This window comes from Peromyscus californicus, unplaced genomic scaffold (genome assembly GCF_007827085.1).
Source record: "Peromyscus californicus insignis strain IS unplaced genomic scaffold, ASM782708v3 Scaffold_9__1_contigs__length_137607984, whole genome shotgun sequence".
Classification (NCBI taxonomy): Eukaryota; Metazoa; Chordata; class Mammalia; order Rodentia; family Cricetidae; genus Peromyscus; species Peromyscus californicus.
Window position 1 is genome coordinate 111,794,248 of NW_026294617.1, and position 144,179 is coordinate 111,938,426.

General features: G+C 37.9%; 1 protein-coding gene across 1 annotated transcript; it reads left to right on the plus strand.

Moving 5' to 3' along the window:
• Window positions 1-18,538: 18,538 nt before the first annotated feature.
• On the plus strand, window positions 18,539-105,827 carry Tacr3 (tachykinin receptor 3). Its single transcript, XM_052730550.1, has 5 exons — window positions 18,539-19,364; window positions 46,910-47,098; window positions 49,836-49,986; window positions 101,420-101,616; window positions 103,325-105,827. Exons 1-5 carry the CDS (start codon window positions 18,856-18,858, stop codon window positions 103,635-103,637), a joined length of 1,359 nt encoding a protein of 452 aa, XP_052586510.1. The 5' UTR covers window positions 18,539-18,855; the 3' UTR covers window positions 103,638-105,827.
• The last annotated feature ends 38,352 nt before the right edge of the window (window positions 105,828-144,179 follow it).

The following is a 144,179-nucleotide window of genomic DNA, read 5'->3' on the forward strand; positions in this document are numbered from 1 at the left end:
GAATGATAATTCATTCCACATGATATAAACTTAGGAAGTGATTCACAAGTCAAAAGGAAACAAAAACAATCAAGGAAGAATTAACTTCAGATTCTCTTTTATACTGCACATTTTAATGAAAGATTATTATAAAATAACATCAATAATTGTTTCTTTGTATCTGAAACCTCTGAGGAAATGATTACACTCTCACTTCCATGGGTGATTCATTCAATGGTTCTAAAAAAACAACCATATTTCCAAATGATTTAATTCTTATACTCTCAACTAGCATAATATAATTTTGTATTTTTCTGAAACAGCAAAATTTTCTCAGTCAATTGAATATAAAAAGTCTGTTTTAAAGTCATTGAAGTACAAACCAGGAGTATTACATGAATCACATCTCTTTTCCTGAGCTTAGTAGAGAAAATATACACAAGAACTGGTGAAGTCACCATCAATAAAGCTGATAAGACAAAGTTTTGAAGACATCCACAGATTCTCCCCTAACTGCATAAGTAGCTGTGAGAGCCACCTGTGAGAGCAATGTGAAGAATGCTGACCAAAATCAAGTGATATATGATGAGTCTGTCATAGGACACATAGGAGAAATAACAACAAATTCATAAAATAAGACCACCACTGGAAGTAAAATAATAAAAATTATATTATGCATTTTATTAAAACTATTAAGAATGTTGAATTTTATTGGTGTAAGAAAAAAGAGGAAAATGCAAGAAGTCTAAGGTATCACTCCAGGTTCTAGTGTAGGCAATTACAAATTTCAAGACTTTAATTATATGCTAATTTTATTCTAATATATAGAGATACAAAAGTTTATTTTCATATTTAATTCAGTTTGTTACAAAGATGCATAGAGCATTTGAGAGCAACACTCAATGTGTGTGTGTATAAAAGTGTAAAATTTCTGTTTGTGATGGCTGACAACTTGACACACCTGGGAAGAGGGAACCTCTTCAGCCTGTGTCAGATTGGTCTGTGGGCATGTCTGTGGGACACTTTCTTGATTGCTAGTTTGTGTAAGAGCACCCAGTCCACTGTGAATGGTACCATTCCTAAGTAAGTAGGCCTGAATGTATAAAGAGACAGCTGAATGTGAACCTAGGAGCAAGACAGTTTGATTCCTTCATGGTCTCTGCTTCAGTTCCTGTCTCCAGGCCCCTGTCTTGAGTTCCTGCCTTGGCTTCCCTGGATGGTGGACTGTAGACTCTAAGCTGGAATAAATCCTTTCCTCCCCAAGATGCCTCTGGTCATCATGTTTATCACAGCAACAGAAACTAAATTATAATACCATTCTAGGAAGTACAAAGAAAAATGAAAGAGCATTAAGTAAACACTTCTAGGTTTAAATAAAATCCAACATGATTTTCTGTAAGTCCAGTAAAGGTAGCAGGTCTCCCCAGGCCTCCTGAGAGAGGGAGAAGGACCAGTAAACCAGTACATTACTTCTACCATGAAGCTTGCTAATGTGCTTTCTTAAACAAAACACAAAATAATGTCATCCCAATATGATTTAATATACAAACTAACTTGCAAAGTTATTTGCAATAGAATGTGAATTTTATCTACAAATGACAGACACAATAAAAAATACTCATTAAAAGTCATGATTTGATAAGCTAAAGTCATGATTTGATAAGCCAAAAGTGTTCTTAATTCAGTATCAATTGAAGGTTATGAGTTTCATGTTTGAAACAAGAGATGGTACGCTAAGCACATAGTAAGTCAATTAAAATATTTATTCTAGACTCTATGCTGCCCATCCTTATAAAAATAAATGTCTTATAGCTTATATGGGAAGAGAAACAGGTAAATTAATAAATACAGGCTGGTGTGGAAAGTGGGAAGCTGAGATAAACAGGACATTATAATGAGCTGGGCTGTCCTGCAAACTTCCCTTTGAAACAGAACAAGTGAAATTATATTTAAATATCAAGTAATGTAGAAATGGGGGTGAAAAGAATCTTCCAAGAAGATTCAGAATTATGAGTGCATTATCTATCAAACAACAGAATATTTAGGAAGCATCTTGAGAAGGAAAAATCTATTTCAGCTGACAGTTGGACAGTACAGTCCATAACAGCTGGGAAGTCATGGCAACAGGTGTGTGAGACAAGTGGACAAATTATATCCATAGTCATGAAGCAGACGAAAGCTACTACTCAGATGACTTTCTTCCTTGTATTAAGTCCAGAACCCTGGCTTGTAGAATGGATGATACCACCTACATTTAGGTTAGGTCTTCCCACATCGACACAGTCTGGAAAGCTCCTCAGAGATATTCCAAAAAAGTTTGTTCTCTACATGATTCTAGATCCTGCTAAAGTGACAGTTAACATTAACCATCTCAGCTTTGTCAGTAGTTTCGAACACTTAAAGAACAATGCCAGACAGTACATGACGAAGGTAAAGACTCAACAAGTGCCCACATGTTGAACAACCTGGATACTCACTTCCAAAATGTTTGCTCTGGTTTATTTTTAGAAAAACCACAATAGAGAATGGGGCAAGTGCAAACTAAAACCCAAGTGTTCCATTATGAGCCTGTCATGGAATCCACAAGGGAAATAAGAGGAATTGGTCTGTGGAAGTGGCACTGGAGTGTTAGTTGGGTTTTTACTGGTGTGATAAAACCCCATCACCAAAAACAATTTGGGGAAGAAAAGATTCATTTGACATACACATCCAGAGTCACAGTCTGTTGAGAGAAGCCAAGGCAGGAACAGAAGCAGAAGCAATGGAGGAATGCTGCCTCCTGGGTTGCTCCTCATGCCTTGCTCACCCTGCTTCCTTACATCATTCATGACCATCTTCCCAGGGGAGGCACTGCTCACAGTGAGTGGGGCCTTCCCATGTCAATCATTAATAAAGCAAATGACCTACATTCTCCCCTAGAGGCCAATCTTATGGATGTATTTTCTCAGTTAAGATTTCCTCTGCCCAGATATGTCTAAGTTCGTGTCAAATTGACAAAAACCAACCAGCATGTGGGTGGAAATGAACAAAATACTCATTATAAAAAAAAAAAACTACAAAGAACTTAAAATCTACTCTACTAATAAGTATTGGGCTTATAACATTAGAGAAAAAGAAGAAGTAAAAGGAAATCTAAACCAATTCCCAAGATTTTAGTTTGAATAAGTAAGTTCATCTAGATTTATTACCTTATCAATATGGTAAAAATAAGAACCAAAGTAAGGCCTTAAAAATGACTTAGGGGAGCAGGAGTTTCGAGCTGGAATAGGAACAGAGTGGGAAAACAAGGAAAGTGATATCATGATAAATGAAGGCATGATGGGAATAGGGAAAAGCAGAGTGCTAGGGAGGTTCCCAGGAATCCACAGGGATGATTCCACCATAGACTACTGGCAATGGTTGAGAGGGTGCCTGAGCTGACCTACTCTGGTGATCGGATGGCTGAATATCCTAACTGTCATCATAGAACCTTCATCCAGTGACTGATGGAAGCAGATGCAGAGATCCACGGCCAGGTCCCAGGTGGAGCTCCAGGAGTCCAATCAATGAGAGAGAGGAGGGATTCTATGAGCAAGAGATATTGAGACCGTGATTGGAAAAAGTAGAGACAACTAGTCAAACTAATGGAAACATATGAACTGTGGACTAATAGCTAAGGAACCCCCATGGACCTAGACTAGGCCCTCTGGATAAGCGAGACAGTTGTTTAGCTTGAACTGTTTAGGGATCCCCCAGGCAGTGGTACTGGGATCTGTCCCTAGTGCATGAGCCAGCTTTTTGGAACCTAGTGCCTATGGTGAGACACTTTGCACAGCCTTGGTGCAGGGAGGAGGGGCTTGGACCTGCCTCAACTGAATGTACCAGGCTCTGCTGGCTCCCCATGGGAGACCTTGCCTTGGAGGAGGTGGGAATGAGGGGTGGGGGGGAATACCGAGTGGTGGGAGGAGGACAGGGGAATCTGTGGTTGATATGTAAAATGAATAGAAAATCTCTTAATAAAAAAATGACTTAATTTTATATCTTGAAGATGAAATGACAGGACATCTGAAGGAGGATCTGAGTACATGAGAATAGAGAAGTAGGTTTGATATACCTTTCTAATGATAACAAAGACATGGATTTGCACAAGATATATTGCAAAGAAAACAATATAAGCAAGAATTCATACAACTTTGAGAATACCAATCATAAATAATAGAAATAAAGTTTCTATTATTTATGTATCTATTATCTATATTGCTTAGATACTGGGAAAAAGGAAGAAGACACAGACTCACAGATACAGTGTCAATAAGAAAGCAATAAGAATTCTCTTGTAGGTAAAAAGTGATGTGCTGCTGTAATAAATACCTAAAATCTGTAGAAATGGCTTTGGAATCTTGCAATGTTTAGAGGATAAAAAGGTTTTAGAATATGTGATCAAAAGGGAATGGGGTGCTCAAGCTGGAAGAGGGATGGAGTAGGAAAGAAAAGAAAGAGATACCATGATAAAGAGAGACATTATGGGAATAGGGAGAAACAGGGTCCTAGGGAAGCTCCCAGAAATCCACAAGGATGACCCCACCTTAGACTACTAGCAACAGTAGAAAAGGAGCCTGAATGAGCCTGCTCCAGTAATCAGATTGGTGTATACCCTGTCATCATAAAGCCTTCATTCAGTAACTGATGGAAGCAGATGCAGAGATCCACAGCCAAGCACTAGGCCAAGCTCCAGGAGTCCAGTCGAAGAGAGGGAAGAGGGATTCCATGAGCAAGGTGCATCAAGATCATGATGGGGAAAAGTACAGAGACAACCAAACCAAACTAGTGGGAACTCATAAATTGTGGACCAATAGCTGTGGAGCCTCCATAGGACTGGACTAGGCCATCCGCATAGGCGAGACAGTTGTTTAGCTTGACCTGCTTAAGGGGCCCCTTGGCAGTGGAATCAAGATCCATCCCTGGTGCATGGGTGGGCTTTTTGGAGCTCAGGCATGTTGGGACACCTTACACAGCCTTGGTGCAGGGGGAGGGGCTTGGACCTCCCTCAACTGAATGTACCAGGCTTTGATGACTCCTCATGGGAGGCCTTGCCTTGGAGGAGGTGAGAATGGGAGAGTGTGTTGGGGGGAAGACAGGAGGGCAGGAGGAGGGAGGAGAGGGGGAGGTCTGTGGTTGGTATGTAAAATGAATAGAAAATTTCTTAACAATAAAAAAAGAAAATTATAAAAAATTTTTCAACTTTCTTGAAGAGACTATTGGAAATATGCAGTCTCAGTTGCTGTAATTAAATACTCTGACCAAAGAAACTTAAGGGAGAAATGGTTGGTTCTGGCTGGCTGGCAGTTCAAAAGTACAGTCTATTGTGGCAGGAAAGTCTCAGCAGCAGGAGCTTGAGGGAAATGGTTTCACTGTGTCTGCAGTTAAGTAGCAGACAGAGATGAATACATGCATACTGCTCCACTGACTTTCTCCATTTTATATAGTCTGGGACCCCTGCTCAGGGAACAGCCCCACCCTCAGTTAAAATGGATCTCCTCACTCAATTGACATGGTCAAGATAATCCCCCATTGATCTGCCCAGAAGCCCACCTCTCAGGTGATTCTAAATGCTGTAAAGTTGGCAGTTAACAGTAACCATCGTATGTGCACATGGAAGGATACTTCAGTACGTATCAGAAGACAATGAGAGATGCTATTGGAAACTGAAGGAAAGGTGGTTCTTCTAAAGTGGAAGAGAATTTGACAAAACTACATTTTGCTTTTATGTAGAAAGAATCACTTGTAACAGATGTATGTGTTTATTTATCCGAGGATATTTCCAAACAAATGGTAGAAAGTGGGGCCTGATTTCTCTTTTCTACTTGTGGTAGAAGGCAGTAGATAAGATAACTTTAGGGAGGAACTATTAGACTAAAATGAATGTGAAATTTGGGAAATATGTATAGAATTTTACATCTGTTCATATTGAAAAGCACAAAAACAGCTATGCTCCAAATAAAATATCAAAAGACAAACATATAAGCGAGATCAAGTGTGTGAGACATGTAACCTATCAACTGCCTCAGTAGGAAAGTTGCGAAGACAGAGTAGAATGAAAAGCTGACCGACTTTTGAAATTTTATAGGCAAGACAGAAAGAAAAGCCTTCCATGGGTTCTCAGCTCAAGCCATATGTTCTCCTTCATAGAAAGGGAAATTATCCAATGTCTGATAGATTAGTAGGGCTTCAGCTTCTTTTCTTGGCAGAGCAAGGCCATCACCTTCTTGCATGAAGAATAAAGGACTTACTCCAAAGCCCCAGAGACGAAGACCAACAGAACCTTTGAAGGCTAAGAGATAGGAGCTGATATGGCCAAGACAGACCCAGAGGTTAGAGCATCAAGCCACAGATGTCAAATATCAGGTGATAAAATGTTATAGATTTGTTTTTTGAACTGACTTTGCATTGATGTCAATCTTTTAATCTCTCCCTTGCCTGTCTTTTAGGATGGGAATGACTAGCCTATGCCTGCTTTACCATTCTGTTTTCAAGAAGGATAGCATGTTTTGTCATTTCAAAGGCCTGTGAATGAAGAAGTTGGCAACCCAGGAAACATGTACTCATATTCTCACACATGCCTGATTTAGATATTAAAGCACAGGGCTGTCTGAACTGCTATTTAAGCAATATGTTGTATTTGCAGTTGATAGAGGTTTGGGTAAAGCTTTGTCACATGCTGGAATGGGATGCATCTGTTTTGCCCAAGTAAAGGACAAGTTTGAGGGGATAAATAGAATACTGTAGACAGAATTGAGTGCCTTTTCCTTCCAAAAATTCAAACCCCCAGTTGAAGTCAAAACCCCCAGTACCAATGAATATGATCTTACTTTTTATGCATTTGTAGAAAACAGTTAATATGAGATATGTGGGTTCAAGCTTTCCCTTGCTCAAATGAACTTATGCCCTTATAAGAAGGGAAATATTGGACATTTTTATTAAATTTTTATTAAAAACAGAAGAAAGATAAGAAAAGAAAAAATCACAACTGAGAGTGTTGGTGTGGGTTTCTCAAAGGAGAGTAAAAGGAAAGAGAGATGTCTGGTAAAAGAATAAGATATCCAAATGTAGGCATAGACTTCTCAAAGAGTGTCAGTTTATTTGAAGAGATTTATATAATAGCATGCAATGATGGAACTAAAATTTAAATTTAATTCTCCTACAAGCTTAGAACACCAAAGACTGCAGAGTGGAGCCCAGAAACAGACATGCGACAGATTCGCCCAAGAGAGACTTCAGTCTCTCAGACTGTGACAGAATACATGTCTGTTATTTTAAGCCACTTGGTTCATGGTACTTTGTCATGGGGAAATTAATTTAAATGTCAAGCATGACTGCTATAGGAATATAAACATAAAGAAAGTCAAGGATGTAACATCACTAGTAGCTTTAGTATGCAAATGTTTGACAGAAAAGTATGTTGTCAAAGACTAGAAAGTACTTACTATTTAGAGCGAGGTCTATGGAAGTGGAAACATGAAATGTAGATATCTTTTTTTTTTTTTTTTTTTTTTTTTTTGGTTTTTCGAGACAGGGTTTCTCTGTGTAGCTTTGCGCCTTTCCTGGAACTCGCTTTGGAAACCAGGCTGGCCTCGAACTCACAGAGATCCGCCTGGCTCTGCCTCCCGAGTGCTGGGATTAAAGGCGTGCACCACCACCGCCCGGCTGAAATGTAGATATCTTAATAAAGAAATTCATGTCAGGATAAAAGGAAAGTAATGAAAGTAATTGCTAAAAGAAGATGTGTTCAAGAAGTTTCTACTTGAGTAAAAATTGTTATGTTTCAAAAGTAAAGAGAATGGACAATGAAAAATGAAGTGTTTAATAGAGAAAAATTGATGCAGCAAAATGTAGTTAAAAAAAACCCAATAGATCTTAGATGGACAGAAGTGGCCAACATGAAAAAAATTATACGTAAGTGTTAAAATTCTTGGATGAGAGCGATTGTGTTAAATAAAATGGAGACAGCAACATTGGCTAGACACAAAAGGAAGATAGAAGAGAAGATTCAAGGAACATGTAAAGTTTATCATTAAGAACCTAATATTAGCACAGGTAGAGAGACTGGTATAGACAAAAGTTACTTTTCCTTTTATTGAAAATAAGCTTTCTTTCCAACACTATATTCTAATTATTGTTCCCCTCCACCAACTCCTCCCAGTTACTATCTCATCCAGATCCACACCCTTCCCCTTTCCCTTTCTGTTTCTTCTTAGAAAACAAACAGGCATCTAAGAAATAATAATAAACGAAAAATAAGATAAAACAAAACAAACAAATTAAAATAGGACAAAACAAACAGAAGAAAAAGAGCATAAGGAAAAACACTAGAAACATATATAGACACAGTAACATATACATTTGCACACATAGGAATCCCATAAAAACATAAAACAAGAAGCCATAATACATACACAAAGGACCTGTGGGGTTTTAAAAAAATACCCTGACTTAACATTGTGATACAAAGAATCTCCAGAGATGCCATTGAGTTCATTTAAAGTTGGCCATCTACTGCTGGACATGGGCCTACGCTTAAAAATGGTTTGTTCCCCCAGTGAGACTGCCTTGGAGGAAACTAATTTTTCATTTGCAAGTGGTTGTCAATTGGAGATAACTTTTTGAATAGAGGTGGGTGGGTGTATCCACTTTTCATCTCAGCCCTAGAACCCCATCTGGCAGACCCATTCAGGCCCTGTGCATGTTGCCTCAGTCTCTGTGAGTTCATATATGTGCCAGCTCTTTTGTGTCTAGAATGTTGAGATTCCTTGATGCCCTCCATTTCTTCTAACACACTCTTTCTGTCTTCTTTTCTGCAGAGTTGCCTGAACCCTGAGGGGAGGGATTGATGGAGACAACCCATTTCGAGCTGAGCATTCCATCTCTCACTCTCTGCACATTGTTCAGTTGTGGGTCTCTGTTTTTGTTTCCATCTACTGCAGGAGGAAGCTTCTCTGATAATGGCTGAGCGAGGTATTTCTCTGTGAGTATAGCAGGATGTTATTTGGAGTCATTTTAATGCTATGCTCCTTTAGCAGAACAACAGTATTTAGTTTTACCCTTGGTCCCTAGCCTATCTAGTCTCAGGGTTCTTGGCTACCCAAGTAGCATTAGGTATGGATTCTATCTCATGAATTGGTCCTTAAATCTAAGTAGGCATTGGTTTGTTATTCCCACAGTATTTGTGCCACTATAGAACCAGCGTGTATGGCAGGCAGCTTACCATGTACATTGAAGGGTAACTGTGTTGATGTCAGCATTTTTCCTTTGGTAGCTTGCAGAGTATTTTCCAGTACCATGAACTGGACAACAGTCCATAGAAGTGAAGGCTCTATGTAGGCACCAGAAAATATATTCAACAAAATCATAGAAAACTTCCCAAACCTAAAGAAGGAAATGTCTATGAAGATACAAGAAGCTTACAGAACACAAAAATAGACTAAATCACCAAAAAGTCCCCTCACCACATAATAATCAAACTACTAAACATACAGAATGAAGAAAGAATATTAAGAGCTGCAAAGGAAAAAGGCCAAGATGGGTCAGACTTATAAAGGCAGACCCATCAGAATACTACCTGACTTCTCAATGGAGACTCTGAAAGCCAGACACTAAGAAACCATGGATGCCAGCCCAGACTACAATACTTAGCAAAACTTTCAATCACCATAGACAGAGTACACAAGATATTCTAAGACAAAACCAGATATAAACAATACCTATCCACAAATCCAGCCCTACATAAAGCATAAGAAGGAAAAATCCAACCTAAGGAAGTTAGATGCACCCATGAAAACACAGGCAATAGATAATCCCACAGCAGCAAATCCCAAAAAAGGGAAGTACACATGAACTAGCACCAAAAAAAAAAAAATAACAGGAATTAACAATCACTGGTCATTAATATCCCTTGATGTCAATGGACTCAATTTGCCTATAAAAAGACATAGAGTAACAGAATGGATACAAAAACAGGATTCACCCTTATGCTGCATACAAGAAACACACCTTAACTTTAAAGACAGACACTACTTTTACACAGAGTAAAAGGCTGGGAAAAGACTTTCCAATCAAATGGACTTAAGGAGCAAGCTGGTGTAGTTATCCTAATTTCTAACTAAATAAACTTCAAACTAAAATCAATCAAAAGAGATTGGGAAGGGCATTACATAATCATCATAGAAAAATCCATGAAGATGAATTCTCAATTCTGAACATTTATGCCCCTATTTGGGCACCCACATGTATAAAAGAAACATTACTAAAGCTTAAATTGCATATCAAACCCCACACACTAATAATGGGAGATTTCAACACCCCTCTCTCACCACTGGACAGGTCTACCAGACAGAAATATAACAGAGAAATAAGGTATCTAACAGATATTATGACTCAAATGGACTTAATAGATATCTACAGAACATTCCACCCTAACAAAAAAGAATATTCCTTCTTCTCAGGATCCCATGGAACCTACTCTAAAACTGACCACGTACTCAGTCACAAAGGAAATCTCAACAGATATAAAAAATTGGAATAATCTCCTGTATTTTATCATATCACTATTGCTTAAAGTTAGAATTCAACAACAACAGAAATTACAGAAAGCCTGCGATCTCATGGAAACTGAATAATGCTCAACTGAATCACCAATGGGTCAAGGAAGAAATAAAGGAAAAAATTAATGACTTCCTAGAAATCAATGAAAATGAATGTACAACATAGCCAAATTTATTGGACACTATGAAAGTAGTGCTTAGAGGAAAATTCATAGCACTAAATGCCTACATAAAGAAGTTGGAGAAATCTCACACCAGCGACTTAACAACACACCTGAAAGCTCTAGAACAAGAAGAAGCAAATTCACCTCAGAGGAGTAGATAACAGGAAATAGTCAAAGGCTGAAATCAATAAAATAGAAACAAAGAGAACAATACAAAGAATCAATGAAACAAAGAGTTGATTCTTTGACAAAATCAGCAAGACAGACAAACTCTTATTCAAACTAACCAAAAGGTAAAGAGAAAAATCTAAATTAACAAAATCAGAAATGAAAAGGGAGACATAACAACAGACAATTGAGGAAATCCAGAGAATCATCAGATCATACTTCAAAAATCTATACTATAAAAAATTGGATAATCTAAAAGAAATGAACAATTTTCCAGATAGGTACCACATACCAAAATTAAATCAAGACCAGATAAACAATTTAAATAGACCTATAACTCCTCAGGAAATAGAAACATCCATTAAAAGTCTCCCAACTAAAAAAAGCCCAAAATCACATGGTTTCAGCACAGAATTCTACCAGAATTTCAAAGAAGAGCTAATACCAATACTCTTCAAATTTTTCTACACAATAGAAACAGAAGAAACATTGCCAAACTCTTTTTATGAGGCTATAGTTACCCTGATACCCAAACCACACAAAGATGCAACAAAGAAAGAGAATTACAGACAAATCTCTGTCATGAACATTAATACAAAAATACTCAATAAAATACTGGCAAACTGAATCCAAGAATGCATCAAAATAAATCCTCCATCATGATCAAGTAGGCTTCATTCCACTGATGCATGAATGGCTCAACATACAAAAATCTGTCAATGTAATCCACAATATAAACAAACTGAAAGAAAAAACACATGATCATCTCATTAGATGCTGAATAAGCCTTCAACTTTTTTAATCCAACGCTGTAACTGTAAGTTTTCTCTGGTCCCGCCTGGCTTCCATGGCCCCAAGGCCCCGCAGCCACTTGGACCCAAATAAACACACACACACACACACACACACACACACACACACACACACACACACACACAGGCTTATATTATTTTTAAACTATGGCCATGGCAGGCTTCTTGCTAGCTAGCTCTTATATCTGAAATTAACCTATTTCTATAAATCTATACTTTGCCACATGGCTTGTGGCTTACCAGTATCTTTACATCTTGCTTCTTTTGGCAGTGGTTAGCAGTGTCTCCTCAGATGTCTTTCTTTCTTCCTCTCTCTCTAGTTAGAATGTCCCGCCTAACCTTATTCTGCCTCACCATTGGCCAAACAGCTTTATTTATCAACCAATCAGAGCAACACATATTCACAGTATATAAAAAAAGACATCACCCATCACAACACCCCTTCCTGATAAAGGTCTTGGAGAGATCAGGAATACAAGGAACATACCTAAACATGATAAAGGCAATTTACAGCAAGCTGACAGCCATCATCAAATTAAATGGAGAGAAACCCAAAGCGATTCCACTAAGATCAGGAACAAGACAAGGCTGTTCACTCTCCCCATACTTATTCAATATAGTACTTAAAGTTCTAGCTAGAGCAGTAAGACAACAAAAGGAGATCAATGGGATACAAACTGGAAAGGAAGAAGTCAAACTTTTGCTATTTGCAGAAGATGTGATAGTATACATAAGTGAACCCAAAAATTCTACCAGGGAACTCCTCCTACAGCTGATAAACACCTTCAGTAATGTGGCAGGATACAAGATTAACTCAAAAAAAAAATGAGTAGCTCTCCTATATACAAATGAAAAACAGGCCAAGAAAGAAATTGGAAAACTATCACCCTGTACTATAGCCACAAATAATATAAAATACCTTGGGGTAACTCTAACTAAGTGACAAGACTTATACTAAAGACCTGTATGGCAAGAACTTTAAGTCTCTGAAGAAAAAAATTAAAGAAGATATCAAAAAAAATGGAAAAATCTCCCATGCTCATAGATAGGTAGAACTAACATAATAAAAAGGGAAATCTTACCAAAAGCAATCTACAGATTCAATGCAATACCCATCAAAATCCCATCACAATTCTCGTAGACCTCAAAAGAACAATACTCAACTTCATATGGAAAAACAAAAAACCCAGGATGACTAAAATAATGCTGTGCAATAGAGCAACTTCTGGAGGCATCACCATCCCTGACCTCAAGCTCTACTATAGAGCTACAGTAATAAAAACAGCTTGATATTGGAACAAAAACCGAAACATGGACCAATGGAATTGAATTAAAGACCCTGACATTAATCCACGCACCTATGAACACGTGATTTTTGACAAAGAAGCCAAAACTATACAATGGAAAAAAGAAAGCATCTTTAACAAATGACTCTGGCATAATTGGATATCAACATGTAGAAGATTGCAAGTAGATCCATGTCTATCGCCATGCTCAAAACTCAAGTCCAAGTGGATCAAAGACCTCAACATAAATCCAGTTACACTGAACCTGGCAGAAAGTAGGAAGTATCCTTGAATATACGGACACAGGAGACCACCTCCTAAATATAACACTAGTAGCACAGACACTGAGAGCAACAATTATTAAATGGGACCTCCTGAAATTGAGAAGCTTCTGTAAGGCAAAGGACATAGTTAATAAGACAAAACGACAGCCTACAGAATAGGAAAAGATCTTCACCAACCCCTCATCTAACAGAGCACTGAACTCCAAAATATATAAAGAACTCAAGAAAATAGATACCAAAATACCAAACAATCCAATTTAAAAATGGGCTACAGAGCTTAACAAAGAATTCTCAACAGAAGAATCTTAAATGCCTGAAAGACATTTAACGAATTAACATCCTTAGTCATCAGGGAAATGCAAATTAAAATGACTCTGAGACATTATCTTACACCTGTCACAATGACACAGCTTATGTTGGAGAGGATGTGGAGCAAGGGGAACAATTCTCCACTGTTGGTAGGAATGCAAGCTTGTACAGTCACTTGGGAAATCAGTATGGCAGTTTTCTCAGAAAATTGGGATCAATCTACCTAAAGACCCAATGATACAACTCTTAGGCATATTCCCAAGGACTGCTCAATAATACCACAAGGACACTTGCTCAACTATATTCATAGCAGCATTATTTGTAAATAACCAGAACCTGGAAACAACCTAGATATCCCTCAACTGAAAAGTGGATAAAGAAAATGTGGAGTTGGGTGGTGGTGGCACATGCCTTTAATCCCAGCACTCAGGAGGCAGAGGCAGGTGGATCTCTGTGACTTCAAGACCAGCCTGGGCTACAGAGTGAGTTCCAGGAAAAGGCGCCAAAGCTACACAGACAAACCCTGTCTCAAAAAAAAAGAAAGAAAGAAAGAGAGAAAGAAAGGAAGGAAGGAAGGAAGGAAGGAAGGAAGGAAGGAAGGAAGGAAGGAAATGTGGTACATATACACAATGGAGTACTACTCAGCAGTAAAAAAGAATGACATCATGAAATTTGCAGACAAATGGATGACACTAGAAAACATCATCCTGAGAGAGGTAACTCAGACTCAGAAAGACAAATATGGTATGTACTCACTCAAAAGTGAATACTAGATGTAAAGCAAAGGATAACCAGACTACAACCCACAGCTCCAGAGAAGCTAGGAAACAAGGAGGACCCTAAGAGGGATACATGGATCACCCTGGGAAGGGGAAATAGATGAGATCTCCTGAGTAAACTGGGGGCAAGGTCGGGCAATAGAGGGTAGGGGATAGGGGATGAGAACATAAGGGAATGGGATGGTCGAGCTGGAACAGGGACACAGTAGGAGAACAATGAAAGAGCTATCTTGATAGAGGGAGACATCATGGGGATAGGGAGAAACAGGGTGCTAGGGAAGTTCCCAGGAATCCACGAGGATGACCCCACCTTAGGCTACTAGCAACAGTGGATAGAGTGCCTGAACTGCTCTACTCCAGTAATCAGATTGGTGAATACCCTAACTGTCATCATAGACCCTTCATCCAGTAACTGATGAAAGCAGATGCAGAGATCCACAGCCAAACACCAGGCCGTGTGCTCTGGGTGTCCAGTTGAAGAGAGGAAAGAGGGATTCTATGAGCAAGGGGCATCAAGATCTTGAGACAACCAAACCAAGCTAGTGGGAATTCATGAAATTTAGAGCAACAGCTGTGGAGCCTCTATGGAACTGGACTAGGCCCTCTGCACAAGCAAGACAGCTGTGTAGCTTGTTCTGTTTGAGGGTCCCCTGGCAGTGATCAGGATCCATCCCTGGTGCATGAACTGGCTTTGGAGCCTGTTACCTATGATAGGACACCTTGCACAGCCTTGATGCAGGGGGAGGGGCTTGGACCTGCCTCAACTGAATGTACCAGGCTTTGCTGACTCCCCATGGGGGGCCTTACCTTTTCTGAGGAGGGGATGGGAGTAGGATTGGTTAGGAAGACTGGAGGAGAGTGGGAGGGTGGAGGAGGGGGAATCTGTTGTTGGTATGTAAAATGAATAAAAAATTTCTTAATAAAGAAAAAAGAATTTTAAAAAGAAAATTATTTTAACATGGTGGAAATAAACTGAATATACCAAAAAGGAATTTTATGCAAAAGCTGTCAAACAGAAGGTTATTGAGAGAGACATGAATCTAGAATTTAGGAAGATTCTCCTTTCCAAACAGGAGTCTGGAAAGCATTAGACAGTAGCATTACCTGAAATACCATCTTATTATGCTTATTTTGGGAAGGCCTGCTAAAATAAAAATTCACATATTAATAACACGTGACAAGTGCCCATTCTCTTTCATATGTGGTTAAACAGCTAGAGCCCATTTCCATTGTCTATTCCAGGCAAAAATGTGGCTAGCAAATAAAGTGGAGTAGAAATGTAATCTAGATATAATACCGTATAATAATATGCACAGGCGTTTCTTGACCAGTAGCAGTAAGTAATAAATATTCACATAAGTGATAAAAAAGTTTCATTCTACTTATGTAATTAAACAATTTTAGTTTGCTAACATGTAAAACCTATCAACATTTCAAGCCAAGCTGTCTCCCACCCTGGCTATATTTTCCAACATACACACATCTTGTCGTGGTATGCGGTACCCACTAGTCATGCACACATACTCAAAGGTTTTAAATTCCAGGTCCTGTTCAAAGAGTTTGCTTCTGATGTTCTACCACTTACCTTGTGTTTCTATTCATTCTTTAAAACTATGACTTTTGAAGTTCTTATGATAATACAAAGAGAAGGAAGAACATTATATAAAACCTTGTGAGTGGGTTCAGATAACAGAAGGATTCCGAATCTGACTGTATGGACCAACTGTTCTCCAAAATCCCTTAATCAGGAAATCATCCTTAGCTACTGTCTCTAAGCTTTACTTTTCAAATGTATGTATATATGTACATATACATCTATGTCATTCTGTACTTCAAGAACTTGTTCCATCCTCACAAACTAATATACTAAGATAAATTGAAAGAATCCTAAGAAGACCTGTGGTTTTAGCACCTTCCATATTGTTAAACAATCCAATATCTTTCTGTGTCTTCCTTTGCCTGTCTTAGGGGAAAATGTACTGCTAGAGTACAGGTGCCATCATAGCTGGCTGCCTTCATGTTCCATTCCCAGTACCTGTCATGGCATGTGGGAAGAAGTACAGTCAATTCTTACCCAATAAATACAACAAACAACTACCTGTTGAGATGCAGTGAGAAAGGAGAGCTATAAAGAAGTCATGATCTGAATCACTCCTTTTGAGGAAGGAAAGGAACTCTTTTAAATCCTTTTCCTTTTATTTACTTCTAATTCTATTAAGCAGGAAGTTATTAAATCTTTAATAATTGTTGTGAAATATTATTTTAAGGTGTGTTACATTTGTTTATGCCGTGGAACATTTGTTTAGTGATGCAAAGCTGTGTTGCATTCTTTTATGTTGCATTTGTTTAACTCTGTGAAGCTGTGTTACTCTGCCTGTCTAAATCACCTGATAGTCTAATAAAGAGCTGAGCAGTCAATAGTGAGGCAGGAGAAAAGATAGGTGGGGCTGGCAGGCAGAGAAAATAAATAGAAGGAGACAAAGAGCAAAAGAAGAAATAGCAAGAGAACAAGGAGAGGAGGTTGCCAGGGGCCAGCCACCCAGCCACAGAGCCAGCCATGGAGTAAGAGTGAAAGTAAGATATACAGAACTAAGAAAAGGAAAAAGCCCAGAGGCAAAGTGTAGACAGAGTAATGTAAGAAAAGCTGACTAAAAACAAACCAAGCTAAGGCCAGACATTTATAATTAAGAATAAGCCTCTGTGTGTGATTTATTTGAGTTCGGTGGCAGGCCCCCAAAAGAGCAAAAACAACAAATAATAGCCTTACCTATAATTTGTTACATGTTTTTATGGAACTCTGGGAAGAAATAATAATACCTGGTAACTATCCTGCTCCACATGCATTTGTTTGGAAAGAGGGTTTTGTTGATATGATGGTTATTATGGTGCCTAAATCTATTTTTAGCATCACCCTTTTAATTATGTTTCACTACCAGTTGTCCATTGGTGCAGTAATCAAACCCAACTTTTGAAAATGTGTAAAAGTGCAGAGTGTCTCCAAGTCACAAGCCAGCTTCCATTGACTCTGCTTTTTCTCAATCCATTTCACCTGAAAACTTTGAGATGCGATGCATGGTGATTACAAAGAAGGACATTAACATGGATTCAAGTCTTCCTTCTACACTGTGTTGCTGAAGGAAGCCTGTTGAAGCTCTACATACCCAGAAGTCAATTAGATAAATGGTTTTCAATGTACACATTGGAAACTGAGTTTCAAAGTTAAGTATATGGAAACTTAAGCATATGTTTATCCCTGAATCCTTGTACACCTGCCAGAGATTAATCAAGGGAGTTTTGCCTTAGAACCTTCTGAAATACTGTGTGTGATGTCTGCATAACTTCAGACCACTGCCTGTGGCTCCCACTCCGCAAAGCACTCGCACTCACTCCCCTCGCTCAGAAGTCAGGCCAGCAGGTCTGCTTGGAAAGTAAGAAAGTAATGTTAAGACCTGAGCACAGACTTCTGGAGCCACATAAGCCCAGATGCACACATTCACATTTCCAGTGGGTGCATTTGACCAAGGGGTGGGGGAAAGAGATCTACACTGCATCCATTTGTTTAAGAACATTTACTTTTCTGGCTTACATTCTGAGTGCTGGGACATTCTAATCTGAGAAGAATCCTCCAGGAGAGGGTGCAGTGTCCATCTGAGGGGAGCAGAGCAGAGGGGGCAGATTTCCAGTAACAAGGTTTGGGAGGAGAAAGGAAATGGTCCACATTTGAAAGTGGGAGCAAGAGAAGGAATCTCAGACTGAAAATATAAACAGCATTCAAATGCTGAATTAAATCCCGAAGCCAAAGACACAGTGTAGTTTGCTGGACCCACTGCCTGCTGCTGGCTGAATTCCTGCGCAGTCCCCTCACATTTACCTGTCATCTTGCCTTCTACTCACTGGAGAATTATTAATTGTTTCAGGAAAGTGAATCTCAGTGAAAAACTCTGAGAGGGAAAACTCTAAAGTTAAAAGAGGGAAGATAGTATTGGAAAGATTTGATTCTGGGGGAAAAGCATGTCTTTCCTGTGCCATCAGCCGGCAGCTGCCTGGAGAGGAGCGGAATGAATGAAACCCAGAGTGTGGGCTGGAGAAGCAGAGAGCCAAGAGCGGAGTTTGCAGGGAGGGGGGTGGAGGTGGGGGATGTTCGTCAATCTTGCGACCCGCGACGTCACGGAGGCTGGGGACTCCTGAAGACTATAAAGCACGCCTTCAGTGCAGATCTCAGCTCTCCAGCTGCTCCCTGGGAGCTCCTGCCTGGCAGGACCCAAATGAGAACAGTCTCTGGTTCTTTCCTGCCCCGCAGAGCAGCAAACTCCCAGGACTAAGTGTGGCTCTGCTCCACATCCTCTGCCCCATCACAGTATCTCCAGAGCAGGCACCTTCCCTACCTGCTACCAGGCAGTACCCAAGACCACCGTGCCCAGGGGTTGGAGAACTTCAGGGGAGCGGGCTCCAGCTGGCAGCGGGAGTGTGGCAGGTCCCGGGCTGCCGACACCGGCCATGGCCTCAGTCCCCACCGCCGAGAGCTGGACCGAAGGGGCGACAGGAGTGGGGACCCACGCAGAGAACCTGAGCGCTGCGTTGGGGGTCACTGAGTGGCTTGCGCTCCAGGCTGGCAACTTCTCCTCGGCGGTGGGACTACAGATGACATCCCAGGCACCTTCCCAGGCCCGGGCCAACCTCACGAACCAGTTCGTGCAGCCGTCCTGGCGGATCGCACTCTGGTCGCTGGCTTATGGCTTGGTGGTGGCTGTGGCAGTCTTTGGAAACCTCATCGTTATCTGGATCATCCTGGCCCACAAGCGCATGAGGACCGTCACCAACTATTTTCTGGTAAACCTGGCTTTCTCCGACGCCTCCATGGCCGCCTTCAACACCTTGGTCAATTTCATCTATGCTCTTCACAGCGAGTGGTACTTTGGCGCCAACTACTGCCGCTTCCAGAACTTCTTTCCCATCACAGCGGTGTTTGCCAGCATCTATTCTATGACAGCCATTGCAGTGGACAGGTGAGGGGAGGAAGGCAGGAGAGTGGGGGGAGGCGGGCAAGGGCGAGGGGAGCAAAATGGGACAAGCAGTCGGTATGGCTACGAAAGAAATGATGACCCAAGGGGCCTTTAAAGGTAAAGGAACTACGAACCAGTTTCTGCTCCCATGACCTCTCCACTCCATCTCCCTGGTATAGGGCATCTAGAGCAGACAGATGCCTGCTGTGAAAATCTCTCATTCCACGTAGGCAATCGGCCAGAATGATGGAATTATTGTTTAGAATTTGTGTTCCATGGAAAAAATTTTTTTCCTTCTTTTTCTCTGTTGGTCAGTCACTATGCTGGCTAAAAAAATGCACAAGGAGTCTCCCATCCCCCTGGCATGTTTTTCTGGAGTCCAGGTCTTAATCATTCTCTGCTCTCCAAACCTGCCCCAAAGCCAGTACTCCTGCCCTCCCCTCCAGAGTCTAACAGAGGTAGCAAGCTCTTGCTAAAAGTCTTGTCGGTTTCCATTATGTTCCTGATGAGATTTAACATCCAATAATCCAAAGAAGATCTGTGTGCCTGGAAGGGCATAACCAAGTTTCAGAATATATAAAACATTATACCCAAAGAATAAGTGGCTAAAAAACAAGATATATTATTTCATAGATTTTTAATATATAAATATAGATAGGTAGATGATAGATAGACAAGCAGAGAGATGAATGAGAGAGATGTTCTTCACCTAAGATGGGAATTCTGAAATACTTAAGTAATTAAAAGCATATTAAACCTCAAATATTTGTTATTATATTCAAGTTTTTACAAATTCCCCATGCATTTGCTTTCTCTTATAGAACATTAGGAAATGTACAGGCTTGTGAAAACACTGATGAACCTGACCCTGTTAGTGAAAGCTGGCTACACTTAAATCCGACATTATGATAAAGATGAACAGTCCACAACCTGGTGATCCTGCATTCGCCTTAGTGATTGACACTTGCATGAGCATAATGCCTATTTAAGTAGTCTCAAGATTCTGGGAAAAGATTGCTTTCTTACGTTAACCAACTCATTATAAAATCAAAAAGTCTAAATAAATGCTAATTATTACTACACTCAGCTATCACAATGAGAAAAAAAAAACTTGATTTCTTGAAATGCTGAACAAAGAGGTTTTAATAGTGTAAAGCTACACACTATTTCTTATGCCAGACCCACAATGTTAACCTGCAGGAGCAATGGATGGATGTTACTAACAAGAATAAACAAATGCAAAAAAATCCACTTTTTAAAGGTCTTCAGTACCGTATACCCCCTTTCCCTCCAGCTCTGTTCTTGCATGCATTTATGCTGGGGACAAAAGTGTGTGCAAAGACAGAATAAAATCAGTCCAAAGTTTGGAAATGTGAAATCCCCCTTAACCTTGCCCCACAGAGACAGAAGTTTACGCTTCCTTAGGTTTACATAATCATCCTTTTCTATTTTGTTCTGGCTTCTTTTTAAACAAATTTCTCATATGTGAGTTTCTAATGTTGTGATGGGGGAAGAGGTGTTGGCATATAATGCCACAGAATGAGCATAATCTTCTTGAAGTGCTAACAAGGCAACATATTATCTGATGGAAATTCTAGTGTGTGTAAAATTGGTTTCTGAGAAGGAAATAATTTATTTTTCCAGTTTTATCTAGTCAACATTTCTTAGATGGCTTTAACGTTAACTGATAATGCAGAGTTATTTCATTATATTGAATGATTTGAAATAATGTGACTTTATTACTTATTCCTTTTCATTTATTTTATAGAAAACATCATAAAACTGACTCTGAACAAAACACAGCATACAGTCTGTTATGAAATTGAAGTACGCTCAGTTCATGTATCGCAAATCTCTTTTGTTCAAATGGTTATTTAAAAGAGTACTCTTATTTGAGCAGACCATTTATCTAAAAACTATAGATGTGAAGACAATCCTATTTGAGATAATTTTTAGATTAAAGAGTGCAACAGATTAAAATTCTGTTTTGCCACTCCATGGACCCTTTCAACAACGATATCTTATCAAACACAGACTGGGAGAGATGAGTCTGTAGTGCTTGCAGCCCTATTATAAGATAAACTTTGCAAGATTAGTACTTTTGAGATTGCAAGAGCATCATGACTTCTCAGGTTACAGTTACATGGATGTGCTGCAGCATGTAGCTGACATCATTACTAACAATATATTTTTCACAGAAGGCATAGTTTCCTGTATAATTAATGCTTTATTAAAAATAACCATAAAATTAAATAATCTGCAAGCACTTCTCATTAATAAAAGAATATGTCACCAAGCACATCCAACCAGTGGCCCTCAGGCTTCATGCATCCCAGGATAGCTGTGTTTGTGGCTCAATGCTTTTGTAGATGACAATCAGCATCGTATGGTGATGTGAAAAGGCGGAACCCCCCGATATAATTGAAACATCAGTGGTTTCATGGTAAATGTTCTCTATCCTATTATAACATAAACTGGTTTACATGATCCCATTCTGAATGGAAAGCACACTTGCTTCAATCTGTTTCTTTACCTAAATTAAAAGATCCCCTGAGTGTGGAAGGAGAATAAGCTTTGACTTAGGCATGTGGCCTCCCATCAGCTGCAGCAAATGTTTGCAAGCCTCCTGTGACACTTAGAAAAACTCGGGCTTGAAAAGGGTTATTCCCTTAATAAGCAATTGACAGTAACGGTCACACATTTATTCAATAAAAAGCATTGTGTCACTCTGAACCCACTCTGTGCTAGTAGAATTGATTGCTTTATATTTCCACCCTGTAAATAACTCCACCAAAGACTTGAATGTGAGATCACAGGTTTTAGCTTGCTACTGAAGTGTGGTAATTACTACATTATTAAAATTTCCTGAAAGCCTGTTTTGTTGCCTAGAAGGCCACTTCCCTAACATCATTATCATCTTGAAACCCAGGCCCCAAACTCAAGGTAGAATCGCTGGCCACTACCAAGTTGTATTTCTCTATCGTTCTCTCCAAATTTGCCCTCCTGAAATAAAACATTGGGCTATAACACGTCTTTAAAATGCCAAACCTTTCCAAGAGCATGCTGAAAAGCAAAGATTCAAACCACTTCTGTCTAGTAGAGACTAGTGCCCCTCTGAGCCTCTAAGCTACCATGCCTGGTAGTTAACTGTGAAGCCTGTAGTCTTGATTAGACCAAGATTGCCTGCAGGACTGTTAGAATCTAGCACTTATTTAATGTGTTGCATGAAAACACATAACAAGTTCTGTGTTAGCAGTGTTTCAGTTGAGAATGTAGGAGGTAGAAAATTACTAAGAGAACAGTTAATACAATAAAATGTGATTTCTGTTCAGTTATTGCATCCAGCACTTGATTTAGGGAGATATAGGAAATATATATTTTCTTCCATTTTCTAGGCATGTATTTTGAAATGAAGTTAGAAATTCTAGGAAGTTTTTTTACTATAGTAAAGGATTATCACAGGGTACATGGCCTAGTTTGAGTTGAGTATTCAAATAACTTTGTAAAATTCAATTCACTTTTTCTTCCTGATAAACCTTGAGAAGATAATTCATATGTTTTATGTAACTGCTCAAAAGCAAAGTCCCAGCAAAGGATACTTTATGTTCTTTAGATTCAGCCACATACCAAACTTCGTAATTATTGAAAGGAATGATGAAATGAACCAAGAAATAGTCTTTATCCGAATAAGTGAGAAATGAACTTGTTTGTTGTCTTCTGTTTTTGACAGAGATCTTTAGTTTTCCTGTTTCATAGTTAATTCATGCAAATTATTCATGAAATGTTAGGGGTGCTTTCAAGATGGATTGAACAAATAGAAACTTACAATAATAGAAAATAGTGAAGAGGAGTTGATCTAAAAGCTGACTCTAAAGTATGATAAATTTCACATTACTGCTAAAAAATAATACAGGTTTAATGATTTTGTAAGTGTTTCTAGAAATCTTCTTATCTGCTGGAGTTGAGAGCCCTGAGCCAATTTTGCTCTACTCTTGGCCAACTTCTATCCAGTTACAGTTCTTTACCATTATTCCAGGTATACATGCCACGTTATTTAGTCCATAGATGAATTTGCTGAAGTGAATGTAAGATCAATCACTTGATTTCATTGAATTATTTACAAAATAGTAATAAAGCTATGTTTTGGGAAATATTACTTTCAGGAAATATCATAAACCTTTTGCTCTCTTGTAAAAAGCTTTAACAATCCTTTCAGTATCTAAAAATTATCTCTAATAGTTAATGATGACAGTTCTGTTACAATTCCATTTTTTAAGATTTATTTTATTTTTAAGTGTAGTGTGTGTGTGTGTGTGTGTGTGTGTGTGTGTGTGTGTGTGTGTGTGACACATACAGACATGTAGGTGCCCACAGAGGCCAGAGGCACCAAATCCCCCGGTTCTGGGAAGTGAACTTGGTAGTCACTCACCACTAAGCTGTCTCATCAGCCCTGACAGTGCCAGTTCTTATAAAATTAATCATGAGTACATAATAAAAGCAATAAATGTGTATTTATTCATTAGGTGAATTCATTAGATGTAAGGTCAGCACAACTAGGCTACAATCAGAGGTGTGTTATATAATTGGGAGAACTCCAGTTGATACCAAGATTACTGACAACAGTAAGTAGGATATGCCTCAAACAATCTGTAGTAAATAGGTACCACTGAGGCACTGGTCACACAGCTACCTTCCAATAGGCATGGCTTTCAAAAACCAAACCCTTAATATGTAACATATTATACCAATATGACTCAAATGTAAAAAGAAAATAGAAAAATAGAATATTTACAAAAGAAGAAATAAAAATATCTAACAAGCATCCAAATTATCCATTGCTTATATTCAAAATTTCCATTTTTCTTATCAAGTATTTTCTCATTAAGCCACTCAAAACTGATTTCCTATTTCTATTCAAAGAACCTTATGATCAATTACAGCAAACGTGTCACTGCTCTGACCTTCCAGACCATTCAGCAGGACTCATTTAGGGACTTCTGCCTGCAGGCCTCTCTTCAGATTATCTGGCCCATCCTTCCTCCAGGGCCTCTTCCCTGGCTGCATTTCTGAAACTCCACTTGCCTGTAACAATTGCATTTTAGGCTCTTCAGTTCCAAATGCTGCATCTGTTTTTATTCTTCCTTTATTTTCTTGATTGTCCTCAATTTATCTCATCCAGACCCAGGCTTACATTTATCACTTAGGAACAATCTGGGTTTCTGTTTGTTTGTTTGTTTTATATTGAAAAGTAGTTTTCTTCAGATTACAAGTGGCACACAGTTACCATGCCAATGTATATAGGCAAATTAAAATATTAGTTAAAAATGTAGAGTGGAGAAAAATACTGTATATTTACACATACACACATATGTATATATTTATCTCTTCTATCTCTATAATGTAAGGCATTACTGGGATAATGTAGCACTGACTATTGGAGTAAGGGTCTTAATCACTTATGAAATTTCATTATCAAATATTCTATGTCACTCAGCTTCATTTTTGAGGCTTTTTTAAATTTTTCTAAGTCCTCAAGCTTTTGGATTACCATATTTAAAAAAAAAACAAACTAGTAGCATGGTTTACATTGTCTATACGCACAATACACCTGTGTCTAGTAGCATGGCTTCCATTGTCTATACACACAGTACACCCATTTCTTAAGTGCTGAAGAATCTCTGATGCTTAGTTTTGAAGAGTGCATTGTATGGATCAAAAAGACAGTACCTTTTACCAAAATTATCATTAATAAAAAAGTATGTTCTTTCCAGATTTTTACCTAGCATTCATCTGACTGGACAAAGACACAGCACCAAGCAGAACTCAGTGAAAAGCTCTCAAGGTGCTTGCCCTATGTGTGAGCAGTTTCTGGGTGATCTCATCTGACCCAAGGGCAAAATGCAAGAAAGATAAAATACTGTTTTCTCTAGAAATGTTTGTCTTCCCTTCAGTTTGAACACAGCATAAGAAAAAGAAAAAAATCAAAGCTGTCAAGCATGGACAAAGCTTTCCAAATCCTCTTCACTCCATTCCAGGCTGTCATCCTGATGCATCCACTTGCCCACTGTGTAGTACATTGCTTTGGGCCACCAGCTCACAAATAATAACACAGAGACTTATTATTAATTATGAAAGCTTGGTCTTAGCTTAGGCTTTTCCCCAACTAGCTCTTTTAACTTAAATTAACCTGTTTCTATTAATCTACATTCTGCCACACAACTCAGTTGCCTCTCTTCTGTACAGTATGTCTGATTTCTTTAGTGTCTTGGTGGTGTCTCTCATGCGCCTAGATTTGTCACAAGTTCCTTTCTTTGCCCCAAAGTCCTACCTATTCTCTTTTGCCTAGCTATTGGCCACTCAGCTCTTTATTGAGCCAATCACAGTGACACAGTGACACATCTTCACACAGTGTAAACAAATATTCCACAGCACCACTGTAGTATATAAATTTACTGTTTTCATAGTTCATTGTAAGAGTCACAGTCACAGTGAAAAATAATTGTGTGTGTGTGTGTGTGTGTGTGTGTGTGTGTGTGTGTGTGTCTGCATGTGAACATACATGCACTGGCTTTCTTTGTAACACAGTTTCACTCTGTAGTGCATACTGGCCAGGATCTCAGTATATAGTCCATGGTAATCTTCAACTTCTGATAATATTCCTACCTCAGTCTTCCCCAGGCTGGAACTCTTGGCATACACTACCACATCCAACGGGGAAAAATCCTCTAAATTCCTACTCTCTGTACACATTTTAACTGTCTATAGGTTTTTGATCTGTGTTTCTGGCTCTTACTTTCCCTCTCTCCCATAGCCCTTTCTCTACAGTGTACATGCTTGAGTGTATGTGACTCTAAGAACAATGTATGCATGTATATATATGGATATTTTATTTAATTATAATAAGAACATCACATTTTGTATCATCTTTAAATAAATATGCTGTTTCATTAGATATGCAATTCAATTTTGGTATCAGAATATAGAAATTTTCTTTATCCTATTGAATTTTGCTTTAATTTTTATGTGCATAGATAATGCATATATTTGATGTAAAACTCACAAAACAAGTGATTCACAAACTTAAAATCCCATTTCCAAACTTTGTTGTGTTCAGGCTATATGTATTCAATTTCATAGTTTATATCATATCTGGATGTCTGAAGACCTCCTTATATGCCACATATTATCTTTCTTCCAACGCTTTTTCCCATTTCAATAAATCATATAAGAAGTCACTCAATTATTGAAACAGCTCACAATCTGTTATATTTTATCCAACTTCCCTGGTATAAGTCACTCTCATGTCTTTTTGGTCTACTCCATTGACCTTCTAGTGGGTCTCTCACATTATAGCACAGAACATTGCTTTAAAAATAGATGCAAAATTGTGCTTCTTGTATGCCACCTTGGGTCCTTCACTAATCCTTACTGATTTTATGGAAAGGATATTCTCAATCTGTGATTCAAAAGGCCTAATATGTTTCAGACTTTCAGATTCTCCTTTATGTTCAAGTGATACCATTGTTTGGCCATAATAAAATGCTTTGATCATAGTTTTCCTGTTTCAAATTATCCTCCAATTCTCATCAAATGTATGCTTACTCTGGGTGACATTTCAAATGTCATTTTCCCAAAAAAAGCTTCCCAAACTTTACAACTTAAATTTCATTCTCTCAGGGCATGTCTGTCATAAAAAAATTTTTATGAGAGAAGTTTCTTATTCATAGTTAAGAATATTTAGTCAATTTTCTCTAAGTCTTGTAGATGCAGTGAAAGCAGGTTCAGTTATGAGCATGATAAGAGCTCAAACATCAAACAAACAGCTACAAGAATAATCAAATCAATGAAGATTAAAACAACTAAATTTCACTTTTTAACTATGAAATTGGCAGAAAGCCATGCACAGTGGCATACACTTACAATTTCAGCACTTGAAAGGTTGATATATAGCCGGCAGTGGTGGTGCACGCCTTTAATCCCAGCACTCAGAAGGCAGAGACAGGTAGATCTCTGTGAGTTCGAGGCCAGCCTGGGCTACAGAGTGAGTTCCAGGAGTTCTCTACACAGAGAAACACTGTCTCAAAAAAATAAAAAATAAAAAATAAACAAAAAAAAAGGATTGAGATATGATTGTTGTGAGTTCCAGGTCTGGCTGATCTATAGTATGGGAGCCTGGCTCAAAAAAAGCAAAAGAAAAAAACTGACCAATATACAACAAAGATAGCATTCTTATACCTATTTCAGTGATGTTATCTTTACTCTGTTTTAAAATCATCAACCATTATTTCATATGACTTAACCCAACATAAACCAGGTATAAATTAGCAAAGATCTTTCAGAAGTACAGTACAGTTTGTCAGTGCATACATTATTGAAGGTCCTCTCTGAGAGCATCAAGTGCTGTTAACTGCTGAGACATCTCTTCAGCACCCAAGAATAACAATGGACTTTAATAAAAATCCTCATTAGAAGACTTTTCTAAACCAAAATCTCAATAATGCAGCACAAATGAAAATCACAACAAAAGAAAAGAAATAAATACTGGGTCATCTGCAAATGAAAGTCAATTTAGAAATAAAAACCTCTAAGTTGAAATATAGCTCAATTCTTCAGTCTTAGGCCCATGAATATAAATGTAACAAAGTCGTTAAGAATGTCCAAATTTCTTTTCCCCACGACCCAGAATGACTTTGTGAATGTTTTCTTATACTAATTCACTTTATGTCCCTTGATAACATTCTCTTTAAACTTTTAATCAATTTAATTATTATTTACTTATCTAGTATATGTGAGCTATGTATGTGAATGTTTTCCACACACGTAGGAACTTTTCAGGACTCTGTTCTCATCTACCACTGTGTGAGTCTTGGAGAGCAAACTGAGTTCATCAGGCTTGGTGGTAGGCAATTATACCCATCAAGTTATCACACCAGCTCCACCACTTTCATAATAAACCAGAATCCCTTCATCTTCTACTGCCACAATCCTAAATCATATATTGCAATATTGAAGCCAAATAAAGCAATGAACAAACTCTTTTAAACAGTTGAAATGTAAATGGTGAAGTCAAGGGTCTTGAATTTCACTGAGTCCCCACAATCAAGAGAAAATATGCAAATAACAGAAGCTTTACAAGAATAAATTACATAAATAAGAATATTCATCTTTATAATGACACACATTTGATTAAAAATAAAGTCCCATATTTTGTGCTAATACTGTGTTGATGAAAGTCACAGAAGTGGGCACCTTCACCTCCCTATCTAGCTAATTTTGAGTTTTCATTTTGGGGGCCATGGAATACAGTTTGTTTTGCTTTATTATTCTCAAGAGTGGGACCTGTTCTGGAGTGTGGTAAACCTACTTGAGGTCATATCATTAAAGAAAATCAATCAACACAAAAATGCACAATTGTCCAAGGTGCAAAAGATCAGATACTATAGAACGTTCAGCCCTATAGGGAGCATATATACTGCACCCTTCCTCCAAAGGCTCAGAGGTCACTGCAGAAAAAGAAACAGAAAGACCATAAGAGCCAGAGATGATGGATGACTCTAAAGCAACCGTGTCTTCTGGACACAGTGTGACATCTTCACATATGAACTCACAGCAGGAGTCACAGCATGCACAAGACCTGTCAAGCACATGCCAGACCAACGTGAAGCATGGAGAGGAGAGTTGGGCACAAGTTCCATCCATAGCCCAAGAGCTGTTGGCAACTGTCCACTGTTGGCAAAGAATTGGTTTCCTCTAAGAGCTAGTCCCTAATTAGTCAAACACACTCCGAGTGTGGAAGGCCACACATCCAAGAATATTTGGGCAGCACAAATTGACCTTAATGGGGGCCAGAACGACCAACAGCTGTATGGCTTTTTCAAAAGGCCTTTAATGTTCATTAAACCTTCCCATGTGCTCTCCTCCTATCCCATCCCAATTTAATTCTCCTGTTCCATTGTTTGCCTTTAATATTTTATAACCCTTTTATATACTTTATGATACTTTTATAACCCTTTATACTACTGTGTTCTATCTCCCCTCCCTTGAAACAACACCCATGGTCCTTTACTAATTTCTTGACCTCTATGGCTATTTCAAATGAAGATTAAAACCTATATCCACAAATGAGAGAAAACATGAGATGTTTGTCTCTTTGTGTCTGAATTACTTCACTTGGAATGATTGTTTCTAGCTCCATTTACCTGTAAATTTTATAATTTCAGTTTTATTAACAGATAAGTAATATTCTACTACATAAATGTGGCACATTTTAGCTATCCAACAGGTGGAAGACATCTAAGCTATTTCTATTTCTTCATTACTGTGAATAAAACAACACTGTATATGAAAGAGCAAGTATCTCTGCAATAATATGTACATTCCTTTGGGTCTATCACCCAAAGGATATTGGGTGTTGTCTTAGCTAGAGTTTCTATTGCTGTGATTAGAACACTATGACCAAAAGCAACTTGGAGAGCAAGGGTTTATTTCATCTTACAGCCTGTAGTCTATCACCAGGGAAGTCAGGGAAAGAACTCAAGGCAGGAACCTGTAGGCAAGAAGTTAAACAGAGATGATTGCGGGAGTGATGCTTACTGGCTTTCTCAACCTGTTTTCTTAAAGCATCCAGAACCACCAGTCCAGGGGTAGCAACACCCACAGTGAGCTGGGCCTTCCCACATCAATCATCAATCAAGAAAATATACTACAGACTTACCCACAGGCCAATCTTGCGGGGACATTTTCTTAACTGAGGTTTCCTCTTCCAAAATGACTCTAGCTTATGTTGAGTTGACATAAAAATAGCCAACATAGTAAGGTAACTGAATCATGTGGTAGATAAATTTCCAGCTTCTTTGGGAACCACTACACTCATTTCCATAGTGGTTGTACTAGTCTGCATTCCCATCAGAAATGAGTGCTTCCCTTTCCACTCATCTGTGCCAACAACATCTGTGCCAGCTTCTTCTGTCACTTGTTTTTCCTTTGTTTGTTTGTTTGGTTGCTTTAGTTTGTTTTTTTTTCATGGGCTTACTCCATTCTGACTGGAGTAAAGTAAAATCTCAATGTAATTTTAATTTGCACTTTCCTGATGGCTAAAGATATTGAACATTTTTAAAAATGTTTCTCAGCCATCTGAATTCATCTTTTGAGAACTCTCTGTTTAGATCCATGCCCTATTTTGTTTTTGTTTGCTTGCTTGCTTGCTTTTTTAAAAATTTAGTCAGTTGTTTCCTTGACATTTAGCCTTTCAGTTTTGTATAGTAAAGGTACTGACCATATGCCATATTTGTAGGCAGTAAAGATATGTTTCCATCCTGTATACTGCTTCTTCACTTGAATGATGGTGTCCTCTGCTGTACAGAGGCATTTTGGTTTTATATGGTCCCATTTGTCAATTGTTTTCTTAATGCCTGGTGTCTTAGTTAGGATTTCTATTGCTGTGAAGAGACACCATGACCACAGCAACTCTTATAAAGAAAAACATTTAATTGGGATGGCTTGCTTACATTTACAGAGGTTCAACTCATTATCATCATGGTGGGACATGGCAACATTCAAGCAGACATGGTGCTGAAGAAGTAGCTGAGAGTCCTACATCTTGCAGGCAACAGGAAATGGTCTGAGACTCTGGTGTCTTGAGCATATATGAGACCGCAAAGCCCACCTCCACAGTGACACACTTCCTCCAACAAGGCCTCACCACTCCAACAAAGTCATACCTCCTAATAATGTCAGTTCCTTTGGGGACCATTTTCTGTCAAACCATCACACATAGGCTACCAGAATTCTAATCACAAATCCCATTCCTGTGCCTATAATTTCAAACACATCCCTACCTTCTCCTCTATCAAATTAAGGGTATCTGTTCTTAAGTTAAGGTCTTTGATCTGAGTTTGTGTAGATGATAGATACGAACCTATTTTAATTCTTCTACATGTACATATCCAATTTGACCAGCACCATTTGTTGAAGACATTCTCTTTTCCCAATGTGTATTCTGGGCTTCTTTGTCAAAAATCAGGTGTTCATAGGTACTATGGCCAATGTGTCTGTTTTCTGTCAGTATCGTGCTGTTTCGATTACTATAGCTCTGTAGTATAACTTTGAATCAGGGAGGGTGATACCTTCAGCAGTTCTTTCATTTTCAGAGATGTTTTGGATATCTTTTTTTGTTTGTTTCCCAGTTTAGTTTAAGAGCATTATTTCAATTTCTGTGAAAACATACTTTAGGATTTTTATGGGGATTGCACTGAATCTGCATATTGGTTTTAGAAGGATAACCATTTTTACAATTTTAATCTTGCTAATCCATGAGCATAAGAGGTCTTTCCTTCTTGTTGTATCTTGTTCAGTATCTTTCTTCAGTGTCTTAAGGTCTTTATTATATAGGTCTTTTACTCCCCTAGAATTATTCCAAGATATTTTTGAGACTACTGTGAAAGGGATTATTTCTCTGATTATTACTTGATATGCTTGCCATTTGTATATAGGAAGGTTACTGATCCTTATGTGCTAATTTCGTGTTCTGCTACCTTGCTGAAAGCATTTATCAGCTGTGAGAGTTTTCTAGTGAAGCCTTTATGGACATGTGTATAGAAAAGTATACTCTCTGCAAAGAGGATAATTTGACCTCTTTTTCTATTTGTATTCCTTTCGTCCTCTTCACTTGTCTTATTGTTCCAGGTATGGCATTAAGCACTACAATGAATAGGAATTGAAAGAGGGGACATCTTAGTCTAGTTTCTGATTTTTACAGAAATGCTTTGAGTTTTTCTCCGTTTAGCACGATGCTGTCTGTTGGTCTGTTGTATGTTTCCTTTATTATGTTGAGATAGGCCCCCATACCCCTGGATTCTCCATGACTTTTTTTGACAAACGGATGTTGGATTTTAGGTAGAAGTGAAACTTGCAGCCTAGTAGTAAAGTTTTGTAGGCTTAGGAAACCCTCTTCTCCAATCTTCAGAAGTCTGTAGATATCTCCCGGGATTCTGTAGGTGGTCCTGTGATTCTGGGTCAGACTTTACACTGTGTTGGTTCTAGGCAGTTGATAGATATGGTGACTGATAAGCAGGCAGAATAACTGATCCAAGAGACCCTACCTGGATTTCTGGTTCTGACTCTACTCAGTGCCTGTGCTGAGAGTGTGGGTGACTGATAGGACTTCTATTTTCTTTTTTTTTTTTTTTTTTTTGGTTTTTCGAGACAGGGTTTCTCTGTGTAGCTTTGCGCCTTTCCTGGAACTCGCTTTGGAGACCAGGCTGGCCTCGAACTCACAGAGATCCGCCTGGCTCTGCCTCCCGAGTGCTGGGATTAAAGGCGTGCGCCACCACCGCCCGGCTAGGACTTCTATTTTCTTAAGAATAAATTTCTTTATTTCAAAAACATATGTTTAAAAGTGAAGACAAATGGAACTTTTGATTATCAATAGATTATTGTCTATACAATTTTACAAGAAACTGAAAGTTCACACGCCTTCTTTTTACTCATTCCGTCTCCAGTTCTAGAACATCAAGCAGTGATGCTGACTTTGCCTCTTACACATGACTCTTACAACAGAGGTTGACTATTTGTATCCATTCCTACACACTTCTGAAATTATGCCATGAAGATAAGGAATGACACGCTGTGTAGTATTTTCCACTTATTTTATATGTTTCAACTATTGGCTTATTAATTTTTAGAGGAAAACAAACTAAAGAATTAAGAAAAATTCTTACTAGAAATACAATATGGCATTTTTAAATTAACAAAATTGCCCCCCACACATCATCATCATCTCATAACAAGCTGACTGCTCATAGTGTACAGATACTTTTTATGTTTACTAGTTTTGTTATCTCACCTTCTGCTCCTACTGGCTGCTAATTGGGGCCTACTAATTTGTTTCTAGGTTTGCTTTGTAAACTTTTTGAAGCAACATGTAACTTCAAACTATATCATTTTATCTTAGATTTATTTTAAATTCATTAAACTTACCTAACATGGTAGCTTACACTTTTAATCCCAGAAATTAGAAGGATGAGGTAGGAGGACCACAATTCCCAGGTCACCAATGGCTATACTGATTTGAAGACATCATCTGCTGTATAAGAAGACACTGTCTTTAAACTATCCCCACCAAAAAATCCAGTCAAAATTTATTTTGATTGATGTAAAAAATCTAGGCTTTTTAATGCATGAATAAGCTCATCAACACCATCATCATAGAATATTTCCATCATCACAAAGGGGCTCCTACCTTTGGTCACTTTGCATTTACACCCTCAGCCTCTCCCAAACCCTAGCAGTGACTAATCCATCCTCATCACTTGGTCTTCTTATGAGAAGGTCATATTAACATGAGCATTGAGTATATGATCTTTGATACTGGGTACTTTTGCTCACCAGAACATCTCTGGTATTATCTTAAGGACTGAGTAGTTCACACTTTCTTCTTTATTGAATCCCATTGTGTAGCTCTTCTGGAGTTTATTCATTCACTCCCTGTGGGGCACTTATGCTTTCCTGATTTTAAGGAATTATAAAGAGATCTGTATAGGCATCTGTGGGCCTTGGTCAACTATCAATCAAACAAGATGTGGGCTTTTTTCTCTGGACCACCAGTCCACAGGTCTGTTCCTATGTCACTAACACTCTGAGTCATCTGCTCTCTTTTTTTTTTTTGGTTTTTCGAGACAGGGTTTCTCTGTGTAGCTTTGCGCCTGTCCTGGAACTCACTTGGTAGCCCAGGCTGGCCTCGAACTCACAGAGATCCGCCTGGCTCTGCCTCCCGAGTGCTGGGATTAAAGGCGTGCGCCACCACCGCCCGGCCATCTGCAATCGGTTAGCGCGCGGTACTTATACATCTGCTCTCTTAATGTGATTTGTAACAAGTCTTCTAATATTTTCTTCCTTTTTAAGATTTTTTTTACATATAGAACCTTTGATGTGACTAGAACACTTCTACATGACTTTAGGATGAGCCTTTATACTAAGAAATTGGACTGGAGAGATTTACAAGGATAGTGTCACATATTCTGCTCAATTTGGAGGACATTGTCAGTTTAAAAATATTGAGCCTGTTGGTCCATAATCATTTCCTGTGTTTCAGTTCACTCAGATCTTCTTTAATTACTTTCAGCGGTGCTTTGTAACCTAAGTAAATGAGCCCTGCATTTCTCTTTTGTTAATTTTTATCTTAAGTGTTGCTTTTTAAAGATTATTTTAAATGTCATTTTTAAAGTTGACTTTCGGATATTTCATAGCTGGTCTGTTTTGCAATTTGTCTTAATGGCCTTTTGGTCTGATGTTAGTGGAATCAGTCTGGTTCTTTTAGTTTTACTCATTTTTTCCAATGTTACCATAGTGTATCTTTGTCCATTTTACTTTCAACCCACTAGTCTGTATGAGTTTACTCTTTAGTTCGTATGGATTTGAGATAACATTTGATGTTACTTTATTTCAGCCTAAAGAATATCTTTCAGCATTTATCTAAGGTGTGTATGTTTGAGCAAAGTCTCTCAGGCTTGCTTATCTGAGAATTTCTTTAATTTAACTTGCAGTGTATTTTGCATTTTACATTCAGATATATGATTCTTTTTTAGTTAGTTTTTTAAATAAAGTACAGGGTAGAGACCAAAGTAAGTACTTTTTATACATAGATTCCCAATTGTTTCAAAATATTTGGTGAAAAGACTGCCATTTTTCCATTTAATTGCCTTTTCACCTTTGCCAAAAATCAATGAGCCATCTTTTTGGAGGTCTATTTCTGGACTCTTGATTTTGTTCCATTGATCTTTGTCTGAACCAAATCCGAAGTCTTGATTACTGCAGCGTAGACTAGGTCTTAAAATTTGAAAGTGTGATTCCTTCTCCTTCAATCTTGTTTGCACTTACTTTTCCATTCTACTGTCTTGCCTTTTCATGTGAATTTCAGAGTAAGCTCATACTGTTAAAACAAACTCTTACCATATAATAATTGCACTAAATCTGTAGGTCAATTTGGAGATTATTAACATTTATCATGCTAAATCTTCCAGACTATGTCTCTCTTCAGCATAATTAAGACTTTTTAACACAGTATTTTGTATTTTTCAAGGAAGTAGATTCTGTATGTATTTTGTTAGATTCATATGTGAATGTCTTTAGCTTGTGAAATGACATTTAAAGTTTCTGTTACAAGTTGTTTACTGCTAGTATATAAATATTTTTGTTACTTTCGTTATTGCTCCTTGGTGAACTCACTAATTAGTTTTAGATAGAGACTTTTGTAGATTTATTATCATTAAAAGTGTTACTTTGTGAGAAGACAGATATTAATTTTTTCCTTTGAAAATGTATGTCTGCCAGTCCTTATTTGTGGTTTATTGCTCCATAAGCACAATGTTGAGTAAAAGCAATAAAAATGGACATTCTTGTATTATTCGTATAGTAAGGAAATGTACAGCATTTTATCATTAAATATATTATAAGAATGAGATTCTATAGACTATGAGATTTAAGAAATTATTTTGTATTTTAACATGCTGAGAGTTTGTTAATACATAGGTTTTGAATGTTATTGGATCTGTTTTCTCTATCACTTGATGTGTTCAAATGGTTAGTTTAGATTAAATTGATTTATTTTTAATAAAATACAAGCCCAAATATTTTATTATTAGTATATTAGTCAAGGTTCTCTAAAGGAAAAAAGATGATAAAATTAATATTTGTATCAAAAGAAGATTTATTAGGTTGGCTTACAGGATGCTGTCTGGGTAGTCCAACAATGGCAAACTCACATTGGAGAAGCCCAGAACCTCATAATTGTTCAGCCTATAAGGCTGGATGTCTCAGCAGTACCAATATGGCACTGAAGGCCTGGAGAATTCCTTGGAGAGGTGCTGGTCTCCAGCCTATGTTGGAATTCCTAAACTGGTTCTAATATTTGTGAAAGAATGCCATAGCAGCAGGATAGATGGATTTGCCAGCAAGGGCAAGGGCAAGCAGGCAAAAAGTCCAGTTTCCTTCTTCCATGTCTTTTCATCTGGGCTACACCAGAAGATACCACCCAGATTTGAGGGGGATCTTCTTGCTTCAACTATTCTGATAACTCCTCTCAGATATGCCCTGGCAGCTTGAATTTTAATTGATTCCAGATACAGTCAAACTGACAATAAAGATTAAGCTATTACAACTAGATATGATAGATATAATATTGCCTAAATTGCTCTAAATATTTACTAACTATATCTTTTTCAAACATGTCTCTGCAGTGATATCACTTACTCTGGTTAGGAGTTTCTGTGTCACTTGCTCTTTGTGCAACTCCCATTGCATTATCATATTTGGGGATTTTTCCAGAGACAGCTTTCAGATTCACTGATTTTATTCTATTCTTCTGTTGAATCTTCATTGATTTTTTTTCTTTTCTCTTGCTGAATTTGCTTTTCTCTTATTGTTTTCTAGCCTTCATTTAAAGTTTCTTTTTTCTCTCTCTGATACTAAGCATTTGGTTCTGATTTTCATCTAAGTGTTACTTTAGGTGATCTCATTGGTTTTTATATTTTTGTATACCTGATTCAGTACAAGATATTCTTTTAGATTTCTTTGACAATTCTTTGACCCATTTTGTAGCAGGCAGACTTTAAGATAGTTCTCGTTATCTCTGTCTCCCAGTCATATTTACCTTAAAATTATCTCTTAGTAAGTGATAGACCTCTGATTTGCATCTATTCAATAAAATGGGGCAAATGACATAAGATGTTATAATAATTATCTAACCTTACAACTCATACCTCACTAGCAGATAATCCCTAACAGTTGCCTTTTTTCTATTGATGACAAAAGAAACAAGTTTTCATGAAACTTGTGGCCACAAGAACATTTTCCTGACACCCTTGGAAAGGTAGACATAGATGCTTTGCTAGTCAGTGTCCCAGATGTAAACGTGCTCAAAGCTTATGTGATCTAAGTAGAAGACTGAGTGACATTTTCCACAGATTTCTGAACCATAGAAATTGTATTTTATTGAATTTATGTTGTTTATACCACTGAGTTAGTGACAATTTGTTGCAAATTACATAAAACTAAGATATAAATTGTTGAGTTAGTAGAGTACGTTGCATAACATATCAACTGGGTTATAGCAGAGTTTTGTATAAGTCCCAAGCTTAAAGACTTTCCTGTTGTAGAATGATCCTCCAAGCATGACAGTTGTCATCATCATGAGCACAGTTGTGACTACTTGAAAGAGGCCTTGAGATTGAGTTTGTGCACTGTTGACATTCTGTTTAAGAGGACAGAGGAGGATTATAGGATCGTCTCTTCAGTTTCTCATGCCCTCAGAGCCAATTGAATGTAATTCACCTCTAATTGCATGTGACGTGGTCAGATGGTGACTTTATAAGACTATAAAAAGTTGAATACTCTTAGTGCAACATATTACTCATGTGTTTCTGGTATAAAGAAATTTTCCAAGATGCCAGTCTTATAAAAATTATGGAATGTACAATTACGTTCATTGCATTATATTTAACTATATTACTAGCTTATATATCCCCCATACTATAGGTTTTATTCTTGTCTTAGAGTACAATCCTTCTACTGATTAAAAACCATTTATGGGGATGTAGGTTAGTGGTAGAGTGTTTATCAAAGTCTTTGGTTTGAAGTGCGCGCGCGCACGCGCGCGCGCGCACGCGCGCGCACACACACACAGAGAGAGAGAGAGAGAGAGAGAGAGAGAGAGAGAGAGAGAGAGAGAGAGAGAGAGAGAGAGAGAGAGGAGAGAGAGAGAATACTAATAGAAAATTTAAAAGTTTACTGTCAAATAGTGCACCAGTTACCAGACAACAACCTCATATATACATAGGTACAGTTAACCTTTCCTGTCTATGTATAAGCAAGTACACTTTATGGTGCCTGGAAGTTTGGAAATGACAAATGCACATCTCAGAACACATCCATTTCATCAAAAAACTCATGACTTTACAAAATGGATATGTATAATCAATTTCCAGTGGTTTATTTAGGACATGAGAGAGATAATATTTTGGATAAATTTTACAACATCAATAAGTAAATGAAGTTGAAAGATCTCTCAATGTATGGGAAAATAAAGTTTGATGGGAGAGGGGATAAAATAGTATATGCAATGTGCACTCTTCTCGTGTTTTAATATTGTTACATTCTCATTTGGAAAGTTAATTTTTTTTTTTTTAAATTCTTTTTTTTTTTTTTTTTTTTTTTTTTTTTTTTTGGTTTTTCGAGACAGGGTTTCTCTGTGTAGCTTTGCGCCTTTCCTGGAACTCACTTGGTAGCCCAGGCTGGCCTCGAACTCACAGCGATCCGCCTGGCTCTGCCTCCCGAGTGCTGGGATTAAAGGCCCATTTCATCAGTGTGAAATCCAGACAAAACAGGAGTTACCATTGTGTATAATATTTTATAAGCAAGCATAGTTAGAAAATCAATCGATCAAAATAAGACATCTAAGGAAGAGAATAAGCTTAGAGACAACTATGGAAACTACCAACAAATTAAAGTCTCTTTATGAAAAATTTTCAAACTTTGGTATCAAGCAGGTTGGCTATACAGAATAATTGTCAACTTTCTAATCACTCTATTAACACTAAGTGCGACAATAAATGAGATTCTTTACTCTAGACAGTTAAAAGATCCTCACATGGTGAGAAAACAAAGCTGAAAAATCTATAGCTCTCATCAATAATCTCAAGCAATAAATCAGTTAAGTAAAAGCTGCTGTGAACTGAGAAACTGGCCTCCTAATCAGGGTTCCATTCTTAGCTCCACAGTAAGGAAAAAAGGAAATGCTACTGTGTGTATAGCAATGATGGCACAATCGTTAGTGATGAGGAAAGAGATACATACGTTCTTTTAGCTAATCTGGAAACCTTCCAATGGATGGTCATGAAGGGATGGATTTATAGTAGAAAACACTTGTCATGTAACCCAAACAGCTTTAAACATTTAACTGACAACAAAACCAAAGTAGTTTCCCATTTTAACATGAATGTGCTGTGGATACCGCTCTGTATAAATAAAACACTGATTGGCCAGTAGCCAGACAGGAAGTATAGGCGAGACTAACAGAGAGGAGAATTGAGGGAACAGAAAGGCAGAGGGAGAGACCTGCCAGCCGCCGCCATGACAAGCAGCACATGAAGATGCCGGTAAACCACGAGCCACGTGGCAAGGTATAGATTAATAGGAATGGGTTGATTTAAGATATAAGAACAGCTAGCAAGAAGCCTGCCACAGCCAGTTTATAAGTAATATAAGCGTCTGAGTGATTATTTTGTATGTGGGTTGTGGGACTGCAGGGGCTTGGTGGGACCTGGAGAGAAACTCTTCAGCTACATGAATGTATCAATATTCTATATTATAGAAGATTTGAAAATATGGCAGAATTTTCTAATTGGTCATAGAGTCAGTCACTACCTCTTCTGTCACTGAGGTCTATATTTTATCCACAAAGGCAGAAAGAGGTTGGTAAGCAGTGATCAGCAACTTACATAAAAGGATGCTTATGGGCTGTGTTTGATCCATGCATCCTCCATCCCTGGAAAGCAAGGAAGGCTTGGACATCAAAAGGGAACTTGTTTCAAACTAGCTAACTGACTAAGTGAATGTTTTTAAGTGGCCAAGTATGAATAGATAAGGGAACTTTATCAAGCAAATAAATCATCATGGATCTTAATTGCTTGAAGCTTTAAATCCACAAATATGTAATTAACAATTAAAGATAAAAATAACTTTTAGGTTTATTAAGCTTCAAAAACCACACAAGAGAAAAGGATTTGTATATCCCCAGTTGCTCCATAGCCCTTCCTAAGCACCATGAGGAACACCTTCATTGCTCTGCTCTCACAGCAAAACATATGCATAATTTGAGAAACATTAGAGAATGCTTTCAATTAAAGGAATCAAGAGAGGCAGAAAATAACATAGTTGCTTAGCAATATAATAATGTGCTTCTCCTTGCTTGGAATTTAAGGTGTTACAAACCCAATTTTATCACTCAAAACTACCCCATATTGAAAAAGAAAAACAATAAAACAGCAACAATAAACTCACCACCATCAAAATTCTTAATATGGTGGGATTTGCCTGAACTCCTGCATTCTTTGTAGCTTTATTTTTTTAAAGAAAAGTCACATGCAATCTCCTACCTAAATTCTATTAAGGAAAATTTTTCATTATAAACCGTCATTTTACTACTCTAGAGGCATCATTGAATTATGTAGACTCGGGATTACATAAATCTAAAATTGTATCTTATAAAGTTTAAAAGCATCTTCTTTTGCTGTTGTTAAGCAAGCAAAATTCAGTGTAGAAGATTCATATTCTATTCTCCCACTCAAATGCCTCCAAACTCCCAGGAAACTCTATGCTATGGTTGTTATTGACCATTTTTTAATTTATCTTTTGAAATTTTCATATATAAGTATTGAATTTACATCATTTCCCTTCCCACTGTTCCCTTCAATTCCTCCCACTCATCAACTTCAAGCTCTCTCATTCTTTAATAATTGTTTTACACACATAAGAATTAATTAATTAATTAATTTTATTAAGATAATATTATGATTAATTTATTAATTATTAATTTATTATCTCATTCTTAAATTCTTGGAGACATTATGGGAAATAAAGATAAAACTTTTTTTTTCAAGACAGGGTTTCTCTTACCCAGGAAATACAACTTAAGCAAAGGTTTCTTATCTCTCAAATGGTTTGTCAAAGTAAAAGTAACCTAGCACTCAAGAGCCAGAGCTGAAATTTTATAAATCACTGTACATCCTGAACAGCTATAGCTAGCTATCCAGTGCACATTTTACATCGGGATTTATAGTTTGGAGCACTTACTGTGGTCAGATGCAAAATGAGAACAAGAGAAATCTGTATCCCTTCAGGAAACTTTTCCTCACCTGATTTATGTAATCAAGTAAACTTCTGAGGGTTGCATTTTTCATTGTAAAACTTCCAATGTGTAGAACACACATAAGGGTCAAGAAACAGATTTCTGAAAATACTAGCAAAAGAATAAATTATACTAGGTACCTATAATACTTACAAAACAGAAATGAGTGGTTTATGGAGAATAAATAAGCAAATTAAATCAAAACATTTAATTTTCAAAAAAATCAAAGTAAATACAAAATACTCCCCACTTATAGCATAAAATTGTAATTAAAGATGGTCTCGTATTAGAAGACAAAGAATGTGTGCAGAAGTCTTGAGTCCAAAGGATGCATGTAAGAATTAATTGTCTTCTTTAGAACAGAGTTTCCATGAGCCTAAGCATGTATTTGCTCCATCATACTGGTAAGCCAGTTCTCATGAGCCTAAGCATGGATTTGCTCCATCATACTGGTGAGCCAGTTCCCATGAGCCTAAGCATGGGTTTGCTCCATTCATACTGGTAAGCCAGTTCCCATGAGCCTAAGCATGGATTTGTTCCATCATACTGGTAAGCCAGTTCCCATGAGCCTAAGCATGTATTTGCTCCATCATACTGTTGAGCCAGTTCCCATGAGCCTAAGCATGGATTTGCTCCATTCATACTGGGGAGCCAGTTACTACTGTTGGGGCAAGATTCAGGACAGGAAGTGTAAGTGACAGAATCAGTTTCAAACTGGTCTTCAGCAATGAAAAAATTTTACTGCTTTTTTCCTACTGGTTCTCCCTTCTGTATCTTGTCATTCCATTACTTTCATCAAGCTGTTAGCTAAATGCAGTGGTCAGTGACCAGGCCCTGTCCTTGAAGCATAGTCTCTAATCCAAACAAAACAGGCTCCACATAACTGTCTCCAGTCTCTCACCAACCATTTTCCAACTTAAATCTGGGTGCTTTTCTCCACTTCCCCGTGTCTCTGTATTTCAATACTTCACCCTTTTTATGACATCCGTGATATTTAATTTGGGCCCATCCTGTCTACTCATCCTTCAGAGTTTTAACCTGGAATGATGTTCTTTAGAAACATCCCATATATGATATAAGCATGATTTCACCAGTCAATGGACCACCTTGGCCCTGTCTTTGTGGATTTGTCATATCTGTAATTGATACCTAGTGAGGTCATTTGGTCAGATTCTGCTGTGGTTCAGACACTGTTCGTTCTCTAGGCTGATGTCTTGGAAGTTCAGTTCTCAATGCACGGATGTTAAAGGGTGATAGAACCTTTACACATGAGCATGGTGGAAAGTTGTAGCTAGAGTTTTCCTGCCTGGCCCACAGTCAGGACAAATCTCTATCACCCGCCAGTCCCACAGCCACTCAGACCTGACCAAGTAAACACAGAGACTTATATTGGTTACAAACTGTATGGCCGTGGCAGGCTTCTTGCTAACTGTTCTTACAGCTTAAATTAATCCATTTCTATTAATCTATACCTTGCCACATGGCTCGTGGCTTACCGGCATCTTCACATGCTGTTTGTCATCGTGGTGGCTGGCAGTGTCTCTCTGACTCAGCCTTCCACTTCCCAGCTTTATTCTCCTCCTTGTCCCACCTATACTTCCTGCCTAGCCAATGGCCAATCAGTGTTTTATTTATTGACCAATCAGAGCAACACATTTGCCATACGGAACATCCCACAGCACTTCCCCCTTTTTTTTTTCAAAAAGGAAGGTTTTAACCTTAACAAAGTAAAATTACATATAATTTGGGATTTTGGGCGTAGCTTCTCTTACTACTTCCTGCTGGAGGAGGGTGCTGTATCTTATGGGGACACAAAGAAAATTTTAGGATTATGGAATAGTCCATGAGGCTGTATTGTCTGAGCCAGTTGCCTTCAAACCATTCTGGGTGTTGGATCATCTGGGTCATGGTGTCATCGGAGACCTTTCAGGGGGTCTTGGCTGGTCAAACCTGATGTATCTTAATCTGGAACAAATCCATAGCCTTTGGCTTTCTGTGGGAACAAAAGCAGAGTCTCCTTTCCAAAGCAACACATCCTTATATCCAAATTTTGAAGTCAAGGTACCTTTAAAATACACATTTTGGCATAACTCAACAGCTTTTACAATCAAATGTTTTTCTGCAGTTAAAAATCCCAAAGACAACACAATCCAGATTCTCTGTGTAATATTCATCTTCATGTGGCTTATTTTTTATATTAATTTTACTGTCTATTTAAAGACTTTATTTTTTAAAACTATGTATTTGTTTCTATAACTGTATATATCACCTTTTTTGTCTCTTTCAAGCCTACGTATATTTTACACACATTGTAAACTACTACATCTGAATCTGTCTTATTGTAAATCTATTGCTTTAAACTGCAGCAGCTGTGGCTGCTGGCTCCGCCCACCTCAGCTTCCCAACATGGCGGTGGTTTACCACCAGCTCTGGGAGCTATCGTGGGTCTATGCTTTTATCCAAGCAGCGTGTAGCCCAGAAACCTCTCTTTTTTTTTTTGTTTTGTACTAGCAAAGTCTAAATCTACCACGCAGCTTAATGTGCCATTTGCAGAGGCCTCATTCCCGCCATACTGCAGCCGGCAGCTGCTGCTCATTTGAGAGAGACAATTAGAAACTGTTTTTAGCTCCGTTTTAGAATCTTTTTTCTCAGTTTTTAGGTGGAAACTCTTGCCCCACGTTGGGCGCCATTTGTAGCTAGAGTTTTCCTGCCTGGCCCACAGTCAGGACAAATCTCTATCACCCGCCAGTCCCACAGCCACTCAGACCCGACCAAGTAAACACAGAGACTTATATTGGTTACAAACTGTATGGTCGTGGCAGGCTTCTTGCTAACTGTTCTTACAGCTTAAATTAATCCATTTCCATTAATCTATACCTTGCCACATGGCTCGTGGTTTACTGGCATCTTCACATGCTGTTTGTCATCGTGGCGGCTGGCAGTGTCTCTCTGACTCAGCCTTCCACTTCCCAGCTTTTTTCTCCTCCTTGTCCCGCCTATACTTCCTGCCTAGCCAATGGCCAATCAGTGTTTTATTTATTGACCAATCAGAGCAACACATTTGCCATACAGAACATCCCACAGCAGAAAGTGGTGAGTTTAAGTCTGAAAGAAGGTGATGAGACAAAAGTAGTGTCAGCCCCTGAATGGCTGCTCCCCATCCTGCCCTGTGATCTCTGCTTAATGAGTTGTCCTATCACAGTGGTGCCCCATTGGGGGTTCTCACTAGCTGCTTACAGTGCCGTGTCTTTGAGCTCCAACACTACAAGCGATATAAACTTTTTTCTTTATAAATCACCCAGATTCAGGTTATTATTTAAATCAAGAGAAAATGGATTAATTCAGTATCTGTTTCATAGGATTTAAGCAATTAAAATGGCATTTGTGCTCACTGCTATATTATCGCATTGTTTGGAATACCACAATAGGCTTTAACTTGGCATTTCATTGAATAACATAATAATAGACCAGTAAGGAGAAAAATGCCTTAAGTTCCAAGAGCTGACATGATGGCTCAGCAAGGAAAAGTGCTTGCTAGGCATTCCAAACCACCTGGATTCCATCCCCAGAACCCATGTTAATGCAGGAAGAGAAAACAGACTCCAGAGCTGTCTTCTGACACATATATTATACTCACACATGTACAAACAATAATAAATAAAAATAAGATTTTAAAAGCCTTTTGAAGTTTCAATATGTCATACCACTTTGTGAGAACATAAATTGATTCCACATAATTCAAAATAAATAATAATCTACCTATCAGGACATAATTTATCTAAAGTTAGAATAACTATACAAAGGAGTCAATGAAAAATTAGGAGTTTGTTTTGTCTTATCTGTGTTATAGGACTAGAAAGTACTCTAAGCATATAAAACCAATTGCACAAATATCCAAATGGCATGCTAACAAAGCCAAAAAAGAAGTCAGATTGTGGCATAATTGAGTAATACACAATTCAGTAGTACAACAAACTTTATTGGCAAGTGTGCTTGACTATGGAAATACCCATAAAGCCATAACTGAATATATTATGACAAATACTTTGAAATTTAGAAGCAGCATCAGTGAGAACAAAAACATGCTTGCCTACAACTCCTGCTATCGCATGCCTGACTTCAGTGTTTAGCGTTGTGCTTTTGGATTTAGAAGATAAAAATGTTATTATTGATGCTCTGTAAGGTTCCAGCTTATATCTATTTACCTCCTCTTCTGTGGTCTTTATGTGACTATCAGTGCCACAGTTTGTGTTTATTTGGACTTTGAAAACTACCAGAATATCCAGAGAGATGATAATTCTACTTCTTTGTTACCCCATAGACAAGGGTTTTCCATTTTTGTTCAACTATGAGTGATTTTCATCTCTTTAAGCCTCAATTTTCTTTTCTATAAAATCTACCTCATGGTAGCATTGATGAAGTAACATATTGATGATGTTACTTTAGGCCTTTAATGTACTCATCATGAAGTGCCTGGCTATAGTTAGTAATCAGTGATTGCTGGTGGTGATATCTTCATCATCAAGAACATGAGGGGTGAATTTTAAGTAGCCTTCCATTCCGACTTTGCATTATATTATCTTGTGTGGTTCACTTTGATTTTTTATAATCAAGTTTTTTTATTTTTCTATTTTTAAGCTTCAATAATGTATAATTGATATACAGTATGTACAACCTGATGAGTTTGAGAAAATGTATTTAACTATGATACAGTCACCATAATCAAGTTACTAAATATATGCAACACCTCCAAAATTCCTTGTAGTGTACAAGTGCACATTACCAACATAGGCTGTGGATGATTATGTAATAAACACCATGTATTTTCCCATGGTGCAATAGAAACTCAATTTGTTGGATAGTATGAAAGCCAAACCTCTATCCAGCTTAACATAGCTTAACACTCACACCAACTGAATTATATTGCTGCTTTAAGTGAGGGTGTAGGCCACAGCCTTCTCATGGCATTCTCTATCCTTGTCGATCATCTAGCTACCTACGATCCATGTTACCTAACCCTAAACTTCTATTAAAAAGTTAAGCCATCAGAGACATTAAGAAATGATAATTAGTGACTGGGAATACAGCTCAGTGACAAAGCTCTTTCATGGCTGGTGGCAGCAAGGCCCATGCTTGACTCTCAGCACTGACAAAAAAAAAGAAAGGGAGAAAGAAAGAAACAAAGAAACAAAGAAACAAAGAAACAAAGAAACAAAGAAAGAAAGAAAGGAAGCTGCTCAGGTAATGAGCCTATATTTTCAGGCATTCAATGGATACTTTTTCAGTTCCATCCAGCAGATATTTATGAATTCAGATAGTGTTCTAGGCACAGCATCAAGTAATCAATACTTCCACTTATATTGTTTCCATTGATCCTTACTGCACCCCTAAGGCGTGGATGTTCTTATTTCTATTTTAAAAATAATGAAGCTGAGTTTTAAACAGTTAAGCAAGTCTCAGAATAGGATTTGACCCCAGATCTGCCAATTCCTGTGATAGTGCCATTGTTACCTATCTGGGCTACCTCTAGATGCAAAATCCTTATCAACTTAAGTTCGGAGACACATCTATTAAAGCACCTTTGAAGTTCCAGTTTAAATTCCAATAATGAAGGGAATGACAGAATGCTCTTCTTTATTTCACATAGGTACATGGCCATTATCGATCCTTTGAAACCCAGACTGTCTGCCACAGCCACCAAGATTGTCATTGGGAGTATTTGGATTTTGGCATTTCTACTTGCCTTCCCTCAGTGTCTCTATTCCAAAATAAAAGTCATGCCAGGGCGTACTCTTTGCTATGTGCAGTGGCCAGAGGGTCCCAAGCAACATTTCACGTAAGTTAATGCTCCTTGACAATTTTCAACTTAATCTAACCAAACATTTAGGGAAATGAAGATTGGGAGAAAACTGTGCAGGTAAGACACAGTCATTCATGTTAAGGCTTCTATATTACTAGGGGAAAGACATGTAAAAATACACTACGATGTGATGTGTCGATTTGCAAAGCTACAAAGGTTTTTAATTGGAAATGTGATGACTTCTGTTGGAGAAGCACTAGCATTTCCTAAAGGGGTTGGTAAAAGCTGGAAGCAGTGTGCCAGGGACAGCAGGGTACTGTTGACTGAGAAGCTAGGAAGTAGGAACTAATGCCCAATGTGTTGATTGCTCTTTTAGAAAGCCTGGCTGAAGTAGAGGGAAGTCCTGGCAGGTGTTTTAATTTTGTTTTGCTTTCATTTGTATGTTGTATGTGTTTGTTCATTTCAGCATGAAAAAGCCTGGACACTAAATTAAAAAGGAAATGGGTATGCTGTTGGATAGAATTGGAATTTCATATTTTAGACCTAAGTTGAAAAAAGTAAAACAGAAAAACATAATTATTTAATTGATTTTTTTTCAGTTCCAGTAAATTTCAATGAACTTGTTTTCTTATTTTTTGATGACATTTAAAAATAACAAATGCTGCCAATAACTATCAATTTTTTGAGACAAGGTCTCTCTATGCATCCCTGGCTGGCCTTGAACTCCAAGTGCTATGCCTGCCTCTGCCTCCCAAGGGTTGGGGTCAAAGGCCTGGGCAGCCATGTCTGGCCTGCAGTCACCTCTTATGTGGTTATTCTATCTAACTCTGCTCTCCCAAGAGTACAGACATATCTTTTAAGGGAATAAAAGACAGTTTATTCTGGAGCCATTTTCAAGTGACCATGACCCATGAACACAGATTTAGGTTTCTCCAAATTCCATGTTTCAGTGTGGAAGCAGTTTCATTAAGATTTATGAAACAAAGAAAGTCATAAATCAAGACAAGTTTAAAATACACTGGTGGGTACATCAGAAAGGCAGGTACAGTGAGATGGGGGTGCTTTCTATAGGCAAAAAATGCCATCTGATGACATTCTTAGCTTTTAGGCTGGTGGAAGCTAGTGGTCTGCTAAGTTAATAGATTCCAACTCCTTTTTATCTATCAGTAAAAAGATGTTAGTTAAGACAGAGGTAGACAAGGAATGACTATTCCAGAGGGCTAGAACCAGCCCAAGATAAGATAAGTAGCCTCTGGGCCTGCTGCTTTCCAATTTCTCCACAGTATTCTAATCAATCAGTCATCCAGGCCCAATTTCTTTTTAGGAGCTTTCATTCCAAGTTTTCTCTCTTGGTCAAGTGGAAAGCACTGCTACAGGGAAGGCGGGCAGGGTTATTAAGCTGCCATATCTACCTATTATTATGAATAATCTTAGCTACAGCATGTTATCATTCTGAGTCACTTCCACATTGATTTTAAATCAGTACTTAGTACCAGAAAGAAGATAGGCAAGAAGGTTGAAGATTTATTTTATGGTGTCCTTTACTCACAGAATCAACTAACCTGGGCTCATAGGGGCTTACAGAGACTGAACCAACAACCAGGGAGCCTGAGTGGGACTGACCTAGGCCTTCTGCATATATGTGACAGTTGTGCAGGTTAGTCCTCTTGTGGGACTCCTAACAGTGGGAGCAGGTGCTGTCTCTGACTCTTTTACTGGCCTTTGGAACCCTACTCCTTATACTGGGTTGCCTTGCTCAGTCTTAATACGTGGGAGGTGCTTAGTCTTACTGCAACTTGATATGCCATGTTTTGTTGATACTCGTGGGGAGATCTGCCCTTTCCTAAACAGCAACAGTGGAGTGGATTAGGGGGTAGGAATAGAGGAGGCATGAGGGAGAGGGACTGGAAGGAGGCAAGGAAAAGGAAAATGCAGCTGGGATGTAAATTTTTTTAAAAAATTTATTTTAGAAGACAAACCACAGTTACAAACTCATTAATTTAAAGCCTTTAAAAGACAGTAGAAACCATATAAAATGTATAAAGTTGTATATTAACCAGGATATTATCTATTATGCTTCCATTTCAACCTAAGGACATTCTTATCGCTTTGATGGAAAAGTATGGAATCATAGAATTCAATTTGGAAATTTGTAAAATTGTGTGTTTCTCATGCATGATGTGCTTGTCATCCAAGTTAATAAGGCAATCAAATATACCATGACTGTGGAAACATGCATGCAAATGTTTTTACCTGCTTTACTTGAAAATCAAAAGAAATGCACAATGTGGTTCAGAGTGCTTAATTCCTCTTTTCATGCAGAAGAAAAAATATTCTATGAATGCTTGATGTCACAAGAATAAATAGAAAAATCTCTTATGGAATAAGATATACATCATGGCTGGCTTATTCTATCCTGCACCCTTACCTTTGAAGATTCAGTTTTATAGTTTAGCTCAGCAATTACTAAACAAAGGACCAAAACATGGGGGTGTTCAGCCTTGATTCTAAGCGAAAGGAAGATGTATAAACTAAGAAAAGACTTCATTTCATTCATAAATTACAGTTTGGAAATGGGAAATTAAAATCTTTGACACGTGACCCTAGGTTACAGTGCTCGTATGATATTTTGATAGGTTTGTGAAATGAAGACATAGAGATTAAGGTGAAAATAACTGTTTGCATTTGTATTATATTTAAAGCTCAACAAATTCAAAGTCCCATATGTTTTGTTCCAAAAGATTCTCCAGTATGTGTGTGTATTTCTCTGCAGGTACCATATTATTGTCATCATCCTGGTGTACTGTTTCCCGTTGCTGATTATGGGTGTCACCTACACCATAGTTGGAATTACTCTCTGGGGAGGAGAGATCCCAGGAGACACCTGTGACAAGTACCATGAGCAGCTGAAGGCCAAACGAAAGGTACTCTCCCGTGTGACTGACCTGACATTGATGTAGACTGGGTCACTTTCTGAGACGGAGATGAGACCGACTAGTACCGTTTGCTATGTCTTGCTTTCATATCCCACTTCATCCTTTCTAAACACCTCCTTTGTCTGACAGAATTTTTCACTTACATAATCTATTTGCTGTTGCTGGCATTCTGCAAACCTTGGCCCTGGAAGGTCTGTGAGTGTCTGTCTGCAGTAGAAGTTATATCCTTATGGATGAGCTCCTTTGTCCCTCGCCTTTGTGGCCCAGCCTCAGTTACTTCACCTGAAAGTGTCACTTTGACTTAAATAGAATCTAGCTGGTTTTATTCCTGCATGTGTAACTGCTTTTCATGGTGCTTTATCAGAGCACCTCTGCTGTACTCTAAAATCTGCTCGAAGCTGCTTTTATCCCAAGACGATACTGCTTGCTAAAAGTTAGAATAATGGAATTCTCTCCTCCACCTTGTCTCCTGTCACTCACTCTTCTCTCCCTCTTCTTCTCCCTCTTCTTCCACTCCCCCTTCCTCTTCCTCCCCTCCCTCTGTCCTTCCCTCCTCTTCTCCACCTTCTCCTCCTCCTTCTTCTCTTCTCTTTCCCTTCTTCACCTTTGTTCTTTCCCTTCATCAGCAACCATCTGCTTATGGAATGAAAATTTCGTTAGTAGTATTCTACACTTCACTGAATGGCTTGGAAAAATAGTTTCTGATCATTTACATGGAATACTAAAATCCGTAAAAGTTGCTCAGAAATGGGCTTTTTGCGTCACATGCCAGGCTATGTGATCTATTCCATTTAGGACTGATTAATCTACCTATTGGACTACCACCTACCTCATGAGAGTCCCTTTAAAATCTTGCTATAATCCTAAGACATCTTCTCTACTATTGTCTCATAGAAAAATCAAACCAGTTTTTAAAATATCATGTAGCAAATGACTCCATTTTGACACCACATCTTTTACTGGCAAATGATGCTAAATGATACTTAGGTCAAATTAATATACATCACAACCTTTTATATTTAAAAACAGTAAGTGAGCATGATCTATTTTTGACTACATACAGATATGAAATATATATATATATATAATTTCGTTTGATGTTTTTAAAAAAGCTCATCTTAAAAATGATATGCTGTTTAACTATCCCTTTAACACCTGAGGAAAAAACCCTAAGACAGGGAGTGCTTCCACAATATACTCATTGTACAAGTATCTTTATTTCCTTTGGAATCTTTTATTATTACTATCATCACCATCACCATCATCACCATCATCATCATCGGGGGACATCGCTATATGTTACAAGATCTGTATGGAAGGTTAGAGAACAGCTTTCAAGTAATCCAAGTGTATTTTTACAGATTTTAATTTTTTCATATACATGCAATATTTTTCTAGAAAAAAAAATGAAAAATTCTTATTTGTTCTTTTATTTTTTTAATATAAAGTCTTATTGAGAACAAAGCCAAGAGGAAGTTTGTGTCTTTTCCCCTTTACCGTTACTGGTAATAATAAGACATAAATGTGTCCTTGATTTCAACATCTGCCCTTTCAGAGTAGAAGCACCAACCCAATCTGGAACATGACTTTTCTAGACTATTTCAGAAAAGAGGACACTTAAAAGTTCTGATTCGTTTATCTTTTTCTGACTGAAATAATGTAAAATGACATCCCAGCTATGGACATCTCATAGCCATATCTCACCTCAACCTGGATTTCTCCACAGTTTATCCATTGTTCTAACAGTGTCTTCACAGTATTTCTCATTTTACCTTAATTTTAAAAGTATAGATATCTCTTTATTTCTTCTTGTTTTAAAAAAATGGCTACTGAATTTATTTTTTCTGCCACATAATTGTGTGTGTGTGTGTGTGTGTGTGTGTGTGTGTGTGTGTGTGTGTGTGTATCCTGTTATGGTTTGAAATACAGTGTCTCAACTCATCATGATGGTCTCCTATTTTTCATGTCAGCACATCTGTAATGTGGATGACTATCTGCCTTGGATAGTCTTTGTAATTATGTCTTATTTCCCAGAGAATAAATACATCATTGATAACATTGATTAGACTCAAGACAGAACATGAAACCACTGGATATAACGGCGCAAATTAGTCATGACTATTTAGGAAAGCAAACCCACAAACAAATTTGATCTAGCCACTTAAAAATAAAATATTGACAGATGTGACTGACTTCTAAAAGCATGTATAAAAATAAACACGCCTTAAATATACTTAAATAATATCAGCTAGCAGGTATGTTGGCACCTGTAATCTTAGCACTTAGAAAACTTATGTCAGAAGACAACAAATTCAGTGCCAGCCTGGTCTACAGTGAGTTCAAGGACAGCAAAGGTTCAAAAGAGAGACTGAGGCATTCTTTCTATCTCTGCCTCCTATAATCTTTAGAGTTGTGCTTAAGACATTTTATGTTAAATCTTTTGAAGAAAAACCAATACATTGTATTTCTAAGTTTATGGGACCTAGTACGTTCAATACTTTAAATGATAAACTTTCAGATAAATTGGGATTAACCACTCCATCTCAGTTTTCACATGAATATTACCTAAGTATATGAATTTTGATACCTGGTGCCTTTTGCACAGCATCACTTAAGTCCAAGTTGGTGCTCCTTTCTAATGCCATGTTGTTCTCTTCCCTGTGTGGACAGCCTGAATGCAGAAGCAGAACTCACGTCCACATGCAAATATCTGATTCTAGGGTTTTTTTTTATTTTATTTTTACAATATAATTTAATTCTATATATCAACCACAGATTCCCTTGTTCTCCTTCCTCCCGCCCCCATCCCCTCCCCCCCAGCCCATCCCCCCATTCCCATCTCCTCCAGGGCAAAGACTCCCCCGAGGATTGAGATCAACCTGGTAGACTCAGTCCAGGCAGGTCCAGTCCCGTCCTCCCAGGCTGAGCCAAGTGTCCCTGCATAAGCCCTAGGTTTCAAACAGTCAATTCATGCACTGAGCACAGGACTTTTTTTTTCCTGTTAATTGATTAAGAAATTTCTAGGATGCCTATAGATTTTTATCAAAACAGAATCAAAAGATATTAGTTTTCAAGGCCCTAAGATTTCTATAAATTAGTTATAACAAGAATAGAAAGGGAAAATGCCCTGTGACTTCTTTTAACCACAGTAACAAAGGCAGCAACCTTGGGTAGAGGTGTATTTTACATTTTTCAAATTTAGTGTACCATCTCTTGCTCTTACTTTTAGAAAAAATCCATTCAACCATGTTGAGCAAAGAAATTGAAAGCACATTTCCATCTCCATATTTTAATTCCCATATATTATTTTATGCTGTTAAACTGAACTTTGGCTTAACATTCTTTGTTCTTTTGGCTTCTCAGAAATAACAATGAAAGTAACAAAGTATACTTGCACTATCAAAAAGAGAACTCACCACACATTGTCATCTATAGTACAGTGTAGTTTTTTGTTTGTTTGTTTGTTTGTTTGTTTTATTCTTTGGGGGCCCTCCACCAAGCTCCCAAATAAATACACTGAGTCTTATTCTTACTTATGAATGTCTGGCCTTAGCTTGGTTTATTTCAAGCCAGGTTTTCTTAACTTAAATTATCCCATCTACCTTTTGCCTTGGGGCTTTTATCTTTGTCTACTCTGTATACCTTTCTTTCCTTCTTACTCCGTGGCTGGCTGTGTGGCTGGGTGGCTGGTGTCCTCCTTTCATCCTCCTTTTCTTATTCTTCCCTCTTCTCTCTTCTTTTGAGCCTAGATTTCTCTTCCTATTTATTTTTTCTGCCTGCCAGCCCCTCCTATCCCTCTCCTGCCTAGTTATTGGCCATTCAGCTCTTTATGAGAGCAATCAGACGTTTTTTAGGCAGGCAAAGTAACACAACTTTAGAGAATTAAACAAATGCAACATGAAAGACTAACACATCTTTGCATCATTAAATAAATATTCCACAGCATAAATAAATGTAATACATCTCAAGCTAATATTCCACAACAGTAGAGAGAATAATTGACCAACTGCTGAAATGCTGACTTTGTGAGTATACTAGTACCTTTTTATCTGTGTTTTAGCAGTCAGTTTACTTCTCTATACTTCAATTTATTTGTTGTAATTGAAAAAAAATCTCCGTAGACTGACTATATGGCTTAGTATGTAAAGATGCTTGCCACCAAGTGAGTCAACCATAGTTGGATCCCATGAGAGAACCAGCATCCACAAGTGGTTCTCTGATCTCCACACATGCAATATCACATACAAAACCAGGTAAAGACACACACAATAAATAAGTTAAATATAACAAAAAAAATTTTAGGCTATAGTGGTTACCCAGATCCTTCTGGTGTCACTATTATGAAGATTCCCAAGTGCTACACCTCACAGTTGTGATGTGCCTGTGTTGATAACTGTCTCACATTTCTATACCTTCATACCACATTCTTCTTTATTTTCATGCATTTTTACCCAAGATTTTGTTTAAATATCTGTATCATTATTCTTATTATTGTTTTCTTTATACTAAACATTGTTTTCTGAATGATTTTCTACTTTGTCATTCTCTAAGGAACCCTGACAAATTGGAGGAATATTCTTTATTATTTTTAATCATAATAGAAAGATATGCTGTTAACACCTGTATGTCTTACTTTTAAGTATATATAATCATATAAGTACATACCAACTATTTTAAGAGTAAATTTTCTAGGAAAATGAAGCTAATAACTAAAAAAATAATTTTCAAAGTCTTTCAAAGTCATATATCAAAATGTCTCCAACAAAAAAAAGTAAATAACATACAAATTTTAGATAGAAATTAATGATTATTTGTCAAATATTTTTCATTCAGTCTTTTTCTTTTGTTTTGTTTGGACTGAAGAATCAGTGAAGAGTATTGGAATATATTTGCTTCATAGCATTCTGAAATTATGCAAATAATTTAATCCAGCAGAGCAAGATGAAACATGCAGCTGGTTCTTTTAAAACTGCAATCTTTTCGTGGAAAAGCAAAGCCACATACATCTAAAACTTCTGACAGGACTGAATCACATTACCACTCTGTGTTTTTTAATTGAGACGCTGAAGCTTACGGACAAGTAGCTGTCTGTGCACTCTGGCTAACTTCCTCTACTGTACTTTGTGCTACAAGCTGAGATCAGAGAATCCTTTGCAGCTAGGCTGTGCATTGATTGCCAGCACCACATGTCTAAACGCTTTGATTGACTAGTCTCCCTGACCTCCATGACTGACAGTGGAAAAGATTCATTCTGGAAAGCCTAGAAAAGTTTCTGTGTTTCTTTCAGGCTTTCCAGTAATCCTTGAGAAGTAAAAGTGTTTATTCCTTTACTAAAAAAATAAGAAAAGGTAACTCTATTAAGAGAATTTACCTATATGTCTCAACTGCTTAAGAATGACTTGAAAAGATTTCCAGAGATTATTCTCAGTATCTCTCATTTGGCAATTACAGGTTCAGGAAAGACAGAGTCAGGTCCCGGAACTGTGGATTTCTATCAAAATAAATAAATAAATAAATAAATAAATAAATAAATAAATAAATAAATAAATAAATAAATAAATCTTAACACATGAGATATATAACAATTGCCATAATTCTCAATACTTCAGGATATGCTGTAACCGAACACAATGTGTTCTTGTAATGGTGAATGAAAATCCAAAATAAGCATAGCTAACACATAAAAAACCTAGTAGAGAATGATTTATTATCTGCAACCAGCAAGAACACAGAAATTATTTCCAAAGCAATACTCTCCATAGAGAAGAAAGCATGAGGATTTATCCAGGGAGATTATACTTATTTACATAGAGGCTGGCCTATTCCTAAGCATGCCCACTTTAAGATCATGGAAATTAAAGTGCTGGTGAGGAAGGTATATGTTAATGGCTTATTAAAACAAAGAGAACGCCCCTGAAAGTGCCTGCCTGTGTAACGGCTAGCAATTGGCCCTGAGTCATTTTATTCTCCATCCTTGAACAGGTTATTATTCTTATGGATGATAGGGATTGCATGGTAGGGATAACCTACCTCTGGATGATGGGGATGCTGTGTGATAGGGATACCCAACCTATGGATGACAGGGATGCTGTGTGGTAGGGGATACTCTACCTCTGGATGATAGGGATGCTTGTGATAGGGATACCCTACCTCTGGATAATAGAAATGCTGTGTCTTTTGAGTCAGAGGACTAAAATCTCCTGATGCTAAATCAAGATAGGTGTCATAACTACCCAGGACAGCCTACTGTCATACCCTAGAGAAGATTATGTATATATATATATATATATATATATATATATATATATATATATATGGCACGTTTAAAATATGAGATAAATCATAAATTAACATTTGTAATTTATGAAAACAAAAACAAACTAAATATGCCAGAGAATACAAACCAAAACACAATGAAGTAAATAGGTCAGCTAAAAGAATAAGATAGAGCATATATTTCTATCTCTTATCTATAAATGTATTATATATTATTTTAAGTTTTGGTTAAAACAAAAAAAATACTACATACTTAGAAGGTAAAAGTTACATAAACAAATATATGAATTAGACTAGTAGGGTAGAAAGACTCATTTATAGCTTCAATTTCCTTATTACTTTACATCTTATTTTAGAGTAAGTATAGGTTCTGGTACAAAGGAGTGGGCGCTTTGAGACTGAGTCCTGTCATTTATTGCTATCTCTTTACTCTGGTACAATGAATTCAAGGAGTCACACTTTGTACTTTAAGAGAAGAGGTCACAGTTAATAAGATTAAATAAATGCTGTCTAAATAGGGGTAGGCTAATCCTGGCAGGACCTTGTTTTCCAAAATTTTAATATTCTTAATCTCCTGGTTTGTAGGAATGAATCTTACCTCTGTAGAAGGAAGTTTTGGGTTTTTATATATGTGAATAGTCAACATCATCAGACCTAAATTGATTGTGTTTTATTGACAATTTAGGTTTTACATGAGTATATTTAGAGCTGTCATCTTGTTTTGTTTTGGTTTTCCTTGGAAAGGGTCTTTTATACAGCATTTTGAAGGGTCTGGGATTGAGTTCCCTTTAGGGCAGTGTCTATGTAGTCTAGGGCAATAGATAAAGTTTTAATCAGCTTTTGTGAGGTTTTGGTACAGCTTGGCCAAGGTAGACTTATGTGTATGACTGGTGTCTGCTTGTTACATGTAACATTCATTTTATTCCTAACATCTAGGAAATTGTACCTATTGCCTATGAAATAAAAGAAAATCCATTGTCATTTTGAATAGATAAGAATAATATGAATCTGAACATTAAATTTTTTATAAGTTGAATGAACTGTAGGAAAGTTAAACAAATACTAAATGCTATGTTTGCATTTTGTACATTAAAAAACAAATATAAAACAAAATATCCAATGTTAACTGTTGTGTGATATTTTGTTTGTGTTCTGACAAATAAAGCTTGTCTGAAGAAGAGCTAGCCACTAGTTAACCATAGAGGCCGGGTGGTGGTGGCTTACATCTTTAATCTTAGCACTTAGGAGGCTCATGCCTTTGATCCCAGCACTTGGGAAGCTCAAACTTTTAATCCCAGCACATTCAGGAGTTGGAGACAGGAATATAAGGCAGGTGGAGACAGGATCTGGGCCCTTTTGGTCCGAGGATTGAGAAAGGTAAGAACTCTCTGGTGGCTGCTGCTCTGCTTCTCTGATTTTTAACCTTTTACCCCAATATCTGACTCCTTGTTTTTATTGATAACACTAATTAGGAACATGCTTTAGTTAACACTGATATTTTTCATTTCATGTTAACATAACTTACAAAAGTGTATCCAGATTATAAAATAAATTATATACTCATGAAATTGTGTGGATTTTAAATGGACAGTATATTTTACACACTCGAAAATATCCTAGTACACTGAGCTGTCCTCAATAAATTCTATCACATTAGGCATGCTCCAATGTATGCGTTTGTACTGTGAGGTTAAAGGCATCATATGACAGAAATGTAAGGAGGTATAAATTGGCCATTTATCTTTTTAAACAGAAATCACCCAGATTACCCATGTGTTGCTGTGCTGATACTCACAAAAACTCTATGACACAAAACTGGCAGAGATAGTTTTGATACACTCAAAAAAAATCAGAAAACCAAGGTTCTGATTAACACACACAGCCAATCACTGTGAAAGCAAAGTTCTGTCAGTATTGTAGAAGGCAAGACAATGCTCTCTCCACTACTGTTCACTGTAAAGGATTTTTGGCTACCCTTAGGTAATCCCTTACCTACTTACTCCCCTAATTATCATTGCGTTATACACTATGACAATCCCCAGAGCAATGTTATCCCATAGAAATTTCTCCAGTTATGGAAATATACCAATGCAGTCGCCGTTAGCCTTGTGTAGCTATTTAACATGTGAAATATGCTTGCTGGGGATAAAAGGAAGTTATGTTAATTTCATTTTAATGTTATAAATGTAAATGTCAATGGTTAAATGTAGGTAATAGTTCTCTACTGTCCTGTGCTGTTCTAAAAAGGCATAAACAGTAAGTCAAATACAAAACTTCCTGCACAGCCAGCATTCATTCATTCATTCATTTTGATAATGTAGTAAGACATGAACAAAATCAGAAAACCAACCATTAAAGTTTTATAAAAGTTCACATCTATTTACATTGTTTTCTTTGTACACTGATATGTAGCTGATAAGTTTCTCTTGTCTTCTTAATTAAAAACTAATAATTGTTATATTTACATGTACATTTGGTGTTTGACATACGTGTATTTAAGGAATGATTAAATTGAGCTGATTAACATAATATGTCTACTTCACTACTTTATTAATTTCCTCTTTTGGATTTCAAGCAATTTATAGTCTAACTATAGTCGCAGGCTATACAATAGCTCTTAAAAATGTATTTTTCTATCTAATTGAAACTTTGTAGCCTTTGACTAACAAGCTTGTTTCCCAACCCCCTCTCACCTCCAGTAACAATTATTCTACTCTTAACTTCTACAAGTTTGACTTGTGCACACACAAGTGAGATCATATGGCATTTGTCTTTCTGTGGTTTGCTTATTTAACCTGGTACAGTATTCTATAATTTAATCTATATTTTCTAAAATGGCAAACATGCTTCTTTCACCAGGGTAAAAGCACTCCATTGTGTATTTACTAATTTGTAAAAACATTCATCCAGTTAATGTATACTTATGTTGACTCCTTTTCTTGACTGTTGGACAATGTAGCAATAAGGTAGGAATTCCAAGAATGCTAATTTCAATTACTTTGAATATGTATATTCATATGTATGTTTGTGTGTATATATCTATATTTTATATATGTGTGTGTGTGTATGTGTCTATACATATCTTCAGAAGTGAAACTGCTAAATAATATGATATCACTAAATCTAGTCAATGGAGGCACCAGCATACCATTTTCTATAATGGTGTACAAATTTACATTCTTACAGTTAGCATACAAGAATTTACTTATCTCCATATTATTAATTTCAATCTTTCTGTAATAAAAATGTGAGGTCATAGCTCATTTTGGTTTGGTGTCACATTCCCTAATGATTAGTGATGTAATACATTTTAAGTTAAAAATATAATCTGGTTGCATCATAATACTTAATAACAAATTAGATCAGTCATAATAAGAGACTTGAATAGAAACAGATATGAGCTCAGAAATGAACCTACACATGTATCATCAATTGATTTCCACGAGGAAAAGATGTTCTTTTCAAAACTGACTGATGGAATTTTATCCACATGAAAAAAAAAGAAAGAAAGAAACAAAAAACCTGGATCTTTATTTAACATCATTTACAAAATTAACTGAAGAAAATTCACTCAAAATGGACCACAAATGTAAATGCAGTGCTTGAAACTGAATCCACTAAAGGAATTTGTAATAGGGAATCTTCAAACAGTTGTTTGGATAGTGACTCTTTTATTTTCTTCCAAAAATATATGAAATAAAAGCAAAAATAGGCAATAATGACATCACTGAACTTTAAAAGCTTTTGCAAAGAAGAAAAGAGAGAGATGAAACTCATATACTAGGTGAACAGATTCACATAGTACATACTTAATAGCCAATTAACATTTAAAATACATTAGGAACTCAAATCACTCCATAACAAGGTGACAAAGTTCAACTGAAAACTTGGTGAAAGTTATGAACAGATGTTTCTTGAAAGAATGCATCTAAATAGCAAAAGATATATAAAATGCATACATTACCATTAATCTTTGAGGAAATTACATTCTTCTCTAGTCTTGATTGTCTATGGATCAACTAAATTGTGTTTCAAGTAATCTTTTTTTTTAAAAAAAAAAAAAAAGGAACCATTGTGACTTCCTTGAATTTCTGATACCAGACATACACGTCTACTCACTGTCATACATTGTAGAGAACATAAGCTATCAATCAGGCAGGATGGCCTCATACTGAATCTTAGTCTCCCACCCTGTATTTCTTAGTTATAAAATTCTGAAGTGTTTCTTTGCTTACTATTTTTATAATGGTGGATGAACATAATGTACAAAGTGTCTGCTACCTAATGTTCATGATATATGAATTTTGTTTATCTGCTCCTTATTTGTTCTGTTTGTGAAACAAAAATAAATCTCATTATGATCTTTAATCAAAAGCATAATACCAGAGCCAGCTCTATAACCTCACTTTCAGGTTTTATTTCTATGCCTCACTGGGCAGAGCCAGCTCCATAGCTGCACTTGCAGGTTTTACTTCTGTGCCACACTGGGCACTTGATTTAGTGGTTTAAATAGATTAATCCTCTGAATGCTGACAGCCACATGAGAAAGGCAATGGTATTATTTTCATTTAGAGGTATCTTATTACATGGGTTTAAAAAAATGCCACAAACTGCTGAGTAACGCTCAAAATATTAACTGAAGGAGTCTGGCCATAGAAACTGCTCTTAACTTTTTGCATTATGCTGCTTTCAATTATATTGGTCGTTTCTGTATCTTTCTCAGCGGGTAAAGTTGAGAGTAACTGTTTATTTACTTCTTTCATTACTAACACAATTACATGTATATAACTTCTTTTAGCCTATAAACTCAAATGATGACTTTTTTCCTCTCCAATTTCTATTACATCTTTCCTCACTCCTTCTTTTACAACTAGTCCAATGTAAATGGGGAAAAGGAGAAAAAAGTATGTTTTTTGACTTGCATTTGGCAAATATTCCATAGACATGATAGTACGAAAGAAAATAGATGAATAAGAGAAATATTGATCCTTAGAGTATTGACATGCACAGTGCCAAGTCATGGTGTTTTATATAGTAATTATGTCTTAATTCTTCATAAGACTGTTCATGTATGTACTCAAACATAGTGTATGTAATATATTTTGTGCACATCAGAAGCCTACCTGATGGCAAAACAATGATGAAGTTTGCAACTATCTCAAAACCTATGATTTAAAAAAAAAACTACCATTACATGATTTTTTTTTAATTTTATTTTGTTCCTTTTTAGGTAATATAGGTGGCACCTAGATTCATCCCTAGTTCCTCTCTTTGCCCAGAAGTTCCACCTATTCTCTCCTGCCTAACTATTGGCCATTCAGCTCTTTATTAAACCAGTCTCAATGACACAACTTTATACAGTGTAAACAAATATCCCACAGCATATGCACAGATTCATATTAATCTACTCTGTTCTCATAAGAAAAGTCTCCTATCACACTTCTAAATTACATAAGAATCATAAAGACAAATATTTGACCTACTAGGAATCATGAACACCAGTCCACTCATGTGTCTTCTGTCAATCTCCTAACACCTGAAACCTGGAACAGAGGACAGAAACAATCATTTTGCTACACTATCTGTATTTCCGCATTATTTTTACTTTTTACTTATAAGTAAAAGAAATATTTCCAAGCACTATATAAAATCCTAATAGAAATTTTCATTATTTATAGAGGTTACCAGTTGGAAACTGGTTATACAATATCCCTAGGAAAAGATGAGTTAATGCTGACTAATCCTGCAGCTATTTGGGGCCAAGTAAGAAAGTTCGTACCACCTGCCTCATATTTTTGGCTTGGTAATTATATGGCTTGCATGGATAACAGTGTGTTGTCTCCTAACTTCTGATCCACTGTCAGCAGGAACTGCATTTGTGGCTGTTTATCCAGCATGGTGACAGACTGATTAGTATTGACTAATATCTTTATATTTCCTTTGGCTTCTATTTTTGAAAGATTGTTTGTTTGAAAAGCACTTACTGAGTTTGAGGAAATCTGTGATTACAAAATAGAACAACTACAATTAAACTCTAAGACTGCATTGGGTTCAAGAAACTATCTGCCTATTTTTTCAGTGGCTTGAGAAACTATCTGGCTATGTTTTTAGTGGTGGCTCAATCAACAATAGAAATTATCACATTAAATTCATAGTAGTAATCTATCCAATGAACATCTGTTATTTTATTCATTTAACCATTAAGATTATAAAATCTGGATATACTTTTTCTTTCAGATGTTCGGTTTCTTCTTTTAATTATTTTTAATTACAATGATATCACAGTTGGCCACATACGTTCTCTGACTTAGACTTATGAACACTGTGAGATAATGTTTTGCTTCAGCTAATGGTGTAATAAAGGCTTAAAGTGTTTGACTTGATGGAATTCTGGTGTCAAGTGGAGACTGGTTTGGAACTCTGTCTACCATGAACTTCAAGGCAAGGATCAACTGCCTTCCTGCTGCCTTTTATAGTGCTTATAGTTAAAGTGACTGTCAGGAAAAAAGGGAAATGAGCTTTGAAAGGTGGGAGAGGGTCTGGGGAGATGGCTCAGTGGTTAAGAGCACATACTTCTCTTGCAGATGATTCAAGTTTCGTTCCCAGCACCCACACCAGCAGTCGTGAGCCAGCTGGTGTGGGTGCTGGTACTGCCAACAACACCAGCTCCAAAAGTGTCTAGTGTTTCTGAATTCCTAGCACCTGCATTCATGTACACACACACACACACACACACACACACACACACACACACACACACACATACAATTGGAAATAAAATCCTGAGACTGGAGAGAGCCTCAATGGTTAGGAGAACTTGTTGTTGGTCCAGGAGACCCGGATTCAATTCCCAGCACCCTAATGGCATCCAACAACTGTCTGTAATTCCAGTTCCAGAAGATCTAATGCCCTCTTCTGGCCTCCCAGGCACTGCACACACATGGTGCACAGACATCCATCCAGGCAAGACACCCACGCACATAAAATAAAAAAATAAAATAAAATAAGAAATTTAAAGAATAAAATATTTTAAAAATAAATGATAATAAAGATGGAGGAAATCATATGATATTCATTTGTTTCAGCACTCTGTACAATATATTGTCAAAACAAAATTTAATAATTCAGATTTCTTCTATAAACTTAATCTCTTTAATGATATTGTCTGTGAACTTAATGACATGTTTTCCTCCTTGGAACTATCTCTTACCTCTCTGCCCTCTCTTACCCTGGACCCATATTTTAACTGACTTCATCTATGCCATCATTTTTAAGCTGTTTTGTGTCCTGAGTGAAAAATGCTTGTTTTATTGAAGATTTCTTACGTTGGTCTCAAAACAGAACTTTCTTACCTCAGCATGAGATCCCTTTCAGTACTCTCTCAGCTCAGCTACCAGGCAAATGCCTGGGTGTTCGATTCTCTTGTTCCAACTCCTTTTCGCCCTTCTTCTCAGCATTTCTACTTCCTGCTGACCATCCTTGATCCATTTCTTAACTCTACTGTTACTTTTCTGTCCTCTCTTGTTGGTTTGCATGTGTATGTTACATGTGGTTGAACATGATCTACATGCAAGTCACGGTGTTCATGCAGAATTCAGAGAACAACCCTGGGACCAGTCCTCCCCTTCTGTCTTGTTCTGAGATAGAGATGATCTTTTGTTGTTTGATACTATGTACACAAGGCTGGTGGCCTGTGAGCATTGGAGATCATTCTGCCTCTGTCTCATGCTCCCACACCTGGCTTTCTAAGTGTCTCAGAGTTTGAAGCCAGATCCTCAAATTTATGTGGTCATTGCTTTAACCACTGAGTAATCCCTAATCCCTCTATTCAAGTTTTTACTGAAAATTTTAACATGTGGATAAAATATAAAACTACAGCAAATGCCCCTAATGTTTAAATAGTGTGAAGCTTGGCAATCTTGATCCCTTCCATTACTCTGCTCACAAACAAAATGCCTTCCCTATTTCCAGTTTCAGTTTTTTGTTCAATCCAGATGAAAAGTATAAAGATAGAAATCATATTTCTCTGTCACATGTTGCACAAATATTTTACTTAGATGATTATAGTTATTTATTTTCTTTCAGATGTCTTTCTACCACTTTTTGCGTTCTTATTTCATTTCAGCAGATATCAGAAAGGTTTTCCTTTATAACTTTACTTAGATATTATATCCTCTAAGGATTCTAATTCTTTGCACATCTCCAGCCTTTCCTCTTTGTATTCCCAAGAATACGAAGGACTTTGTCAAATCATTCATATGTCTTTCAACACATCTTTAATCCGTTTATATTTAGAAATCACATGGTGATTACTTCATACACTTTGATTCTAAGAAATTATCCTTAGATTACTTCTGTCTAGTTACTTTATTATTCTGCAAAAAAAGATGTGTCTATAAACCTCTGAGACAGTATTCACAAAGCCTCCTGCTATGGCTATCTAAGCCCAGATGAGGAAAATGATTTTTATTGGCACACATAAAGAACGCACACAAGCTCCACACAGTGTGTCAGCAAAGGAAAATAGCATCCTAAATCCACTGAAAATGATTCATAGAACAGTAGTTTCACCCCTAAAGGGAATAGGAACCTAAATATTAATTAGGAAAATGAGCCCTTCAAATGTTACCCATCTTGATGAAAAGGCAAATCAAATCCCTTAATGTAAATACACTGGAAGCTGGTGAATGGTGGCAGAATTTTATATGTCACAATTAATCCACTTTTGGTTTTGCTTCCAGACCTGGCTTTATAAAAAAAAAAAAAGAAGAAAGAAAAGAAAAGAAAAAGAAAGGAAAAGGAAAAGACATGTTTTTTTTTGTTTTTTTTTTTTTTTGTTTTTTTACCTAATTGTGAATACAAGTCAGTTCTCTGTCTCCTCAACATCTTTGAACAATGCGATTTCATGGTGCATCTCTTCACACACTGCAACACTGTACCAGGATATTTACCAGGAGTGGCCCTATGTACAGACCTCTAAATGGTGCTGTGAGGTGATGAGCAAGTCAGCTTTTGTACATTTACAGCTCACCTGAAACACAGTGAGCAGAGACTGGCTTGTAGCTGTTTTTATTGCCCTCATCTTCCTAAAAGATTTCCTAGGGTTAGACCATATTTGAGACAAATGACTCAAAAATGAACAATTTTACTGTACCATCTTTAAGTGTCATAGCTTAAAAGAGAGTCTTAGAGACATCTTTGCTAAAATAGTTTCTATCAAAATTTAATTAAATACCTAAATCACAAAAGTTGCTTTTTATTATAAACCAAAAGAAAAATTTCCACAAAATAAGCAGAATGGGTTATATTCTAACACATAAAATGATACTTTGTATTTTTTTTTGAAGAAAAAGAATATTGGTGTGTTGGCAATTTAAGAGCATTTTGAACTATGTAGTATGCACATGTATTCCCACCCAATTAAAGAACAAGGTTATATTATTTGAATGTCAATAAAGCATGGAATTGTGTTTATGTAAATTTAGCACAAGGAAAAGGCATTCACACATTCACTTTCAATCTATTTTTCCAAGGTAGATATACCCCAAATTGAGAGTGGACCGAGCAAATGATCTCACAGTACATCCATCTTTGGTTTTGATCTTGAACTCTTTTAGATTAGAATGTCAACATTTATTTCATTTTGTTTTGAGCATGTGGCTCCATGAAGCTAGTGAATGCCCTTATCCATTGCCTTCATGTTGATCTGCTCTACATCTGACTCCTCCTCTGTCCACCCCATGGATCCACAGTAGAGCAACTCCAGTGGGTAGCTGAGTAATTCCTAGGTCTGGATGTTATTGGTACCTTCCAACAAACTCCATAAAACTGATGGATAGGATCCATGTCATATTCAAAGTTAGATGTTGAGACTCAGCTGGAGACTAATGTAACTCATGGGTGAAAAGTTGATTCTTTTGATTTCACAGACAAGGAATTTCAGAATATTGTGTACTTTTTTAACGATTTTATCTTTTTTTCTGCCTCCAAGGATTATGAGGTCCTGGGGGTGTTTTACTTTCCTAATTGCAGTTTCTCCAGGATTAATGATAAATACCTTCTTTCAAAATATGGATGGCAATTAAATCTATTACTCTCTATTCAAGGGAGGAATCATATAAAACTAATTATTAAATGTGAGAGCTTATAATTTACATAGAGTAGAATATTCCCAAATGTTTCAAATCTTCTATCTACGTAAGTCACGACTCAAATAAATCATGTTTTTCTAATATTTGTGGCTCAAATGCATCATTATGTCTAAAAATTTTGGTATTTTAGGCTCTGTAATCCTAGTGATCATCTTTTATAAGAAAGTATATACCAATTATCATGCTTTATCATTTGCTAGGAAGAATAAACTCTAATCAGAAATTGTGGTGTTTAATGAGAACTTAGAACTCAAATGATTTTTTTTCCAATTTAGAGATCTGAAGTTATTTTTCTTGTCTTTAAAATGATATTGAAAATGAGAGAAATCTTATGCTGAAGGTATGAGAATTCTGGGGTCCTTAAAAAAGGTATAAAATTTTATGTAAAAATATATAGATGGAAATCCTACCATATATATAGTCATTATACACATATATACATATATATGTATGTATATATATATATATATATAAACAAGTCCTTATCAAATATTGTGCAATCAGAACTGAATGGAAAAGATCTAAAACTTTGCATTGATTTCAAAGGGTTTTTTTTAAGAATTTATATTTGGTTCTCTGTTTTAAACAATTTTTGTATCTCTCCTGAAATTCTTCAGCTGTTGGTGTACTATATCATATTTTATATAACTACATTAATGTATTTATCATAGCTATTTAAAGGTCTAGCTAATGTTAAAACTTACTCATTTTGTTGAATGTAAGTCATTTTTCTATTTCTTTTCATGTTTAATAAATTTGAGGTGAGCAATGTGGGACAAAATGTTTAAACTTGTATCCTATCATTGTCTACACAATTCTCTTTAAGGCATTTCTATTACCACTAGACCAACTCAAAACTACTTTATACCTGTTGAGCATAACTATTTTATTTTAGCTTTGGTCTTGATTTTAAATCTTGCCACAGTATTATTTCTAATGCATAGGCTTTTTGGTAAAATCTAAAGATTTTACTGAAACACTTTAATTTGATAGACTTCAAACTCTAAACTCTGTCTCCCTTATAAGGAATGAGTACCTAATATTTTATACATCTTTGTTACAAGTGAAAGCTGTTAGACCATAGGTAGACAGTAACAATATTTTCATTTGTCATTTTATTATTCAACTGATATTTTACCAAACACATTTTACCTACCTAATTTTCCAGAAAAGCTGAGAGAAATGCTGAAAGCAGAGCATTTATTGTTTTACTTCCTGTGAATATTGCTAGCTAGTCTTCATTGCTATTTGAAGACTGTTTAGATACTGACTGGTGTTATTGATTGTTGTTGCAGAATTCAAATACATTCATACATTGTTAATTAATGCTTCAATATAGAAAGATTCTAAATAGAAGTTCTATAATGCCCCTTTAGACTGAAGCTGAGGCCATTGTTATACAGAACATCACAACTCCAGTCTGTTTATGAGACTTTCAGTCTCTTGAATGGGCTTACTTAGACCCATTTGTGTCCTCACTCTCTCATTAATTCATTTGTTCATTCATTCATTCACAGAAAGGTCGTCCTATGCTCTGTATTCCCTTCTAAACTTGGGAAAGACAAAGACACACAAAATAGAAATAAAGATTTTAAAAAATAACACACCCTCGTGCGGTTTGCGTTCAAGTGAGACAGAAATGAACGCCCCCCCCCTTACTCTTCCCAACTAACTGAAAATGATAAATGAGGTCAAGATCTAAAGGAAATAAGTAGATTAATATGTTTTCTGTTTTTTGAGAGATTAATTTTAAAAAAGAATTAACTGAAGAGGAAATAGTCTTTAACTGGAGATAGTGACCTCCTAGCTCAGTCCTTTTTTAAAACGTAATTTTATATTGATTCTTTGGAAATTTCACATCATGCACCCCAATCCCACCCATTTCTCAGTCCCTCCATACCTTCCCCTCACTCCCATAGCACCCTCCAAAGAAAATATTAATTAAAAACAAAACAAACAAACACAAAACGGCTTTGCTCCTCCATCTTTCCTGCCTCTCCAAAACCTCTTCATTCATCTTAGTGACATTGGGAGCTGTGGTGCGTCACCCAGGATACACTTTTGTCCACTCTGCTTTAAAATTGCAAATGTTAATGAGTTCTTATCATTGAGAGCAAGTGAGTCACACAAAGATGTGGGAAGAAAGACAACACAAGTAATGCCCAGAAAAGCCAAGTGACTGTTGTGGTTAAGGTCAGAGCAAAGCCTGGATGCTGTGACTTAACAAACACTTGAAAGTGTATAACAGGTGAGGATGGAGAATGGGCCAAGATAAGCAGAATGCAGCAGCAATTTGGAGCAACAAGAATGCAGTCAGGTAACATCTATAACACAGGAACCACAGTGCCTTGCATAGAAAAGGTCTTCAACAAGTCTGGAATTGCTCCTGTCCCCAGAGCATGCTATCTATCTGCATGCACATTGCCTTTTCTTTTTGAGGAATTATATAGTCAATAATGATTCTGCTTAGTGTCTTTTTTCTGAATTCTCCCTCACAGAAGTTTCTTTCTAGCATTGTTGATATTGAGAAAGGGTAAAACCCTCTATATGTACATTGAATCACACATATTTTGGAGTATAAATAAATTATGATAACATAGTACCACATTCTACAGAAGTAAGTCAGTGCTTGAAAATTATTTTGTGAAGGCTGCTGAGTTTGGACACAATGAACAATGCAAATAAGTAGCAATCTTTCTCTATTAGCAACACACCAAAAAATCCAATCAATAGCATGATGAAGCTGTGCTATTACCTGTTATAGTGTGTGGTTGCCTGTTATAATTCCATGTTTTACTACATGCTGTAGAAGCAGCCCAATCTATGAGTTTCAGTTTCTTATAAATATATAATATAGGGAAATTCATACTTTTCTATTCATTCATCAACTACTTTGTTGAGAATACATGCTACCTACTTTCCTGGTCAGACTGGGTGAAAATCATTAAGAAACACAAAGATATTAGATGAAACAGCCCCGGTCTTGTCATTGCATCATCTACAAATCTGTCTACTTTGACCTCTAATCTACATTCTCCATCCCTGTTATAGTGAGGAATTCCTAATCTCAAAAAACCTGTAAAGTGCTTTTAGACCTAACATCTTCATAAACATGGAACTCCAGTTTTGCCTCAGGATCCACAAGCTGAATGCAATAGCATTCAAATATTGTTTAAGGTTACTAAGTTTAGAAAATTATCCTTTGATTTTCTTTCTCTTTGCCCACCTAGCTTCTGATCTCCACTATAGCCAAACAAACTAAAAGTCATTTTAAAGTAGATTCCCTATGCCCCTGTTACTCAGTTCATCTCTTGTCTTCAAGGAAACTTTAAGTTCCTCCCTTACTCATAGTTTGGCCTCTTACATGATTGACAGTGCTCTGTCTTACAGAAGGGGAAACTGTCATATTGACTTTCCTTGGGATTTTTCAGTTACTTTCTAATCAGTGTCTATTACTTCCTTATAGTCTTTCAACTCTTTTTACTTTATCTGGCATCTAAATATGTGAATTACTCAGAGGTGAGTCAGGGCTGTTTCTTACTCTTCATTCACTGAGTGATTTATTTCATCTTCCTGACATAATTATCATCTTATATCCTGAAATGAACATGTGTGGTTCAATCCAGTACTTCCTCTTTGAGCAATACATTTACACAGTGAGCTGCACACTTCCCATCTTGGCTTTTCAATTTCATATATATGTTAAACTCATAATATATAAAACCAACCTCTGAGTTCAATGCCTTGATTGAAAATACACTCTTCTTTTTTTTTTTTTTTTTTTTTTTTTTTTTTTTTTTATGAGATAGTAGCTTTATTTTTTTTTTCCCCTTTTCTATTTTAATAAAAAGGAAAAAAAAGAAAAAGGTTATAACTAACAAAAGAAAAACTATATACAAAAGTACAATGACTATATACAATATATACAAGTAATAAATGTCTAAACAATGTCTAGTCCAATTGTATTTGACAAATTCAGAGAAAATAATTTCATTATCTATCCTATTTTGTTAAGTCCAAAATGTATCTAATTCACTTTCTATCCTAATTAATCTTCAACTATAACTAACTAACCTTCAACTATAACTAACTAATCTTCAACTCCCTCAGAGACCCAAGAAGGAAATAATATTAGCTAACAAAAATAAAAACAGAAAGTGCATGCAAGCAACTTCCAAAAAATTTGTGAGTTGACAGAAACAGCCAGCTGCCTGGACAGTCACCTGAGGTTTCTCCACAGTGTTGGGGCATCATCTTCAGCCTATAGGCTTAGCATATCTGACAGACTCATTTGTGAAGTAGGATGTACACAAGGTCGACAGTTCAACCTCACATTGGGTGAGAGCAGTCCATGTACCAGAAACACCTGAATTCCACTAGTGTCATGTCATGATTCAGGATTTTAAATTCTGGAAATTGTTGTTGATTTTTTAATTCAGCTGTCCATTCTTGGCTGTGTATATATGGCTTCATCTTAACATCCCAATCAAACGGTCTTAAGAAACAAGCGGGTGTAGCCATCCTGATATCCAGCAAAATAGACTTCAAACTAAAATCAATCAAAAGAGATCAAGAAGGGCATTACATACTCATCACAGGAAAGATCCACCAAGATGAAGTCTCAATTCTGAATATTTATGCCCCAAACACAAGGGCACCCACATATGTAAAAGAAACATTACTAAAGCTTAAATCACATATAAAACCCCACACGTTAATAGTGGGAGACCTCAACACCCCACTTTCACCACTGGACAGATCTCCCAAATTGAAACTTAACAGAGAAATAAAGGACTTAACTGATGTCATGACTCAAATGGACTTAATCGATATATACAGAACATTCCATCCTAACAAAAAAGAATATACCTTCTTCTCAGCACCCCATGGAACCTTCTCTAAAATTGACCACATACTTGGCCACAAAACAAATCTAAACAGATACAAAACAATTGGAATAACCTCCTGTGTTCTATCAGACCACCATGGTCTAAAGTTGGATTTCAACAACAACAAAAACTACAGAAAACCTGCAATCTCATGGAAACTGAATAATACCCAACTGAATCACCAATGGGTTAAGGAAGAAATAAAGAAAGAAATTAAAGACTTCCTAGAGATCAATGAAAATGAAGACACCACATATCCAAATTTATGGGACACTATGAAAGCAGTACTAAGAGGGAAATTCATAGCACTAAATGCCCACATAAATAAGTTAGAGAAATCTCACACTAGAGACTTAACAGCATACCTGAAAGCTCTAGAACAAGAAGAAGCACAGTCTCCCAGGAAAAATAGACGCCAGGAAATTATCAAAGTGAGAGCTGAAATCAATAAAATAGAAACAAAGAGAACAATACAAAAAATTAATGAAACAAAGAGTTGGTTCTTTGAGAAAATCAACAAGATAGACAAGCCCTTATCCAAACTAACCAAAAGACAGAGAGAGAGCATCCAAATCAACAAAATCAGAAATGAAAAGGGGGACATAACAACAGACATTGAGGAAATCCAGAGAATCATCAGGTCATACTTCAAAAACCTCTATTCGACAAAACTGGAAAACCTAAAAGAAATGGATAACTTTCTGGATAGGTACCACATACCTAAGTTAAATCAAGACCAGATAAACTATTTAAATAGTCCAATAACCCCTAACGAAATAGAAACAGTCATTAAAAGTCTCCCAACCAAAAAAAGCCCAGGACCAGATGGTTTCAGCGCAGAATTCTACCAGATCTTCAAAGAAGAGTTAATACCAATACTCTCTAAATTGTTCCACACAATAGAAACAGAAGGAACATTACCAAACTCCTTCTACGAGGCTACAATTACCCTAATTCCTAAACCAAACAAGGATACAACAAAGAAAGAGAACTACAGACCGATCTCCCTCATGAACATTGATGCAAAAATACTCAATAAAATACTGGCAAACAGACTCCAAGAACACATCAAAACAATTATCCACCATGATCAAGTAGGATTCATTCCAGGGATGCAAGGGTGGTTCAACATACGAAAGTCCGTCAATGTAATACACCATATAAACAAACTCAAAGAAAAAAACCATATGATCATCTCACTGGATGCAGAAAAGGCATTTGACAAAATCCAACACCCCTTCATGATAAAGGTATTGGAGCGATCAGGAATACAGGGAACATACCTAAACATAATAAAGGCAATTTACAGCAAGCCAACAGCCAACATCAAATTAAATGGAGAGAAACTCAAAGCAATTCCACTAAAATCAGGAACGAGGCAAGGCTGTCCACTCTCCCCATACTTATTCAATATAGTACTTGAAGTTCTAGCCAGAGCAATAAGACAACATAAGGAGATTAAGGGGATACAAATTGGAAAGGAAGAAGTCAAGCTTTCCCTATTTGCAGATGACATGATAGTATACTTGAGCGACCCCAAAGATTCCACCAAGGAACTGATACAGCTTATAAACACCTTCAGCAACATAGCAGGATACAAGATCAACTCAAAAAAATCAGTAGCCCTCCTATATACAATGGACAAAGAAGCGGAGAAGGAAATCAGAGATACATCACCCTTTACTATAGCCACAAACGACATAAAATACCTTGGGGTAACACTAACCAAGCAAGTGAAGGACCTATATGACAAGAACTTTAAGTCCCTGAAAAAAGAAATTGAAGAAGATGTCAGAAAATGGAAAGATCTCCCATGCTCATGGATAGGCAGGACTAACATAGTAAAAATGGCAATCTTACCAAAAGCAATCTACAGATTCAATGCAATCCCCATCAAAATACCAACACAATTCTTCACAGACCTGGAAAAAATAATACTCAACTTCATATGGAAAAACAAAAAACCCAGGATAGCCAAAGGAATCCTGTACAATAACACAACTTCTGGAGGCATCACGATCCCTGACTTCAAGCTCTACTATAGAGCTACAGTAATAAAAACAGCTTGGTACTGGCATAAAAACCGACATGTGGACCAATGGAATCGAATTGAAGACCCTGACATTAATCCGCACACCTATGAACATATAATTTTTGACAAAGAAGCCAAAAGCGCACAATGGAAAAAAGAAAGCATCTTCAACAAATGGTGCTGGCAAAACTGGATATCAACATGTAGAAGGCTGCAAATAGATCCATATCTATCACCGTGCACAAAACTTAAGTCCAAGTGGATCAAGGACCTCAACATAAATCCAGCTACTCTGAACCTGCTAGAAGAGAAAGTAGGAAGTAGTCTTGAACGCATTGGCATAGGAGACTACTTCCTAAATAGAACACCAGTAGCACAGACTCTGAGACAAACAATCAATCAATGGGACCTCTTGAAACTGAGAAGCTTTTGTAGAGCAAAGGATACGGTCAACAAGGCAAAGCGACAGCCTACAGAATGGGAAAAGATCTTCACCAACCCCACATCTGACAGAGGACTGATATCCAGAATATATAGGGAATTCAAGAAATTAGACATCAAAATGCCCAACAGTCCAATTAAGAAATGGGCTATAGAACTAAACAGAGAATTCTCAACAGAGGAAACTCAAATGGCCGAAAGACATTTAAGGAACTGCTCAACATCCCTAATCATCAGGGAAATGCAAATCAAAACAACTCTGAGATACCACCTTACGCCTGTCAGAATGGCTAAGATCAAAAACACTGAAGACACCTTATGCTGGAGAGGATGTGGAGCTAGGGGAACTCTCCTCCACTGCTGGTGGGAATGCAAGCTTGTACAACCACTTTGGAAATCAATATGGCGCTTTCTTAGAAAATTGGGAATCAATCTCCCCCAAGATCCAGCTATACCACTCTTGGGCATATACCCAAGAAATGCTCAACCACACCATAAGAGCACTTGTTCAGTTATGTTCATATCAGCATTGTTTGTAATAGCCAGAACATGGAAACAACCCAGATGCCCTTCAACTGAAGAATGGATAAACAAAATGTGGTACATATACACAATGGAATACTACTCAGCAGAGAAAAACAATGGCATCATGAGGTTTGCAGACAAATGGATGGATCTAGAAAAAATCATCCTGAGTGAGGTAACCCAGACTCAGAAAGACAAACATGGTATGTACTCACTCATAGCAGGATACTAGACATGAAACAAGGATGACTTGTCTGCTACTCACATCACCAGGGAGGCTACCTGGAAAACAGGACCCCAAGAAAGACACAGGGATCACCCAATGACAGAGAAATGGAATGAGATCTACATGAACAGCCTGGACATGAGTGGGGGTAATGAAAGGCGAGGGTTGAGGGAAAGAGAGCTTGGGGGAGCGGGAGATCCCAGCTGGATCAACAACAGAGAGGGAGAACAAGGAATAGGAGACCATGGTAAATAAAGACCACATGAGAATAGGAAGAAGCAAAGTGCTAGAGAGGCCCACAGAAATCCACAAAGATACCCACACAACAGACTGCTGGCAGAGGTCGAGAGACAGCCTGAACTGACCTACTCTGGTGATGGGATGGCCAAACACCCTAATTGTTGTACTAGAAACCTCATCCAACTACTGAGGGATCTGGATGCAGAGATCCATGACTAGGCCCCGGGTGGATCTCTGGGAGTCCAATTAGCGAGAATGAGGAGGGTTTATATGAGCGAGAATTGTTGAGACCAAGGTTGGATAAAGCACAGGGACAAATAGCCAAATGAATGGAAACACATGAACTATGAACCAATGGCTGAGGGGTCCCCACTGGATCAGGCCCTCTGAATGGATGAGACAGTTGATTGGCTTGATCTGTTTGGGAGGCACCCAGGCAGTGGGACCAGATCTTGTGCTCATTGCATGAGTTGGCTGTTTGAAACCTGGGGCCTATGCAGGATTGTTTGGCTCGGCCTGGGAGGAGGGGACTAGACCTACCTGGACTGAGTCTACCAGGTTGACCTCAGTCTGTGGGGAAGGCTTTGCCCTGGAGGAGATGGGAATGGGGGGGGGGGTGTTGGGGGGAAGGTGAGGGGGACGGGAGGGGGGAGAACAAGGGAATCCGTGGCTGATATGTAGAACTGAATTGTATTGCAAAATAAATTAATAAAAAAAAAAAAAAAGAAATGAAAGTTAGTAGTTAGACATTACAATAGAAGTTGTAGTCATATTAGATATGTTTTAAAAATTGAGCAGATATATTTTAGACAGGTCATCTTCAAACCCTTCGGAGATCTACAGAATATGGCATTTAAAATGTTTTAATAACTTAGAAAATTTTTCTTTTTTGTTATGATTATGAGACATGTCGGCTCCTGGCAGTACCAATCTACTTCAGAGAAAATATGGGCATTGAAGAAACTGCATATGGAGTTAACTTTCATTGTGGCAAAAGTTAGCCACTGGACAACAAAGTATCCTTGAATCAACTGCTGACAAAATGGACAGACAGGACATGAAACAAAGGACTACTGATTCTTGCCAAAACGAGTGTGGTTATGGCTTTATCAAAAGGCATCTTCTGAGGCCAGGACAATATGGCACCATCCCTGAAGTGGCCTTCGCAATTTGGAAAAGGTACAGTGCCCTTTTCTTCGAAGGCAGCTGAATAGGCAGTGGGCCGATGGCTTCTGATGTGCAATGGAACAGCAGCTGAAACAGTTATTCTTGAAGAGTAACTAAGCTCACGCCTCGCAATAGTAAACTGGCATTTGACAGAGGGATGTGGAGAAGAACGGGATGTTAAGATGAAAATACACTCTTCTTATAACCACCCTGACATCAGTAAGTAGCATTTCCACTCACCAGATACTGTAGTCATCCAGGTGCTACTTTATTCAGAAAAGAGTCAATCTAGAACTTCCTCTCTTCTGTCAGACCCTCATATAATCCTCACTAAGTTCTAATGACTAGTCTCCCTAGAAATATCACACATCCCTGCTTCCTTCCAACTCCATTGCAATTCTCTCCTGGATACTTCTACTGCCTGCCAGGACAGTCAGAGCAGTCTCCTGAACAATTAGGGCAAGCCTTGGGAAAAATATGTGTGTGCAAATCACATAGCTTTACTTCACTGTAAAAAGAAATAAGATCATTTACACACCCTACTGACTCAGTTCACCAAACACTGTAGAGATGTAGCTTCATTTTCAGTGACCAATCTAATTTTCTACTGGATTCAGTGCAGGAAAGAATAATCTTAAATATCCTGTATTTATTCAACTTCAAAAGGCAAAGAAATTAAGATTTTACACTTTCAAGATGAAAGGCCAACTTCAAAAGCACACTGAAAAATTAAACAACAACAACAACAAGAAACTCTATCCTTCCCTGTAAAGAAAAATCGCAATAGTGGGCTCAACATTGTATTTAGGATCACAACATATTAATCACACTATATTTTTAAGAGAAATAGCTGATTTCAACATATAGAAAAACAATCTGTGGTTCTGGCAAATGGTGTCAGCATAGCCTTTCTCTGCCTGCCCAGGAAGTTTCAAACTCATAGATCTGTCTTTGCATATCCTGGGAGAGACAGAGGTGGAAAGGCTCTTCCATGTGGCCAGCAGCAGAGAGAAGACCCTATGTTGCACTGTCTGTTCAAAGCAGGGGGAAAAATGTAAATGAATCTCATCTTCCTTTTGTGCATCTCAAGCCCTGATAGTAGCTATTTATCAGGGCTAAAGTAGTCCTTCCAGAAAATCCTCTGTATGGCTTCAAGTTCTTCAAGTTATAATGAGTGTACATGAGATTGTCAAGGATTTGCAGATCCTATCCTTTTGCCTCCAGATAAATGAATAATGTAAAAGAGTATTTTACTACATAAGGCTGTAAAATACTGCAAGTACAGTCCCTATTTCACAATTTTTACTCAGAGAAATCTGTCCATACTCATGTAGATTTAAAGCTCTTCTTTAACCTTGAGCTGCCCACACCATCTCAACTACTTTTCTCATTCTTTTACTTTTTGGCTTGAGAAAAATATATCAACCCATATGAAGCTTTTGTGTGACATTCCCTGGGGGAGGAATATTCCGTAGATTGCCTTCCATGTGAGCACTTGATGACTGAAAAAATGAGGAAAGAATAAAGAAATAAGTAAGGACTTTTGCTAATGAAGAATTGAACCCCATTGATAATCACATGGACCTTGCATTTGGGATCTTGAAAAATCACTACACTTTCTTGTTTTTAACCCTTCATCCCAAAAATAGAAAAATTACTCTGTCAGTGGTTTGGCAGGAAAATCATATGAGCTCACATTTTGAAAGATATTTTAATTTATTTGTTAAGTTGGTATTTTCATGTGTATGCATTTGGTATACTTCGTTCTTATTCACCCTCCTCCCACACTGCCCGTACTCCTCACCAGTCTTAGGCAGTGTTCTATTGATGGGTAGAGACCATGACCATGGCAACTCTTATAAAGAAAACCATTTAATCAAGGCTGGCTTACAGTTTCAGAGGTTTAGTCCATTATCCTCATGGTGGCAAGTATAGCGACACATAGGCAAACATGATAGCTGAGAGTTCTACATCCCAATCTGAAGGCAGCAGGAAGAGAGAGACACTGGTCATGGCTTGAGCATTTGAAACCCCAAAGCCCACCCCCAGTGACACACTTCCTCCCACAAGGCCACACCTCCTCCATAAGGCAATACCGCCTAATCCCAGTCAAGTAGCACCACTCCCTAATGATCAAGCATTCCTATTGAAACCACTACATCACCTCTAGGCCCTCTTGATAGCCCCACCACTCCCAAATAATCCCACTTCTGCTTTCGTATAACATATATTCCATTACTTTATTTTCCCTCCTCCCTCTCTGCTATGATATTTCCTTCCCTGTCTCCGTCTCCTCTGTCTCTGTCTCTCCTCTCTCTCTTTCTCTCTGTCTCTGTCTCTGTCTGTCTCTGTCTCTCTGTCTCTCTCTCTCTCTCTCTCTCTCTCTCTCTCTCTCTCTCTCTCTCTCTCTCTCTCTCCTTGATCCCTTTTCTGTTTTGTGATCTACAAATGCACAATACACATATATGTATGTATGTGTATATATATTAAATTTAAATCTAGTTTTCTATAAATAAGAAAAGTTGTGTATTTTTTTTTGGTTTGGCTTATATTGCCTAATACAGCAAATTCCAGTTTTATACATTTTTCCACAAATGCTGTGACATCATTTATCTTTGTTGCTAAATAAAATTCCAGTGTATATATGTACATTTCTTTATCCATAACACATAAGCTGATTACATATCACAACTATTGTGAATGGTGCAGCAATTATAAACATGGATATACACCCAAGTAGTATACCTGAATCATATGGTAGCAGAACTCTAGCATTGTGAAGAAACCACACAGTGACTACTATAGTGGCTGCATTAGTATGCACTCCCACCTATGGTGTATAAAGTCCTTCCTTCCTCACACCCTTACTAGAAGTTATTGTTGCTTTCTGTCTTCATGGCAGCCTTTCTAACTTGTGTCAGACAGAATCTCATTGTAAGTATTTAGATTTTTTAATTGAAGTATAATTACATCATTTTCCCCCTTCCCTTCCCTCTCTCCAACCCTTCCCATTCACCTCCTGCATTTTCTCAAATTCATGGACTCTATTTCTTTAATTATTGATATACAAACATTATATATAAACATTTATATATATGTATATATATATATATATACATATATATAAAACCTGATCAATCAGTCTATATAATTTTACTTATATGCATATAATTTCAAAGCTGACGCCTCGGTATTCAATCATCAATGTGGAGAATTTTCGCTAGGGAAGACCATTTCTCCTGCTCTCACCTTTCCTCGGTTGCCTGTGGCTCTTGGTCTAGGGTTGAGGCCATTAGATTTCCAAGTTAGCATGTATATTGTTGCCATCCTCATCAAGGTCTTCTTTAGGAAGCCATTTTAATGAGGCTTCATGGGTATAGTGTCTCTGACATTTCTATTTTTTTTATTTTATTTTTAAGGTTATAACATAATTACATAATTTTCTCCTTTCCTTTCTTCCCTCCAAACCCTCCCATATATCCCCCCTTGCTTTCTTTCAAGTTAATGGCCTCTTGTTCATTAATGTGTGTGTCTGCTCACTCTGTATAATGTTACTCATATGTGTGTTTTCAAGGCTGATATTTGATATTGGACAACCAGTTGGCATGCTCTTCCCTGGAGAAGAATATTTTCCCACTTTCAGCACTCTGCAGTTGCCTGCAGCTTTGTGTAGGGTCAATGCCTCATGGTCTTCCACTGTCTACTTTGGCATGTCTACTGATATTGTCCTTGTTCCGTTCATGTTGAGGCACTCATGTTACTGACATTTTATACATGTAGCTTCTGACATTACTAGGAAACACATCCTCACAGAAAACTCCCTGATCCTCTGACTCTAACAATCTTTTTACCTCCTCTTCCTTAGTGTTCCCTGAGGCTTAGGTATGGGGATTGTTTTATACATGTATCCATTGGGACTAGACTCCATAACTCTGCATTTTGATTGGATGTGGCTTTCTGCAATGGTCTCCCATTGTTGCAAAGAGAGGTCTCCTTTGTACAAGGCATGAGGATGACACTTACTATGTGTATAAGAATAAATATTTAGAACGTAGCTGGGAATTTTACTGGTTTAGTAAAGTGGTGGTTCTCTGCTCTCTTTCAAGATCTATGATGTCACTATCCCTAGGTAGTTATCTAGGTTCCAGTACTAGTCATGGTTTTCCTTTTGTTGAATGGGTCCAAAGTTCAATTAGAGAGCTGTTGGTTACTACCAAAGCATGTGTTCCACTACTCTACCCTTATCATGCCACGCTGGTCATCACTGTGGTTCATAAGCATCATAACTAGGTAAGACTATAGGTTGCTTCCCTCCTTTGGAAGTTTGTATAGTGTCATCAGATACCAAGAAAGCAAGTCCTCAGGAAGGAGGCATTCAAGAAAGTTTCAGCTCAAGGGGTTCTGAGCCCTGTGTCTGAAATTCATGGTATCTTCAGCAATAGGGACTTACATTCCCTCTGGCGCACAACCAAGGCCAATAGCAGTAGCCTGTCATGTTTGGGGAATCTTTTGGCACCCCAGCCAACAACTCGAAAGGAAGAGTCTCATACCTGGTGCCAGGGTTTCTGTCTTTGACTCTTGGAGGGAGCATTGTTGGCCCAAATGAGAAAACTCCATTTAAAAAATACAGAGATACCGTGATAGAGGGAGATAGCATGGAGACAGGAAGAAACTGGGTGCTAGGGAAATTCCCAAGAATCTACAAAGATGACTCCAGATAGTGGAGAGGGTGCCTGACTGGCTTACTCCAGTAATCAGATCAGTGAATACCCTAACTGTCATCATAGAGCCTTTCTCCAGTAACTGATGGAAGCAGATGCAGAGATCCACAGCTGGGCACCAGGCCGAGCTCCAGGAGTCTAGTCAGAGAGAGAGAACAGGGATTCTATGGGCAAGGGGCATTAAGATTATGATTGGGAAACCTACAGAGACAACAAAACCAAACTAGTGGAAACACATGAACTTTAGACCAACACCTGTGGAGCCTCCATGGGACTGGACTTGGCCCTCTGCATAAGCAAGACAGTTGTGTAGCTTGATCTGTTTAAGGGGCCCCCAAGAAATCCATCCTTGGTGCATGAGCTACCTTTTTGGAGCCCACTATCTATGGTAGGACACCTTGCACAGCCTTGAGGCAGGGGGAGGGGCTTGAACCTGCCTCTACTGAATGTACCAGGCTCTGCTGACTCCCCATGGGAGGCCTTACCTTCTTGTAGGAGGGAATAGAGAGGTGGGTTGGGGGGCAGAGGCTGAAGGGGTGGGAGGAGGGACGAGGGCAATCTGTGATTAGTAAGTAAAATGAATAAGAAAATTTTTAAAATATAGAGAGATAGATAACATATATATATATGTGTGTATATATATATTTATATATTTATTTATTTATTTATATTCTGTTTCCCCTAGAAGTTTCAAACTCTTGGGTCCTGTAGTAAAGCTTCAATACGTTCTAAATAGATTCCTGTGCTGAGTGACAGAGGGATCAGTGTTATTTTTCTACATGTGGATATCCACATCTAGAGGCTATGTTTTTACTAATGTGGTTTTTTTTTATATCATTGTCAAGAACTGGTGGTCACAGCTATGTGGGTTTATTTCTCAGTCATCTATTCTATTCCATTGACCTACAGATCATTTGTGCCTGAGCCATACAGTTGTGTTACTATGACATTATAATATGATTTAAAATCAGGTATTGTCTATGACACAAACAACATTGCTCTTTCTGCTTAGGATCAAACTAGCTATTCCAAGTTTTATTGATTTTTTTTCTAGATCTTTAAAGAATATAATTAAGATTTCAATGGTGCTTGTATTGATCCTGTAGATTTTTGGTAAAATAACCACATACAATATTGGTTTTGAGAATCAATAAGCATAGAAGTTTTTCCCATCTTCTAGTGTCTTCAATTTTTTATCCTGTGTTTTAGATGTTTTATTAGAAAAGTCTCTCTTGTCCTTGGTTTGGTTTGATTTTGTTTTGTTTTAGCAATTCGGAGTTCTTTTTCCTTTTATTATTCTCTGATCTTTCATTATTGATATGTAGAAGGCTATTGATTTTTGTATGCTGATTTTTGTATCCTGCTAATTTCCTGAAAATATGTATCAGACCTAGAAGGTTTTTCTGTGGAGTCACTAGGAATTTTCAAGTATACTATAATGTCATCTGCAAATAGGGAAATTTTATTTCTTTCTTATATGTATGCCTTTTATTTCTCTTGATTTAACGCTCTAACAATTTAAGCTCTATAATAAGATGGAAGATAATGGACACTGTATCATTCCTGATTTTTTAGGAAATGCTCAGAGAGTTTCCCTACTTAGTACATCTTCTTTGTAGACTTGTCACATGCAGTCTTTCTTATGCTGAGGAATGTTTACCCTATTCCTGGTTTACTCATGACTTGTATCATAAAGGGAAACTGAACTCTAGGCAGACTTTTCTTTCCCACCTGCCAGTTCCCAAATAACTGACACAGAGACTTATTATTAGTTATAAATGCTCAGCCAATAGCTCAGGCTTATTACTAACTAGCCCTTACAGCTTAAATTAACCCATTTCTATTCATCTGTGTGTTTCCCTGAGACTCATGGCTTTTACCTCTCCTGCATGTCCTGTTTCCTCTCCATCTGGCTGGAGACTCCTCTGACTCTGCCCTTCTTCTTCCCAGCATTCTCTCTGCCTCAAAAATCTTGCCTAACTATTGGCCAATCAGTTTTTTATTAAAAATGAGAGCAACACATTTTCACAGTGTACAGGATTATTCCACCGCCCTGAACTTTGTCAAAGGCCTTTGCTGAAGATACTGAGGCAATCTAATTGTTTCTGTCCTTAATTTATGTACTATTTTCAATTTATTGATTTGTATACATGGAATGATAACAAATAGTGTATCATGTATGATGTATGATGTCATTGTGTTCTTGAATTCAGCTGCAGGAGCCGAGAATGTTTGTACCCAAATTCATCAGAGAAATTGGTCTATGGGGTTGTTGTTACTGTTTTTGTGTCCTTACTCAATTTTGATACAAGAGTATTACTGGCTATGGAGAATCAATTTGGCAGTATTCTTTTCCTTCCTAATATATTGAACACTATTCCTTCCTTTTCTAATGTATATAATTCTGTCCCTTCCCTTTCCAATGTAGAGAATACTATCCCTTCCTTTCCTAATGTATAGAACACTTTTAGGAGCATTGGCGTTAGCTCTTCTTTAAAAATTTGGTAGAATTTGAAGGCAGCCCCCTTGGTCACAAACATTGCTGCTTCATTCTCATTACTTGGTATAGATCTATTTATGTTTTTCATGTCTTTTTGATTTAATATATGTCTTCAGGGAGTCCTACCCTTTTCTAAAGAGAAAGGAGGACAAATGGATGAAGGGAAAGAGGAGGTTGGGGGGAGTGATTGGGAGGATAGGAAAGAGGGAAAATGTGATTGGGCTGGAAAATTAATTAATTAATTTTAAAAAGCCTTCAGATTTATTCATTTTTTCTGTATTTTTCTTATTTGGGAAATATAAATATTCAATGTTCTCCTTAATGATTATCTGGATTTAATTGAAATCTGTTAGAACTGCCTCTTTATCATCTCTACTTTTATTAATTTTGGTTTTGTCTTTCTTTGGTAGATTTGGCTAGGGGCTTGTCAATCTTGTTTATCTCTTCATAAAACTATTTATTTTTATGTATTGTTCTTTTTGTCTCTGTTTCATTCATTTCTGCCCTGACCTATAAATTTTTTGCCTCTACTGATTGGGAATTTGACTTGTTCTCATATATGTAAGATTTTGAGGTATAGCATCAGGTTAATTATTTAAGATCTTTCTGAAATTTTATGTGAACACTTGTAGATATAAGCTTTTGTCTTCAGAACTGCCTTACCTATACTACAATGGTCCTAGTAAATTGTGCCTTTATTTTTATTTGATTCACAGAACTTTTTTTAATATCCTGCCTGGTGTCTTCAAAGATGTACTGAGCTTTCAAGAATGTTCTGTCCAGTTTCCAAGTATTTGTGGAGTTTTGCTTGCTATTGAATTTTGGTTTTGCTGCACTGTGATCTAATGAGAAAGAAGAAATTATTCTGATTCTTTCTATTTGTTAAGAGTTGCTTTGTGGACCAGAATGTGGTCTCTTTTAGAAAAGATTTCATGAATGGCTGGAAAGAATATATATTCTGTTCCTGTTGGATGGAACATTCTGTGGGTTCTGTTAAGTCTTTTTAATCTATAGTGTAAGTTGAGCCTGAAGTTTGTTGTCTTTTAGTTTGGAGACCTAACTAAAGAAGAGTGTGGGGTATTGAAACCATCTCATTACTATTTATTGTTGCATGATCTATATAGAGTTACATGATGGCTAGGACTACATACAGAGACCCTGTCTCAAAATTTAAAAAGAAAAAAGAAGGAAAGACAAAGAAAGAAATTGGAAGCCCCAATATTGGATACATATTTATAATTTTACATCTTCTTGATGAGTAATTCTCTTTTATTAATATATAGTAGCCTTCTTTTTCTTTCCTGAATAATTTTGGATAGAACTCTATTTTCCTGGTATCAAAATGGCTATACCAGCTACTTTTTGCCCATTCACTTGATAGACTGACCTCCATCTTTTGACTCTCAATCTATGGTTGTATTTACTGGTGAGACATGCTGTGTGACAAAAAAAAAATAGTTGGGTCTAGTTTTCTAACCCAGTTAAATCGTCAGAGTCTGTATTGGTGAGTTGAGGCCATTTACATTTAAGATATTATTGAAACATGTTCACTAATTCCTGGAAACTTAATTGTTTTGTGACCTGCTGTTTTAATGTTTGTTTTCATCTCTCCTCTTCGACTTGTAAGGGTTTGTGGCTATTTTATGTTGGGCATGATAGATTCCTTCCTTGCTCTGCTTTGTTAACACTCCCCTCTAGTGAAATTCATTCTTTCTTTGGCTTTCAAAATGGATGCTCTTCTCTTCTTTATAAAATACTCTTTTAGATGTCTTTGGCAGTTCTAGATTGGAAGTATTATCTGCCTCACTTTGTGATTGCCTTGATTGTATTTTTTACTCCATCAATTTTTTTTAAGTTTATTCATTTATTTTTGCATCCCAACCACAGTTTCCCCTTCCTCCTATCCTCCCTTTCAATCCCCTCAACTCCCTTCTGCACCCCACCACAATTTACTCCTTCTCTGTTTGTGTACAGAAAGCAGCAGGCATCCCATGGATATCAGCAAAGTATGGCACATCAAGTTGAGATAGGACTAAGCTCCTCCTCTTGTATTAAGGCTGGGCAAGGCAACCCTGCATGAGGAATAAGTTCCCAAAAGCCAGCCAAAGTGTTAGGGACAGAGTCTGCTCCCACTGCTAGGAGTCCCATAAGTAGACCAAGCTACACAACTGTCACACATATGTAATGGACTTAGGTTGGTCCCATACAGACTCCCTGACTGTCTGTCTAGACTCTGTGAGCACCTATAAACCCAGGTTAGTTGTTTCTGTGGGTTCCCTTGTAATGTCTTGACTCCATCAATTTTTTAAGAGACAGATTTGCTGGATATTGCAATCTTGTTGATTATATGCTTTCAGGATTTGAACTGTATTGTTTCATGCTTTCCTGGCTTTTAGAGTTGCTGATGACAGCTCTGATGTTATTCTGACTGTCATTGCATATGAGTCAGCTTTTATCTTCACAGTTAGCAATATTGTTTCTTTGCTTTGTATTTTGGCACCTCAACTACATCGTGGAGAGGTTCGTCTCTGGACCTGGAGATTCTAAATGACTTTTGTGTCTGTATATTCATTTATTCCTCTAGAATTTGGACATTTTCTGTTACAATTTCATTGAATAAATATATTCTCTATTACTTTTTCATCTCAGACCCTTCTTACATCCCATGCATTCTTAGGTGTGATCTCTTGATCATACTCCAGAGTTTTAAGATGTTTTGGTCATGGTCTTCTATTTCCAAGGCACTACCAGGATACGTTTCTATGGTGACTCCCAAAAAGAGATGCTGGAAGGCTTACAAAGCAAAGAGAGATTAATACTGATTTTCATACAACCCCAAATGTAATTGAAACTGTCACTTGAGCTGAGTCTGAAGAATGAGTCCTTTTATGTACTGAGCAATGCCTTCAGCAGCACAGAGGTATGAACAGAAATTTGTTCAGGAAAATAGTAAGTAGAGAAATTCAGTAATAGATGCTTAAATGATAGAATAGAAAGATCCTTAAATAGACTGTTGTTGGTTTACTACTCTTTACTGTTTTACTCTTTGCTGTTTGAGAGCCCACCACCCAGCTCCCGAATAAATATACACGTGGAATCTTATTATTATGAACGCCCAGCCTTAGCTTGGCTTATTTCTAGCCAGCTTTTCTTAAATTATCCCATCTACTTTTTGCCTCTGGGCTTTTTCCTTTTCTTATTTCTGTAAATCTTACTTTAACTCTTACTCCATGGCTGGCTATGTGGCTGGGTAGCTGGCCCTTTGTGTTCTCCTTTCCTTTTTCTCTTGCTCCTCCTCTTTATTCTCCAGGGTTCTTCTCCTCCTATTTATTCTCTCTGCCAGCCAGCCCTGCCTATTTCTCTCTCCTGCCTTGCTATTGGCCATTTACCTCTTTATTAGACCATTAGGTATTTTAGACAGGCAAAGTAACACAGCTTCACAGAGTTAAACAAATACAACATAAAAGAATGCAACACATCTTTGCATCATTAAACTAATGTTCCACAGCATAAACAAATATAACACATCTTAAAATAATTTTCCACAACATAGACCATGAGATGAAAATTTTGAAAATATTGCTAGCCCATTCTTAATTTATTAAAGAAAAACATTAAAAGGAATAAACAGTGACTGGCTCTCTATTATGTTTATGTAACAAGATAGCCATATCCACAAGTAAGGCAGAACTGTACTGCACACCCATTAAAAAAAGCACTTGAGAGTCTGAGTAAGGAGCAACATGTGATCAACACCAGCCTCAGGTACAGAAAGACATGATGCCTCAACAAAACAAAAAGGGAGGGAATTACTTGTCAAAAATGGTTAACCTCACCTGGCAAGACTTGCCACTGGTACAATAGTGGCATGAACATCCTGAAAGTAGCAAGTCACTTTCTTATTTGACTTAAGTCCTACCCCATAAGATGAAACCAATACCTAGTACCATTATCAGGACAAGAACCAATCACAAGGCAGGTCATGGGCCCTAAGGGAGAACCTATTACTGTTGTTTTGCTAAGTGCACCCGTATGAAACCAACTCTCAGTGGCATATCATTATACCCATCGATTGATGCATCTGTCAGTGCTCATCAGAGAAGCTTCTATTTGAAGTAGATGGTGATTAGCATAGAGACCAACAACTGGCAAAAGCCCAGAAAATAAAAGACTACAGAATGCTCAGTCCTAAATGGAACATACACCACAATCCCTTCTCCCAAGGCTCAAGGATCATGGAGGAAGAGGGAGTGGAAAAAGGGTAAGAGCCAGAGGCAGCGGGAGACTACAAGGAAACAGAATTTTATGGACATGGTGAGGCAACTATGCATAGGAACTCAGCATTTGTACAGTCCTGTACAAACCCAAGACCAAATCCCAACATGGAGAAGGAACTTGGACATGAAATCCCACCATAGCTATGGAACTGTTGGTGATTGTAAGCCAATAAGTGTGAGAAGGGGAGTCAGGTTTTGTAAGAGGGTAGCTCCTGGTAAGTTAGCCAGGCTCAGTGCAATGACACAGACATGTATATTTTAGCAGCAAAAATTGGTCATGATTTTAAGGATGCAATATTGTGTATGTGGGGCAGAGGGACTGGCTCTGGGAGTATTGAAGCAGGAGATTGTGATATTGTGATCAAAACACAATATATGAAATTCCCAAAGAACTAATACAAATTTTAAAACTTCCTGTTCCTATTACAAGACTGCATTTGTACTCTGTTATATATTTTACATATTTTGACTATATGCACTATAAATAATGTATATTTATTATGTTTGTATTTATTTAGTCATATACATACCTCCAAAGTAGACAGACTTTTAAAATTATATTTGACTTAAAAAAATATTAGATGCCTCAAAGACAAGGACCAATCACAATATTTATCATATTTGAGAATTTCATCTAAAATTTATTGTTGAAATTGGTCTTATTCTGATTTCCGCAATACTGGTAAATAAGTCCACATCCATTGTTTTAAAATCATGAACATTGCACTGGCTGTTTTCTATTTTGGTTCTCTTCTAACAAATAAATTGTCAGAGGTGAATACTTAAGTGTGATAACTAAGAAGCTTCATCAAAAGGGCTCACTCTTCAATCTAAGCTCAAGTGACAGATTCAATTTGATTTTGGAGTTGCATGAAAACCACAACTAATGTCTCTTCAGTCAGAAAACAAGTCTTCTGTGTACCTTGTCATTCCTTCTTTTCTATGGGACTTATCATGGAAAGCAGATCTTGTGATAAAGATCATATTTAACTTAAAAGAGGCCAAAGTGATAAGCATAGAATCCCTGTTCTGTCCTGTACACTGCTGTAGATGAATTTCTATGTGGTCTTATTAAATAAAGAACACAGAGCCAAATATAAGGATGAAAGCCTTAGAGATCAGGGAAATAGCGAGAGGCACCAACCACCTTACCTCACCTGCTCTGTAGCTTCCAAAATGCCATGACTTCCTGTCTACCCAGGCTTTTATTGCCTTGCTGTTCTGCCCTCTCATTGGCTCTTAGCCCAGCTACCTCACTTCCTTGTCACTACCTCTCTGTACAGAGCTCCAGGTCTCTATGGTTGGTACTGGGATTAAAGGCATGTGTCACCACGCTTATCTCTGTTCCCTAGTGTGACCTTGAACACACAGACACCCTGCCTGCCAAGTGATTGGATTAAGGGAGTGTGCTACCACTGCCTGACTTTTGCTATTTCCTCTGATCTCCAGGCACACTTTATTTATTAACATACAAATAAAATATCACCACACACTGCTGCAAGACTGTCACAGGCAATCTAAACCACCCTGGAGAGCTACGTTTCACTAGGACCCTATACAGCAATTTACTTCCTAGTTTACTTGATAGTGTACTGTCTATTACAAACATGACATTTAAGACCCTTGCTCAGACTACCATAACAAAATCTTTAGATTGATTGCCTTGAACAACAAATTTATTTTCTCACAATTTTGAAGCCTATGAGTTCAAGACCAAAGTGTCATCAGGCCTAATTTCTTGCAAACAGCTACAACTTTGTTTCTTCACAGGGTCATTCATCTCTGTGTGTGTGTTAACTCTCAGTTTGGATCAACACCCACTCCAATGACCTCATATTCGTTTAAATCTGTGCAAATACAATCATATTCTTGAGTTACTGGAAACTAAGACTTTAACACATGAGTTTGAGGAGGTTACAATCCAGCCCATATTATTCTGTACTCTAGTTCCTCCAAATTCTGTCTTACATGCAAAATGTATTTACTTTATCCATTCTTAAATTCAAATCCATGCATGTACATATATATATTTCTTACTTGAAATATGGGTTGAACTTGAAGATCTCTGTTCTGATACAAATTCTTTCTACCTATAAAAGCTGCTGTACAATAGTTGTGTGTGTGTGTGTGTGTGTGTGTGTGTGTGTGTGTGTGTGTGTGTGTGTGTGTATTTCCCAGTTGACACATTTCCTACAGGCGAGTGCAGAAAACTCTTGAGACTAATGGGGTAAACAAAAGGTTACATGTCTAGAAGAACAGAAAAATTACTGATGGCCCCTGCTCCACCACCACTCCCCTAGTATACAGAGGGATAAATATGTGCTTAGGGAGGCAACAGGCCAGATCCAGACAGAACTTTTGGCTGTGGAAAGAGACTCCCCGGGCCTCCCTGGGACTGTTCACAAGATGTCCAGAAGGCTCCATGCTTGCAGCTTTTGTGGGTCTTCACCCACATTGGGGTGAGCTTTTCATGATGCATCTGATTTTTTAGGCACCCTTGCTCCTGTAATTAACCCCTCACACACACTTCAACTACTCACCCCAAAAACCTCATTGGTTTGCCGACTTGGACATTTGTATAACCATTATCTGGGGCTTTCACAGGTTCCCTTTCTGGAGTGAATAAATGTGTGGTGTGTGTGTGTGTGTGTGTGTGTGTGTGTGTGTGTGTGTGTGTGTGTATGTGTGTGTGTGTGTGTGTGTGTGTGTGTGTGTGTGTGTGTTTGTCTGTGTGTCTGTGTGTTTCATCTCCCCAGGAAAAGTCTGTCACCTAACAATTGTGATGCCAGACACATTACCTGTTTCCAAAATACAGAGGCAGAAAGGCCAAGGACAGATATTTTCATTCTAAAGGGGAGAAATTAGGAAAAGAATAGGGAGACACTGAGCATTTTGAGATATTTATTACATCAGGACCCCACTTTTCATGAACAAATTCCACATTTTTTTCTGAGGTAAATATGGTGATATTTTATTTGTGCTGAAATATGACTTTATTTGTATGTTAATAAATAAAGTTACCTGGGGGTCAGAGCTAATAGCAAGCCATAGTACAAGTCTCGCAGTGGTAGCACACGCCCTTAATCCTGATCATGTGACAGGCAGATCTCTGTGTTCAAGGACACCACCAGCATGGAGACACATGCCTTTAATCTCAATACCAACCATAGAGACCTGGAGGTCTGTTTAGACAGGCAGTGACGAGGAGGTCATGTGGTTGGGTTTACAACCAATGAGAAGGCAGAACAGAACGTCAATAAAAAGACAGACACACAGGAAGTAGGTCTCTTTCTCAGGGGAAGGACGGCAGCAGCAGCGGGTGATAAGAAGGTGGTTTTAGTCTCAGCTCTTAGCTACTGCTCTGACCTCTTGGGCTTTTAACTCTGCATTTGGCTCTGTATTTCTTATTTAATAAGACGGTTACATCTACAGGTAACAGGATACCAGACTAAAAATACAAATATCCAAGTTCACCTTCTCCGAGTTATGAAGGTTAGAAACTTTGAAACGCAGTAGGACAAATTCCATTGCATTTAAATGTTTAAACAACATGCTGTAGATCGATGTTCTCTAGGCCCACGGTGGCAATCGAGCCTTGTTAACCTCTGAACTGTCTTCCTTCTGTTTTCTTGAACAGAACACGTTCGTGCCACAGAACAGCTCTACTGTCTGACCTGTAGTAGGCCTTTCCTTGTTTTGTCCCAACTCTGTCCCCAAATCCAAAGCTGACAGATTCTCTGTTAGTAAAATCCTCCTTGTTTCTGCCATCCACTGAGATACCTGATTAGGTCCTTATGTCATTTCCTGTAACCACTTCATCAAATGACAGTGTGGCCAAATGCCTACGTTCTCTCCAGAAAACCCTTACACTTTTTTTGTGATATAGATAGACTCACAATTTTTGTTTAAAATTCCTTCTTTATCTGTGTCTTCTCATATTTTGTCAGCAACAGCAAGGGAACCTAGGCCATGCCTTTAAACTGTTTAGAATCCCCTTCTGTTAATGTCCAAGCTCCCCACTCACAATCTCTATTTCTCACAAACATTAGAACATTATCTGGCTATATTGTTTGCCATCTGACAAAAATTGTCTTCTCTCCATTGTCCAATAACATTGTTTGCATTTTATCCCAGAATCCACCAGACACAGCTAAAATATTCATATCCTAGGAACGAATATTCTATCCATCGTTATACATGTACATCCCTACAACTATAAAACCCTTCCCTAGTGTTCTAGTCTCTTTATGAGCCCTCACTAAAGTTACCTTTCACATCTGCTGTTTTATCCATAATCTCTTAGAGGAAATCCAGGCTCTTGATTGCATATCAGAATTCCTTGAGCCAACACCAATATCCTGGTTCCAAAGCATCTGCACATTTTAAAATAGTTATGACATCAGCACCCCACTTTTCATGAACAAATTCCACTTTTATTTTTCTGGGGCAACAGAATACCAGACTGCAAGATGTAAATAACAAGGTTCACTTTCTCACATTCTGAAGGTCAGAAGTACAAGCAAAAGAGCAACCCAGGTTGCTTCTTCTGAAACTGTTCTACTTGCAGGACAGTGACCATCTGTGCCTTCATAGGCTTTCCCATGATATGTCTGTGTCAGATCATTTCTTCTCATAAAACTACTAGTCATGTTGCATGGAGTCACGATCATGCATTTTAACAGAATCACATTTCTATAAAGCCATCTATCTAAATAGGATTACATTTGAGAGACTGGGTATTCATAGATCAAGATATAACATTTAGAGGGTACATAATACAGGCTAGGCCAAACCTCTGCAATTTATTTATAATTTACTGTCATAATCTCATAAAATCAATCTCTATTCCCTTTGCTTTAATGTATTTTTATAATGCCACACATATCCTTTCAATGGCTGTATCCTTTTACTTATTTTAATGTCGTGATATGTCAGAACATGGTCAAAAGAGTGACACAGGGTGAGCAATGCCTTGGGGAACTGTGACAGAGGCTTCAGAAAAAAGAAGTCAAAGGGCCTTTTACCTCAAGTGCATTTCGTTCTCTGGGTGGTTCTTGAATGTGATGTCATGCCTCCTGCAACAAATATTTGCATTTAATTTATAAGACACGTTTATTCCAGTTGGATGTCAGAACACAGCTATAGAACTCAATCTGGTGAGAGGACGTGCAGCGTGCTTTCCTCAGTGGACCCTGAATCTGGATATGGTCTTCTGTCTTGCTTTTGTGCTACCCCAGATATAATCTATTGTACGTGCCAGGCAATTGTGTTTAAATTGGTCTGTCCTGAGGAAGTTCTGGGAAATGGCTGCTCTGTTAATATTTAGTATGTGGTTACTGGTGTTTATTTACATGTTTTTCTGATCATGTTTTTCTGAACTCAAACAACGTTCCTTGGATCATTGTTTTCTTTGTTACATTCATGTTTAAAATTACACCAAAACTGAAGTAAGATTGTCTACAGCATTAGACTGTAGTCCATCCCATTCTTTCAGGTCCTCAGATCCCAGGTCTTAAAGACAAATCTGTGTCAATCAGTGAAGTCCGGCAGATAGTACCAAAATCTTACAATGGGCCCAAAGATTATGTTTCCAACTATAAAACAAAAATGAAATTAAAGTTAATTGTAACTAGTGAAGAATAGAAAATAGGTTGCAAACACAATGTGTATATGCAAATATTTTACCTGATATATAAGTATAGATGTTTTCTTTATTCATGTGAGTTTCATATAACTTCCTACAGACAATAGTCTAGGCTTTGGTTATGTAGATGTCCATATTGGTTAGATTTGGAATAGTGTCTAATTTCTTGATGATCTTAACATCACTACCATAATATGCCTATATCCTCAAATTTTCTGGAATAACTGACAACATTCAGAATTATTTTCTTACTTAGAATGAAATTTTTAAGCACTGTCTTTGAAACTGAAGTGCCAAAACCAAGCTTAAATAACTGGTGGAATAGTATCTTAAATTTAAATGTTTTTCTTTTTGTTGTTTTATTAGTAATTTGTAGTTCAAATAAGAAGGCCTGTATTTTTCAATGCATTGTCCACTTAGGTTTCTAACACAGAAAACAAATACAGGAAGGGATAGGATGTGGTTTATTTGTTAGTTCTACACGCTCTGTGGAGAGCTAATCAAAGTCTTTCTTTCACACAGGATTAACTACTTAGACATAAAGTCTTTCTTTCACACAGGATTAACTACTTAGACATTCAGACAGAAAAAATATTACACTGAAAAATATGACTCCTAGATGTTTTTGTAATAGTCAGCAGTTATTTTAATTTCCTAGACCAATTCTTTCCTTGGGACCTAAACCTCAAAATCATCCATCTTGCTGTGATTGAATGTGAGGAATGGCTGCAGGCATAGCAGCCTAACCTGGGCGGGACACAGAAAGCTAACATTTCGATTCCCTTTGATACATGTAGAATAAGTGGGTACTTGTCTCACAAGCAATGATCTGTGTTTCAATCCTGCATGTATGGTTAAAGTGGATTCTTAACCGCAAACAGTTACTGGGCAAGGGAGATGGTTCCACTGGTAAATGTGCTTGCCTCCCAGCCTGATGACCTGTGTTGGATCCCTGGCACCCACACAGTGGAGGAGACGAAACATCCCAAAAGATGTCCTCTGACCATCATGTACTCCATAGCACACATGTGCCCACACACATACAAAAACACACAAAATAAACAGATGGGTGGGTGGGTGGGTGGGTGGACGGACGGACAGACATAGATAGATAGATAGATAGATAGATAGATAGATAGATAGATAGATAGACAGACAGACAGATAGATAATATGTAATTAAGGTAAATAAAAACAGACATCACAGTCTTTTAAGATCCATGTCACTTGTCCATGCATTTTTCTGTTGCTGGTGAAATCCTATACCAAAGACAGCAAGGGGTGGTAAACCACAAATACTGCTGTGGAAAATCCCGTTGCCTCAGAAGCAATATGCCTTTTGCAACTTCAAAAAATGCTCAACATCGATCAGCCTTTCAATGCAGTTGCATTAAAATTTGTTAAGACATGATGAAAGATTTTAATTTCTCCTAATTACCTCTCATTTTACCTAACATTGGCAGGAAGCATAGGGTCCTGCTAACTGATTCTCTTTTCTGCTTGGCTTTTGTGGCCAGTCTGTGCTCCAGCCCCATCCAGCCCTGTTTGTTACACATGATGGCAACTGCTCACGGCACTCAAACTCTGGGCTTCATTTAAGTTGATAAGATAGTTATATAATTTCCCCCTTCCCTTTCCTCCCCCTGAATCCTCTCATATACCTCTCCTAGCTCTCATCGAAGTTTACAGCCTCTTTTTCCTTTAACTGTTGTGTACATAGATGTATACACATAAACATTCCTAAAAATAGAAATACAACCCGCTCAGCCTATATTTCTCAGTATTTTATGAGGAGATTATTATGATTCTGTAACTTTAGCATTTCATACAGCAATGTAACTTTCCCATCAAAAAGTTCCCTTTTGTATTTATGTAAGAACTAGAAGGTGAGTGGGATGGCCCATCACATGAGTGCTTACAGTAAGCCTGATAGCCTGGGTTCCATCACAGAAACCACGCGATGGAAAGAGAGAACCAACTCCCACAAGTTTCCTCCACATGCACATAGTAGCATACACACACACACATACACACACACACACACACTTACACATATGTAGTCATATAAATATAAATAAATATAAATATACACACACATATGAACAAATGCTAAAAAACATACACATGCATACCTAGAGTCCTCCAAGTTCAGTAACTACAAGGTTTTGTGAGCTGAGCAGTTAACTGTATTTTATAGAAATAAATAAGGTAAAATATAAGAATTATTTCATTTTAGAACAATCTTTTATGATCTTTTTTATTTGTCATAGGGGTGGTCACATACACTTCTAAATCCTTTGCACAGGGCATGGGGGCCTATGCATGTGAATTGGAAATTATTTCAAACTTCTGTTCCATCTCTACACACGTTTCAGTTGTGTTCATCTTTTTCAAGACCTTTCCCCTACAATGACTGGAATCAACTTACAAATACCCTGATATCATTAATGGATTTTCATTCTGTATATTGCAGAATAATTTCATTCTTAGGCATTTTTTTCTCTATGAAGAACTCCAATAAGTTCCACATTCCATTCTCAAGGATGGTTTTCTGGTTCTTTACAATTACTCGCAATGAAATATATTGCCTCACCCAAAGAGTGTATTTTTATATTGCTTGTATACTCATTATCTCTCTCTTTATCTATACTTCTTTATCATTTACTATAAAGAAGAAATAACAGTAAATAACTTGTGTATTTTATATACATAACCACTCTAAACTTACTGAACAAGTGACACCCACAATGCATTACTGTGTATAATCTTAGACACCATTTAACCAACTGTGTGCCCTTTAATATCTTTCCCTTTATATTCACTTTCATTCTCTTATTTAAAAGTTTTGAGCACTCATGTGTAAGTTCTGTCTAGGTGTCTAGAATACATCAATAAACTAAAAAAAAAAAATAAAGAGTAAAGGTAACAAATAAAGTGAAAATAGGCACAGACTAAGTGGTTCTGGTTGTGCTAGAAAGACATCAGTTCACATTACTAAACAAGAGTCTTGAAAAAGATTGACAGCTGTGCAAAGGCTTGAGGGAGATGAGAACATTAGCCATTGAAATGTCTAGCAGCAGAATGTTCAAGGGGGGTGTGTGTCATTGGGGAATAGTGCAGGGTAGAAGCTTGCCTCAATTGTTCCAGGAATAGTAGGATGTTCTTATATCAAACTTGGTTCAGGCCAGTATCCCTTCAGCATACAGCTATCTTGCATTCAGCTAATTATTGCAATGAGCAAGTCCATGTTCATAAATATTTTTATTTTATTGACAAATGTCTGTATCATCACATTGCTGTGTATTTTACAAGGCTCTTACATTGTTATGATTTTCATTATGTTGTAAGCATCACAAAAGAAGCATGTTCTCGATCACTATATTTTCCAATATATTTTCTCTAGACCCAAGCAATGGAACAAATGTGCTTTAAAGAAGAACAAAGGTAAAATGGTCTGAGAATAAGGACCCGAACTTCATCCCATAAATGACAGCAGTTAAATCTTTTAGTCTTCAGTTTCCTAATGGACAACAGAGATACCATAACCTGCTGAAATGTGTAATGCTGAATTAATTAATTAAAGTGTGGTCCTTATTTGAGTTCTACAACTACATGAGTAAGAAACATGAGACTAACTTCAGAAATTTGATCTTCAGATAAAAATGAAATTTAAAGAATAACAAAAATCAAAGGAGTTGGTGGAGCCAATGACAGTATTCTTTGAGCTATTGACCTGGATTTTCTGCTCTAATGGCCAATTTCCCATGAGGTCAGCACAAATCGCCTGTACCATCCAGTATTTAGACCCTAAGGGAAGCGTTACCTTCCACATTGACCATTTCAGGCTTTATCTGTTCCTAGAATAATGTCTCTCATGATTCTTAACCTTGCCAAGCCTCATCTAAATTCACAACTTGCAGTCAAATGGCAAGTGGAGTTCATAAATAATGAATTTTTCTACTTCTAAGATGCCTCATCGGCTATACATCAGTATATTTCTTTGCGTTGTGTTAATCTTATTGTGGCTATGCCTCAACATTGTTTTGCTGGATTTATCTTATTCTGAACTTATTGTTTCTAAAGTCCTAAAGAAGTATGAATAGATTTAGGGTGCCTGAGTAATGAGAAATATTAAAAGAGATAATCATATTCGTGATGTACACAGTGTGTAGTGCTTTTGATTCTATCTTTCTTATGGACACATAGACGAGATTTTACTTCGTTTATAGACACATAAAACATTCTTCTATTTATTTCCTTTTACTTTAGTTATTGCCCATAATGCATATATTCTTTGCTTATCTCCAAGTACATTAGATACTGATCTTGTGTTGGGTTCTCACTGCCTTTCATGAATTCAAGGACAGGTAGAGGAGAAATAGAAGTTGGCACTTTTGTGAGACTTTTCCTGAGGAGACACAACACAAACTTATAATGACTCCAGATAGAGAAACAAAGACAGACCAGAGTAACGATTACACTAGAGTCCAACGTGGTGAGCCAGTGAGTTTATTCAGGTTACTTATGGGAGTATGGATAAGGCATTGCTTACAAAGAGACAAGTCAAAGACAGTTACATTACTGAAAAGCTTACCCCAGGATGGAGGGTGATGTCTTGCTCATGAAGACTGCATTCCTAGAGCTCTCTGTAGGATGTATAGGCACTCAGTGTGTCAGAGAAACTCTTCTCTGGTAATTGTTGAATGTTTCTATAACCGTGGGCAAGAGGCCCATGAATCTTATAATTTTCAGCTTCACTACGTGTGTGACATTTGCTTACCTCATCAATCTTCCAAACTCACCCCCTCCTTTTTGGAGGCCATGTTTCAATTTAGAGCTTTTCAGGCTTTTAAAAAACCTCACAGCAAGATAGAATGTTCCAACTAGGAGGGAATTGCTATGCAACACTTCATCCCTTCCTCCAACTCTTACATTCTTTCTGTTCTCTCTTCTAGGACATTTCCTGAGCCTTGGAGGGGTGTTGTAGATAGTCATCTAACATCTTAACCAGTGTGTGTGTATGTGTGTCTGTCTGTCTCTGTGTGTGTGTGTGTGTGTGTGTGTGTGTGTGTGTGTGTGTGTGTGTGTGCATGTGTGTGTATTACTAGGGATTGAACTCAGGGCCTCTTGCATGAAAGGCAAGTGCTATACCACTGAGCTATATCACCATCTAGATGCACATCTAAAGGTAGGCATTGGGTCACTATGGCACAGCAACAGTCACTTTTCAGGACTTCACCAGTCTGATAACCCATCTGCAATAAGGAAATTTTCTTCCATAACTAAAACTGACAACAACTGACCATGACCTGTGAGTATAAGCACAAATGTTTTGAAAACATATGGATAGAGGCAGAACACCCATTTAACAAAACAGTAATGGTGGCTTTCCACTGAGGCTAATACCCTTCCCATTCACAAGTTTTTGTCCTGGCTTACAGTACCAACCATGAATTTCCTCCTGTGGAGAAAGCCTTAAATTCAACCAAAAGCTGTTTCTTGTACCCACAACAGCCATGCTACTGCTGCACCAGCAGACATCTACTGCATGGTATTTTGGTACTGTAGCATTCAGGGACCATAGCTGAATAGGACTGCTGTTGACAATCACAGCATTAGGTAACTTCAACAGTAGGTTGTTTCCAGCTAGTTCTGGCATATCACTAACAGGAGTAGTAATAGCCTTTATGGTTTGTGGGACCTTGGGGACTTCCCTGGCCAATAACTCCTAGGAAGTTAGCACACCTCTGACACTGTGATTTTCATTCCTCAACCCTATGATAGCTTCTAGGAGTACCATTTTCCAACCATTCAGGGTGCTTCCTGTACTTAAACTCTAGTTGGTTTGTTGGTTGGTTGGTTGGTTGGTTGGTTGGTTGGTTGGTTGGTTGGTTGAGACTGGGTCTCACCATATGACTCTGACTGAACTGGAACCCACCAAGCAGACCAAGCTGGCCTTGAACTTACAGAGATCCATCTGCCTCTTTCTCTTGAGTACCGGGATTAAAGGTGTGCACTACCATGCCAGGATCTGTATTCTTTATCTATTATTCTACTAACCCATTTTTTCTTTTAGTTAACCCAGACACAGTAGAGTAGTAAGACAGATGAAAGTACCATTGCCCTGGTTGTTCTTTAGCCCCATTCTGTACATCAGTGTTTGTGAAATGGCTACTGCCATCACTGTCACACTAAGATAAGTGTAACTTCTGAGGGTAGCTTCACCTGTTGCTCACTTATGTGGAAATGCTTATAAGAAGCCTGTGGCCATGTTCACTTAGTGAGAACAGTGGACTGCCAAATGGAAAACTACCAGAGGTCCTGATTCCTGTTGAACTCATATGTTTCCCTCCACATCTGTCCCCAACCCGCTGTGGCTAACCCAGCACCTGCTAGTTCTGTTTTTCCAATTGAGCCATTCATAAAGAGAGGCCTCTGAGTATGGCCTGTCAGTACAGATCATCACAGGCCAAGCCTAGGCTCATTGGCTACTTTTTCCTTCTTTCTCCAGCTAGGGTATCTGTCTTCATTTATACTGCTACAGTTACCCATCTTGTGTGATGTTTATATTCATACCACCTGTGTTCCATACATCTATAGGAATGGATTCTGCATATCATAAAAAGTAAGAAAGCCCCACTGGGATTCTTCCTGAGGACTCCCCACCCAAGTTTTCCTTCTGGATGAAAGACTCAGCTTTGATTGTGTAACTTGTCACCCAAAACAAGGCCTGTGAAAATACTACCATAGTAAGAAAGTCCGTTATTCCATACTACATGGGGGGAAGTACCATCCTCGGACTTCTCTTGCGCATTCTCCACCCTTACATAGATCAGCCTCAATTCCATGTCTCGGTGCTCATTGAAGAGGAACCATTCCTCCCCAACCCATCTTTGCTTCTGTTGGCCCCTGTTCAAGCACCTAGTGTGTCATATGGACATCATGTGGGGAGGCATGACACAAACTGCTATTCATCCCAGATAGGGAACAAATGCCAGATAAAAGTAATGATATAGTGAAGTCCAAATTGATGAACCAATAAGCTTATTTGTGTTGCTGGAATTAATATGAGTAAAGGGTTATTTACAGGAGCAGAGGCGACTCAGGGCAACTGCATTCCCAAACACTGACTCAGGAACCTGTATCCCTAGAGGTGCTCTGCATGACTTGAAGGCAGAGGAGAGGGCAGATCTCTCCTCCAGCAACTGTTTACTATTTCTATAACCTTAGGGAGGAACCCCAAGAAACTGCAGTTTTTTACTTTCTGGGATATGTGGATTGTTTACTCTTTGACTCCCATGAGCTTCCCACTCTACTTCCCCCAGGAAACATTTCCACTTAGACCTCCCTAAGCCTTAAAGGGCCTTCCTTCGGGATGGAAGATTTCAACTCTGAGGGAATTGCTACACAAAATGGTCCTACTCAAATGCAATCTTCTAGGATATAAAGTTTTAAAAATATGGAAACAAAAAATTGAAACTTGGTATCCAAGAAAATTCCTTTTGAGATTATATGGGAAGGACAGGGATTCTCCTTGTTATGAAAGTAGCATCCATTTCTACCTACCAGTAAATGACACTAACACAAATCAATCATATAAGCCAATCACTTACTTATAAATTGAAAGTTAGTGATTATATATTATAATCATTATTCAAAGAAAGTGTCTCTACAAAATAATTTTCAGACAGTTGCCTAGTGAGCACAATATTAACAAAATTTAAATAGTCTGTAGTCTGAGCAAACTGTAACAAATAATGAACAACCAGCCCATCTTCTGTAGAATAATATACCTTCACAATGACTTAGTTTCCCTAAATATAGTTTCACTGTTACACATTACATGTTATCACAGCCTAACGTAGCACCTGTCTCCCTCTCCACAGGTTTTTGTAAACACTTTCTCTAGGTCAATTTTTGTGTGTACGTGGTACAGAAATTTGAGCCAGGTTATTATTGTGCATTCTAGGCAAATACTCTACCACTGAACTATATCCCTAGCCCTAATCCAAACCAATTAGAGTAAACTTATTTATATTTATTAGTAGTGTCACTTACTATTAGGTAGAGATGGAATTGTGGCACAATATAACTTTTGATATTTAGCTTAGACAAGCATATATGTACATATATAATATGTATATATAACTATGTGTATATTTTTATAGAGTATATGTTAGTTTTTACCATTTATAGTGCTTCAGCTATTCATTAAGTATGCTATATATTTTATGTATTTTGCTATATTGCTTAAAAATAATTTGTAAAAAGCTACAGAAACTATTCTAATGACTTTTTAACTTGCTCAAAGTGATTTTATCCTTTCTTTCCAGGTGGTAAAAATGATGATTATTGTCGTGGTGACATTTGCCATCTGCTGGCTGCCCTATCACATTTATTTCATTCTCACTGCGATCTACCAACAGTTAAATAGGTGGAAATACATCCAACAGATCTACTTGGCTAGCTTCTGGCTAGCAATGAGCTCAACTATGTACAACCCCATCATCTACTGCTGTTTGAATAAAAGGTAAAAACAATACCACTGGCATGGGTCTCTTACCACTTCCACCTTCCCTGGGAGCACATGTCATTCTGGTTTCTTGGTGCTGATTTAAAGTACAGACATGGGAGACAGTGTAAGAACTCAGAGCGAAACACAGAGCTTGTTGTAGGTTTTTATTACTTCACAAAATGTCCCACCTTAAAACTTAGATACTCAAAAGTGTCCCTACATCAGTGGTTCTCAACCTTCCTAATGCTGTGACCCTTTTATACAGTTCCTCATGCTGTGGTGACCCCCAACTATAAAACTATTTTCATTGCTATTCCATAACTGTAATTTTGCTACTGTTATGAATCATAACACAAATATCTGTTTTCCAATGATCTTTGGCAACCCCTGTGAAAGGGTCATTAAACTCCAAAAGTTGTCGCAACCCACAGGTCAAGAACCACTGCACTAGAGGTTTTCACTAGGTGGTTTTTACATAGGCCAATTTCTCCCCTTAAAACCTTCAGAATTTTATCTACCAGTGAAAAGAAACCCTCATGAGTGAAGGTTTATCCACATTCCTAAGGACATGGGAGTTCCTCAAAGAGAGAAAACGCACTTCCTATGAGAAGGGGAAATAATAGCATACATGATGGACTCTGTTAAGAAAGCTCTCCTTCAATATCCTTCAAAATGGATGTTACCATCCCAGCAAGAATTCCTGTCCTTCCTACACAGCCTGGCAGGGTGACAGTAGCTTCCATGGGATGGCTAGTGAAAATGCTAGTGAGGTCAAGTAAAAGGTCTTTTTAAAGAAATAACGTCGTTTGTGCCATATGTGGTGGCACATGCCTGTTTTCTCAGCAGTCTGGATACTGAAACAGGAGTACTGTAAATTTGCCTTGAACCAGGGCTACATAGCAAGATCCTGTCTTTAAATAAATAGGGGCATTTATAAACAAACTTAACACTATAAAGAAGGTTAACTGCGCCCTCCATATTTTAAAAAATTAAAAATTCAAAAACTAAACCCCACCTTGTTGGTGTATTAAACATAAAGAGGAGAAAAGTAAAATTCCACATGGTTGACAGTTCCCTCGAAAAAAAAATCAATGGATTTTATGCACCAATAGAAATGGATCTTTATGTAGATGTAAGTAACTGCACAATCTGACTTCCTAGCTTGGGAAAACACCAAGAGACCTGTGCCTTAAGTTGGTTTAATACATAATTAATTCTTTTTAAACTAATTGCATAAGCCATACCTCAATTTAAGCAACTGTACAAGCAATAAATCTGTTTTGAATCAACTTCATTTAATGATGAACAGTGACAAGGATTTCACACATTTATATATGATTAAATAAAATCATTAGGATTAGCAATTCTAACATTAAATGAGTCTAATTTGTAAATGTGCAATTATTTCTGAAAAATCCACTTTGAAATAGAGTATGCCATTTTTAAATACTTTAACTTGCTAGCCTCATGAGATTAGTTATGTAAATATATGAGGTCACTGCCAATAAAGAATTTTCCACATTGATAACCCCATGCCATGATTTTCCAATTTGATGAATTATTTCCCCAATGATGGAAATGATTCTTTTTTAACAGGAACTCACAGGACTGATTCTGTAGCATAGACTCTGTAGAATTTGATTAAATTCAAAGCCTACATGCTTTTGTGGGGCAGCTGAAGGAAATGCTCACTTGAAAATGACTTTTCTCTCTTGCCTCTCAGATTCCGCGCAGGCTTTAAGAGAGCATTTCGCTGGTGTCCTTTCATCCAAGTCTCCAGCTACGACGAACTGGAGCTCAAGACCACCAGGTTTCATCCCACACGGCAGAGCAGCCTGTACACCGTGAGCAGGATGGAATCGGTGACCGTGCTGTTTGACCCCAATGACGGGGACCCGGCCAAGTCCAGCCGCAAGAAAAGGGCGGTGCCCAGAGACCCAAGTGCCAACGGCTGCTCCCGCAGAGATTCCAAATCTGCCTCCACCACATCAAGCTTCATAAGCTCACCCTATACCTCTGTGGATGAATATTCCTAAATCCAGGTCCTGAGGGGAAGGCTGCTGTGGAGCCTAAGTCCCCCATTCTCCTAACCATGTCAAGTTCTGTTCTAGGTACTTTGGGAAAGCAGAGGGGCAGTTCTTAGGTAGGGATACTTAATCTGAGAAAGAGGAAATATAAATGTACAAAAAACACCAACACATCAGCCAGCACAAAGAAAACCGAGTCTTCAATTTACTCTTTAAAATCTTTAGGATCATATGTGACAAGCATAAAGTGTGAATCAGAAAAATGTGCAGTGTCTGTCATTTATCAATTGCAGGGCAGCTTTGTGACACAGAAACAGCACAGAGGCTCTCCAAGAGTTTAAGGAAGCTTTAAAATCCAGTGCTGAGCAAAAGGAACAACACCTATATAAAACGGAAGTTCTGCACAGCTGTGAAAAGGAAAAGGCAAATGACTGACTTTCCCACAGGAGTGTCGGGAAGTCAACCTCAAAGAATAGGGAGATATGGAAGTCTTTGCTCAAGAAAGTTCATTTTGTAAAATGAAAACTTTCAGAAATTCACTTCAAGACATTTAGCAGGAAAGGCCATATGGTCAAATCATTGCCCAGATATACATGTCTTTCTCTTGATTATTTTTTCCAAGAAAATAACTTCAAAAGAAAAAAGTAAACATTTAATTTTGATTACTAAGTGTTTTGAGTGCTAAACTAAGTTGCAGTCAAATTTAGGACCTTAAAGGACAAAAAAAAAATTCTTATGATCCTCTTTATTTTATTATTTGCACATTAAAAAAAAGTAAATTGTAAAACACTAAAAATACCTTCTAGTGCAGAAGGAAAGACTCATATTTGACTCTGTAGCTAGTTACCTGGATTTAGGTAACAATTTAACAGTACTTATAAATTATCAAGCCAGATATTAGCATCTCGTAGCCCCCAAGCCAGCTCCTAGCCCCCAACCCCACTGTAGTACAAAGAAAAAGTCACAGTCATTGCTTTCTTTTGTATCATGTTGATCTCCTCTTGTTCCCTACTGAAAAAAAAAAGTCAGGAGTGAATATCACAATATATTTAAAGTGTAAGTTGAGTTATAAAAGGATATGTTGAAAATATCAATAAATGTATTGGTAAGTCAGAGAAGATGTAGACCCGTGAGTCTCTGGCTAGAAAAGGAATCTGCATAATAGTCTGAGGACATGAGCTAATTACAGATGAGCAAGAGGACAGCATACATGCTTCCAGGAACAGAACTCTGCTTTTCTGTGCTTAGGTAATGGAAAGGCGTTCTAGAAAGAAATGAGATAGTGACACTTGTATCTATGTATTTATGTATGCATGTATATATCCCTTTCTCAAGCTTGTCTTATCTAATGTATATTAGTATTTCTGGCAGTCTTCTTTCTTGGTCTTATAATTTCTTCCTTTATGAATTTATGTTTGGAATATATTATGATATTTCCTTTTTTCCAGTTATGGGATATGTATAATTTTCTGTCATATGTAGGCACATTTCTGAGGCCCAGAACAAAATAGGGAATATCTGAGCATGTAGACTGTGTCTTCCAGACTCTAGTCCTTACAAGTTATCTCTCCTTAAGTTACTACAACTATTTCTCCACAAAATCGTAAGCCCTCCACAAATGAGGTGTACCCCACAAACTAGTCTATCCAAACATTCAAGTGGGTTGTTAAAACTATCTGTCTAAAATAATTTCCTCCAATGCTTTTTCCTTGTTATGCTCTATCAACATAAGAACCAAATATATTTTTGAAGAGTAGGACAAAAACATTTATCTGATGGTAAATCATGGTGGATTGTCATGACATTAGTCTCTGGGCTTCATCTCTTTTTTGAAACCCAAACTACAAATACCTGATTGTTATACAGTTTCAAGTGTCTAAAATACCAAATCATATATGTTTGAGTTTACTTTAATAACTCTAATAAACTATCAGACAACCAGATGCATATATGAGTGTGCAGATATACACGATTAAAAATGAATGTAACTACTTCAAGGATTAAATTCAAAATTAAAACTGAAATATCAGTTGGTCATACAGACTTGCCACAAAACCACTCTGAACTCTTTGAAGCTTTGTGTGCATGTTTCAATCTAGCATTCATATTAAGTATCTCATTGTTTTATAGTGTTCAAAATGTTCATTCTTAAAACATGTAAGTGCTTATCAAATGTAAAAATGTCATGAGAAAACCTGATATGCGTCATTTTCTTCTTAAATTTGTGAATATATAAGGCTGGTATAATTATACTCAAGATACATGAGAACACATTCAGTCTTGGAATGTGAATATGAAGTTTGTTCTTCAAATTCGATGTAGTCAGTCAACCCCGAAACACATTTGAAAAACATAACTGCTGGCTTCCACATTAGGGAAATTCAGTAGAATTTTCTAAGACCTCTCTTTGCTCAAAGCTCATGGTTAAACCAAGATTTAACAGGCACACATTTTTAAGGTCAGAAGTTTAAACAATAATAGGAAACTGAATAAATGCATAGGAAAAAGATAATAAGCTCTTTCATTGGAGTTCAACCCAGAACTGCAGATAAAGCACATGGAGGTCACCTTCAAGGGTGCCGACTTTAGAAAATCGTGTTTGCATATTTGACAGAGTTTACATGACTTCGCCACCAAAATCCAATGTACCCTCCAATGTTAAAGTTCAGACCGAATCTTTTTCACTGTTTACAAACACTGACTCAGAATCCTAGACAGGTGGCTAAAATATCCCAGGTTTTCATATTTTTAGTATCAGAAAAAAAAAACTAAAATAGTTTGAAAGAAATATAAAAAAAAATAATTGACTAATATTTTAAGTTTCTCTCCTGAAAAAGAAAAAGTGAATTAAAAATAAGCATTTTGTTATTTTGCATTCGCAGAAAGGGAAGCAGCAAGCCTAGCTACTATAGAACCCAATCTGATACATATTTTTAGTGCTTCTGTAAACTGCTGTGTTATTCCACCTCCCAAGATTACTGTGCTGACATTTCTAACCCAGCAGACGATTCGCTTTCTCTTTGGTATCTGACAGTCTCTTAGAAACAGGTCCCTGACCAGCTTCAAAGCGCTTCCATTCTTGCATTGTATACCAAACGCCAGAAGGCATTTGATATCAAACCCAAGAAACACAAAATAAATGTGAAAACAGTGCTGGCCAGCTCAGAATCTGGACTGGATTTTTGTTTCTGCATAATTCCCTCAGAAAGCCCCTAATTGGTGTCTGGACAATTATTCCATCAAATCAAATGGCAACAATTTAACAACTGATGGGAACAGCCAGCTTCCTTTGCCTTGGACCATGTGCCAAAAGTTAAGGAAATCAAGCATGGCTCTGGCCATGCAGAATAATAAGATTGGAGTAAATTCCCTTCAGGCCAAACAAGAATTGAAAAGATATCCATTCGGGCTATACAAGGTCACTAACTGTCTGGTTTAATATATATTAGTGAAAAGTTTATAAGGAGTTCACATACATACAGCTTGTAACTGGTGAATAAAGTATTTTCAAGTTGTGATAATTATAATATATATATATAATATATATATAATATATATATATAATATATATATATAAGTCCATACTCTGCATATGTGGTAATAGATGGCAAAATTAATTTCTATGTTTTCATTTAAATTCATTAATATAACATGAAAATTGTTCAATCCCTAATATCTTCCTTTGCAGCTGTTAAAACACATCCTATGAAGTATTCTATGATTTTAAGCATACTCAGATGACCATGTCAAACTACATTGTATTTTCTTGCTTGCCTTTCCTCCTGAAAAGAATTTTCCAAGTTACTTTGATTCAGGAAAGAAAAGGTATTTATAAGAAGCACAGTTGTCCAAGTATAAAGAATATTCTTTAGAAAGAGCAGGAGCAGAGGAATTGAATAACTGCCGTGACTGAGGGTAAAACACTGTGTTTCACAACTGGGCCTCCAGGCTTTTCTAACAAAGAGACTAGAATTAGGTCCACACCTACTAACAGCTCTCCAGCACTTTGAGGAAACCATTATCTGTTTGAAGTCCCGCTTCACATATCAATAAAAACAGGAAATAACAATTTCCTTATCATGCTGATGTGAGGATTATTCATTAATACATGAACAGAACAGAGCTAAACAGAGAAGTATGTTTAAAATATCTCATTATTGTGCATGCAGGGAAACAACTAAGTCCTTTTTTAGCCCGTATCATTATTTCACTCTGCTAAGTTCTTTCAGAGCTTTTCAGTTACTAAAGTAGGGCTGTTTCCAGCGCTTCAAGGTCCCATGCACTGTATATGAGTTTCCTATTTCGTTCTTGTACCCTGGACCCTGGGGTGGGAAAGCAGTACAAGTGAAGAGTTAGTGATGGCCAATTAACAAAGGAGTAGCTTGGAACATATGAATCTAAATTCTTTCCTTAGAAAGAGGCAGTTAATTACAGTCATATTTGAGTCCAGGAATAAGAATGTCAAACTTCATATGATAATACATGAATAATGAAAAAGAGAATTCTCCTCTAAAGTTCATTTGGAAGACCCACTAACTCATGTGTCTGGCATGATTCCATGAGTAGTGTGCAGTGATAATTTCATGCCAGGGGACAGCAAGACTTACCCTGCCTGTTCAGTTTTAGCAGTTGCAAAGGCTTTTTCCCTCATCTAGTCTTTTATATACAGTTGGATACAAACCTCATATCCAGCCAACTCCAGATAAAGAGGGAAGAAAGTAGCAAGATGTAGCAAGAATTGTTAGAAGGTCTTTGATTTTAATAAGACCTTCTAACAATTCTTGCTACAGCAAGACCTCGCCCATCATACACCCAAAGCACAGGAAATCCTCCACTGTATAGTATGTGTGTGTGTGTGTGTGTGTGTGTGTGTGTGTGTGTGTGTATGATTAAGTGTTCTGCTTTTCACAATGCAGATTGTGACAAACCTAGCTTAATTTACAATCAATCCTGGATTATTAGAATAACTTTATCCCATTCCCTCTTTGCAGTTGATTCTCAGTGACATAACCAGACATTTCTTTTAAACATTACATCATCTTAGTCTGCACTTAGGTTCCTCTAGTGCATTCCCATTTCAGTCAAATTAATACAATGGTTCAGACTGGCCTTCACGATGTGGCTGTTCTCACACTGTTTCCTTATTCTGCTGTCCTCTCCCTTGGACCACTGGGATCTCTGGCCCCATCTATACTGGCGTTCCTATTGTTCGGTAACTGTGCTAACCATGCTTCCACAAGGAAGGTTCTTACACTGGTTTTTAATTCTGACTAGAGTGTTGTCTACCAGCACAGCACCATGACAAACTTCCATTTTCTTCAAATCTTTCCCCACCAAATCCAATCCTATCACATTATTTAAAATTTCAAATCATCAGTCATATCTTTTAGTAATTATTCTTTCTAGTCTTCCACATTGGTTTTTATTTTTCCTTAGCCTTTATAACCTTCCATAATACCATATAATTTACTAACTCATTGTTTTATTGCATATTTCTATATAAGTTCTATAAAGGCTTAGAGACTATAAATAACTGTGAATGAACCAATATTCTTTCATTCTTTTGTAAGATGCAGAGTAGACTGTATTTCTTCACATGTCCATCACTTCTCCCTATCTATCAAAGTCTACAGTTGTCTCTCACTGTCAGGATCTGATTGGCTTATTCTTTCTTCTCGTGGTAACTGTCTTGTTACTGGACCGGGATTTGAAATATGTTCTGGGATTAGATATATGAGCTGAGATTTGAAATACGCTCTCCAGATTCCTGGGCTGCCTAGTTTTTTTACTAGGTCCTAGAATGGGAGATACCAAAAAGAAATCATGACAAAGAGAAAGGAAGTCCTGTTTATGAACACAAGAGGCAGCAAACAGTTGACACCATCCTGTTTATGAACATAAGAGGAGCAGCACACAGTTGACAGCATCATTTTCTCTTGTACCACCTCCAGCACTAACGTCTCATGTACCTCCAAGAGTTAAGCATGTTCTTTTTGGCAAACAACTTACCCACTAACCATCATTCCCTCAACTAGAAACCAAAGTTTCTTCTCAGAGCCTGAGAGTTTTCAGCAGCATTATCTCTTATTTCCCTTTATCATCCCAGGAAAACAATGACTGCTTCTGTAGGACTGACGTTCTGGATTAGCTAAACACCTTTTTTCATTCTTTCAGTGGTTTGCCTTTTTCTAATTGAACCTCCTGATGGTGTAGCAACCCATGCTCAGAATGATCATAGGAGATTCCAGTTTGTTTGAATTGGTTTTGGTCTTGAACCATATGAAACCCTAATCAATGGAAAATAAGGTATTATTAATGGCCCATAATACCATGTGAAGTAAAATTATTATCTGTGATTGCTCTAGATGATAAGACAACCAAAGACAAGACTTTGAAGGATCAGGTGACATTTACACCAACCAATGGTAAGAATATTTGTTACAATGGCTAAGAGTGTAGTGAAACTCGTATTCTTAGAGATACCTACACTGCAAAATTTATACAATGAGAACAAAACCAAGGACCATTGACTGTGCAAGATACCACTAAAGTAAACTCTAGTCCTTTCAGAACAAAAGCATACATTATATAAAGATTATTATGTGTATTTTTCTATTATATTATTATAGAACTTTCTATTCTGTTTTATGCTACCTACAGAACTGGCACAAAGGTGCTATTCTCTGTTTTATCTAGTACAGAATTCATTCACACGCAAAACTAAAATATGTTTATTTTAGTTTTATCCACAATATTTAAATGTAAATAAACAACCCAGAGCTGCTTCAGGGAAAAGATTATAGTTTAGAAATTCTCCTCCCTCTCCTCTCTCCTCTCTCCCCTCTCCTCTCTCCTCTCTCCCCTCTCCCCCCTCCCCTCTCCCCTCTCTCCCCTCCCCCTCCCCTCTCTCCCCTCCCCCTCCCCTCTCTCCCCTCCCCTCCCCTCTCTCCCCTCTCTCTCCCCTCTCCCCTGTCTCTCCCCTCTCTCCTGTCTCTCCCCTCTCTCCTGTCTCTCCCCTCTCCCCCCCTCCCCCCCTCTCTCCCCTCTCCTCCTCTCTCCCCCTCTCCCCCCTCTCTCCCCTGTCCCCCCTCTCCCCCATCTCCCCCCTCTCCCCTCTCTCCCCATTAGTCACTTCCCTTTGGGGTTGCTAATGATAGCTGACAATTACTGCTCTTTGTGTGGATCTTATCACCTCTCTGACCCTGAAAGAACCCAAGCTGTGTGATCTTGCTTCGGCCATAGTATTGCTGATGGCATGGGTATATACCTGCAAACCTCAGAGACTTGAGAAGAACTAAGATGACGAACTGAGATGGGGAGGAAGGAAGATGGGGTAGGACTAAGATGGGTAGCACTAAGATAGGACGCAGAGAGAACAGCAGAAAATGTAGAGAGAATCAGGCAAGAGAGGAGCTCAGTGTGAGAACAGAACTGAAGCTGTGTGGAAAGATCTCCACTTAGAAGGCTAAAGAGCTTGGTGTACTTAGATTCATTCAACATCCCTCAGATTAATTCGCCACTGGTAGCGTCTCTTCTGGAACTCTGGGAGAAGACTCTAAGGGGCTGGACCTCTATAGTCTTTGTTAGGGAAATTTCCATTCATTACTTACAACTTCACGTGTGTGCATGTCCATGTTGGTGTACATAGGTGTTCAGGCATATGTGTATGGTTGTGAGTGCATTCGGAGGCCAGAGGACAGTTTCAGGTACTGTCCCCTCTGAAGCCATCCACCTTGTTTTTAAGACAGGGCCTCCCATTGGCCTTGAACTTGTGAGTAGGAGAGACTGAAAATGCTGGGTTTACAAGCACATGCCACCACACCCAGCTGCTTTACTGGTTTTTTAATGTGGATTCTGAGGATTGAACTCAAGTCTTCATGCTTGTGTAGTATGATGGTTAGTGTTAATTATGACCTTGACAGAATCTGCAAACACTGGCAGGCAGGCCATGAAAAGCAAAATTGGAACACTGCCAATAAATCTCTCCTCACACGAGGAGACTAGACAAATCCTGGTTTGTTTTAAAGACTTAAGTGGTACTTCCAGTGAGCTATTTCCTTACAGAAAGTTAGTCCCTTTAGTACCGGTTAGTACCTGTGCACTAAAGGGCGGCGGTTCGTGTGATGATATCTCATTTGGTTCATGAGAATTTCGGCACATGGCTGGAAATGTTGGCAGTTCAGGACCTGCTAGCACAATGGGGGTAACACAATTTTGTAATACCAATTGTTGACCTGAATGCTTATTCTGGACCCCAACTCGGTCCCTATGTGTGGCCTCAGTCTTTGCAGTCCTTTGGGTTACTGATTCAGCAGAAGCCAAGAAAATAACTTTGGAGTAATTACAATGCTATCCAATTGTATATTGTTTTCTTAATTGTAAATGATGGTGAGTGGTGGTCCAAACTTTTATGTCAAAGGAAGGAGAAGGAGGAAGGGTGGTAGAAAGATGGCTTGGCAGTTAAGAGCACTGGTTGTTCTTCCAGAGGACCTGGGTTCATTTCCCAGCCATGTACATGACTGCTCACAACCATGTGTAACTCCAGTTCCAAAGGTTTTGACATCTGCTGGGCTCCTTGGACACTATATGCACACGGTGCATAGACATACATGCAGGCAAAACACCCATATGCATAATTTTTTTTTCCCGAGACAGGGTTTCTCTGATGTGTAGCCCTAGCTGTCCTGGAATTCCCTCTGTAGACCAGGGTGGCCTCGAACTCAAAGAGATCTGCCTGCCTCTGCCTCCCGAGTGCTGGGATTAAAGGCATGTGCCACGGCTACCCGGCTCCAAATACTGTTTTAAAGCAGAACATCTTTTCCCACATAAAATCCCAATACATAAAACAGATACAAGTGTAACTTCTCTTTTCGGATTAAAGGTGGCGGGGGAGAGAATGCAGGGAAGGTGCACTTGGTTCCCCCACAGCAGACATGGAGGGAGAGCTTCTGAGAGACTCCAAGAACACATCAAAAAACAATGTACTGAGAGAACTTCAGAGTACCTTCAAAATTGTATTAATGGATGTGTCTGAGAAAGAAGTCGGTCCTAGTGAAGGAAGACATTAATTCTCTTCTAGCTCTGCAACTTTAAGATGAGGAATTATCAGGAGTCAGCGCCCTAAGAAAGAATTCTGTAATATGGGCCACACCTGCAATTCCCCTTCTCAGAGCTTTACCTGGGGAACTGTCAATCACTTTTCTGGGTGGAGATTTAGTGAACTAGTGTTGGTCCTGGCTTGATTCTCTCTCTCTCCCTCTCTCCCTCTCTCCCTCCATCCCTCCTTCCTTTCGTGTTTTTTGTTTGTTTGTTTTTTGTTTTTGTTTTTTTGTTGGTTTTTTTTTGTGTGTGTGACAGTGTTTCTCCTGTAATTTACTCTGTAGACCAGGCTGGCCTTGAACTCATTGAAATCCCCTTGCCTCTGCTTCCTGAGTGCTGGGATTAAAGGTGAGCACCACCACACCCGGCTTCTTCTAAATCTCTCTCTCTGAAGGTTCTAGCAGGGTGTGGTGCAATTCTGTAATCTCCTGTCATCTAGAGGTGGAGGCGAAGCGTAAACATCAGATGTTCAAAGTCATTTTTAGCTACATTGCAAAGTCTGAGCTACCTGGCAATTTGTCCTTTAGAGTTGATCAGACCTATATAAAAGGAGCATAACTACTCTGGCATAAACCACAAATAAAACCCAGACAAAGCTGGGCGGTGGTGGCGTACGCCTTTAATCCCAGCACTCAGGAGGCAGAGGCAGGCAGATCTCTGTGAGTTCGAGGCCAGCCTGGGCTACAGAGTGAGTTCCAGGAAAGGCACAAAGCTACACAGGGAAACTCTCGAAAAACCAAAACCAAAATACAAATAAAAAAACCAACAACCCAGACAAAAAACATACAAACACCAGTGGTGGTGGCGCATGCCTTTAATCCCAGCACTGGGGAGGCAGAGGCAGGTGGATCTCCATGAGTTTGAGGCCAGCCTGGTCTAAAGAATGAATTCCAGCTCTATTTATTTATTTATTGTTTTTTTTTTTTTTTTTTTGAGACAGGGTTTCTCTGTGTAAGCCCAGGCTGTCCTAAAACTTGATTTGTAGACCAGGCTGGCTTTGAACTCACAGAGATCCCCCTGTGTCTGCCTCCCTAGTGCTGGGATTAAAGGTGTGTGCCAACACCACCCAGCTGTCTTGAACTCTTGCTCCTCCTGACTCAATTTCTTGAGTGCTAGCATTATAGGTATACGGCTTATCTTCATTCTGTAAAACGGAAACCCTGTTCCCATCAAACAATAACCCCCTCCCCAGTCCTGCTTGTCCCAGGCAACTGCCATGCCACCATCTGGTCCTAGGACTTTAACTGCTACAAGTATGTATGTGTTTCTCTATAATTCTTATATGCCATATATTTGAAGGTTTTAAAAAATTTGTTCTATTTTTATAAGGTTTGTGTTTGGTCTAGTCAAAAGGAGCTAAATAGTAATTTGTGAAACCAGCAGTCTTATATAAAACAGCCTAAGAAACTTTGTTTTTTTTTTTTCCATTCTTCTTCCACTAACAGTGATCAGGACACAGAAAATCAAAGTTGGAAAGAAACAGAAATGTACTCAGCAAAGAAGATATGAGACCATGATCTCAAGTCTGAGAAGCACAAACAGGAAGAACTATGGAGCTTTTTGCAGGACTAACAGTATCCTCTCCACTTGGCCAAGACACCAGTTACCATAGAGCAGTGGTTCTCAACCTGTGGGTCGCAGCCCCTTTGTCAAACCTCTACCTCCAAAAATATTTATATTACAATACATAACGGTAGTAAAATTACAGTTATGAAGTAACAATGAAATAATTTTATGGTTGAGTGGTCACCACAACATGAAGAACTGTATTAAAGGGTCTCAGCATTAGGAAGGCTGAGAACCACTGCCATAGAGATATTTCTGCACAAAGCGGGAAGCAGCCAGCCTGCACTGTGAATCAATGGCAAATGGTGACAGACAAACATTCAATAAAGAAAAGAAAGCTGGGAAATGAAAAAAAAAATCTATTTAAAAAAAAAAAAGAATGAGTTCCAGGACAGCCAAGATTGTTACACAGAGAAATCCTATCTCGAAAAACCAAACCAAACAACAACCCCCCTCAAACAAACCAAACAAAACAAATGAAAAAAACCAAAAACCAAAACAAACGTATCATCACTAAGCTTAAGAGAACAAGGAAAAGCTGTCTCTATCCAACAATTGTTGCTGGGGATGGGAGTGGGATTCGGTGACATTTCCATTCAACAAGTAAGGAAACAAAAAACATAAAAGCAGCCCAGAATGTAGAGTCCATGGGGGAAGAAACTTGTTGAAGTGCAATGATGATGATAATAATAATAAAATATTAAAAAAAAAAACATGACACCAAAGATTGGGAGGGAAATATGGTAGAGAAAATGCCCTGGGGGAATCAAGGCATTTTGAAGTATCTGTGTATATTGGGGTGCTTAGAAAAGCCAAGGACATGTCTTAAGCAAAAGAAATCTGGGTCTATTTGGGCAGCTGTAGCAAAACATCACAACTGAGTAGCTTACAAATGACAAAGCTATATTTTTCATGGTTCCAGAGTTGGGAAGCTTCTGCGAAGCTGTCAGTATATCTGATTTCATATGCAGCCTGTTTTCTTGTGTGGCTGTCAATCTTCTCACTGTCTGTCCGAATGGTGAGAGAAGCAAAGAATTTCAGTACATAATTTTTATACAAAGATTGATGTCGTACCAAATATCTTCTCCATCCAAAATAAAGTAGAAATCAGTAACAAAGAGATCTAAAGAATTGAAGATTTAACTGTAGAGGTTAAACACAATATTATTAAACAGCTCCAATGGCTGATTGTGTCAGTTTAACAAGATTACTGGGTGTCTATACATTTGACTAAACATTGTTTGTTGGGATAACTGGCAATATTTCTAGAAAAAAAGGTTTGAATCTGTGGATTCATCAAAGCAGGACTGCAATTCCACTGTTGGTGAGCATCATCTACTCAGCTGAGGATCTGAAGAGAACAAAGGACAGAGGAATAAAGTGAGTTTTCCCTTCTGATTGTTGGACTGTCTAATAGAGCTAGACCGTTGTGTCTTCCAGCCTGACTCACCATACACTTTGACACTTAATCCTTTGCTCCCACTGTTTCCCGGACATCAGACTAAAACTGAGCAATACCCTCGGCTTTCATGAGTCATCCTCTTACAGCCAGTAGAGAATGAGATCTCAGCCTCCATAGTAATTTGAAACATGAAGAAATAAAAATCAAATCCATAAGGATAGAGAACTTTGTATTAACTAGGGTAGCGCCAGTCAAAAGGGCAAGTAATAACACGGTTTGGCAAGAATATAGGCAAACTGAAATAATTGATATGAGTCAGTTGAAATGACGTTGAACGCAAGATTGTGAAGCCACTCTAACAAAAAATTGGCAATCACTTAAAAAAAAAAGCCCTCACCTTTTTCGCTTTTACTTTCCCTGCTTCTATGAAGGGTAGGGATAACTCCTGACATGCATCCTTTTGGGACTGAAACTTCCCAAGATCAGAAAAAAGGTGCTTCCTGAGAAATTAAGCGATCGTAAAATTTTGGGCTCCACGCTTGCTCATTGGTGCCCAAATTACTGCCCCCATTCTCTAGCTTCACCGTTAGTCTCCACGCATGCGCGGCGTGTGCTACGCCCTCCCCCCTCCCCCCCCCCCCCCCCCCCCCCCCCCCCCCCCCCCCCCCCCCCCCCGCCTAGGACGCAGGGGTAGGCGGGGGATGGGGGAGAGCAGGAGGGAGGGGAGGAGGGAAGGTGGGGGAGGGAGGGGAGGAGGGAAGGTGGGGGAGGGAGGGGAGTCAGCAAGAACAGCAAGTCTGTAATACATGCCTGAATGAAAACAAATTACATTTAAGTGAGTGTCTTCAACTGGTAGAAGCACAATTTCGAATATTCTCTTTACTCATGTTAACTACATATTTTCCTTTTATTACTACACAAATAACAAAATGTTAAATAATGTTCTGAGGTGTGAGTACTCTGTTTAAACTGGATTCACAGAAAATACCTGCAGCTTTTCAGCGTTTTTGTTACCCTGACTTTCAAACATGAAAAACAATTGTTACAGGTTTTAAAGGTTAAAATTGTCTGTTGATAAGCAGCTGATATCACAATTAGGGATAATTAGCATAATTACTTATAAATAGAATGTCACTTTCACAAAGGCACTGTGTAAATTAAAAGGTAACTACTGTGGTCCTGACACATTTCACAGGCAATGATGAACAACCCAGTATTCTCCCAAAGAGCTTGAAGCTGCTAGATCTGAGTTTTCAGAACATGATGCTGTAGCTAGAGTTTTTCTGCCTGGCCCACAGTCAGGACAAATCTCTCACCCGCCAGTCCCAAGCCGCTCAAACCCGATCAAGTAAACACAGACACTTATATTGGTTACAAACTGTATGGCCGTGGCAGGCTTCTTGCTAACTGTTCTTACAGCTTAAATTAATCCATTTCTATTAATCTATACCTTGCCACGTGGCTTGTGGCTTACCGGTACTTTACATCTTCCTTGTCCTGATGGCGGCTGGCAGTGTCTCCCCTCCCAGCTTCCTGTTCTCTCAATTTTCCTCTCTGTTAGTCCCGCCTATACTTCCTGCCTGGCCACTGCCAATCAGTGATTTATTCATTGACCAATCAGCAACACATTTGACATACAGACCATCCCACAGCACCTCCCCTTTTCTTTTCTTAAAAAGGAAGGTTTTAACCTTTACACATCTCCAAAGTCAGCTTGGTATATTTGGGAATTTGGGCGTAGCTTCTCTTACTACTTCCTGCTGGAGGGGGGCGCTGTATCTTCTGGGGAAACAAAGAAAATTTTAGGATCATGGAGTAGTCCGTGAGGCTGTATCATCTGAGCCAGTTGCCTTGAAACGGTTCTGGATGTTGGATCATCTGGGCCATGGTGTCATCGGAGACCTTTCAGGTGGTCTTGGCTGGTCAAACCTGATGTGTCTTAATCTTGAGCAAATCCATAGCCTCTGGCTTTCTGTGGAAACAAAAGAGACTCTTTTCCAAAGCAACATATCCTTACATCCAAATTTTGAAGTCAAAGTATCTTTAAAATATACATACTGGTTTAACTCAGCTTCCTTTACAATCAAATATCTCTCTGTAGTTAAGAATCCCAAAGACAACACAATCCAGACTCTCTGTGTAATAGTCATCTCTACGTGGCTTATTTTTTATATTAATTTTACTGTCTCTTTAAAGACTATTTTTTTTAAAACCATGTATTTGTTTCTATACTGTATATATCACCTTTTTTTGTCTCTTTTAAGCCTACGTATATTTTACACACATTTTAAACTATTACATCTGAATCTGTCTTATTGTGAATCTATTGTTTTAAACTGCAGCAGCTGTGGCTGCTGGCTCCGCCCACCTCAGCTTCCCAACATGGCGGCAGTATGCTTACCGCCAGCTCTGGGAGCCATCGTGGGTCTATGCTTTTATCCAAGCAGCATGAAGCCCAGAAACCTCTTTTTTTGTTTTGTACTAGCAAAGGCTAAATCCACAATGCAGCTTAATGTGCCACTTGCAGAGGCCTCATTCCCGCCATACTGGGGCAGGTCGAGCGCGCACACTAGGAACCCGCCAGTAGCTCAAACCGGCAGCTGCCGCTCATTTGAGAGAGACAATTAGGAAGCTGTTTTTAGCTCCGTTTTAGAATCTTTTTTTTCAGGTTTTAGGTGGAAACTCTTGCCACCACGTTGGACGCCATTTGTAGCTAGAGTTTTTCTGCCTGGCCCACAGTCAGGACAAATCTCTCACCCGCCAGTCCCAAGCCGCTCAAACCCGATCAAGTAAACACAGACACTTATATTGGTTACAAACTGTATGGCCGTGGCAGGCTTCTTGCTAACTGTTCTTACAGCTTAAATTAATCCATTTCTATTAATCTATACCTTGCCACGTGGCTTGTGGCTTACCGGTACTTTACATCTTCCTTGTCCTGATGGCGGCTGGCAGTGTCTCCCCTCCCAGCTTCCTGTTCTCTCAATTTTCCTCTCTGTTAGTCCCGCCTATACTTCCTGCCTGGCCACTGCCAATCAGTGATTTATTCATTGACCAATCAGCAACACATTTGACATACAGACCATCCCACAGCATGATGCAGACATCCTTTGACTATACATTTTATTATAATGCAGTGTTCTCACTTTATAGCAAGGTGATCACAGTGCATTCTAAATGTATTGGAAAACCTACAAAAATGATCCTTGTCTATGAATAAAAAGTCATTATGATATTATTCTACTTACTAAAACATTGATCTGTTCATAAATAATTTGACTATTCTACAGTGTATATACATGTGCCAAAGATCATGGTGTGCCCCATAAATAATTATTATTTTTCAAACAAAAATAATCTTTTAAAAATTCTGCTTCTTACCAAAAGTATCAGTCAGATTAAGTTCCTTTCCCATCACCATCCAAATAACCTGGGAGTAAATTTTTATGAGACTACCTTTAGAGTCTGGGAGGGCAAATTAATTTCAATGACACAATTATAGAGGTTGTGTAGATGTGCCAGACCAAGCATAACACAACAACAAGCTACAACTCTCCTCTCCACAAGGAAGTAGCTTCAAATGACATAGCCTTCATTTGGGAGAGTATGATAAATTCTTTACACACCAATGTAGTTGGTAGAGATGGTTTATAAGATACATAACTGGATTAATTGATTTCAGAATATGTACCTATAGCAACAAATTCTAAGCATACAATAATCCACTGAGAATCTGAAGTAGGAAAGAAACCAAGTAGAAATTTCACATGGCATGGGGTCCAGCAGAGATTCTGTATGAAAAATAAAATAGAAAAGCAAAAAGAAATATTATGAAAACTCCATGATGCTAAATTGGAATACAGAAAAGTATCTGATAAAATTCAACATCCTTTGATGATACAAACCCGAAAAACCCAAATATAGAAGGATCAGACCTCAACTTAATAAAAGCTTTATATACTCAACCCACAACCAACATCATACTGAATAAAGAAAAGCTGAAATGTTTCCTCTAAGATTAGGAACAAGTCAAAACTTTTCACTATCAGTACTCTTAGTCAACATTCTACCATGAATTTTAAATTAGATGAGATGCAATAAAAAAGCATGCATATTGTCTGTGACAAAGAGAAGTTTCCCAGATGAGGAGGGAGGACAAATGTTTAGATTGTCGTCAGGGATTGGGCTGATTTAGTAAAATAGTGGTTGTATACTCTCCTCCAATGTCCATGATTTCATGAGCACTGAGTGGTTAGCTAGGCTTCCAGAGAGTGGCTTCTCTCTTGGTGAGCAGTCTAGAGACTACAGAAAACCACAGCCAATCAAAAGGCAGAGTTGTGGCACCCAGTCCCAGTGGATACATCTACAAAACACTCCCACACCTAAGGCTCAGGGAACACTGGGGAAGGGAGAGAGGGAGGGGATGGAAAGACTCCAGAGCCAGAAGACCAGAGAGTTTGCTGTGAAATTGGGTCTCCTAGTCATGTCAGAAGCTACATCCATAACGTCTCACCAACATGGCTGCCTAAACATGAGCTGAACAATGATGAATAAGGACAGAAACAGACATGCCACAGTGAACAGAAAAAGCCCACAAGGCCTCAACCCTATATAGAGAACTACAGGCAACTGAGGAAAGCTGAGCCAGAAGAAGAGGTCTTCCACAGGGAAGAGCCCATCAATTGATAGACAAGTGTCAAATGGTCATCCCTGAAAACATACATACAAGTAACATTATGTATTATATTAATATTAAGTAGATATTAAAGTTCAGAGATCAATAAGATATTTATAAACAAAAAATTCAGCACTGACGCTAATAGGTTCATTGATAAAAAAATATTTTCAAAAAAGATTTAAACAATCATTCTGGGGATAGTTAGAATGCATTTTGGTTTTTTATCCCTACTTCTTTTTTTTTTTTTTTTTTTTTTTTTGGTTTTTCGAGACAGGGTTTCTCTGTGTAGCTTTGCGCCTTTCCTGGGACTCACTTGGTAGCCCAGGCTGGCCTCGAACTCACAGAGATCCGCCTGGCTCTGCCTCCCAAGTGCTGGGATTAAAGGCGTGCGCCACCACCGCCCGGCCTCCCTACTTCTTAATCTACCAATTACATTTCCAATTCTGACTAACCAAGTAAAAATTAAAACAGAAGGTAACAAAATTGCCAGGTAAATTTTTGCACCCATTGCATTAAAAAAAAAAAGATGGAAAAAGGAAAAACAGAATTAATGAAGATCCAACCACCTCCTTCAAACCCTGTCATCTATTTACTATTATTTTATTTTACAACAGAAAATATTTATTGTCTGTTCAACAACAGGACTTGTGGCCAGAACTAGAAATACTGTGAAGAATAAACTACAGAGATCATGTCTTCTCAGCACTCAGAGTCAGGTGAAATGGCCACCAGGTCTTACCCTCCCATCCATTTCCCCAGGCTTTAAGTGTAGGTTCATCACACAAAGGCTTGCCAAGAGCTTGGTTAGGTTCTAATGGTCAGAATAAAAACTGATCATGACTTGTTGCTTGATTTAGAACCCATAGGTGCCCAGTTGCTCGTCTGTCATTCTGAGCCATGGTTAGACATAAAGGAGGCCATCTTGCACAGAGATTGTGGGAGTGGCCAGCCAATGACTGTTCCAGCCTGAGATCCATGCCACAAGAGTGAACCCATCCCTGACACTGCCTAGAGCACCAAGACCCAGAGGCTGGATGGCCCAGAGACCTAGGATAGAACCAAACGCAACTGGAGAAAAAAATGTCAATGTAATGATGCCTAACGATATTCTGCTATACTCACAGATTGGTGCTTAGCCCAACTGTCATCAGAGAGGCTCCCTCCAGTAACAGATGGAAACAGATGCAAAGACCCAAACATTAGACTGAGCTTGGGGAATCCTGCTGATGAGAGAGAGGAAGGATTTTAGGAGCCAGAAGGGTCAAGGACATCACGAAAACCCACAGAAACAACTAACCTGGGCTCATAGGAACTCACAGAGACTGAACCAACCACCAGAGTGCCTACATGGGACTGACCTACGCCCTCTGCATATATGTGACAGTGTGTAGCTTAGGCTTCTTGTGGGACTCCTAACAGTGGGAGCAGGGGCTATCTCTGACTCTTTTGCTGGCTTTTGAGACCCTTTTCCTCATACTGATTTGCCTCCTCCAGCCTTAAATCCAGGGAAGGTGCCTAGTCTTACTGCAACTTGATGTGCCATGTTTGGTTGATATCCATGAGAGATCTGTCCTTTTCTGAATAGAAATGGAGTAGGAATGGATGGGGAGGGACTGAGAGGAGAAGAAGGAGGAGAAACTGTGGTCAGAACATAAAATAAACAAGTAGATTTTTTTTTTTTTTTTTTTTTTGGTTTTTCGAGACAGGGTTTCTCTGTGTAGCTTTGCGCCTTTCCTGGAACTCGCTTTGGAGACCAGGCTGGCCTCGAACTCACAGAGATCCGCCTGGCTCTGCCTCCTGAGTGCTGGGATTAAAGGCGTGTGCCACCACCGCCCGGCTACAAGTAGATATTTTTTAAAAAGGGAGGCCACCTGGAACCATCCAGCACTAGCCACACAACCACTTCAGGGAGCGTGTCTAGGCAAGCTCAGCTAATAGGTGAGTTAAAACACCACCAAGCAGCCATGAGAACTAATTGAAGCATACATTTAGGCTCCTTCCTAAATCTCCTTCACAATATATTTTTAATCATTCCTTTTATTTTTCAGTTTATAAGTATATCATTTTCCTCTTCCTTTTCCTCTCTTCTAACACTCCCATACCCCTTTTTGCTCTCTTTCAAATTTATGGCTTCTTTTTTTTCACTAAGTGCTGTTACATACACATAGAATCCTAAATATGTACGCCCATCCTGCTCAGTCCATGTAATGTTACCTGTCTATGCTTTTGGAGCTGATCATTTAGTTTTAGATGCAGTGTACTTTTATGTAGTAAGCAGTGCTAGTAGATCAAGTCACCCCTATTTACCCTCATCTTATTGACTATTTTTAGAAAGCGAACCATTCCTGTTAAAACAATATATCAGCTTTCTATCACGCACAGTTTTTTAATTCATTAAATATTGTCATGGTGAAAAGATATATAAAATTACTTTCTAGGCATTTTTTTCAAAGGAACCCAGAATTCAATTAGTTTGTACTTTGTGATGGTGTATGCATTTGTATTAAGAAGAAATTGAAATGAGATATTAAAAGGTGACCTTTGTGGTGTTGTTTTTGAAGCTAAGGCTGAACCTAATTATTAGCTGCTTTTACTTTATATTAACTTTACAAAGAAAAATCCTTCATGATGCTTGCAGCAATTAAATAATTTGTTTATGTTCATCAGTAAGAGATTTAAATACAGACTTGATTGCAACATCACCAAGTGTCAAAAGGATAATGACATTTTTATAAAGGAGCTGCATGAGAAGGCTTAACGCAGTTACGGTCATCATTATTTTTTGCATCTGTCCAAATAAAAAACACATGTGACATGAACCAACTTGAGGTAAAAACTGGTATCATTTGGATCTCTAGCAGAACTCAGACACCAGGGCAGAAATACCAACACATCAGAAACACAAGAAAAAATAACTTAGACAAATTCAAGGCAGTGATTTCAACAATTTACCTTAATGAAATGTCTAATGTGAGCATTAAAAAAAAGAAGCCACAAAGCATTTTTAAGCCCCTAAATGTCTGTATAATTCCCTCTTCTCTCCACTTTCCAGGCAAGATGGTGCTTAGCCTACAGTCACATCATGACAACAGAACTCCTTCTGGACCTTGAAGCTTTCATTTATGATTTTCAAAGTCATAGTACAGAAAACTGTGAAACTTTGGCAAAGACAAATGTTGCATTTTCATTCAAATCATTAAATATGCCTTAGACTTAGCCATGGGTTAAGGTATATTCATAAATGTCCACTTGTAAATGCTAATTTTGAGGACTCAGAATTTGATTCTCATAGACTTAAAAAGAAAATGCCTAGCATCGTATCTTCTTTTTTGTGACTATCTGTGCTCTACTCTTTCCAAATCATTTTGCAAAAATATTTTGTCTCTTTCCTTCAACTGTACAAAATAGCATATTACTGTCTATACAGCTTTACCTTTACTCTCTAAATTATGACAAGTACTCAATAAACTGTATTAAATATTTATTCCATGTAAGTCATAACTGTAAGCTATTTCCATGGGTTATCTTACTGAATCCTCATAGCTTCCCTGTGCAGGAAGTCTCAGTTATCCTTGTTTGAACTCATGCAGTGTCTGGAAGCCTACAGCACCATGACTGTGGCACCTTTCCTCAATACAAAGGCAATATCTCCCAGAGGAGCAGCCTTCTCATAATAAAACGCACTGAATGTCATAAAGTGAAAGAAGACCAAGCCCTAACAATTCAGTCAAGCTATGGAGACTTTATGTGAATTTAATTAACTTTTGGCAAAGATTCTAAGGGCCAGGAATAAAGCTGGATGCATGCATCTGTTTCAGCTGGTTACTTTTTTGCAATTGAAAATAATAAAAAGCCCAAATCTCTCTACAAAGGCCTTAAATGGAACATGCTTGGACAAACTGAGATGCATCGTTTAACCTCTCTGAGCTCACCACCCTGTGATCTGAAGCTTCAATGGATCAGTGTATTTTTGCTTGAGTGCATTGTGAGTGGAGCTTGGGGGAAATAGTGCACAATGAGGTTTAATGGAGAGTTGAGGGGAGAGGACTGGTGTTCTCTTCAAACAGGTAAGCACTTTTCAGTAAATACTGTGCATTAAGAGGTCCTAATCAAACTCAGCACTTGGGGTGTTATTTCAGTGGGAAGCACATTAAAATTTGTGCAGCATAAGAAAAAGAGACTGAGGACCTTGTGTGACTGAAAATCAGACGATGAAGTCCCACAGAGGACCATGAAGTCCAAAATACTGTTTTGAGACGGTTTATATTGATTATTCCTTTCAATGGCTTTGAGGAGTCGTTTGATTTCCCCAGGGCCCATTCCTTATCAACAGAAGGAAAAGTGAATTAAATGACTCAAGACTTCCCACAGCAAGACAGAGGCCACTTGGAGACCAGCACTTTATGCCTATTTTGCCAGCCTTCCATGTGTCTGGTGAGGGTTCCTTGTCTCTTAGAAACCATAAACACCACATAAAACAAATGCCAAGCATTTCAAAGTTCAAAAGTAAAGTACTGAGGTAAAAATTGCCACTTCTCAAGAATTTCTCTAGACCACTTTTTTTTAAGCTCTGTTTCTCATAAGTATTTTATTTCATTATCTCTGGCCAAGATAATTGGATTAGCTTTGGACCAATAAAAGGAAAGCAGGATTTAAAAGCAAGGTCTCACCAAAATGACTGCCTAAACACAAGCAGAACAAGAACAACAATATTAGACGTGCTCACATGGATGGGGGGAGGGACAGAAGGCCTCAACCCTACTCCAAAAACTGCAGGCAGGTCAGGAATGCTGAGAGCAGGAGAGATGGTCTTCCCCAGGGAAGAGCCTCCAACTGATGATCCAAACCAAATGATTAACCCTGAAAACACACATACAAATAACATTAAACAGACAGAGAAGGTTGTACTTATCTATTTAGGAATATGCATGTATGTATGATTTATGTGTATCTGTATGTATGTATTTATAAACAATTTATAGAAAATATATATATAAACAATTAATAAAAAAGAAGCCATGAATTTAAAAAAGAGCAAGAAGGGGTATATAGGAGAATTTGGGGGGAGAAAGGGGAAACGATAAATGATATAATTATGTTATAATCTAAAAATAATATATATTTCTTAATAAAGTAAGATGTTTCCAATTAGCTATCCCTGTCACCAAACACATCTTGGTCTTTATCAGCCACACCTCCTACCAAGGCTCAGGTAACACCAGAGAAGGGGATGAAGAAGGAAAGAGCACAAAAAAGGACGGGAGGGGAGTTATAAAACACTATCTTCTGGACAGGGCATGACCACCGCATTCCTAAAGTAGCAGCAGGTGTGGTTACCTGCACAAGACCTGCACAAGACAAAGCTAGTCAATTCCAGCACAGATGGAAGAGGAACTCTCCAGGCCCCACCCCTTGCTGAGAAGCTATTAGCAGATAACTATTATTGGGAAGGCAGAGCATCCTTCTTTGAAGGTATGGACACTGGTAGGTTTTCAATGCTCTGGGGGATGGTCCCAATGCATGCATATGGATAGCATTAATTATACTTATTAGGAGAGAGAGAAAGAGATGAAGTTGAAAGGGGGGATGTTGAGGCTTCCTACTGGAGTTGGAGGGGTAAATGGAGAGTGGATATGATCGTATTTTGTTGTATACATGTGTGAAACATTCAAAGAATAAAAACAATATAAAATTATATTCTGAAAAACTCAAGGATTTCAAAAAGAACTATCATTTACCAATTTTTCCTTACCAGTCTTCAAAAACCAGATTGGGTCTATGGAAATATTGGGTAACACTTTGCATCTTTGTATCAACTTACTGTAAGACTTTTATCTCACACATGAAGAAACAAAGTCCTATGAACTATAAAATAATTAAGCTTTTTCTAAAATTTCACTGTAATTTATACGACTTTTGTATTTTTTCATACTGAGCACTATAATTAGAAAATATAATTCCATTATACACTTTGTAGATATTTTTGTCATATACACATATATTTATGCATATATATGTATGCTCTGTATATTTACATACATACCCTCAATATTAATTTAAAATTCATGTGCAGTATTTCTGACTTTTTAATCCAGTAAGTATATTTAAGGTTCATCTGTATCCTTCAACTCAAGGGCTCTTCATCATTGGTCAGCATCAACAAGAGGGAAACTAGCAATTCCTGAAAATAGATCTCCAAAGTCTGCAGTAAAACTTTAAACCCCTTATGCAGTCGATGTTTCAAGCAGATGAGATTTGAAATTGTCTATCTGGGGAGTGAGGAAATGATCAAGTGAGCAAGAATGCTAGCTGCGCAATCGTGTAGGCTTCAGTTCAGAGCCCCAGAAACTGCATGAAAAGTCAAGCGTGCTGCACGTGCCTGTAACTCCAGTGGACAGAGACAGGCAGATGCCTGGGAGCTCTCTGTCCAGCCAATCTAGTCAAAATGATGAGCTCCCAGATAAATGAGAGAACCTGTCTCCAGGAAAAAATAGCATAAAGTAATGGAGAAAGATACACAGCATCTCCCACCGGCCTCCACACAAGAAAACCTAAAGAAGTCATCATTGTCGTCATCATCATCACCATCATCATCATCATCACCATCAGTCTCTAAAACAGATAAAGTTAATGTTTAGTTTGAAAAGCAGGACATTTCATAGGTTTAGCTTTTCTTGATAAGGATGGGCCAATGTGTAGATCTAAATTGGGAAGCTTAGAAAAGGTCAGGGGAGGTCCCTTCCTCTTCCCCAGACCCCTGCTCTATACCTAACTTCTGTGGTTCTATGGACCGCATGACCATCAAAGGATTAAAAGCTAACATCATCCAAAGGAAAAGATTAATGTCCAATTAAAGAGAGATTAAAGAGAAATAAGATATAAAATTATATTAAGTGAAACAATAGTGGGGAAATTTTAGACCTGTTCGATCATTTTGTCAGGAGTAAGATTTATTGTCAAATATAAAACTATCAACAGAAATTTACTAACAGGGGAATAAATTGCCACTAATAATCACTTGTTGATCTGGCTACCAATTTATTAACTTGCTGGTACAATTAAGAAGTGACTGGGGTGTAGCCCAGTGGAAGAATACCTACCTTGCAGACAAAAAGGGTATGACTTACAACACAGCCAATGTAAACTTTGCTGAAGAGTACAGCTGCTGTTGGAAAATTTACAGTTGAAAGTCACAGTTAAAAACAATGTGAAGGAAAATATTAATATCAATACCAGTATTAACTAACCTGAGTATGAAGGTGACAAACTAAAATATAATGAAGGTTAACAGTGCCTGCCATGACAAGTATCACTGGAATTTCTTCAGTTTGAAAGTTCATGCATGCAATTGAATAATTTGGGCATTTTCTTCTACTAATCATACTATTTATATAGTCAGAAGATTGAAACTCTGTTGGAAAACCTGCTTCCACCACAGATAAATTTTCAAGATGTTGATGATTTGTGAAATAGTCACTTGCCTAAGTTCTTAAAAGCTTCTTGGAAGCAGACAGTAAAGGGGTAAAATATTCAAATACATTAAACTAAAATTTATCTTAGCGCAAATGAAATTCTAAAGCCTTGAATAAAACAAAATAATAAAATAAATGGCAAGCTTTTTTTCTCTTCTCGTTATTTTAGAGAAAGGCAGCCATATCTTTCTACACTAAATTGCCTTATAGCTATCTTAAGGAGTGCTTTTGCTCTTTACGGATCACAGAACATTCTTCCAGCACTAAAAGTTAACTCAGAATTCATCAGGGTTCAAGCATTGAATTACCTTCCAGCAATGAAGACCAGCGATGTTTTTAGTTTCAACATTAAAAATCTGTCAGTGCGAACATACCAAGTGTAAGGTAGAATCGTCCTTGCTACTCTTGAAAACAAGGTTAGTGTTATGTATGGTTTACAATGCCATACACTCTGAATGTTCTATATCACTTACAGATACAAAGAAGTACTTATGAATGGTAAAAAATCTAAATAGAACTCTTTTACTGCAAAAGAAAAGAGTGTTTGAGTAATGGCTTATGTATATATGTCCGAAAGACAGGAAGGGGCATCAGACACTTGTGACTTTATGGCTTAGCATGTAACCACAATGAGTGCCACCCTGTGTGTGTTGACATCCCTGGGACAGCAAGGGAAGAACTGAAATATCTACAGTTGATGAGGATGTGGAGATCACAGAGCTCTTGTGCACTGCTAATGGGCAGCTCCTAGGAAAATGGAAAGCACTCTTCAATAGATTAACAATATCACTATGACAGTATCAAGTGATTCTGCTTCTGGGTGCACATTCCAAAGGATTGTACTTGTATTCAAAGCTGCACCATTTCATTGAGAATGTTGGCTTTATGTCTATCAGTGATATTGATGTATCACTTTCTCCTCCTCCTCCTCCTCCTCCTCCTCCTCCTCCTCCTCCTCCTCTTCCTCATCCTCCTCTTTTTGGCTGTATCTATCTGTTGTTACCAGGGAAATATTGGGTTTATAAAGTTAGTTTGGTAATGTTCCTTCCATTTTATTTTATGTAATTTTTTGAAGAGAACAGGCGTAATTTCTTCTTTGTTAGCTATACATCTAACAATGGATTACCATCTAAATATATAAAGAACAAAAGACCAAATACACCTAAAACAATCAAGAAATAGGTTAATCAAATGAACTGACAGTTCTCAAAATATGGCCAATAAGCATTTGGCCCTATGTTCAACATTCTCTGCCATTCAGGAAACATAATTAAAGTAACACCAAGAGTCCATCTCACTGAAAGTTAGTAAGAACGACTATCATCAAAAAAAGTTCCAGCAAGGAGAAAGAGTGTAGAGGAGAGAATGCTATATACTGCTAGCCAGAGGGAATTCTCAAATTGAAGCATCCTAAATTCTATTATCCGCACATTTGGGCTGATATCTAAGCCACACACATTGAATAACATTCAATATTGTTAAGTATTAAAATAAGCAAATCATCACTCTTTGAGGGAAACTAAAAGAACCTATACTCTCCATAGTATGACATCTATGCTCTATGTAATATGAACCATTACAAATCAGGAAGACAAAAAGAGGAAATAAAATTAAGCCTAAACATGATGAAATGAACAGAAAAGAGAATAAGGATTTTTAATGGTTATTGTATTATCTTCAGTGAAATGCGATGTGGTCTTTATTCAAAAGTGGAAAATCTCAGCAGAAGAAGGGAACCAATAAAACAAAGGAAGCAAGACCAAACTATAAACCCCACAGCAGTGACAGGTCAAAAAAATGGCACCATCTAGTGGAAGAGCAGGACCTCCACAGGTACGTGGGGGTCGTTTCCATTGACTTCAGTAATACCTCTTTAGCAAACTTACTAAGTTACCTTTGCTCAAATGCAAACCGAAAAGGAGATTACTAATCTCCTTCAATCCTTTACAGAAACCTTGTGAATGAATATTGTGCCCTGAACAGGGTAATTTAGACACAAAGGGAATTCAAGTGGCGGTCCTCCGAGAGAACTAAAGAGAGTTGCAGTCGTTAGCATGAAGAACAAGAAAACAGAAAGAAAAGGAAGTCCAAAGGGAAGGATGGAATTCCACTAAACTTTCCAAATACTTAAAAGATGGAGACAGGCACAATAACTATGAAAGCAAAAAAGTCTTAACAAAAATAGGTAAATTTTAACATAGAAAGATTATTTTAGGAAGAAATTCTCTAAAATAAGTATGTTTTAGAAATCCAAACATTTATACATTTCTTTATTCTTCTGCCATCTATTCTGTGAAACAAACAAAATAACAAAAATAAACAAAAAAGTAAGTCATTTGGGGGGAAACTGGAAGGTATGAGATTGATTTTCAAAAATAAAATTTAACCTTTTTTTTTAATGTTTCCTTCAGGTTGTGTCATCCTACTTTGCATTAGCAGTTATGGTAAATGAGCCTCCAATCCTAATTTGATAAAAATCAAAACAAAAAGCTTCAATTCTTATCTATCTTGAGAAATAAATATAGTAAGGTATCTAGTCCATATTTATCGAATTTAGTTAGCACTTATTGTTGCTTTAAAAAATATATTGATCTTCACCTAAGACATTGAGTACATTTTAACATATTTCATGCAGCAACTGCCTCAGGAACTTTAGTTGGAAATTTCTATGGGGCTCCCAAGTTAGAAACATATCATAACAAGTATGGTGAAAATATTGTTCCTTCTGAGCCCATGTCCAGCTAGTTCATTTTGTTCTCCTTTTATTGAATCACAGAAGAACAGAATTAAAGGACAGTTCATTTTTTTTTAAAAAAAAAAAAAGGAAACCCTGTATGTGTACATGAGTGTGCACATACACGCACACACACACACACATGTGAATGCATTTAAAACTTTTGTACACTCATTTTCGGGGAAGGCTTCATTCTGAAACTTTCAGAACAAAGTGATTTTGTAAAGAAGCTGTAGAACTACAGAATCAAATCTCAAGAGACATAAAATAATGAAGCTATGTGGTTTTATGAAATAAATCTTCATACAGACGAATGTAGTCAGTCAAGCCCTTATTTGTACTTCGAGCTAAAGATGTCCCAAGTGAACCTTCAGTTCATGTTGAACAGCCCAGGGACAGAGTTCCAAGTGACAGTCAAATATTTACCTAGTGACCTCCAAGAATACTCCTAGGAACCTCTCAAATCAACCCAAATGTTTTCCCTAGGAAAGCGTTAAGGGTCTTTCCAGTTTCTCCAAGTCTGTGTTAATTAACTGATCCTATTCTAGTTTTCCCAACAGTCCAGAAAAGTATATTTCAGTGCTTTCTGTTTTAAGTGAGGCAGACAGGGGCATTTACCACATAAGCAGGCTTGTCAAGCTTGCTTGGGGATGTATAGCTAGAAGCCCCTTCCCTCCTCCTCTCCCCCAGTCCTAGAATGAACATCAGTAGGAGAGCCCACAACACAGACACAGCGACAAGTAGGTCCACTGTGGCCTCTCATGCATATCTTGTCAGCATCACAGACTTTTGCGATAGCTTATATTGAGTGTCCCCGCAAAGGCCATGCTTGAAGGCTTTCTAAGAGCCTGAAGTCTTGTGAGAGGCAGCAAAATTTTCTAAGAAGTGAGGAATAGTGACAAGAAGTTAGGTCATTGGGCGCATAACCTTAATGAGATCATCGGGACCTGTACACCTTCTTCTTTGTCTTTGCATCCCTGCCCAGGTGAGTAGAGCCCCTGATTATGCATGCCAACCATTATATACTGTTCTTCCCAAGTCCCACAGAGAAGGGGTGGAGGACCCATGGGCTGAAGCCTGTGGAATCATGAGCGAGTTAAACCTGACTAACTACAACTCCTCTGGTGCTCACTGAGACCCATCAGTCTTTAATGCACAGCCTCCTGTGAGACAGAATGAGCTGGATGAAATAGACAACCTCTGAACCCTTTCTAGACAGTGTTACTCCATTTAATTTCCTACCTATAAATGTACATTTCCACCCTTGTAAAGTTAGGACAATTACACGCCATAATTTCTCTTTAAGGTTCACTGATTGCAATAAATGCGAATGGTTTTCAAGGCCAAAGTATTAAAAATCCCAACCTAAATGTTTCCAAAAATACTGACCTTACAGCTACAATATATTTGCTATGCTCTTAAAATATGGCTTTCCAGCTGGGCAGTGGTGGCGCCTTTAATCCCAGCACTCGGAAGGCAGAGGCAGGTGAATCTCTGTGAGTTCAAGGCCAGCCTCGGGTACAGAGTGAGTTCCAGGAACGGCACAAAGCTACACAGAGAAACCCTGTCTTGAAAATATATATATTTTCCAAAGCAATGTTTGAAGAAAGCTTTAAAATATATTTTAATTACTTATTTCACTTTTTACAAGTTTGCTATAAACCATATTCTTCTCTCATTTTATCATTGAAGCCTCCTCTTGAGCCATCTCTTTCTCACGAAATAAATATTCTGTATCATTCTTTAGAAGTTGGAATGGTACATTTTTCTCCACAACCTCAAGGTTAGATCAGAAAATTCTGATGCATGCTGTTTTGCTAAACTATAGGTAGTGATTACTTTTAGGTATGGCATTGACTTGGCAACCTGACCCAGATTTCTGGTTAAACATTACTCTGGAAATGCCTGTGGGGATGTTTCTTGAGGATAGTAAAATCTGGGTTGATCAACTGAGTACAACTGATTTCCCTACGTAATGTGGGCTGGTCTCCACCAAAATCCTGAATAAAATACAAAGGTAGAATAATAAATAACTCACATTCTGTGGCTGTTTTCAAGCAGGGACAACAATCTTCTGCCTTTGGAAAGACTTAGATGGGAACAGTGGCATTTGTTCTCCTGCTCACCAGGCTTTGACTTGGTCTGGAATTACACCACCAACTCTCCTAGATAACAAGCTTGCCCCTGTGGTAACTAGGACTTCTCAGCTTCCAGGATGACTTTTAACAGATACCTCATTTGTTCTCTGTAGATGTAACCAACCATCTTATTAAATAAGAAACACAGAGCCGATTCAGAGAAGAAAGCCAAGAGGTCAGAACTAAGAGCCTTGCCCTTCCTGCTTCAGCCAAGAGAGCTCTCCAAAAAGAGACCTACTTCCTGTGTGTATGTCTTTATATAGTCTAGCTGTTCTGCCTTCTCATTGGTTGTAAACCCAGACACGTGACTGCCTCATCACTGCCTGTATGTACAGCCCTCCAGGTCCTCTATGGTATTGAGATTAAAGGCGTGTGTCTCCAATGTTGGCTGTATCCTTGAACACACAGAGATCTACCTAGCTCTGTCTACCAAGTGCTGGGATTAAAGGCATGTGCCACCACCGCCACACTCTTGCTATGGCTCTAATAGCTCTGATCCCCAGGCAAATTTATTTATTAACATACAATTAAAATCACATTTCAGTACAAGTAAAATACCACCACAGTTCTCTTTGTCCAACCATTGCATTCTAATACATACTACAAATGTGGAACCAGGGTGAGGATTTATTTATTTTGTTGGGTGGATATTTTTTGCTCTGCTTAAACAATCTCCATAAGAAGCTGGCTTAAACAACCAGTGTTTGCAAAGGTAATTTTCTATGCTATACTTGAATAGAAAGGAAAATGTATTTAAGTATTACCAAGAGCAATCAAATCATTTCTGAAGGTACACCTATAATATTTATAATACAATTATGGGGATAAATCATTGAAATGTTCAATGTATGGGGATTAATTCATTAATATTAAACTTATCTTTTCTATACTCATCGTATAAATTTACCATATCTGGTCACAAGTGTTGCCCCTAGCTCTGCAAGAGCCATTTGAAAATGAATTACCAATTTAAGTTAATGGAGAAGATATTAAAAACATAATTTATACATGCATTAGCCACTTGATGATTTCATAAAATGTACCACCTTATCAAGAATGTGTCTTTTCTTCCTGAAAATGAAATCTGATCTAAATAGTACTTTCTGCGACTGTCACTTGCTAAATGTCTCAAATCTTCCACCAAGCTGATGTCATCTCTACAGTACTATTGTTAGGTCTGCTTCACATGTTAATTGGCAGCCCAGCAGACATTAACTACCCAATTCTAACTGCTGTTCAACAATGAAATTTTGAAAACCATATTCTTTTACTTTCGGCATCTTTTATAGCTGTAATTGGTTGTGTACCAGCCTGGCTCAAGCAATAGTCAGCTACCAAGTACCTGGCTTACATATTTTTCCTTTGTGATAAAGAAACTGAGACACAGAAACCAAATTCTCTCTAAAAACCCCATTATCTCTACCACGTAGTAGCAAAAGGTAGAAAGCTGGTAGAGGAAAAGGTAGAGTCAGAGCCCTAGATGGCATAACAGTCGACGCTCAGCCACTCATCCCAAACAGGCAAGTTAAAGATATAAAATAATAGTGAAATGTAGAGAAAGGAGATTTATTCAATGTAGCAACACTGGGAAGTGGAACAGAGCTTCTGTTGGTCCCTCCAAGTTCATCTGTGGAGTCCTAAGATGATGTTTAGAGCCGGGCGGTGGTGGCGCGAGCCTTTAATCCCAGCACTCGGGAGGCAGAGGCAGGCAGATCTCTGTGAGTTCGAGGCCAGCCTGGGCTACCAAGTGAGTTCCAGGAAAGGCGCAAAGCTACACAGAGAAACCCTATCTCGAAAAACCAAAAAAAAAAAAAAAAAGATGATGTTTAGGTTTAAATAGTGGGAAAGGGGTATGCATAGCCAAGCAGCCCTGGACAAGATGTGGTCCTGCCCATCATCATTATCTGGCTCCAGTCTCCCCTGAAGGAGGTCCAACAAGCTGTCAGAACTATGCAAAATCTCTTTTCAGAAGACAAATTCGCCTCTGGCTGGCACCAGGATCCCAGCGTTTTCTTTCTCACAGCATGAGAAGACTTAGGAAACTACAATTTCTTGGAGTTGATTGATTCAGTAGCCTGATAGCCAAAGAGGGGGGACTTCTCACCTAAATTAATGCCACCAAGATAATCCCAAGGGGCCTGCTGTCACTCAGGTGATTCTTTATCCTGCCAAGTTAACAAATTAGCACAACCCATCACAGGTTAGAACCTTAAAAACAAATCATGAAGAACATGGACATGTTTAATATAACAAATACTACTCAGCGCTTACATGTACTGAAACATCACATAGCATCTATTAATGTGTGTAACTTTTAAGTATCGCTTATAAATAAAAATTTAATTGATAAAAATTCATTCAGGAAGAATGACAGAGACTTATGAAAAGGAAGGTTAATTTCCAGAAATCAAAGCCTTCACTTAAACTGACATAAGGAAGAGGAGGTTGAATGTTGACAACAACAAAAAATTTAAACCAAACTTCGGACCACCCCACCTGAGAAGACACACAGAGATTGAGTGGCCTTTATGCTTTGAGATAACACTAATCAGATTCTCCTCACCATGTGTGTGTCATAACTAATTTACAACCATTTTTGTGCTTTTCTTGGAGATGTAGGTCTTAAACTTTCAGAGCACTGTTAGAAATTTATGTCTGCAATAAGAAAAATGATGATCTTACAGTTTCACTGCTTGGACACATACAGTGCTTCTGTCTTTGGGAAGAAAGCATTATTCAGGATGTTGACAGATCGACTAATTTGTTTTCCGACCATATCTAAAATAAAAATTAGGACAGCCAGCTTGATATAATTTCGTGTTTCAAAATTACAGAAATATCAGTGTATAGTATTGAGAGCACTGAAGCCCAGCCCTCCCAATTCCTAAGGCACTCACACTGACAAATCAAAGTCACTGCCTGAGGATGCTCTAAGAGTGGTCTTTTTAATAACAGGGATTGAAACCAGGGTTTCACACATTCCAGGTAAGCATTGTACCACTAAGCTATAACCCCAGCCTTAAATTAAGACTGTTTAATCATCTTTAAACAATTAATTTACACTGTTTCACCATGACTTTCATTACCTTGAATCTATACTAAGATGCACCTACTAAAAACCGAACAGAACAGTCCTTGAGCACGTATAATCACAGCTTTATTACCTAGAAGCCATCATCTAAAATTTTAATAAATGCAAAAGGTATTTCTTTGCATTAGTCACATTAACGCAATTTTCTTCTTCATAGGACATTAAGTTACTGCATCATTTCAGGAAGTGTTTTTATAGGAAGGTTATTTGTCATCAAGTATATTGATGTAAGCTGATGGACATTAACTTGCTTTCCAAGATAGCTTCATTCTGCGAAGGTACAATTTTGAGCCACAATTGTGACTGCTGGAGGGAGACAGCTTTGTGCAATCTTTAGCAGCATCAGTCTAAAGTGATTAAGGCAAACATGAAGTTTATTAAGGGCTTTTGGGGAAAAGGGGAAAAAAGTAATGGAAACAAAGTAACCAACATGAATGCACAAAACTTGGAGGCAAAATGTAATTCTAAATACTTCTCATTTCCAGAAAGCAGAATTTTTAGAATAACTATGGATTTTCAAGTTTAGACTTGAGAGTTATCAAGTCTTCAACTTCAAGTTATGAAAAAACTACAAATGTTTAATGTAGATTTCACACACAAAGCCTAAAAGTGAAATACATTTCCCCTCTCTCTGGTGTTTATCCAAACCCAAGTGCCTAATATTGTCTTACAAAAAAATTTTTTTTAGTTTATTTGTGAAAAGTTAGTTTTTATGAGCTCCATGTTATAGAGTATCTTAAATTTATTAAACATGAACCAAATGCAGATTGCACTATGAGCAATCACATGGTCAGGTTACAAAATAAATCATTCCCAACAACGCGAAGTTAACAGAGACTCTGTGGATGCTTAGCTTCTTTCAAACATGAGAAATAAGGAGCACATAAGAGAATGAGGAGGGCAGCAATGTCATGAGAATAGCAGTAAATGAACAAGGGAGATTTGAAGAAAATGACTGTAAAATGATGCTTTCTTTAAAGAGAGAGAGAGACAGAGAGAGATAGAGGAAAGAGACAGAGACAGAGACACAGAAGAGGGGGGAGAGAAAGTGTTTAGGCACCTTTACTTCATGCCTTTTACCTTTACAGTAGTAATCTGATGTTTTGTGAGTGACTTTGGTTAAAATGGGCTGAAATCATTACTATTCTTCCTCCCTTTGCATTCAGATGAGGAGAGGACTCGAACCATTTAGAGTTTTGTTCTCATTTCTTTAGACTTCATTTTGACTCCCCTGGGCCCCTAGAGTTAGTCTTCCTCAGTATAAACAACCCTGGACCAAAATTTTACTTCTGCTAGGAAGAGTTACAAAAGCGCTACCTTTGGGGCTAGAAAGATTGCTCAGTGAAGACTTACTGTACGAGCATGAAGACCTGAGTTCAGATCCCCAGAACTCTCATAAAAAGCCATGTGCAGCAACACTTGCCTGAAATGCCTGTAGGCACTAAGGAGAGAGGGGGGGGGGGAGAAGAGGAACCCTAAGGGCTTACTAGCCAGCCAGTGTATTCGTATCAGTGGTCTCTAAAATCAGTGAGGGACCCTGTCTCAAAATATGAAGTGAGGAGAGAGTGAAATACCTGATGTTGACCTTTGGCCTCCATGTTCACATATATACCTGTAGATAAGCATCTGTACACACACACACACACACACACACACACACACACACACACACACACACACAGGTGGACATACAAACACATACACACAATGGGCAAAAATTCTCTTTCACAGAAATAAATTATAATGATTAATGAAATATTTATTAATTAAATAATCTATAACATGTGACTATAGCATAGATGAAGCCAACATAATTTGAGACGTCTGAGTTCTTTTAATGAACAGTTCATGAGAGAAACTCTTATTGTGGTCAAATCTATATTGTAGGACCCTGGGCTAAGTCTTGAAATATTAAGTTTAAAAATGCTAGTCTTCCACTGAAGAAAAACAAAATCCACATATGGAATGATGAATGATTATGTTAGCTCTTGTTATAATGAGAAAGTAACAGCTTTCTTTTGGCTACCAAGAACACTGGCATTTCTAAATTAGATCCATGCTTGAAGTCAGGACTATCGTGGAAATCCGGAATAAACACCTCCATAGCTATACAGATTGCTCTTGTACAATGCAGTTCTAGGATTCCATTTCTAGAAAGCCGTGTCCTTCTGTCCCTGCCTCACTTCCCAGAAAGGCGCTGTTGATGAAATGACTGTACCCCTAGGAGGCTCTCATCAGCAAATGCTTTGTGTAGAGAAAAAGTCCACATAAAGAGAGCAGGAGTAAGGCATGACTTTTGTAAGGCTAAAAAATGTGCTTCCACTCCCAGTTTACACTGGAGAAATAGATTGACATTCAAGCAAAGACAGACAGACACAACACACACACACACACACACACACACACACACACACACACACACACACACACACACACACACCAAGTCTTACTTGGTTCCACTGCCAATGTCTCATGCTCACTGGACACTGGAAAACTAAAATGAAAATATTATAAGCTTTTTGGCAAGGAGAAAATCAATTTGGCTTAATTATGAGTTTTAAGAAAATAAACATTTGGTCAATGTATCAAATAGATTTTGACATATTTGACGTAGTTATTGACCTTCCTAAAGCATTTCCCTGCAAAATAAATTCTCAGTGAAGGCGAATGGACTATGGACTCCAGATGGTTTCTTAGGAAGACGGCATCCGGAGGTTGACTTTTTTTTTCAGTCTCTCTGAGATCATTTGAGATTAACAACCTGGCTTTGTGGGAGAATTCTGTGAAACTCAACACTGCAGAATAAAGATAGAAAGGATTTTCAGATAATTAAAATAATATCTGGATGCCTCTTAGAGATTTTATAACCTAATCCTTGATTCCTAAGCTTTTATCCAGTTCTTTGACATTTGATTTTTGCAGGGTGACTAGCTTAGCTGTAAAGTTGGTTTGTTTTGTTTCAATACTGGTTCTTCCAATCTCTCATCTTCTCTTTGCCAGAGTCTCCCTTTGTGAGTTATTTACACTTAAATGAGAAATAAACATGTGACGATGGCATAGGAGGAAAACATTTTACAGACTAAGAATTTCAGCTAGTATCTCAAAACTGGGAGAAGAGCACAGAGTGAGGAGACTCCATTATGAGAAATACATGAGACCTAATAAGATACTCAAGCTTGTCTTTGACAACTCCAGGTAACACAAAAATGAAGGACATGGGACAGGAGCATTTAGAATTCTTCCCTGATTAGGGTTACCAGAGAAGCCGGGTGTGGGGTCCAACACGGTCCATCTTCAACAGCATCCAAGCCTGACAGCACTTAACTACTTGTGGTATACAAATGGACACTTGCAAAGCACTCAGCACAACATAGCACACAGTTACAACAGTTATTCTTCTCTAATTAATGTAGCTGCTACTATTATTTCTTTAATAATAATACATCTCATACCAGCACAGTTGTGTCTACTCACATATTCACAAATATTTGATGATTAAGTCATTTTTCAAGCTAATATCTAGGAAATACATGGAAATAAGCATTTGGGAATAAAATTAACGTCTCAATGAAGAATGTCTTCATTAGTTATAATCCATAAAAACATCTGAATCATAGTTTTGAAAATAAATTCTGAGACAGTTTCCCAGCCGAAGTTTCCTAATGACCATCTCTTTCGTCCCTGCAAGCAAGCTTTAATTTGTTTTCTAATATACATGACCTTGACATTTGTCTTTATAAGCAGGATAAAAGACTGCCACAATTGCACATTAGCTAAGAAGCAGATTTGTCATTTAAGGCAGAGCATAAAGATGAAGGTGACTCTTAGGAGAGACAGTCATCTATGGTGCCTCCAGCTAATATAGTAATTCTTGAGAGACCAGGGGGTGTGGGTGAGCAACATGGAACTGAATCAGGCCAATGAGTGATTCAGGAAAGGGGGTGGGCAGTCCTGCTTTGTTCAGGGGCAAACTTCTGCGGATGAGTTTGTAAGTATTCTGTGCCATTCTTAAAAGCCCAGGGAAAGGAGTCTTGTGCACAAAGTTCCTCAGGTAAACTTTTCCTTATCTTTCTGACCTGCAACAGTTTTGCTAATTAGAGCAAGGGGTGGTCTGAGTTGGTCTCTCGCACTCCCCTATGACTCTGAGAAAAGAGGTTACTATCTTCCTCATTCCTGCCTTCCAAAGAGAGGGCCCCAGAGCCTTGAGAAGGACGTTTCTTCCATGTAAAGTTGCAATGAGTGTTTTAAAAGATCTATAACCACAAGAATTTACAATCACAAGGTTTCTATTTTTGTTGTTCATTTCTGAGATTGTCATTTCATTACATTTCGCCCTTCCTTTTCCTCCCTCCAAGTCCTCACACACACTCCTCCCCACTCTCCTTCAAATCCACAGTCTCTTTTTCATTAATTGTTATTGCATACTTATATGCATTTGCATATATACCTCTATTTCTAAAAATAAACTGTTTCATCTATATAATGTTAATTGTCTGTTTTGGGGACTGACCCATTTGGCACTGGACAACCAATTGGTGTGCTCTTCCCCAGGGAAGAGCACCTCTCCTGCTACCAGCTTTATGTGGTTTCTAAGTAAATCCTTTAAAAAGGAAGGTGCTCTGGTAGTTAGACTGTCTCTGAGAAAGAGCAGCTTGCCTAAGGTTTAGTAGAGCTGGGGGCGATTTGAAAGCCATTGTGATCACTAACAAGCCAGTAACACAAAAGATTACTAAATGAACATACCATAGTACTTTCGTCACTTCTTATTTTATTTAAACCTCATTGTGTGCTCTTAGCCATTTTTTCTTACACTACCAGCCTTGGATAATACTTTGCATTCCATCTCTTCCTCCTACTGCCTCAAAAACTTAGCTCTGAGTTTAAAGAAGCAAGAAAATAATTTGTCCTTAAAGCCCCAGCTGGACCCGAGGCTGGCTACTCTCAAGTATTTCCCTGCCTTATATTCTTTGCCTGTCTAGTGTCCTTGATCTTTAATCCACATTGTAAACCATTCTTTCTAATTTATATCTTCTTTTACCTAGAACTATCATTCTCTCGCTGATTCCACTTCTACTTTATTTTACTGTAACTATGGCTAATTCCACCCTATTTCAAAATAACTTTTCTATAATATGCAACATCTTGACCACAATCCTAACCTGGCCCTAACTATACTCTATAAATTTATTTATTGCCTATGTGATGTCAGAAGACAATTACAGAGTCAATGCTCTCCTTCCACTCTGTGGGGTCCAGGGATCAAATTCTGGTCATCTGACTTACCTAGAAAATAACTTAACACAGAGCCATCTCACCAGCCGCCTATTCTCTTGCTCTCTTGTAATGATGCTATTCTTGCTTTAAAAAAAAATCCCTTGAAAGGAACCTGTCAACCTCTAATCTACAGCAAGAGGATTTATCTTTCTCTGGTATACCTAGTGCAGTTCCCTTCTGTATTGTTTTATATAAATCAAAAGATCCTACTCATTTGGACCAATAAGCTTGGACCTGTCCTATGTACCCTGACCACCACTTCCTGATGCCACCTGAGGGAGGGTTTGATTGCTGAAAGGTTGTCTTTCTTTCCGTATGTTCCTATCATTATTCTGAAATACAGTGTCCATACAAACAGCCATCTGACATATTCACTCCATTCTCCAATGAAATGCTTATAAGGTTTGTATTCTATTCTTTGTCATTGTCTAAAATTCATTTTGTGATCTGAAATTTGAAGTAAAAATAATACTTTTCTAACTATCACTTATCTCTAAACTGCTACTACTCCCTTCCTACTAACTATCTCTCTCTGAAATCCTGTGCCTTTTTTAAGACCTGGAGTTGGAATCAAACATGCAAGGATGTGGTTAACACTTAACTCCTCTGCCACCCCTGAGTCGTAATCTCTTTCCTTGACACTTAAGTGTCTTGGCTACCAATGTGTTGCAGAATATTCCTTTGCACTATGTGAAGATGTGTCATTGTGACTGGTTTAATAAAGAGCTGAATGTCCAATAGCTAGGGAGGAAGAGGTTAGGCAGGACTTCTGGGGACAAAGAGGTCTCGGGAGAAGAAGAAAAGCAGAGTCCCCAGACAGACGCAAAGGTTGTTAAAGAAAAAAGGTCCCCACCTATCACAATACTACTAAGTAAGGTTTTCTATAGAGTATTTTTTTTCTTTAGTAACCTAATGGGTTCAGCTCAGCTTATATCAGCTTATTTCCTACTTACCATAAAATGTATCTCTATTGACACTCATTCAATCAATCCATCTAACTACATATTAATTCAAGAAATACTCACTAAGTATCTACTAGTTGCTAGATAGTCAGGATTCAATGAAGAATCAAACAGTCTGGCACAACAGGCAATTATTGACTAAACTATCATGAATTTTCAGGTATTACAAAAGAGAGAGCTTTCCATAGGAACATAGGATGTTCTGTCCCCCATAGCTTTTTTATTAATTAATATTGTCTTGTTAGCATGTGAGTTTTATCATGACCCATTTGTGTACATATCTATCATTATACTTTGTTCTTAAGTCTGAATAATAATTATCATCTGAGTGGAGAATGAGATGAGCAGCATATGATGCGGAAGGAGGAACATATATTCAGAGCTCAGGGAAATAGAACAGAGATGAGAACACCAAACAGTGCTGAGAGTACCTGTGAGTTACCTGAAGCTTTTCTCTCCCTACTCCCTCTTAACTGAAAAAGAGGCGGCCAATTGCATTAGAGTTCTCAGTCTTCCTTACAATGAAGCATGGTATGTAAATGACGTATTTCTATTAGGCTAAGAGTAGTAGGTTTTGTTTTCATCTCTTCATCATGAAACATTCCATGCATGCTTTCCCACGCCATCTATGGCCCTTTTACAAAGACTGCTAGGCAATTTGTGTTACTACATAAAGACTTACTACAACTCTGTCAATGAAATGATAATGTCTCTCTTAATAGTAAGTAGCAACATACATTACATTTCACTTCCAATCAACAGCCTTGGAAGTCTGATACTTGAGATGGCAGAACTCATCAGCCTGGATCCCAGTGTGGAAATGAGCACTTGATCACCTGAAACATCTTCCCTGGACCCTGAAAGCTCAAGAAACCTCTATTGTTTGAACTTTTATTTTGCAGGTTTGTGTGTTCATTGATTTAGTTCTGACTGAAGAAGAATGAGCAATTTCCGTAGAACTTTGTAGGCCACAACAATAACTGGAAGCACTTGGTGAATATAAAGATGAGGGAAAATCAATAATATAACACATTTCCAGACAGAGTAACTGGACAAAACAGCCATGTGACATGAAATGATAGAAACAAAAAGAGCATTCTTAAAAAAATATGGCCATAAATTCAGTTTTATGAAGATATTTTTATTTTAAATGTCTATGAATACTCAAATAGGAGTCTTAAGTAAATACACAGCTCTATAGGCTGCTTGTGAGAGAGAAGTGACTGAATAATTCCCAGCTTTTCATAAACCATATTTTCTTTCTCCTATACATCTATACTGTTCTTCTGTATTATACCTAAAATTCAGGTAAAGACATCAATGACTTCATACTATTTAGAAAAGTCTGTTCTCTACTAACTGGTGAGAACAAGGCTTTCTTACCAGAAGAATGTCGGTATTGAGGTTTTCTGTGAAGTGATGTGCTGTGCTGTGCTGTGATGTGATGTGATGTGATGTGATGTGATGTGATGTGATGTGATGTGATGTGATGATGTCCAGATTCTTTGTGTCTTGGTTTTGAAGAATTGAGTAAGCTTCCTCAGTTTATGGACACTGGGGTTTCATTTACAAAAGAATAAGGAGAGGTTACCAAAGATGAACCTTTCTTTGTGATTACCATGTCTAGGTTATATAATGCTATATTAATTGAACAGGTGTCTTCCCATGATCCTCTCTGTTAAAACCACATGTATGAGAAGAAATCAATATGTATTAGTTCCTAAGGGTGTTTATGACATTTCAAAGTTCAGCCTGGAACAATCTTTTTTGCGTGCACGCATGCCTTTAGTGGAGTCTCTCCTACTGAGTTTTACTTCTCCATTGTGGTTAAACTTTTTTCTGTTGGTTGGAGGAGTTTATACAATTCAATGTTCAATCAAAGCAGTACAAATGTAGTGTATTTTAGAAGTAGGTCCTGAAATTAGCCCTCCCATGACTCATAGTCACCTGCCTCTGGCCCTGTCTTTCTTCCTCCATGCCATTCCATCTGAAACAAATATCCAAAAGTGAAATTCCAGTCATTCAGTGTGTGGACTGCAGAGATATTTGGGATTGATGTTTTTAACTTTGCATTTCATTTGCTTTTATTATTACTACCAATATTTATTGTATAAATGAATGTGATTCCCTGAAAT

Coding starts and splice junctions, on each gene's coding strand:
- Tacr3 (XM_052730550.1), top strand. CDS start 18,856: ATGGCCTCAGTCCCCACCGCCGAGAGCTGGACCGAAGGGGCGACAGGA. Junction 19,365..46,909: donor ACAGCCATTGCAGTGGACAG/GTGAGGGGAGGA, acceptor TATTTCACATAG/GTACATGGCCATTATCGATC. Junction 49,987..101,419: donor AGCTGAAGGCCAAACGAAAG/GTACTCTCCCGT, acceptor CTTTCTTTCCAG/GTGGTAAAAATGATGATTAT.